The sequence below is a fragment of the Ahaetulla prasina genome, chromosome 2, assembly GCF_028640845.1.
Source record: "Ahaetulla prasina isolate Xishuangbanna chromosome 2, ASM2864084v1, whole genome shotgun sequence".
Lineage (NCBI taxonomy): Eukaryota > Metazoa > Chordata > Lepidosauria > Squamata > Colubridae > Ahaetulla > Ahaetulla prasina.
The window spans coordinates 73,325,105-73,469,283 of NC_080540.1; the positions used below are offsets into that span (position 1 = coordinate 73,325,105).

The 144,179-nt window shown below is 40.1% G+C and overlaps 1 protein-coding gene and 1 long non-coding RNA gene across 3 annotated transcripts; one reads left to right on the plus strand and one right to left on the minus strand.

The window, feature by feature from the left end:
• Nucleotides 1-16,686: 16,686 nt before the first annotated feature.
• DUSP7 (dual specificity phosphatase 7) lies at nt 16,687-27,406 on the minus strand. The gene is made up of 3 exons (XM_058165966.1): nt 26,236-27,406; nt 21,626-22,054; nt 16,687-19,108 (listed from the first exon to the last, which is right to left on the minus strand). Exons 1-3 carry the CDS (start codon nt 26,648-26,650, stop codon nt 18,801-18,803), a joined length of 1,152 nt encoding a protein of 383 aa, XP_058021949.1. The 5' UTR covers nt 26,651-27,406; the 3' UTR covers nt 16,687-18,800.
• Nucleotides 27,407-28,566: 1,160 nt separating this feature from the next.
• Nucleotides 28,567-101,423, plus strand: LOC131189685 (uncharacterized). 2 transcript variants are annotated; one of them, XR_009153105.1, is made up of 5 exons: nt 28,567-28,742; nt 29,399-29,469; nt 49,069-49,496; nt 76,394-76,472; nt 100,974-101,423. It is a non-coding gene; the product is annotated as an uncharacterized LOC131189685 (long non-coding RNA). The 2 variants fall into 2 exon arrangements; XR_009153104.1 differs by lacking the exons at nt 76,394-76,472; nt 100,974-101,423 and having other exon boundaries at nt 49,069-49,918.
• The last annotated feature ends 42,756 nt before the right edge of the window (nt 101,424-144,179 follow it).

Below are 144,179 nucleotides of genomic sequence, written 5' to 3' on the forward strand. Positions count from 1 at the left end.
GGTGTCCACTTCTAGTCGGCACGGCACTCCTTCGATTTTCGGTTTTGTGAAGATTTTCTTCTCGACGCGGGTTGCTGCACGGCCTATGATCACGGTCGTTCGATTTGAGTTTGCGCCCTTTTGTTTTGACCAATCGCGGGTCGCCTTGCCGATCCTGCGCTCTGATTGGTTGGTTTGAATTTTCGGCGGAAGGTTGGGGTGCTCGACAGACTTGAGCCAGGTGCCCTTCTTCTCGCACCGCCGACATGTAGCGTCCTTGAACTTGCATCGTTGGCGCTGGTGTTGCCCTCCGCAACTTCCGCATTCATCGGTCTTCTTTGCCCCTTCTCTCGGTGAGGCAAACTCCTTCCTCATCCTCGCCGTCTGATTCGGTCTGGATTTCTTCATGGTGGACGGGGTTGATTTCGCTCGCCGTTGGCGTGAGTGGCTTTGTAGGGTTTCCGCGCTTGGGTGGACATCTCATGAGCTCTGGCTTCGTCCAGGCGTTTGCCAGCGTTAGATTGCTTTTGATAGCAGCCGCCTCCATAAGCGAATGTCTCTGACCCCACGGATGAGTTGCTCTAACAGCTCCTCATCCAAATCTCGGTACCCACAGTCCTTGGAGGCTTTTCAGGCGGCCATGTAATCGCTGATGGATTCGCCCTCTTGCTGTCTGCGCTCTCAAATTCAAAGCGCCGTGCGTATTTGGACGGTGTTGGCGCGAAATGGTTCTTCAATAGATTTTGCAGAGTTTGCCACGATACCGATTGTACGGCGTTGGCTCTGCCAGGCTTCCGCGATGTCGATGACCTCGGGACCGCAGTGGCTCAGGAAATATGCCCTTTTGCGGTTGTCTGGAACTCCTTGCAGTTCGTTTGCTTCTAGGAAGCTTTCGAAACGGGTCATGTACGTTCCCCATTTCTCCCTGGCTGGGTCAAACGGCGCGGGCGGAGTGTAGCTGGCCATCTCCGCGTTTCTGCCCTGAGTTTGCTGGGTTCGGTTCTTCCGTGCTTCAGCTCGTTCCTGGTGCTCTTTAGCCTCGATATCCCACCTTCGTCGCCAGTGTTAAGTTCGGGAAGTAACGAGGCTGGAGACCAGGGTAGTGACAACAGCTCTTTAATATATGGTGAACCCAGCAACCAGGCTGGGGAAAAACCTCTCCTTATATACAGTTCAACCGGCGGCTTTAACCAATCAGCAACGTGCTTGTTTCCCGCCGAAACCATTTAAAGATACATTACACAGCACTTGAGCCACCACAGGTGCCCCCGACAGGAGTGACATGCTCAACCTGGCCACACCCACCCCGACCCCCCAAGGTCAAACACAATCCTGATGTGGCCCTCAGTGAAATGGAGTTTGACACCCCTGATCTAGATTCAAGGAAATAGGGGTCCCTTGTACTTGCCCAGGCAGTCCTTGAAGACATCTTCGAACTCGTTCATGAGTGTGTCTTTTAGGTTAAAGTCACTTCTGTAGATGCCAGTCACTCCCATGCCCAATGCACGGAACCAGTCTAGTCCCAACAAACTTGGCAGGGTCCCTTCGACTATCGTGATGGGCAGGGTCTTCTTGTGTGGTCCGTACTCGACGCGGACGGAGGTGGTCCCTCGAACAGGGATGCGATTCCCTTGGTAGTCGTGAACTCGTAGCCGCTGTGTTTGCAGTTTGCGTTTGGCGATTCTTGGCAAAGCTTTCGCAAAAGTGTCCCAGGACATGATTGTGATCGCTGACCCGGTGTCCACTTCTAGTCGGCACGGCACTCCTTCGATTTTCGGTTTTGTGAAGATTTTCTTCTCGACGCGGGTTGCTGCACGGCCTATGATCACGGTCGTTCGATTTGAGTTCGCGCCCTTTTTGTTTTGACCAATCGCGGGTCGCCTTGCCGATCCTGCGCTCTGATTGGTTGGTTTGAATTTTCGGCGGGAAGGTTGGGGTGCTCGACAGACTTGAGCCAGGTGCCCCTTCTTCTCGCACCGCCGACATGTAGTGTCCTTGAACTTGCATCGTTGACGCTGGTGTTGCCCTCCGCAACTTCCGCATTCATCCCGGTCTTCTTTGCCCCTTCTCTCGGTGAGGCAAACTCCTTCCTCATCCTCGCCGTCTGATTCGGTCTGGATTTCTTCATTGTGGACCGGGGTTGATTTCGCGCTCGCGCTCGCCGTTGGCGTGAGTGGCTTTTGTAGGGTTTCCGCCGCTTGGGTGGACATCTCATGAGCTCTGGCTTCGTCCAGAGCGTTTGCCAGCGTTAGATTGCTTTTTGATAGCAGCCGCCTCCGCAAACGAATGTCTCTGACCCCACGGATGAGTTGCTCTAACAGCTCCTCATCCAAATCTCGGTACCCACAGTCCTTGGAGGCTTTTCGCAGGGCGGCCATGTAATCGCTGATGGATTCGCCCTCTTGCTGTCTGTGCTCCTCAAATTCAAAACGCCGTACGTATTTGGACAGTGTTGGCGCGAAATGGTTCTTCAATAGATTTTGCAGAGTTTGCCACGATACCGATTGTACCGGCGTTGGCTCTGCCAGGGCTTCCGCGATGTCGATGACCTCGGGACCGCAGTGGCTCAGGAAATATGCCCTTTTGCGGTTGTCTGGAACTCCTTGCAGTTCGTTTGCTTCTAGGAAGCTTTCGAAACGGGTCATGTACGTTCCCCATTTCTCCCTGGCTGGGTCAAATGGCGCGGGCGGAGTGTAGCTGGCCATCTCCGCGTTTCTGCCCTGAGTTTGCTGGGTTCGGTTCTTCCGTGCTTCAGCTCGTTCCTGGTGCTCTTTAGCCTCGAGATCCCACCTTCGTCGCCAGTGTTAAGTTCGGGAAGTAACGAGGCTGGAGACCAGGGTAGTGACAACAGCTCTTTAATATATGGTGAACCCAGCAACCAGGCTGGGGAAAAACCTCTCCTTATATACAGTTCAACCGGCGGCTTTAACCAATCAGCAACGTGCTTGTTTCCCGCCGAAACCATTTAAAGATACATTACACAGCACTTGAGCCACCACAGGTGCCCCCGACAGGAGTGACATGCTCAACCTGGCCACACCCACCCCGACCCCCCAAGGTCAAACACAATCCTGATGTGGCCCTCAGTGAAATGGAGTTTGACACCCCTGATCTAGATTCAGTTTTGTTGGAGTCCTTGAACTTGAGACGCTCTCGGCAGCCTTGTGTGGTAACTTTTGTGGAGAGAAAACCACAGGAAGTAAGAGCTTTTAGTTTTTGCTGGATTTTTCAAGTGCTTCAAATATCATTGAGCACAGAATCCTTCTTTATAGGCTATTCTAGCTGGCTTTGGAAGTGGTTTCTGTTGCTACTTTGATGGGCTTTTCTAGGAGGTTGTGCTGAGAGGTTACTGCTTAACTCTTTAGCAGTCAAGCTTTCTCAGCCATTTATTCTTTCTCCTGTTCTTTGATGTCTATATAAAGCAGGAATGTGCAACGTTGAGTGGTGTGCCTGTGAATCGTGCCAAAGCAAACATGAAATTTCATTACATTTCATTAATGGCTATGCTTAATTAGCATTAAATGCATTAAATAGAGTTAACAGGATTACTATTCAGTCAAGCATTTAATAATGTTCCTTTTATGTCCTATTAAAGGTTGCAACATTTGGAGGGCCTCTAGGGGCCACACTCAACACTTCTGGGCCTGCATTCATCCCTGGGGCCTTGTGTTTTGCATCTCTATAAAACTACTAACAAACGCAATCTGGAAATTAGGTAGGAGATGTCACTTAATCAGACACAGGTGAGGCTGTGATTATTTTGAATCTCTAATTTGCACAAACATCTTCCAGCATCTACAATGTACTCTTGATTTTATCTCCAACTTACAGTCTGGGCCAAGCCTCACTAAGATGTACTTGTCTCTCTCATCCTCGTGTTTGGGCCTTGCTCTATGCCACCTGCACCTTGATGCACCCAACTATGGCATCACCCTTTTTCTTCACCTCTGCTGATTCCTGCTGCAAAACAATGAGATTTCCAAATGATTATGTACGGATGAAGGCTGGATAAAACACTAAGCAACCAAGCTGGTCCTAGAACTTCAAATGTTCACATTTTTAGGCTTAGTTAAACTTTTTTTCCCCTCCCAACCAGATTTTCATAATTGTAACAATGGGGATGTATTTCATCAAAGAAGAAATTTCAGTAGTATCATTCAATTTTCTGTTCCAGATAAGCAAATTATGCGAGGAAAGGTTAATCTTCGAGTCTTTGATCTCGCAAGATCAAAGATGGGCTCTTTTCTACAACTATTTTTCATTTTTTAGGAAAGGACAGTTCTGTTTCTCTTTTAAAAGTTGGTCTGTCTCAGTTTTATACATAACACACGAATGTAGTATGGATTTTAATTGATTGGAAATAATTGATTGATTAGTTAAGCTCCTAAGTGAAAAAGTGTTCAGAATTATTACTATTTAGTAATGTAATTTTAATCTCAGGCTACCTACAAATTCTTAAACATGTTCTTTGCTTTCTTCAACAATGCTGACATGCCAATTGGCTCCTTTCAAGTATCCCTCCTACTATTTTAATTTTCATATGCTTCCTCTTATGAGAAGTCATTATTTAGTTTAAAAATGGGGGAAATGTAATGGAAATGATTTCAAGACATAGTATTCAGAACACAGTTCATCAGCTGTTTCATTTAGTAAATCAAAGCAAATGTATATTCATTTTGCGGGGGGTGGGGAATGGGCCAGGGGCCCACCACTAGCTGTTTTCTTTTTTTTTTAAAGAAACTTTTTATTTTTAATACTAGCTTTATGAGAATTTAGTCACATGAAATACAGCTGCAGATTCTCCTACATGATATACCATTTGCAGATTTGATTCCATAATCTTTGCAGACTGGATTAACAAACCATCCTGCAGTTAACTTTTTCCAGGGTTATCAGTTAATTCTGGTGACGTGTGGAAATACAAGTAACCTGGATCCTCAGACAGGCAGATATAGTTTCTATGTTTTGGCTATAGGGAAGATCTTTCTTCTTCAGAAAATTTGGAAACACAAAGAACTTTTTTCTTAGTTCTCCCCAAACTATTCTCCTGCTCATTGTTTCCGGTTTTGATTTCTATTCCATAAAGATCATAAAAATTGAGCTCCTTTCTAAGGAGAAATTGCTAAGCCCAGAATCACAGATGACCTACCAAAAGTAATAAATTTTAGATCAGGTAGTATGTCAAATCAACCTCTAAAATATTACTAGCTTTAGCCCTGGCTGGTCTTTTTAACGTTGGGACTCATTGAATTGCCTGTCTTTCTTTCCAACCCTATTTTACAAAGGGGATTCATCATTAACTGCATACATTTGAACATTTTGCTTGGACTTTTGCAATGGAATTTAAAAAAAAAAATCTCCTTTATGATATATTGTTCTCAATGGAAATAACTAGTATCCTAGAAAACTGCCCAACTTTTCATTGACAGGTCCCAAACCATTCTTTAGCAATTATGGACATACCTAATAGCCAGAGTACCCAGAAAATTGCTTGGTACAGTCAGTGTTATCTCCACAAGAATGCTAACTCTTCAGGGGTGTAATAAATAACTATCTGAGTAATAACAATGCAGAGCACAAATAAAAGCGAGAAAGAGGAAGCAGAGCAAAACAGTGGCTGCCACTTTCTGATGAGATTTCCTGTGACAGGCCCCTTTCCAATATGGTCATTGCAAGCTATGTTGCTTGACAAGATTACCTCCGTCTCAACCATAGTGGAGTTGTTAGCTACAGTTGTTGAGATTACAATCAAATGTTCAAAAAAAAAATGAAGGATCCATATTCATCCTCACGTAGCCAGGTATCCTCCCCAAGAACTGCTATCTGCTAGGAATTATCTTGACAGTTATCAACAGTCCGATGGGAGAGAGAACAAAGATTAGCAGGCAGTTGTGAAAAATGAATGACGCTGATGAAAGAACAAACCAAGATATCATAAGCCTAAGTGGCACTACTGAGGTGAAAGGAATCAGAGAAAAAAGAAATAATTTAGGCTACTGAGTACAGAGTCTCAATTAAAATATCCACAATAGATAACCCTCCAGTCTCTGCTTTAACATGCTGAACCATTTTTAAGTTATGCCCTGAAAACTATAATTGAGGTGGAGTCTGATGAACACAGAGTAAAGTACATTCCACAATTTGGAAAGTAGTATTCTATTGAACCAGCATAAAATTAAATTTGCTCTCTTAAATTCAGCCACAGCTCACTGATTACTTACACTCAATATGTAACCAGCAACTATCTCTATATCATTTTTCACCAAAATTATTGCCAGGTATTCCTCATTCTATGCATTTGTTTACTGCTTCCTAGCTGTTTTACTTTGAGTGCCTGTATTAAGTTTTATCCAGTTATTTTCAGTCAATATCTCTAACCAGAAGTTCTTTATTGTTTTAAGTCCCAAAAATCTTTCTGACAAAAAACTGGGTCCCACTATGAACAGAAATAAATTTCACTTTTCCCAAGAAGGATTTTCCAAGAAGAAACTACACATGTTCTGCTATTATTACATATTTGTAAGTTTTAATTATATTTTCAGTGACTTACTCTGTATTTCTCCTCAACTCTTTAATATCATCTGCATCCCACCTGTGACACCACCTGATTTTCATCTTCCACACACCCCCGTTTAGCTAGCAGTATTAGTTACTCCACTTTGTGTTACACAGAAGTTTGAGAAGCATTTTCTCTCCCTTTTTATTCCAATCATTAATAAAAATGTTGAAGGCTACAAGTTTCTAGATTCACTCCTGGGTCACTCTGTTTAATACCTGCTTTTTTATGAGTAAGCATTGGCTAATATGTGGAAAAAATGGAGGTAGTGACAGATTTAATTTTCCTGGGCTCCAAGATCACCACAGATGGGGACTGCAGCCAAGAAATTAAAGACGCTTGATCCTGGGGAGGAAAGCTATGGCAAATCTAGACAGCATACTAAAAAGCAGAGACATCACCCTGCCAACAAAAGTGTTTATAGTCAAGGCTATGGTTTTCCCAGTTGCAATGTATGTGAAAGTTGGACCATAAGAAAGGCTGAGCACCAAAGAATTGAGGCCTTTGAACTCTGGTGCTAGAGAAGACTCCCATGAGTCCCTTGGACTGCCATGAGTCCCTTCTAAATAGCAGGCCAGATCCTGAAGATGAAACTCAAATATTCTGGCCACCTAATCAGAAGGAAGGACTCACTGGAGAAGAGCCTAATGCTGGGAAAGATTGAGAGCAAAAGAAGGGGATGACAGAGAATGAGGTGGATGGATGGAGTCACTGAAGCAGTAGGCATGAGTTTAAATGGATTCCAGAGGATGGTAGAGGACAGGAAGGCCTGGAGGAACGTTGTCCATGGGGCCGCGATGGGTCAGACATGACTTCGCAACTAAGAACAACAAATTGGTTAATATATCTTGAATTAACTTTTCAAGCCAGCTAAATATACATTTAATTGTCATGCCATCCTACACGGCATGACACTTAAATACAGGTATAGTAGTTAGTTAATCAGACTATCAAGAAATATATCCAATGTTTTGCTGAAATCAAGATATATTATGCTTAAAGTACACCTACAATCTATTAATTAACTAAACAAAGAGAGAGGGAAGGACAGAAGGCAAGATCAGTGGTGGGATTCAGCCAGTTCGCACCACTTCGGGAGAACCGGTTGTTAACTTTCTGAGCAGTTTGGCAAACTGGTTGTTGGAAGAAGTCATTAGGGCAGAGAACCGGTTGTTAAATTACTTGAATCCCACCACTGGGCAAGACCTAATCAAAGTGCTTATAGGCTGATTGCTTTATGATCTCCTTTAGAATCTTCCCAGGTGTCAATGCCAGATTGGCAGGTTTGATTGGCCTTTCCCAATTAGTGAAATAGGAATCATGACCAGACGAGCTAATTCCACTACATTGTAAGGCTACACTGACAGAATCTTGCAAGTTTTAAAGTGCAATTCTACTCCCACTCCATTGCACTAGCACTTAGACTTACATACCACTCCATAGTGCTTTACAGCACTCTCTGGGTGGTTTACAATGTCAGCATATTGTCCCCAACAGTTGGGTCCTCATTTTACCAAACTTAGAAGGATGGGAGGCTGAGTCAACCTTGAGCCCCATCAAATTCTAAGCTGTGAACAAAATTTGCCTGCAATACTGCATTCTAACCCCTCCACCAGCAGGGCTCCCCATGTCTTTTACAGCCCAAGAAATCAGGGAAAGTCATTTCTGAACCTCTTGCCCCATTCAGTATTCAGCTGCAGGCTATGCTGTCTGTTATCTGACTATTTGCTCAGTAGTGTCTCTTCATCTAGTCTCCCAAGGCTTTTCCCACATGTCATTACAAGTTTTCAATTTCCTAGAGCCTTTCTTTTTCCTTTTTGGAAGATAAGGTCATTGATTTCTTTTAGTAATCTGGAACTTTAGAAAGTTCTTTTGGTACTCTAAGGACAACTCATCTGGCTCTGGAGATTCAAAGTTAACAGATATTTCCTGGTCATGTTTCTGCCAGTATCTAGCCTCAGTACCATGCTTTTATGTTGCTTTTCACTGTTGCCTGGTAGAATATATATCTTGCTCTCAAAAATGAATTGGGCTCGAGTGGTCCCACTTGTTCTTTGTTATCTATTAGCAATTAAATTCAACAGTTGGTACACTGTTTTTTGTCATTCTTTTATTTTGCACACATCTGAAGAAGCCTCGTTATTCTCTGTATCCACATGTACAGCTTAATAATAATTGCCGATCACTGCCACACATCCCTCCCTCTTTCTTCCCCTCAAAGGGTTCAATTTTCAGAATTAGACATGGGCTGTTTCTAGGAACATGTGGACAGGAAAGGGAAGAGTGGGGAAATGCTGCTATCCCTTGCTATCAAAGGAGAAGAAATCCAAGAACTAAAACAGGAATTCCCAGTAATGGGAAGTCCCTGGCCCAGATATCCAGAGAAAACACTGCAAAACAGGTTTTACTGCATTTTATCTGGAACAGGAGCTGAGCAAACTGTTGATCAGCTCAGCTCTCTAAGTTACACAAGACCCTTTGTGGAGGAGAAGGCATGGTGGTCTCTAAACAAGCAGTCTCCACATGTGGAATGAGCGTTCTCTGTTGGGTCTAGCAGGTCACATCAAGTCAACAGTGGAAGAAGCTCTTGAGAACTATTGGGAAGGAATATGTTTGACAAAGTTTGTCTCCCCCATGGATATTCGAGTAAATTCACTATCATTATTTCTTATCTCTTTAGCAGACCTGCAGTTTTCATTCTGGAATACATCATTCATGTACTTTCTATGGTTGAGTGGGCATAGTAGAAACCAACAGGAATACTATTTATTCCTCCTGTTTTAAGCCAAGTATTCATTCATCTGGATTCCTGACTAGATGGATACACACAGTGCAGCATTTCCTCTCTTTCTGCTGCTTTTGAACAATTTGTTTTTGATTACTTTAACCCAGTATAGCCAGTATAGCCATTTTGGTCTAATGGTTAAGGTATCAGGCTAGAAAGCGGAAGATCATGAGTTTAAGTCCTGCCTTAGCAATGAAAGCCAGCTGGGCCAGTCACTGTCTCTCAGCATAATTCTCCTCCCACCTTAGCCCAGGTTCTTGAGTTCTTGCCCTAGCTCAAAATCCATGATAATTTATTTACTAAAGAATCAGCAGGAAATGGTAATTTTCAGTTGATATGGTATATAATAGAGATTGTTTTGTCATCAGCCGGACTATGCTGCTGGCATCCTGCAACTTCACAAATTCATTGGTCTGATTGGCACATATTTGTTTGTATGTTTGTACTCATGTAAAAAAAAAGTCTACTAGCATGAGTCTTCTGTTTGTTTTAGTGTAGGATACACCTGCATTCAATCTGCTCCTCAGAAATCTCTTATTCAGTAAGAGATTAACCTTTGGAAAGCATCCAGAACAAATAAAAGTAAAAGGCAGAGGGTTATTTACAAAACAGAACATTCATACTAACTCCAGTAAAAGTACAAAATTAATGAAGAGTGGTTTTCTGAATTAACATTATGTTTGACTTAAGCAGATGTTAGAATGACAAACAAAGATAAACCCAGCTAGCACTTGAATGGGAGACTACAAACCAGAAATTCTCAAGGCTATAGTCCAGATTGGGAGGTTACAAAAACTTCCCATAAGAGGGCAATGACAAACTATGTTTATACTATTGTCAAGAAAATTGAAGTCACCAGGAGTGGAGGTTGATTTTGGTCTAATGGTTAAAGCACCAAATCAGAAACCAAGAGACTGTGAGTTCTAGTCCACTTTAGACATGAAAGCTGGCTGAGTGACATTGCGCCAGTCGTTCTCTCTCAGCCCAACCCATCTCACAAGGTTGTTTTGAGGAAAAATAGAAGGAGGAAGGGTATTAAGTATGTTTGCCAATATTATAAAAATACTAAAGGTAGGATATAAATAAATTAAATTTTAAATTTTGATTGATTAGATGCCATGGTAATTAATTATAATACATTTTCTGTTTCACTTTATGGCAATCAGACCACTTTGGGTTGATATTTTATTGTCTCTTATTCTAAGACAGACTAGGTCATATGAACCATTTCAGGAGGTCAACAAATTAATGCCATGGTCTGGCAGCTTTTTCAGGAAGGCTGTTTTTCAGATTTTCTTTTCTTTTTTCTTTTTCTGTAGACATTGTTTAATGGATGCATACAAAGATAAATTCAACAGCAGCTAGATTTTCTTCCCCAACCCAGATGTAATGATGTGAGCTTCATTTATTAAATTTCTTTCTGTAATGCAATTCTAGTTCTCCAGCAATAAGAAAGTAACATTTAACCAACAGCATAGAAGCTCTATGACATTATAAATATGGCAATACATAAATGAAGTGGACCACATATTTCAATGTCCTCCTCATGTCTTTTTTTTTTCCTGTCAGGGGATCTAATGCATCTCCTCACAGGAGGGAGATGTGCCAGATCAACTTCAGATAACTGCAGGGAATAGGAAGTACATGTCAGTCAATTTCACATCCTATCAACTTCCTCATTTTGGATAGAAAAATGTTAAAGCCCAACTTGTTAGGCATCTTCACAATTGCACATCCTTGCCTTTATGGTATTTTCAACTCTAGAAACCCATAATTTGGGGGTCAAGAGAAGAATCCACGAAGTAACTGAGAGGCTCTGACTGCAATCCAGAGCTTCACGTGCAACACTTTACAACAAATATGTGCCAGTCTTTTATAAATATAAAGTGTTGATTAGCAGAACTATTTACGTGCTCTCAAGTCTTCAGGGCTACAAATGAGTGTGTGTGTGTGTGTGTGTGAGAGAGAGAGAGAGAGAGAGAGAGAGGTGAAGGAAATCAAGCATGCTAGAAAAACCAAGGACTGAAAAGTAATGCTTCTGTTAAAAAACATATTTTTCACTTTTTTTTTTCCAGTTAAAAACTTAGAAGACAGATCCAAAGTCAATTTTTGCTATTCTATGTTTTACTGTTACGTATCAAATGTATCTTGTCATTATAGGTCATACATCAAATGCTATTAAATAATGAGGGTCACTATGCAATGCTACATGTCAAAATGTTGAAAAATATGGCAACCGGGGGGGGGGGAGGCAGAGGAGGGAACTGTTCAACTCTTAGCATTCCTAATCAATGGCCATGTTGCCTAGGGCTGCTGAGAACTGAGATCCAACCATAGCTGAGCACCAAACAATCCACTCTTCTGTATTACAGCATGTGTCCACATATTAGCATCTATTGGCCAGATACTACCAAATATTATATATACCATAAACATATACCAAACAGAATTTCATTTTTAATGTGGGCCAATGTGTTCACAGTAAAAAAAAAGACAATAAAAGTTATCTTATCTTATTCAGGGGTGAAATCTAGCAGGTTCTGATGGGTTCTGGAGAACCGGTAGCGGAAATTTTGAGTAGTTCGGAGAACCGGCAAATATCACCTCTGGCTGGCCCCAGAGTGGGGTGGGAATGGAGATTTTGCAGTATCCTTCCCCTGGAGTGGGGTGGGAATGGAAATTTTGCAGTATCCTTCTCCTGCCACGCCCACCAAGCCACACCACGTCCACCAAGCCACACCACAGAACTGGTACTAAAAAATTTTGGATTTCACCGCTGATCTTATTGCCTATACTTGAGGTCAACTGACAGATCACATTAAATATAGACCATTGTCATGTGTTGGTTGGCAGATATTGACTGTTGCATGTCAGACGCTATCAAAAGTTGATTAATACCATATATTAGACACTGACACTGCCAAGATTGACTGCCACTGAAAAGTAGATGCTGAAAGCCACAAACAGCCATTCATCCACGAAACAGTCACTGCTCAGAACTTGTCACTGAGAAAGTTAGAATGTCAATTCATTGTAATTCACTGCAGAGACAATATTTCCTGAGATGTTGAAAATCTGATGGAGAATTTTCATCAAGGTGGTAAGACCATTTTTCAGCAAACGTGAGGATCTTTATGTTTCTTTCTTCAAAGATGACTGCATGTTTCAATGTTCTTTTGAGTCTCTCTTGCTTATCCAGTTCTCCTTCTCCCAGAATTTGACAAGAAAAATATAGGAAAGAAGGTAAAATGAACAGCTGGGCTGCATCATGTTGGAAAGCCTGAGGACAACCTCATCTCCTGCTTCTGAATTCAAAGACATGCTAACTTAATAATATAGTTATTTCTACCACCACCACCTCACAAGACACATACAAGGGACAGGCCTTGTATTAATCTTGGTGGAAATGAAAAAATTGCAGTGTCCGGGCACCCCTTATCTGTCTTCACCTGCTCCAGACTTCCTAATGTGATCTATGGTTGGGATTGGAAAGAATTGTTCACAGTGTGAATTGTATCTTAGTATAGCTACAATAATATCATAGTGCCTTTCCATAAGTATTAATATGGACAGAATTGTTGGAATTCTATATTACTCTAAGACAGAGGTCTTCAACCTTGGCAACTTTAAAACTTGTGGACTTCAACTCCCAGAATTGAAAAGCAAAGCTGGCTGAGGAACTCTGGGAGTTGAAGCCCACAAGTCTTAAAGGGACCAAGGTTGGAGACCCCTGCTCTAAGACATAGTGTGGTCTGTCTGGTTTGGGTTTAATATGTTGTGTGAGTCCAGTATCGTGGTTTGTAAACTGTGTTATTTAAGGTATAGAATAGGTGCGTATTCTGTTTATCTAATAAAAAAGTTGTATAAACCAGGCCTTTATAAACAAATCCTATTTAGAGATATTTTCTTACTTTTTTTTTGAAGAAACTCTCACACTGAGATTTTCTCCATGGAAAGGTACTTAACCCAACCATGGTAACCCAACCATGGTACAACCATGCCCTAGCAGCAATTGAGCCCCCATGATGTCTCCTTTATGTTCTCTACAACCCATAAGTAAGACAATCATAAGTTAGCTTATAACAGACAGGTTTCTCCTTTGATTCTCTTGTTAATATTGTTTGAAGGAAATCTTCTAGCACTCCTTGTGAACATACTGTAGATATTTAACAACATGACTAAGATGGCACATAATATCATAGTGGCTTTCCATATGTGCCTTTCCATATGTGTTAACATGGACAGAATTGTTGCTACCCTGTATTATATCACCAAGGGCCCTCATTTCAACCCTTAGCTACAAATTTTCTCTCCACAGTCTCTTATATCCATCAACAATGGAGAGGGAAAGCTCTCTATTTAACTGAAATGTTAAGGATGTGGAATGGGAACCCACCACATGTCAAAATGGAAATGTCATTCAAACTCAGTAATTACCATTTCTAGACCTTGTGGTCATTGTGGAACATCTTCAAATCTCTTTCACAGGAATGCCATTTCTGTCCCACACAGTATTAAGTTTAGTCATGTGATTTAACTATCCAGTCAGCAGATGATTAAAAATAGTTACAGTGCTATTCCAGAATTCACAATCAGGTTACTCTGGGAAACAAAAAAACCTCTTTACTTTACACAACTGAGGCTATTATTACCCTGAATGCTTCCCAAGGATATTTTAAGGGGCAACCAAAACAGTAGATAAAGGAAAGACCACAGTCTTTCTACTACAGTCTCTCTGAAATGTGTATTTGTACATACTGTATATGTATTCTTGAGAAGCTTAAAGTTTCTTTGATGAAGACCATAGTAGGCCAAGTTCTCACATGGCCAGCTTCAAACATTGAAGTAAAGGTCCATCTCAATATAAGATAGAAGACAAATATTAACTACTATGATTTATGGTTGAGCACATTGTACAAATTCAGCCAATTATAGCACATTTAATAATAACCTTTAATTAAATGATGAATCAGCAAGATTATCAAATGCAGATTCTATATGTTATACCACCACATTTTTCCTTCTGTATTCTTATCATTTTGCTAAATTATTTGTTTATACCATTGATATCCCCTTTTCTTCAACAGATTTGAGCAGAAAAACTACGAAAATAATATACTATGAAATTATAAATTCTTTCATTCTGCACTATTCAGTCACAACTGAAGAAGCTTCTTGGATGAGAAGCAAAACCTCTTCAAGGAAAAACAAAGAAAGTCCAATTTCCTTTTGAAAAAATACATTTGAAACTACTATAAAACTATATACCATAATTGTAGTTTCATAGTAATATATTCTCTCAAAATTCCCTATTTAATCTTAAAATTGATTAGGTTTACTAAACATTTTGCAACTGAACTTTTGGCAACCATGTTTCCTTTCTTCCTAGTTCTACCACACCAATTAAACCCTTCTATTTTTCTATCCTCTATATCAATTTTCTGCTCCTTCCTAACAGATTGGTTTCCTTTCCTTAAATGTAACCCTGAAGGTGGCTACTGTGATGACAACTGATTTTTGGATTGCCGCTTGTAAACCTAACTAAGGAAACAGCCATTGACAAAGCCAGTTCTGTGGTGCCAGACATCTGGTGAGGCAATTTTTATTTACTCAACTGCGTTTGTATCCTACTCTTTCATTAATAAGTCTCCTGAAAGAGCTTACAAAGACAATCCCTGCCCTCCAACTTAACAAATTATGATGTGACACTAGAGATGGGTAGAGAGGAGGTGAATGGAAACAGGATTAGATAGTTTTTAGGCACATTTCAGAGGGTGGAAAGTTGGCAGATTTTTATCAGCTCGGTTGAAGTCCTGAGCATCAGCAATGAGCCAAAATTCTTCTCACCAGCTGGGCAAACAGTGAGCTTCTTCAGTGCTTGTGTAAAGCACACTTAAGCAAACAAGCAGTGACTGTTAAGCATACTCTCAGGTCACCTAACTCCAGACAGAAATATTGGCTCTCTCATCCATTAGCCCACAAGCAGTCAAAGCCTTCAGTTACACAGTCTGGACACTTCGGGTTAAGACCTCATTTTGTTGATGGCTAATGTGGGACGATTTGCTATTGTCATTGGATGGGGCCCTACTACTGCATTAAATATCAGTATAAGAAGGAGCAGGGGCAGTTTAGAAAGATACCGTAACGTAGCAAACGTTTTTCCTTTTGCTATTTCATAAGAATTTTAAGAAAAAGAAATGATCAAAGAACCTTCTTATATTTAGCAAACAATCTTCAATGGTTTCTTAGCTGAGGGAGAGATAGGGTGGAAGTAGGGGTAACAAAAGGAATGGTTTCCAGTCTCATCTTCAGAAATGAGTATCAAAACCTACTAAGTATGAGGTACAATTTTTTGCAGCCTAGAAATAGCCACAATTACTATCCAAGGCAGCTTTTAAACTGTAATTTCCAATTGAAATTGCAAAGGTGCAGTTGCCTTGTATTCGCAGGATTTCTGGACAGGTATGGACCTGCTTATACCAGACTGGTAAACACAAATTTCTTCTCTGGTCACCTAATTTCCAGTGACATTCAAACTAAATTTGAAAGTGAAAAGTGAAGTGCCAGATTCATGTCCTCCTGCAATCAGTCTACAACTGAATGATCACTGTACAACTGAGCTCTCCAAGGAACAAAGCTTGATTAGCCAAGATACCTTTCTAAAGATTCAGTTGACTTCAGTACTGAATGTTTCAGACTAAATTTCAGCTTATTTACAAGAAGTTCATCGATATTCATCAGGAAAGGTCTTGTAAGATTGCAATCAAGGGAAACCAGAACCACACTCGTCTTGCCTATGAAAAGAGTTTGGCCAATAAGGATGTTCAGGATGTTCTTTAAGCTTTGGTTTGCATCAGAGTCTCTCTCTCCAGTTCTTACCACAGGCCTTCAAAATTAAGCTGCGTGTGTAACCAAATACTGTATAAACACTGACAAGCAAATAGAAATTGGTTGGAGTTATGTGTTAAAGGCAAACAGAATAATGTTTCTTTAAAGAAACAGGAAGCCAAACTGTCTTGGGAAACACTTTAGACATAGAAACACTGTTTTTTAAAGAAAAAATAGTATTTATTTGCAATATAAACAAAGTCCCAATACTGGGTTCAGGATATATAGGGTCACTCATTTTTTCCTTCATTAAACACAGAAAGCAAAAGCTGTCCCTTACTAACAAATTCTCGCATAAATGAAGAAGATGCATTTTTAAGTAGACCACCATTGGCACAGGAAGCCTTTATAGAAACCAGCTTAAGATACAGATGCACTAAATCCCTGATAAATAAAATTTCTCCTTGAGGTAAGATGCAGTTAGGAGATTCCTTATCTGCTTGCTCATCCATGTGTAGTGATCCACTTTTCTTGCCTAAATGACCCAATAACCCTAACATTGATACATTAAAAAAAATCATTCCAATATTTTCTTAAAAGCACATACATACACACACATACACATCACAGTTCCATGATGTGATAGCATTAAACATTCTTCCATGTGGAGACTTATTTACTTTTGAAAAAAAAAATATTTTTTTTTTAAAAAATGAATATTTAAGGGTAGGGGAAAGACTCCGTGGCTTTTAAAAGTTTGAGAGTGAAAGTGGAAAGGGAGGTGGGAAAAAGGAGGGACTACACTGCAGCCAATATTTTTCCATGTCCATTCTGCCCTCCTCCCAAGAAAAAATTAAGCACCACTTTTCTCTCATCTAGTATAGTACATTAATGAGAAATATAGACAAGTCTTCTTGTTATAGAAGGCACAGCAAAGAAGTTCTCCCAAAAAGTTCTCCCCAAAAACCTGCAATGGCCTCCATAGTTAACTAGCCTTCCCTCCCTCTCATACACACACATACACCATTTTTTCCTAAGTAGTATAATCCCATGGCCTCCCATGGTTCCTATTTAAATCAGGGGTCTCCAACCTTGGCAACTTTAAGCCTGGAGGACTTCAACTCCCAGAATTCCCCAGCTTTGCTGGCTAGGGAATTCAGGGAGTTGAAGTCCTCCAGGCTTAAAGTTGCCAAGTTTGGAGACCCCTGATTTAAAGTACCTTCTGGTTGTACGCAAGTTACCTTCCCAAACTGATTTCCTTGATATGCTGGCTCCACAGTTCCCAGAATTATCAGGCAGCCTTAGACTCAACTAGCCTTGATAGGAAATCTGGGCACTGTCATCTTAACCCATCTGGAAAGTGCCAGGTGAGGGAAGCTGCCTTACGAAATCTGTGCTCAAGCCTTCTACAACAGCAATATTCTTTGATTCTTTGTTCACCTCCAGGCTGCTCCTTCCATGCAATATATTTATTTATGTACACACACATATATATATGCACTTGTACATATATATGCACCCACTTATATATAAGAATCAAGTGTGCCAGATAAACGCTAACAACATGAACAGCATTTTCATTGCTTTGGAAGCTGGAGTGATTTCAGGCCAGCTGGTGATGTTAACAGTCAAAAAGGTTGCACACTGCAACCAAGAGCCTCCAAGCGTGCTTTTACCAGCTCTGGGTGGAGGTTATATGAGATGTTATCTTAGGTAATATTGAACAGACTGGTGATAGGTACAGAATAGGAAGGGGCAATGGGACTTTTTTTTTTTTATCAGATAGCACATTGGTGCTTAGTCACCTTGGCAGAGTCAGTGCAGAAAAGATTATGAGGGTGAACATGGTGCGGAGGGGCATACTTTACCAACTGGCTCTCATAAATCATGAAAACTCCAGCTAGTTCCTACTCAGGTATAGCAACAAGTCTTTCTTTGTCTTTTCGTCACCCCACCCCCAGTAACATGCTAGAGAACATATTGAGGCTTTACAGAGTGTGCAAAATGCATTTGGTCAATAGAAACATTTGAATTTTTTCCTCTTTCTCTCTCTTATATCTAAAAAACATAAAATCGAACACAAACAGAATAAAATACTGGTTTTGCAACCTGGTCTGTACAAACAGTCAGGAACGTACATATTGAAAAAGAGCTTGAACCCAAGAAAGAGTATAAGATTACCTCTTTTTTAAAAAAAGTAAACTTGGATGTAAAACAACAGTCTCAGGCCAACACTTATTGGTCAAGTTTGCTAAGTGCACGAGTCTTCTTTACTTTCCACACCAAGCCAACCCACACTGATCCAGTAATACGTGTGTGTGTGTGGTACATGTGCATGAGTGAAGTGTACTGCATCAGTCTGTAAGCACAACATGAAAAGTTATTGCCAGTAACAGCTGCAGTCAGAACGTCAGGCCGTCCACCACATGAAATAATTCCGGTGAATGAGAAGTAACTCTTCCAAACCATTTGGATTCGCATCCAAATACTAATAAATGGTGCACACCTTTTCAATTAAGCAGCAACTAGGTAGATCTGCTTGGAGAAACCAGTTTTTTCAAAGCGGACTGGAAAAAAACTTTTTCCATTAATGAATTTGAAATGCTCAAGAGAAGCTATTCAAGGTTTGAGGTTCCCCCAATGAAATCTCCTTCATGTGGACTCCAATGTGTTCAGCTGAAACAAGTTGTGATTGGTTGGGGTGGTAAAATACAGCTGGTCCCCAGGTGAGCGGTTGTCACATGGGCTGTTGAGTCCCAAAGTTCTTTCAAAGTCCAGAAGCTGTCCCATAAAGTTGAAATTGGGGGAAATATTGGACTTTTTCCTCTTCACAAAATCATAGGCGTCATTCAGAGACAAATTGAGCTTTTGCATTAAATAGGCCACAGTTACTGTTACAGACCTACTAATGCCAGCAAGGCAGTGGACCAGAATGCCACACTTCTTGGAACGGGCTTCATCTGCAACAGGAAGGAACATGTGAGATTTCACATCAACAACAACAACAAAAGGGGAGGGGTGTTTAAAGCAAGGGTAGAATAGGGAAGTTTAACTTAGATTAAAGCTTATAATAAATGCACTTTAAATTAAGCAGTTTTTCTTCACAATTCAATGTTCCCTTGAGTCTCACATGCTCCCTAGATGCAAAAGACAATCAGATTGGTGTCATCAGGACAGTTAAATATTAGTTCATACTGTATTGCCACATAAAGACATAAGCAATTGATATAATTGGAGATGATAAAGAAACAAGCCAGACATATCTTGAGAAGAATGACAGAAGTTACAATAATAGTTTTGCATCCAAAGTTCCTGGAACCTTTTAAAGACATAGCTTACTTAATCCTTGTTTCTGTTTAATATTAATCAGCATTTGGCTGGCTGGCTGACTTACAACTAGTTAAGTTGACAAATGTTACCATATGATAAAAAAAAAATAGTACTATAAAGGAAGAACTTGAGTGAATAATTTGTGTTTTCCGAATAAACCCTACCAGGTCAAATGGATGTTAAAGACCTAACATTTGTTAAAAGTCTTTAAAAGAAATACAAACATCATATTTCATTATATTCCAGTAGACAGTAGGACTTAAAGAAACTAGGCTCCCACTTAAGGGTGAACAGTTTTCACAGGCTAAAAGCACCAGCAGTAACTGAAAAATGTTAATTATGATGTCTACACATAACAAATATTACATCCCAATCCTAAATATAGTTATCTGATATCTTTGCAATAAAGTAAGGATAAGACTACAACTCCATGTATGTTTCTCTATTTTTAGCTTCAGGCATCTGTACCTAACATTTATTTTAGCCTATGCAACAGGTTTTCCTGTTGTTTTCCTTTGCATATCTCAGATCTGCTCTGAAGGATCCCAGAACAGATGGAGAGTAATTAACAATATATTCTACTGATGGGACACCATTGATACAATATATTCTTACACACATTCATTGATATCAACATGACTATGAAAGGACACATGTTGAGGGATGGCTATTATGCCTGGAAAAAATTCATAATTTAGCTAAAGAACAGAATGTGAGAGTTCATAAACTCTATGACACCAAAGAAAATTTAAGGAATGAACTTGTTGGCTTTTCATTTCGTATCATGGTCCAAGCCATTAATCAGTGCCAGACTTATTCAACATTATCTTCTAAATGAAAAAGTTTCTCCAAATGTGTGCAAGTGTCTATTTGAAGACATTTTTTTCTATTTTAATCTGTAATCATTTCCTGTTCTAAAAACCAAATTGTGGTTTGCATAGGAGAGGATGTTTTGACTAAGCTAGTATCTAAATACCACATTCCACAAACAGCCCTTTAAGCAAATACAAAACTTTTGATCAACTGACATAATACAAAAACAAAGACCAGAGCTTGTATCCATCTGGAAATCAGTATCTAAGCCTGCACTTTCTATCAAAATTTGAATTTAGAATATATGGAACATCAGGAAGAACACAACTTTGATTTATTTACATTTAACAATTCACTTAAGCATATGTTGCTGCTACAGTAAGAGCCTGGGGCTGGCCAGTGGCTACATTATTTGTAGCATATGTAATGTGGCAGATAAACTGCAGTACAATTGCAATTTTAAAAATGAAATGGGCCAGAAATACTGAAGGGGAAAATATTTTTTTTAAAATAAAAATCTCATATTTTAGCTCTCTGCTTCAACATGTTGGAGTCAATAACACCCACAGTAATATTATCTGGTTCACACAAGAATGCCCTCAGGTGACTTTAACATGTTAATGAACCAATATATGTACCAAGATTAACTTTAATAATCAAATAGTAGATGGGTAGAGGTGTGTTTTGTTTGTGAGAGCCAGAGCCAAGTTTTTTTGAGGTTACTTAATGTGAACACCAGAAATGGTTGGCAACTTTGCTAGGACACAAGGGTTCCAATGGTATATACTTAGCAGTGTGGAGAGTTTCCAGGACACAGAAATGTGAAGAAGGAAGCTACTCTCTTTTCCTAAGCAACTCTGACAAAGTCTAATCAGAATATCATGGAATCATGCTGACCATAGAAGTTCCAATCTTTAACATGAGTAAGGATTCAAGACATTGGCTTGGAATTGATTTTTGCCTGAAATATATTATTGGGGGGGGGAGGAATGTGTACCTCTCAGCTGTGCAGAGCTGAACCTCTAAAACAGAAATCAAAAGCCTTACCCAATTCATTCCCTGTAATCTATTCCAAATGTTATCATTTCTAATTCAACTGAAGTCAGATGGAGAATAATATTTTTGGCTTTAACTGGAATGAAGCCTGCAGCCAAAATTAGTTATATTTAAAGCTTATAAATGCTGGCACATTTACCAGTACCTACTAACTTACACATGCCAAATCTAAACTTAGACAAATGAAATCTATAGCAAGCAGATACTAGTAAGAGCAGAAAACAGCCAGATTATGATAGAACGCTACCCAAGAGGGCTGTGACGTCAAGAACACCTACCAATGAAAGTGATGGCTTCAGGAAAGAACTGGGAGAGATTCTGACTCCAGTGATCCGAGATGGGAATCTGTTTGTATTTGAACTCTCCATCGTGCTCAAACATGTTGGGAAGATTGGGAGTGACGTTCAGAATGTACTTGATGCCGTATTTGCCCAAGACATCCAAGTTGCTGGAATCTTTGGCACAACCCAGATACAAATAGGGAAGAATCTGGACAGGAAAAGCCGGCTGGTTGTTTGGGATTGGGCTCCCATCAGACTCTGTGGCACTGCTGGGTTCCCGGTCAGATTCTCCATCAGAGCAATCAGAGCTTATCCTCAGCCCTCCCAGACCAAGGACAGAGGCAGGAGGAGAGTTGGCCGGAGAAGAACTGTCAAGATTGGTTTCACAATGCTCTGAGTATTCGGTCTGAAATTTATTGAATCCACCTGTGGGAGGTGAAGAGAAGATATGCTTTAATGCCGTGTTTCTTAAAAAGTCGGTGAGGTCTTAGAAATTTGCTCTTTAAATATGACTTTCCCAAACCATGATTGTGGATTTAAAGAAATTAATTTTATGCTGTAAAATACCACTTTCTCTGGGAGGCCCAGAAGATTCCTTAAATATAAAATCAATCTTGAAACTAAAACAGGATTAACAACAATACATGAATATATATATTTAATAGCAAGAGAGCTGGAGTCACTATGTGCCCCCCAAATGAAATACTACTTGCAGAAATAAAAAGCTTAAGAAAATTTGAAGTTTAAAATCACCTGGATTTATTTCAGTTAATTGTGTACATAAGGCTGCTACCTGATTTTCTCAACCTCTGCCATAGTAATCTCAGCTGCCAACTCACCAAAACAGGCCTGGCCTGTTCCTTTATTTTAAACAGCAACCTAGCATGCAGTCCTCTAATCAGAAAGTTTTTACACCATGGAGACAAGTGTTATCTCACTGCCACTGTCTGGAGATCACGTTGAGCAGAAAACAGTAAAATGTTAAGAATCCTAAAGGTGATGGTACCAATATAGCAAGAACTGTAACAGCACAGTGCAATTTTACAAACATTTCCTTAAAGCCCTATTATATTTACTGTAACTTGTTGCCAAGTTTTAAGTGTCACTAACTTAACTGAATCATGTTGCCAGAGTCTCTCATTTTGTTTTGTCTCTTGAGCTTAACTCTTCCCAAAACTGTGTCACGGCATTTTAATTAAAGATAAAGATGTATTGGATTAATAGATGGGTTTTGTATTTTAAAAGTTGGTACATCACACATGATGCTTCTTCATCCCAACTTGCTAAGGAAGTCTTCAATGCAACCTGCATCATCACATCAATCAGTGGAACAACTTGCCTCCAGAGGCTGTGAATGCTCCAACCCTGGAAGTTTTTAAGAAGAGATTGGATAAACATTTGTCTGAAGTGGTGTAGGGGTTCCTGCCTAAGCAGGGGGTTGGACTAGAAGACCTCCAAGGTCCCTTCCAACTCTATTCTATCAGACAAAGCCCAGTCTGAATGATTGCAATCTTAAAAGAACGACAAAATGCAGAATTCATACATTTGACTTCAGCAAGCTATCTTCCTGCACCTACTACTCTTATGTTTACATCCTGTTTAAGGAACAATTTGGAGAACTTAAAAATAGGAATGTTATTTTGTAAAACTTGCTTGGTCTTTGGAAAGTTATATGTTAACATCAATTCTGTAGCAAATGTAGTTTATTTTTTTAAAAAATTGTGTACATATGTTTGAGCCCTATATACCAACAAGCAGCATTTAAATGAACATTTTGGGGTTGGATCTTTTCCTTAACTAGTTTTTACACAAGACCATATGGAGAAAAGGAAGCAATTAAAGAAGTATTCAATCATTCAACAGGCATTCTTTAAGAAAAAGTGGACAACCAATTTGAGAAAGCACATAGACACACTCTTACTTTTTGATTTAAAAGAAAAAGCAGTAAAATTAAGATTTCCTAAATTTGGAATTAAAGATTATTCAATTTTTTAGGGGCTCCTTTGTTCTTAGACTCTGTAGGCAGGAGAAATTCAGCAGCTGTAGCTTTTTCAAGACTATTCAGTTATAATAAGATGTTTCACCTGCTAAATTACCTAGTACACATTTACAGATAAATAAGCTGTTAAATAAGATGACAAATCTGAGAATAAGAGATTTCCAGTTTACCTATCAAGGATGTTTAAAGACACAGATTAGAGGGAATTGGTTTAGCTTTATATGGACAAGTAATACATTTTTAAAAATAGCAGGTATACAGAAGCCACTCTGTATCTGAAGGAGAATTTGAGACAGGAATGGAAACTTCATTTGTTAACAAAATTGCAATATGTGAATATTCCTTGCAATCAGCTAAATAACTAACTGTATAGTTATGATCACAGTCAAAAAAAAGAGCTACACATATAGAAATGTTCCTAAATAATGTTTATCTATGTTCAGTGTTCTATTTATGTACATGGAACCTGAAATTCTCTCCTGAATATTTAATAGGCATCCAAACAACACTTTACAAATCAGTACCATTATAAAAGACCTAGAAATATTTAAATGGCCTGGCACAGTTGGAGTAAAGTCACCAAACAGAGTTCAGCTGTATTCATAAACAGGAAGGGGAGAATCAGGTTTCTTTTTCCCCCTCCTGAAAAAGAAAGACAATATGAAACAGCCATTTTGGAATTTTAATTAGAAACATTTCCCATTCAGGCTCTCTTCTAAATCAGAAGAGGAGAGGGAAAGAGAAAATTATTAGCTTAACTCGTCAAATTTTTCCTGTTAAAAGACTAGTTTGAAGGAACTGGGATTGTTAAGAGGAAAGATGGTGGTATTAATACAGCACTTGGGCTAAATAATTTTAAAAACATACCTTACATGTACCAAGAAAAATAGTGAAAGAGGAAAATTGGGGCAATGCACAGGAACGCTTTCACTGAACTGCTTGCACATACATACATACATACATACATACATACATACACATACATGAAGAGATTTCCTATTGTAAGAACAATTTCTTCCTTCTGCACTATTTAGTACTTCCTTTTCTTTGAGCTGTTTGGAAATCTGTAATTTTAATTTTACTTACACAGTACAGAGTGAGGGACAATTTTGGCTCAGTATCACTTTCTATTTCTGCCTCAATCCTGCCACCAAGTGATCATGCTGGTATGTGTCCTGGGGAAAGGCAATTATCCTTACCTTGGCACTCACTCAGAGTAACTGTATCACAATGCTTCCAGGGGAGGAGAGTGTTTTAGGAAAGCTGAATGGGGAGTTTAATGAATTAAGGTCTTCATTCAAAATGAACTTCAGGGAGAAACGGGAGGCAGAGCCCAATGCAATGCTGCAAGGCCAGATACGTCATCTAGCTCAAGCAAGTTGTTCAAAGGCAAAGGCTGATCTACCAAGTCGGGGCCTTCAAAGACAAAGAAGAGGAAGCAGGGCGCAAGACACAAGAGATTAATCTGCCGAACAAATTTCAATTAAAAAGCAGAATGCCTGCAGTGAATAATGCCTCCTCTCTCCTCTAGGTTATTACAGGCCGCTTTTCTCTAGATCAACTGCATATCGCAAAAACAGTGTAGTGGAGCAAACGGGACCATTGCATAAAGTTAGGCTGGCAGTGGGACAAGGGGTAGAACAAGCTATTCCTTGCTGTCAGTCCCCTCCCTCCCCATCTGTGGAGGGAAGAGCTGCTAAAGGGCACCAAGACAGGAAGGGAAAGGAAAAAATGTAGATGGCTGGAAAGGCAAGGCAAGAACCCTCCAGAACATCTGAATAATAATCACTCCTGAAATCCTTGCCCTGTTCATTCTGACTCATAGGAACTGTAGTCCGCACAGTTTCCCTCTCCTTTTAAAAACCAAGGTTGCTACGGTAGTTGATAGAGGAAAGGAGCAAGGTAAAGCCCAAAGTAAATAAGCACCCTCCCCTCCATGTTGGAATGAAGTGAATGGGCTTTCCTGGACTTTTCCCATTCATAGTTATGGAAGAATCTTGCCAGAATTTCTCCTTCTGGAGAGGGAGAGAATGAGGTCTCCCAGGACAGTTTAGTGGTGGTGGGGGAGAGATTTTTCCCGTTCCTACCGAAGTGGGGGGGAGGAGAGAAATGAACCAAGACCAGAGAGGCCCAGAGGCCAGTACCGTACCTGCGTGTACAGTACTCGGCACATGCAACCATTTTGCAAAACAACAATTAATCAAACGGGCGATGAAAGCAAAAGCAAAATCCTGCTTCGCCGAATCCAAAGGAAGGAAAGACACGCGCTCTTTTCGAAGTCCTTCGCGTGTTTTTGTTGTTGTTTTTGTTTTAAATGCCGACGTTCTCTTTCAATCTTTTCTGCGGGAGAAAAACCTCCGGCAAGGGCAGCAAAACAACTAAGATTGAGAAACAGGGAATACGTGATAGGAGGACAGAGGGAAATGGAGAGATAAGAACAAATAGCGAGGTGGGTGCGATTAGGCGGGAATTTTTGCTCCGGCTAGGGATTCGCAGCCTCCAGCCCGCCTGATAAAATAAAGGGAGGACGAAGGAAGTGAGAGAGAAAAATCGCCAATCCCTCGCCAGGAGGTCTGAGAGGTCCGAGTGCGACCCACTCCTCATTTACCTTTCAGGTAGTATGCCTTGCAGCCGTCGTCGCGGAGTTTTTGTAGCAAAAGGCCGAGGACGGAGGTGGGGGCCCCGCCGTCCTGCTGCCACTCAGCCGTGGATTCGTCGTAGAGCAGGACGGTGTCTGCCTTGCAGCGCTTGACGAAGCGTTCCTTGTCCTCGTTGTTGGGGATGATGGAGCGGATGGGCAGATTACCTTTCTTGAGGCGCCGGAGCATCAGGCCCGGGATAGCCAAGTTGATGGCGGTCTCGATATGCGAGGACTCGAAGAGCTCGTGGGGCCGACAGTCGAGCAGCAGCAGCGAGCTGCCCCCGCTCGATTCCAGCTCCTCCTGCAGCCACTCCACGCTCTTCCACGGCATCGCTGCAGCCATGGGAGCCCGGGGGTCGCTGCCCCAGATATGATTTTTCATGAGGATCGCACAACAAGGGGACGAGGAGCGAAGGAGCCGAGCTGGGACGAAGGCGAGAGCAGAGGGACGCGCGCGTCCAAAACCAGTCACTCTCGGAGGGGGAGGGAGGGAGGAAGAAGCGTTCCGCCGCCGTCCCCAAACCCACCCAGAAGGAAAGTGAACAAAAAGGAAAAAGAAAAAAAAATAGGCGACCCGAAGCGGCGATCGGCTGGAGGGTCGCGCTCCGGCCGTTTCCAAGGGCTCGGGGTTCCGCTGCTTCGCCCGCCGCAAGGCTGCTTTCCCTTCCACTTGCCAACCGAGAGCTAGAAGCAGGAGGTGCGGGCGAGAGCGAATCCCTCCGGGCTCCTCTGGGAAGAAGATCCTGCGGAGCTACGGATTGCCAGGCGCTGCTGGCAGCCGGCCTCCTCTGGAAAAGCTGCCGTTCTTTGGTTGGATTTAGGCGGCTGAGCTGCTGCTGCTGCTGCTCCAATATCCGCTACCTGCCCCCTCCCGCTCCATCGTGGATCCAGCCTGACAGTCTCAATTAAAAAGAGGCTTCGCCATCAGAGCGGCGTGTAGTGCTTGAGGAGGCGGGCCCTTCGAGGGAGGGAAAGCGCCAGCGAGCCAGCCTGGCCCCACTTAAAGGAGAAGCGGCCTCCGGAGTGTTTTGCAACCCAGTTTTGTCAAGCCCCGAGGTTTCCCTCCTCCGCGTCAGGCTATACAACTTGGCGCTCTTGGAAGCAGCCTTTCCTCCTCCTTTTTTTCCCAGTGCCTGTTTGGTTCAATGGAGGGATTTAAATAACGAGCCCGCTTGTCCTGCCTCCTTTTTGGGGGTGGGGAGAGGCCGCTGGCCGAGTGAAAATTATCGCTCAAGAAACATGCCCAGCCGCCGACAAGGCTTTTTCAATGATCGTGTTAAAAGAGTTCAGGCAGGACAGTTTTCGGGAGATGCACAACTGCCGATTAGGATTCATAGTTGTCGGTGCCAACCTTTTTGTTTTTAATCCTTTTGAAAAGTCATTAAGTTGCCTCGATGAAAAAGGAGACAAAATGAAGAAACTTAAGGCTCTCGTACATTACTATTATACTGATCAAAAAGCCCTTCTAGGCCCCTAAGAAAAAGGTTGGCCCATCAAACTACCCCCTCCCCCCGTTGCTTATCTCCCCCCAAATGGAGACGTTACTGACATTTTTATCGCTGGGGGAGGAGTTATTGTAAGATTCAAAATATCCAGGCCGCGAAATAAAACTTTTCCATTGCTTTTTCAGCCTCGATTTTTCCCCCTTCAACTGTACAATAAAAATCCGCACCAGCGCTACGTAGCACCGCCTAGCGGTCGTCCGGAGTTTAGCAGAGCAGATCTAACCCCAATCTACAAATGACTCATTTTTTTTCCGACATGAACCCACAAAGTAATTACCTTTTAATTTAGGGTAGCGTAAATTACCCAGTCCTATGGTTAGTTTGAGATTTAGTGGATCGCGCGACTTCAGAAAACTGGATCACTTTAGTAAAGCATGTTTATGCAACCACTGGGTGGCCCGCTTCCCGATAAAGGGCATAAGTATTCCGTGGACCAACCGCAATATTTTGTGGCTATGGAAAAACAAACAAGGCGGACCATCCAACTATACGCCTGCCACATGCAAAATACAACGCAGGCAGCGTATGGGAGCCGAGCTGTGCGACCCATAATAAACGGATTCTAGAGCTGATTGGTTCTAAAAGCTTAGATTTGCACGATGAATTCCTGACTGACAGAACGCCTTACAACATGATTTTTTTAATAAAAAATCTTGGAGTTTGGCATTTTATAAGCCGCTCAAATAGGCGGGGCTGAAATACGACGACCTCATTGGAGGGGAAGGCGGGGCTTTTAGAATCTTGTGTATCAACCCCGCCGAACGCGGGAAGAGAGGATGCGTAGAAAGAAATGAATGGGGTGTTAGAGATGGATGGGACTTGCATGTCTCTAATTGGCTTGCGCAGAAGTCAGGCGTTTGTGTACTCTTCTTAAACATACTGTATTGTGATGGAAATGGAGGCGTTCCTTCTCTTTCCTCCTGAGGTTCTCGAACGCCTCCATAACAATTTTTAGATGAGCGACATAATGTAAGTAGGCAAAAGGGCAGCAAAAGAATGGAAAAGGCGTGGTATAAAGGCACTTGCAAACTTACTAGAAAGATTTGAGCTAGCTGTCCTGTTTCCGACAGAGAGGTGGAGTCGCAGCTTCTTTGTCCCGGGGTAATCTGATTCTTGCCGCAACTAACTTGTGACTAATTCATTCAGTTTACATTCCATATCTTTGACCGGTTAAAAAGCCAGCCTGGAGGCAGCAAAATCAGACTTGATATGAGGGGTTTATTTCCTGCCTGTTCCGTTAGTTGCTTGTATGGGACAGTGGAAAATTTGAAATCTTGCATAAACGCTAATTTGTTACATTTTGGCTCCTAATAAAAGTGTTGCTCATATTTAGAATTTACATTTATTTCCCAATAGCAAAGTTATATATGTGTTTTTAACTGTTGTATATTTGGTGCTATGGGAAACTTCAGTACTAACTTGGCCCAACAAAAGTAATGAGAGTTGAGCTACCTCAAAACTCAGTACTGGAATGGAATGGAATGGAATGGAATAGAATTGAATTCTTTATTGGCCAAGTGTGTCTGGGCACACAAGGAATTTGTCTTTGATGTATATGCTCTCAGTGTACATAAGAAGAATAAAATACATTCATCACAGTATATATTTGTTTTTTCCCCCTTTAGGTATGTGACAAATGGATGAACAGTGTTAATTTTCTTTGTGATCTATGGAAGAGTTACTCCATATTTTAGAGGTATGTTCTATATGTTTACTGATTTTATTTTTTACAAGGAGTTACAATTTGTAAAAACCTAGAAAGCTTATATTCCATTCATTGACAGCCAGTTTGGTGTATATTATGGTTAAGGCATCAAACTAGAGACCAGGAAACTCAGTTCTAGTACCTTTTTAGGCACAAAGCCAGCTGTTGACCTTTTCTCATCCCTAGGAAAGAAGCAATGGCAAACTACTTTTGAAAAACCTTGCCAAGAAAACTGCAGGGACTTGTCCCGGCAATCTCTGAGAATTGGACAGGCTTGAACAGGGGGAAAAAATATTAAGTGTGTCACATGAGGTAGAGCTTCTTATTTACATAAAAGGTTGCATCTTACAGATACATCTGCCTGGAAATAAGCTTCATTAAACTCAGACTTCTGGGGAGACATCCCTGGGTTGTCCTACACACTTGGACTGCTTCCCAAAAAGTAGTTAACCTAACTAAGATCATACATTAAGCTATAATTTTCATAACCATGATTGTTGAATCAACTAGGAATGGGTGAGTTATCATTAAATAAGTCATTTTGTGGCTCACTATAGTCAGTTATCAAATACCTGTGAAACAGATTTGCCATTGAACCCCCAAGAAAGAACCTAAGTCTTTTTTTAGGTACTTCAGCACAGGAAAACTAGATTTGTATATTATACTGAGCATGGTTTATTGAAACATAGTTTATTGAAGAAACCATAACTGGCAGAATTTGGTTTTTACTCCACTGTGTACAAATTACGAAGTCTATATACATGCAGTTCATTAAAACCCAGGGCCCAAACAAACTGCATTCTAGCTGAGTTCCTCAACACACTAAGCTAAAATATGTTCTGATACACTGTAGTTAATGCATCATAAAAACCCAGATGGCAAAATTGGATTATGTTACATGAGCCACCGTGTAAAATGAACTCATAAATTGAGAAAACTCTGGATTACAGACTTATATTTGTACAACCTCGTGTTGTACAAATATAGCCAATAGTTCTGTGATGGATGATCCCAGTCTAAAAGTTCCTAATGTGGATTGTTGTTTTAAGATTTCTTGGCTCCTGAGACTTGTAGCTTAAGATGAGTTCACTCCAACACACTAGGCTGATTATATGGGCAAATTCAGCAGGATAACATGTGGCTTGGTTGCGTGCAAATCCTGTCCCTCTAGTCAGTTTATAATTCAGTTTGTTGTGTGAACATAGGCAGTTCAGTTAATCTAATTAACTATGGTTCAGTTAATCATGGGTTAGAGCATTCTGTAAATACAGCTCTAGAAAGTTGCTGTCTGGGCATTTACTTAAAAATAACATTTACTTGAGAACTGAAGCAGAAACTCATGTACAATGTAAACTATTTTTGTCTTGCTCAGATAACATTCCAAGTTTGCATGTTCCTCGAAATACATAAATATTGCAAAATGTTCAAATGTGATTTATGCAAATAGTACAGGCAGAACAGTATTTAAAGTGCTAAGATAAACATGCACACAAATGCGAAATCAACAACGTAAGAAACTTGGATGGTTTTTGTAAAGCATGACTTCATTCCATTAAATTATACATAGGCTTATAAGCACATGGAAAATGTTTAGAAAGTTGGCGAGAATAACAGAGATACTTAGTTCTTATGGGGAAACTTTGTCACCTCAAAGTCTTCATTTACCAATCTGATTTTACAAACGTATATGTCACTCATTCTAACATGGTGCTTGACTCCTTATACAAACAGAAATAATTCTACAGTTACATACCTATATGTAAAACAAATCCTTATTATCTTGCTGTACTCAGCAGAAGCAACATTAAAAAAAAAACCAAGCAAATCAGTGCAAATCTGTTTAAATTTGCTAATCATGGAATTTGACTTTGTGTAAATGTTAAGTTACCTTCTTATATTTTTACAAAAAAATATTCATTAGCAAAATGTACATGGACATGAATTCAAGCCTGTAATTAGCTTAAATGTTTTACATTACCCTTATGAAAGTGCTTTAAAAGGAGTCCAAGCAGAAAAACAAAAATATAAATCCTTCATTTCCCTAACAAACCACATGTGGCTTGGCTGAGTGGCATATTATCATTCACCCAATGTAGCTCTAAAAAGTTATAAATGTTGGTATTTTTCTTCCTGGACTGCGAATAGAATTAGAATTTACAACTAGTTGACCTTTTATGTCTGATAAGGAAAAGCTTTCTAATTCACTTTACAAATACAAATCAGTCTGTACCTTCCAAAATTATATTGTAATTGCAAAAGGTTTCTACTGACCTATGTCTCAAGAACTTCATTTTCTGTAGCTTTTTGGATAAAAGAAATATTAATAAGTTATATAGACAGTTTCAAAGGATATATTAAAAATAGGATATGCCCATTGTAAATTGCCATATAACGCATGCCAATTATATAATCAATTGCTATTTCTACCAATGAGAACCAGTTAGATAAAGTGGTTAATTCACCAGGCTAGAAACTGGGAGATAGTGAGTTGACTCTTTTGACCCTCACAAGTCATTTTCTATGGTATATGTGTACACACACAATCATACTGTATGATTGAGTTCAAACATTACATCAAGCCATGATTTGCTTAACAATAACATTGGCTGAATTTGCACAGCATGCTAAACTATTGTAGTGGGAAGAGGGAATGGCCTTGAAGGAGAGGAGAAAGAGCTACAACCAAGGGAACAGTCAGATTAAAAGGACCTGAGCCCAGGGCAAAAAAGTAATTTGAGTAAGCATCTCAGACTAGCCCCCCTCCCTAATTCATATGAAGATAAAGGAAGGGAGGGGAAAGCACATTTAGACTTGCAAGATGCTACTACTCTAGCTGTTACAATAAAAGTAATCCTGATCTTTATGGCATTAGTCTGTTCTATCCAGAAGGGCTAACAGTTGTAACCCATGGTTTAAAATAACTAGGATTGCAGAGTAATGTATGCCAAGCGAAAACCAAACCAATCATGTTATGCAGTAGTGAAATTCTCCGTGGATTGCCACCGATTTGCTGCCTGCGCATGCACAGTGCATGCCAAAAGCACACTGTGTGCACATGCACAATACACATCAAATGCATGCTGCACACATGTGCATGCACAGTGCGCATCAAACGCATTCTTCGTGCAGAAAAAGAAGTCTTAATAAGGTAAATAGAACAGCGGGGGGGGGGGAACAGTTGTGCCGCGCAATTTAGATTCACTAGAAAGCAGGATCTCCTCCTTTCTAGTGAATATAAATTGTGTGGCACAGCTGATTGTCGGAAATACCGGTTCATCTTTTATCACAACCGGTTCACCCGAACCGGTGAAAACCGGAAGCATTTCACCCTTGATGTTATGGCTTAAGGTGGCCATGACAGAATGCTCTCCTGCAGTCAGAGGAGCCCGCAAAAAAAGTATTGTATGTGAGCATAAAGGCTGCCTTCATCACCAGTCCTTACTCTGCTGTGTTACCTACTTGTAGATCCCCTAACCTCATTTCACCCCTTGTCAAACATCACCTGCCAGCAGGAGGAATAACCAGCAATCCCTTCTCCTTACTTTGTGTGGGTAGGTGGGTTCATAGAAAAACAGGTTTAGCCACTTGTCAGTTTTCCCACCTACAGGTCACAGGTGTGAAGGTGTTGTATGTCATTTACCTGTCAGGCAGCAATTGTGAAGAAGATGCTCCTGCTCTTCTGAAAGGGCCTCAGTCTTTTGTCTAATTACCTCAACATGCCTGATGTGTCACACATCAGGTGCAGCGGAAGGCAGCGGACTGACTAGCTGGGAGTGCTTGAGAAAACAGGCAAACTTTATTCTCAATTGGTAATGCAAGGAAATGGAAATGATGGCAGCTATTGACAATGGCCAGCAGCACTTACAGAGGCATTGCTGGGGAAGGCATGTCAAAAAAAAAAAATCAAAGCTACCATCTTGACATTTCTGTTACACACATACATACACCTATACTTTAACGCATGTTGTCCAAACACAGCCAGTGGTTTGGCTTCTGACTGAATATGGTGGCATGTTGTAATATTAACATTACCTCTCTTACTAGGAATGGTCTCAGAAGACAGGTAAAAAAGATTCTAAGCAGTTTAAAAATGAAGGACCAGCAGAATGAGGGGAAAATATTTCTAAGACTTGAAAAGGTCCCTTTCTTAAGCCTAAGAGAGCCCCCCCCCAAAAAAAAGCCAGCCATGTGAACATGTATGTTCAGTAGCTATCACCTTTCAAGCTTTGCGGACCAGCGTGGGGGAAGGGATAGTTCTTTTCTTTTTCTTTTTGCCAAAAAGTTTTTTATTTTTTATAAACATAATAATAAAAAAAATCATTGTGAACAAATTATTGGTCAGGTACATCTTTAAACATATCAAATTTCACCCATATTTATAATCTAATACAATATATTCCTTTCCTTCTTAAATTTAATTATTTATTTGCGCAAAATCTAATTAAAAAATATTCCAAATTCAACACATTCTGAAAGTTATTTAAATAAAATTTAGTCCCCGTGTTTACTTCCCCAAAACATCAATAATAAGTCTTCTGTTTACATTTTTAAGTTTCATCAATCTCAATTTTGCATTTACATTATTGATCAAAGGTCAGACCACCTAAAATCTCTTCCTTGAAAACTGCCTAGAGATCACATAGACAATTTCTTTCTTCCCTTCTCTTCATCCTCTGCCTCTAAATCAAATAAAATATATTCAAAATTCCCATCTAATCATTTATAATACCAAACAAAAAGTTTAACATTTAAAAGGGGTTCACTAATTATTTCCACCAATTGTTTCTACAATATATTTATTTATTCCCTTAAAAGTTTTTATCAAATCATTTCATTACCGGGGGGAGGAATTTTTTATTTATTTTATTTATTTTATTTTATTTGCATTTATATCCCGCCCTTCTCCGAAGACTCAGGGCGGCTTACACTATGTTAGCAATAGTCTTCATCCTATTTGTATATTTATATACAAAGTCAGCTTATTGCCCCCAACAATCTGGGTCCTCATTTTACCTACCTTATAAAGGATGGAAGGCTGAGTCAACCTTGGGCCTGGTGGGACTAGAACCTGCAGTAATTGCAAGCAGCTGTGTTAATAACAGACTGTCTTAGCAGTCTGAGCCACAGAGGCCCCTGTGATGAACTAGACAAACATGTACTGATGGGATGGTTTTGTGCAAGTGGCAGGCACACATGCAGCTCCATTTGCACAACCGATGGGCACACATGCCCGCCACTTGCACAAATGGAGCTTTGTGCAAGCACGTTCACCCGTTGCTCATGCAAGTGCAGCTGTGCACGCTTGTCTGCCATTTCCACGACCCGGTTCTGAATGTGCCACGGCCCGTTACTTGGCTGCAACCCAGGGCTTGGGGATTCCTGGCCTAGGACTTTGCCGGGTCTCTGAAGGGAGGCTATGCTGCAATTTTTAAAATCATTTCTTCCAGGTTTTTTTTCCCTTCTAAAGATGCGGTTACCATTCTAAACTGCATTTTAAACTACCTTCCTTTTTCTGCAATTTACCCATTCTGGTACATTCATTTTTCTTTGCACATTTTTTTGGAAGCCGTTACCTTGGAATGACTGAAGGAAATGAATATGAAGAGTTCTTCATTTGTAGTGTTATTACACCAGGGAATGCCCTGACATATTCACAAATGCACAGGCTCTCGTTCTTCCATCAAGCCTTCATAAAATTATTTGATATGTGTATTATGTACATATTCTTCCATTCTTCTACTGGACAAAATAGTGAAACAGCTCCAAGGCGGAATAGTTTCGCAAAACTAGACAAACATGTACTGACTGGATAGGGTTTGACATTCAATCCAGGTTCTCATTATGGGAAATTCCTCTACTTTCATTAATGTTATTCATTAATGATGTTGCTGATCTACATCTTCCAGCAGCTCCTTTCAGAATGGCCAGGAGAGAGAGAAAGACTAGGAAATGTAGTTTGGTGACGTGTTAATGGAGAAAGTCCCCATTTCTCTACTAACAAGAGTATAATCTCTAATGTTAGCCAATGATGGGAGTTCCCTCAGTCTAGTTTACAAATCAAAAGAATGTTTAGAGGGCTGGAACCGCAGGGCTCTTCTCTCTGCAAAGAGTTTGATGCAAAGACAAAGGGAAAAAATTGCTCTTTCTTTTCCCTTTGCTAAAAATAGATTTTTGGAGTAGTTTTGGAATAATTTGTTGAAATCAAGGTATGAAGCTTTGGTAGACAGTTATTTCACCTTGCCTGAACTACAGCGCATGCTATAGGTTACCATGGAAATGCTACCAAAAATGGCCTTACTGTGATGAATCAGCCAAACCAGTGCTAAGCTGCAAAGTACTCATAGAGGGCTCTGGGGACTTTCATTTTAGTGTCTCCACTTCCACTTCATCTGGCAGCCAAAGAAGAATCATCTTGAGGAGACCTTCTTCCAAGCCTTTTCTGGGACAAACTGCAACAGGTTCTCCAGTTATTAAGCTCTGTTTCTGAAATGTAAATTCGAGGGGGGGAGGGGGCTTTGTTTTTTGCAGAATAAAAAAATCATTTGGCCTAGTGGAGTTACATCACCAACTATAAGTAGAGACTGGAACCGCAGCATCTTGGTATTCTGGATTGGCTGACGTACTGCATCTCCATTCTGCACTTAGACAAGACATCTGAACTTTGAAGATGGAGTGTTAGAAACTACCCCTAGGAAGTCCAGGGGGTGATGGCTCTTTCTTCTACTCACGCCTAATTTCCTGAGTTCCCTTTATTTGGATCTCTGAAACCTACAGATCTGTTGGACAGACTTTCATCTCCCCCAAATAATGTCCTGGCTGTTGTGGTTCACCAGCAGCCTGCGGAGCTGGCAACGGAGTCGGACAGCGATGAGGCTGAGGAAGAACATGGGCCAGTCCTGGAGGCTGGGGAAGGCCTGGATGAGGGCTCTGCGTCGGAGGCAGGGCTAGGGCAATCGGGGAGTGATGTGCGGACTTCGGAGCTTCCAGAGGCTGACAGTGGTGAGGCAGAGGAACAGGAGGAGCCTGTTCCTAATGCATGCATGAGAAGAGCTGTCAGAAGGCAAGAGCAGTTAAAGCAAAGAGGATGACTCAGGAGTAGGGCCAAAAGATGATTGGCCCCTTGGCTTAAAAGATGATTGGCTTAAAAGACCAGCAACGGTGTTTGGGTTCTTTATCAGAAAACAATGTTGATAGCCTTGCTCCTTGTATTGCTGCGTTTATTTCTTGTCGGCGTCTTCTGCTTTTGAACTTTTGCCAAAAGCAAAAGTTTTGCTTTTGGCAGTTTGCCTAATTAGACCAAGGTTGGTGATAAGACTGAGGAATTGTGTTATGAAGAATTTGCTTTGATTTAGTTTGGACGACTAAATCTTTGTTCTAATAAAGTTGGTTTGTTTTTTAACTGATTGCATTTACTACTACCTACTTGGGCCTGGGTCACTACACTGGCTAAGAATTATGGGAACAGAAGTCCAACCCCATTAGAAGCCAGTGGATTGAGGCATGCTGCTCAGGGACTTTGTTTACGACATTTGTCATAAAACATCTATAGGTCTCAGTCTCAATTTCTTCATTTTTAAAACAGTATCCGTTAAAAAATGAACAGGAGAGGGATGGAAAAAGAGAAGAAAACTTACTACCATTTTAGGCTGTACACAGTTTCTTGCATTGATGGCTCCAGCTCATGATGTGTTTAACAATATCCTTTAGCGTGCTTCAGTTTAAGCCTTCAATGATACAGGTTTAATTGAATTAAAGGTGATAAATTGGTTGCCGTGTTAAAAGAAATCAACCTTACTCAATGAAGTTAAGCTTATTCAGAGCTTCAGAGATAAGCTCTGAAGCTCATCTCACAACTGGGACTTTGTAAGCATTTGCTTGGGTTGTATGTTGCTAGCTGTTTCAAAATGGTGTACACTCTTCCAATCTGAGTGGATCTGATCTGTGTTAGTGTATGATGGCCAAAAAAAAAAAAAAAGGAATCTGGTAGCAGCTTTTCCCACTAACCATTTTTTTTAAAAGCTGCAGTTCACAAAAGCTCAGGCTTACACTTGTTGGTGGGAAAAGGTCAGGGATGAAATGCTCCCAGTTTGGACCGAATCACCCGATCCGGTAGCGATGGTGGCGGGTGGTTCGGAGAACCAGTAGTAAAAATCCCTGCTCCCCCCATGCCCAGCTGAGCTACGCGATCATCAGAGTTGTTTTTTTTTTACTTTTAAAAGCATTTTTTCTTCCACTGAAAAAATGGGGGCCCGGGTACTTACGGCACCGCCTGCTGTTACCTTATGCCTCCCACCGACCCGTACGCTCACACAGAGAGGGTCTTCTCAGGGTGCCGTCCGCCAAGCAATGTCGGCTGGAGGCCCCCAGGGGAAGGGCCTTCTCTGTTGGAGCACCTACCCTCTGGAACGAACTTCCCCCTGGTTTGCGTCAATTACCTGACCTTCGGACCTTTCGCTGTGAATTGAAAACGCACTTGTTTATCCAAGCGGGACTGGCTTAATTTTTTAAACTTTTTGAATTTTAATAATTTTAATTGGGGTATTTTTATGAATTTTATGGGTCAAATTTGACAGTTTTAAATTTTCGGCCATTTATAGAATATGTTATTTTAATTTTGTTTTAATTTGTATATTGTACTGTTTTTTAATTTGGCTGTACACCGCCCTGAGTCCTTCGGAAGAAGGGCGGTATAAAAATCTAAATAATAAATAAATAAAATAAATAAAAATAAATACCTAGTTTGGATAATGAAACCCAAGAAAACTCTGCAAGAAAACAAGCAAGCTCACAGAGCACCAAGGACATTATTTCTCTGTAGTGTGTCCCCAGCCATCCCAAGGAAGTTGGCAAATTTACATTCATGGCCTACAGTTGCCAGAATTCTCAGTTTTTGAGCCATGCTGATTGGGAATTTATTTATTGTGTTGGTTTTCTGGTCTGAGAAGCTGCTAGAATGGCATACATAATGCGATAAGCAAGGCAAGAGTTCCTCCTTTCCGAATGTCAGCCCCAAAAGATTGTTTTTCCTAACTGTCCTATTCTCTTCATTCAACAGTCACGGCCTTTACCTGACCTGCATTGCGATAGGGAACATCAAGTTGTGCAAGTATGTGTAGATGGTGCAAATGATTTACAAATGATTTCAAAAAATTGAGAAGGAGAAGAGACATATCCAGAGCTTTTATACAAGCTTTTCAACTTCTGCATTAATTTGTGCTATTTTTATCTATGCTAATGACGTGCTGGGATAATGAGGGTTTGTAGGAAAGTTTAAAATGCACATGTTCTTGTCTAAGCTATTCAGCGGAAAGTTAACACTCCAGCCTCCACAGTACCTAATCTTGATTCATTTACTTCAACCACCCCCATGAAACTGTTAGCTGGCATTGGCCTAGCAAGTTACCACTCCGTACTCCAGGGACAAAAGATCTGCAGATAAATGTGGACATTCTGTTCACAGAGTCCTCTCAGTATCTTACCGGTTTTTTCCCTTTTATTATGCCATTTCTCTCTTTTATTGCTCCTGCCATAAGACTTTAGCTAAGATAGCTAACTGGAGACTCCTGAGTGGCTAATGTGCTTAGGAAGAATAAATGTGTTTTCAGAAAGAAAGAAAGAAAAAGTATCAGTAGTCTGAGTGAGTCCCATATACAGAAGAAAAGAGTAGGAGCAAAACACTTTAAGAGGACTGAGGGGTACTAAATGCTGACTATGAATGGGGGGAAATGAGATCCTGTGCCAGGAGGAAGAAAAATGGAGTGGTGTATTGTAGAAGAGACCACAGCTGGCCAGCTGTTGAACCCTCAGTAAAAAAACTCTAAGAAGGCATGCCATAATCAAACACCTACTGCAGTGATTCCCAAAGTGTGAGCCGCGGCTCCCCAGGGAGCCGCGCCACCGCCACAAGGGCGCCGCGAAGAAGCAGCGTCCGCTCCACACGCAGTGCCGCGAGATCCCACACGCACAAAGCCGGACACGGCCGCAGCGACCGGGACTCGCACACCGCAACTCGGGACAACTCCAAAAGCCAAGGGACCCCCGCACAGCCGCACCCACACCCCCCGCGGGGCAGGCCACAGCAGGCAGGAAGATGGCAGATGCCGACGACGGACCAAAGGAGAAGCGCGAGCTCCGGCCCCGCCCGCCCGCCTGAACCACAGCGCCCGCCCAGACCCGCCGCCTGACGAAGCAACGGCGCACCTCCCCTCCAGTCTGCCCGTGACGCCACTGGCCTCCCAGACCACCCGACACGCTGCCCAACACGGCCGCGGCCACCACGCTCGACGGCATCGGGGCTGCACAGAAAATAGCAAAACCACCCCGTTGGTTCCTCCCAGGTGAGCCAGGCTGGAGGCGAGAACAGCCACCTCCTCCACAAGGCGGAGACCCGAGGGAACAAGGGGATCGCGAGAGGCCAAACTCCGAGACCAAAGCAGGGACCCCCACGCCTGGGAAAGTTCCGCAGAGGCCGCTCCCATCAAAGGAGACGGCGCGTCCATCAGCAAATCCAGACGGGCAGACCCTCCTCTGTTATTGCCTGCGTTTACTGTCATGCAGACGGCGGCTTACTCATGAGGCGGCTTGAAAAGTTTTGAGGCGGTCATTCCCCAGTAGGGCATTGCTTAATGGTGGTTAAGTTACTTTTCAAAAGCTATTTTTCTGATCACCCTAAAATGGACAAATTCTTATTAAACTTGAATAATAGTTGCAAAGCCCTAAGAATATTAATTCCTTTTGCAACGTCCTATTTGTGCGGAGCTGGGTTTTCGGCAGTCGCGGTAATAAAAAGTAAATATCGCTCAAAAATTAACCTCGAGCAAGAAATGAGAGTCGCTATTTCCAATTTTACTCCAAGATTTGAGAAGTTGTGCAGCGAACAACAAGCCCATCCATCCCATTAATAATTTTAAATCATTAAACGATGTTCAATAAATTGTGAATTTAAAGCTCATATTTAATTTATTTTTCAATTAACCTAACCTTAACGATCTAAAAAGTAGATTTCCAAATCCTTAAAATTAAAAAAAAATCGGATGTACCTATTAAGGGAGCCGCGGAAAAAATCCGAAGTGTTATGGGAGCCGCAAACCGAAAAAGATTGGGAACCTCTGACCTACTGTATTATGCAAAGTCATAGCTTGTTCAACCGTGGTTTATTAAATAAGGTGCATTTGGCTGGGTTTGAACAATCCATTGTGTCAGAATTAAAAATCTCATGTTACGGAACAATGGGATCACAGATGAAAATAATGTTGTTGCAAATCCCACATGATACAAAATAATATGTATGACCAGCAGCAAGCTTGACGATTACAGTGGCAATGAGTGCACCATTGGGAGACTTGCAAGAACAGCTTAGGGATAGATCATCATAAGCAAAATGAATCTATATGGTTGCTAGGAGTCGAGTGACTTGATGGCATATAATCAATCAAATCAATTTAAGCAAGCCTTTATTCAGTATTATGACATTTCCTCTCTTGCTTGCTATACACCCGCTCCTCTTACAATGTGCACATTATTCTTTTCTTGGATCCTCAGAGAAAACCTTTGCATTTTCCAAAGCAGTGGGAGGCAAGGCCTTGTTCTTTTCCTCCTTACAGGAGGTTTTCAAACTCAGCCTGGATAATAATCTAACCAGGATGTTGCAGTGTGATTTCCTTGGCCACATGACTCACTGCTATAGGTCCAAGCCCTACTGAAAAGGAGGTATGGTTTTTTTCCCCCCATTGAGGTATATAGCCTGTTACAGCCCTATCTCAAACCACCCAGAGTCAACTTACAGGAAGATGGGCAGCATAATTAATATTTAATTATAATTCACACACACACACACACACACGCACACTGGGGATAGTGAGGTGTGGGAAAGGGTATGCTGGGTAAGAGTACACCTCTTGAATATAGATGGTAGCAGCTAGAACCAGCAAGCCATTATATCAATGCAGGAAGCCAAACTTGATCTCTAGAACAAGATGACCATCTGTAAAGCAGACGGTCTTATAATGGGCAATAGGCATATATGGAATTTTAAAAACATGTTATGGATGCCCTTATAGAATGGCTACTGGGGAGACGCCTGCATTCTCAAAAGAGCCACCATGTTGGGCTATATAATGAAGGGCACAATAGCCATGCTGGCTAGGAATGTTTTGGAGGAGATGGTCATCAGGAAAGGCTAGACCAGTGATGGCTAACCTTTTTGCCATCGCGTGCCAAAAATGGGGGCAGCGTGGGGGGGGGTCACGTGTGCATGCGCCCACACCCATAATTCTATGCGTCCCCCCCTGCATTGCAGCGCCCCCCCATGCTCCCCTGCTTTTGGCATGCAATGGCATGATGGGCCCAGTGGGCCTGTTTTTTTGCCCTCCCCAGGCTCCTAGAAAGGCTCTGGAGCTGGGGAGATGGGCTTTCCAGTCCCACTGGAAGTTGGCCAACGGGCCATTTCCGGTCTCCAGAGGGCCGCCGAGGGGTTGGGGAAGGCCATTTTCACCCTCCCCAGGCTCGAAAGCCTCTAGAGCTTGGGGAGGGTGAAAAATGGGCCTTCCCCCCCACCATGGAGGCCCTCCGGAGGCCGGAAACAGCGTGTTTCCTGACTTCCAGTGGGACCGGAAGGCCCGAAAATCATCTGGGCAGCGTGCACATGCACACCGGAGCTGAGCTGGCTTGCCCACCGATATGGCTCCACGTGCCACCTGTGGCACGCGTGCCATAGGTTCACCATCATGGGGCTAGACTATGCTTTTCTAAAATCTAGCCAGAAAGCTAGAAAAGCAACATATTTGCAAGATCAAGGCAGCCAAGAAGAAATGAAACAACATTAAGCCTCCTTTCAATAGCCATTCAGTTCTTAGAGCTATCAGTTCCAGACTCCAAGTGTCATCCACTAAATGGTAGCAATGAGATTCTTGTATTTCTTTGCTGCCATCTAGTGTCATCTGTTTCCTTCCCACCAAAGGTGGTCCCTATTTTTCTACTTGCATTTTTTACATGCTTTCGAACTGCTAGGCTGGCAGAAGCTGGGACAAGTAACGGGAGCTCACCCCATTACGCGGCACTAGGGATTCGAACCGCTGAACTGCCGACCTTTCGATCGACAAGCTCAGCGTCTTAGCCACTGAGCCACCATGTCCCTTTGGTTTGGTGGGAAGGTAACAGTGTTCCATGTGCCTTTGGCATTTAGTCATGCCAGCCACATGACCACGGAGAGGTCTTTGGCTTTGAAACGGAGATGAGCACCACCTTCTAGAGTCCGGAATGACTAGCACATATGTGCAAGGGGAACCTTAACCTTAAATGTCATTTGGGTGTTTGGAATCCTGATCTGGTGGCCCTATCTTTTGTAATGCAGCCCCAGTCATGCCATTCAACAGTTTATGTACCTCTGTCCTAGTACCAATATTTAACACTCCTGTGCAGTTTATAAACCAGGATTTCCTACTTCAAAGGGGCTGGTAGCAACACGCATACTCTTGATCTTAACCAGAAGGCCAAGAAGAAATGGCTATAAAGGGTGATCTGGCTGCAACATCTCTCATTTTAAAACAAAATCAAATGAGCTGCATTGTGGATTTATGTTGTATGGGAACTAAGCTAGTCACGTTACCTACTTCTGAATTGCTGACAGATTTACAATTTACAGTCAAGCCTCAGCTTAAGAGTACTTCCAGATTTAAGTCTTTAAAAAGCATAGGTTACAAAGATGCAAAAGTTTGTATGCTATTTTGTGCGTGCATAAAGTAACCAAAACCTAAAGTACAAAAATGGGACACTGAGGGGGAAAAAAAATCATTCCCAGCCTTTTTTATATAAAACTTGGGAAACCCCTAGCCTGAAAATTAATAAACGGTGCACAAAACAAATGCACCATAAATTGTAACCAAGTAGAACCCTTCCTGTGCCTTTACAGAAATTAAGCAATCGGGCTTGTGCCTTTTTTTTCCCCCTCAGCCAAAGTTTTGAAAGGATAAAGTTACAAATACCGTAAGTTGAATTTACTTAAAAGTTGAATTTACAGTATTTACTTAAATTAGTTGTTCCATATTTGCAGTAGAACAACCTATTTTATGGAGATGGGGAGGGGCATAGTTGAGGAAACAAGGAGACTCCAAGTCTGTTCTGTATGGTCTTACAATGGAGTTGGACTGTGAATTAAAGGTGGAGTGCTTGCAAGTGTAATGTAGAGTCAAATAAAAAATGGATGGCTTGAAGTCTCATCCCATTACGCACAAGGATAGGCACATCCAAAGTGATGTACCTGTCCTTATCTGTAATGTTGAAGGTATACAGGTAGTCCTTGACTTAAAACAGTTTGCTTAGTGACCATTCAAATTACAACAGCACTGAAAAAAAGTGATTTATGATCGTTTTTCCACACTTACAACCTCATGATCATGTGATTTACATTTGGATGCTTGACAACTGAGTCACATTTATGATGGTTGCAGTGTCCCGGGGTCACGTGATCATCGTTTGCAACCTTCTGGCAAGCAAAGTCAATAGGGAAACCAGATTTCACTTAAATGTGTTAATTAAATTAACAACTGCAGTGATTTACTTAACAAATGTGGCAAGAAAATTTGTAAAATGGGACAGAGTCACACTTAACAAATTTCTCACTTAGCAGCATAAATTTTGGGCTCAAGTGTAGTCATAAGTTGAGGACTATCTGTTATACAAGGGGACGCGGTGGCTCAGGGGCTAGGATGTTGACCTTGTCGATCGAAAGGTCGGCAGCTCAGCGGTTCGAATCCCTAGTGCTGCCGTGTAACGGGGTGAGCTCCCGTTACTTGTCCCAGCTTCTGCCAACCTAGCAGTTTCGAAAGCACGTAAAAATGCAAGTAGAAAAAATAGGGACCACCTTTGGTGGGAAGGTAACAGCGTTCCGTGTGCCTTTGGCGTTGAATCATGCCAGCCACATGACCACGGAGATGTCTTCGGACAGCGCTGGCTCTTCGGCTTTGAAACGGAGATGAGCACCGCCCCCTAGAGCCAGCAACGACTAGCACACATGTGTGAGGGGAACCTTTACCTTTACCTTTATCTGTTATACATAAGTGGGTGTCCATATGTACCTACTTTTATTAGTAGCTGAAGTGACAGTTTTTCTTCAACTTAGCCCACTTTTAAAGAAATCATCCAAGTCTATATCTTCTTTTTGCGGCTTATTAAACTGAAATTTAAAAAAGATAAATCACTGCTTCTAGTTCCTCTTTGGAAACCCCAGGATGCCTATGGCAAAGTTTCTGTTTTCAATTGCCTTCAGTGTGAATCAGGTGAAATGCTCCCAATTCGGACTGGATCGCCCGATCCAGTAGCAATGGCGGCAGGTGGTTCGGAGAACCAGTAGCAAAAATCCCTGCCCCCTCCCCCCTGCCCATGCCCGCCCGGTCGCCCGCTTGCCTACTTGCCCACTTGCCGCTTCTTATAAAAAATGCTTTTAAAAGGTTTAAAAAAAAAGGCTCTGACAATCACAGCTGAGTCACGCAATCGTCAGTCTCTTTTTTTTATTTTTAAAAGCATTTTTTACAATTTATTCAGCTGAATAGGTTGTAAAAATACTTTTAAAAGTAAAAAAAAAGATTGTGCACCACAGCTGATCACTCTCCCGTGTGCTGTTCTACTTACCCCATGCCTCCTTTTGGCGCGCACTGCATGCGTGTGCACACACACACCTCGCATTTGGTGCATGGTGTGCAGCGCACATGCACAGCCAGAGAACCGGTAGTAAAGCAGTTCAGATTTCACCACTGGTGTGAATGTGAATGGGCCTCTGGTGGCTCAGACTGCTAAGACAGTCTGTTATTAACACAGCTGCTTACAATTACTGCAGGTTCTAGTCCCACCAGGCCCAAGGTTGACTCAGCCTTCTATCCTTTATAAGGTAGGTAAAATGAGGATCCAGCTTGTTGGGGGCAATAAGTTGACTTTGTATATAAATATACAAATAGGATGAAGACTATTGCTAACATAGTGTAAGCCGCCCTGAGTCTTTGGAGAAGAGCGGGATATAAATGCAAATAAAAAAAAATGTAGATCAGATGGATCATCTTCGCTGAGTTATTTGCAAGGTGAGTCAAAGGCGTTTTGGAAAAAACTGCAGCGGATTTCTTACCTTTATTAGTACCCACAATCTTCCACCGGGATGGGAGAGATTAGTGGGCTCAGCTTTTGACACTTGGTACAGAAATAAAGTGTTGGACTTGAGATCCTTACAACCTCTGTGGTTTTATTAGATTGTGATATAATCTCATCCTAAACGGCACAAGCGATGGATGTACAGTTTTCACTGTGGCACGGCAACACTATTTTCCCATGCAAAGACCAGGAATTATCTATGCAAGGGCTGTGTGCATGGGAGTCATTGTTCATTTATTAATCACATAGAAGTGAATAGGGATCATATGATCTGGCCCCAGGCCATTTCCAACGATGCACTCCTCCCATTCCTTAACTCAAGGGGGGAAACTGAATGATCTCTCTGCTCGAAATTAGTTTGGTCCCATCAGCAATTGCCTGCCAAATGTATAGCTCCACGTTTCCCATTGTCTGCCTGTTTATATTTCTAGGCAGAATTTGAACAGACATCTGTAGGTCGTTAAAGTGTTCCTGCAACATGTGTTGTTTGCAAGGAAGAGGAGAAGAAGTCTCAAAACTAAATATGTTTGCGAGCTCTTCTCCCTCTGCAAGATAGGGGGAAATATCCATTCAATTCCAGGAATACAAGGGAGTTGTATCAAGACATAATCACACTTAGATGTTCATTTCTTTATTTCCTATCCAGATTCTGCTGTTTGTGCTCCATTTACCAATCTGCTGCTTTCAGCCCTGAGAGCATTTATTCAGAATTGTATTAGCAACTGTAGGCCAAAGCTAGCAAAGGAGCCAAAAGGAAGTAAAGCCAATAAGCCATTCCAGCTTACTCCCTCCAGCTCTCTATTCCTGGTAGTCCCTAGATCCTGTTGAACCCGTACATGTTCAAAGCACATCAGCTGAAAAGGTAAAATGCTCATTTTGCTTCTGTCTCAGCTGCAAAAAAAGTCCCTTCATAATGTACAAGTAGTCCTCGACTTACAACATTTAGTGACTGTTTGAAATCACAACAGCACTGAAAAAAGTGACATTACCATTTTTCACACTTATGGCCTTTGCAGCATCCCTGTGGTCACGTGTTCAAAATTCAGATGCTTGGCAACTGAGTCATATTTATGAGAATTGCAGTGTCCCAGGGTCACGTGATCTGCTTTTGCGAGCTGACAAGTCAAGTCATTGGAGAAACCACTTAACAACTGTGGCAAGAAAGGTCCTGAAATGGAAAAAATTCCCAAATTTTTCACTTAATGTCTATGGAGATTCTCAGTCGTCCATGTCATGGTTGTCCCAAAGGTGCTTTTTCAAGAGGCAACTGGACTTTCTGGTTTTTCTTCGAAGATGTTTCACTTCTCATCCAAGAAGCTTCTTCAGCTCCGACTGGATAGTGGCATCAAATCAGAGCTGAAGAAGCTTCTTGGATGAGAAGCGAAACCTCTTTTGAAGAAAAACCAGAAAGTCCAGTTGCCTCTTGAAAAAACATCTTTGGGACAAATTTTTCACTTGACAACAGAAATTTTGGGCTCAATTGTGGTTGTAAGTCAAGGACTGCCTGCACTGGAGATTTAATAATACAAATATTTGCATTTTTTCTGGGATTCCTGATGAAGAAAAGTGTTTGAAATGCATTGGGCAGCATACTTCTTTTTAACTAAGCCTACTTGTTTGACTCTGAGATCTGAGTCTTCTCACTTTCTGCTCCAGCTAGCCTTTGCCTTTCCCCCTCTCTAAGGCATGTTTAAGGAATGGAGTTTGATTTAACACTTCAGCTATGCTGGATTTCATAATGTTCAACATTATAAAGGGAATGGCTCATGTGTTCTTGAAGTGCATTGTGCTTAATGATTAACTTCTGCCAAATTAAATGCTGATGCTTGGTTATTGGTATTAATTAGCACAAGACTGAAGCTTTCTACATTTTTTGCTGAGCCACTTTCTAATTTCCTCCTTTCACACAAAAATACCCTTACATCCACTGAAATAGCCTCTGTTAGGTATTTTTTTTAATCCTTATGTCAATTCACATCCTTAGTGAGATGTTATATTACATATGACATTAAGTCATGGTTTCTCTAACTCTGGTTTACTGAACAAGGTAGTCCTTGTTTAGCAACCACAATTGGAAGTGACAACTCTGTCGTTAAGCAAAGCTCATCAGGGAAACATCATGATTTATTATCTTACTTCAGCTTTCCTTTGCTTTACAGACCTATGAAGATCATAAATACAGAAGATTGGCCACAAAGTTACATTGTCAAAGTGATATCAATCACCATTGTAACTGTAGACAGTTGCTATATAAGGCAGTTGCCTAACAAGACTTACCTGTAAACTACAATGTGTGGAATTACATAGTACCTGTTAAGCAATTGTGGTGTAATAGCTGAAGCGTAGAGTAGAGCCAGATAGTCCCACTTTCATATGAACCTTAATCCATGGATGCTTATGGGGTGACTTTGGGCCAGTCCCCCTCTCTTAGCCCAACCTATTGTACTTCATAGGACTGTTGTTGAAAGAGGGAGTATTGTGCATGCCACCTTGAGTTCCTAGCGAAAAAGAAGATATAAAGCTAATTTTAAAAAATAAAATCAACATTTTCTTTAAAAACACAATGGCTGGACTCCTATCGCAACACCAAACACCCACATTTTGACTTGGCATGAAGCAGCCCTAATTGAAAGACTTGTATCAGGCCATGACTTAAGAATATGAGTGAGAATAGGAAGGAAAGTGCATTTTAAAGTTTAAATATCAGTTAAATTCACTATAAAGATAATATGAAGATAGGTAGCTGAGTGTTGTTCAAATCAGCCCTGTTTATTAAACATAACTCAGTTAGATAAGTATGTTCTTCAAAGGATGGTGCTTAGGGAAATGTGGTAAAAGAGTAATTTTCATCTAGACCAGGGGTTTGCAACCTTAAATACTCCAAGAGCCATTTGGACCCGTTTCCCACAGGAAAAAAAAAACATCGGGAGCCACAAAACCTGGGTGGGCATGGCCAATTCGATGTCACTCACTTCCACCAATCACATGACACTGCCCCAGCCACGCCTACCCAGCCGGTCATTAGGGCAGAGAACCAGTTGTTAAAAAACACCAGGAACCACAAAACCCTTTTGACATATCTCTCTCTCCCCTCCCTCCCTCCCTCCCCTTCTCTCTCCCTCTCTCTCCCCCACACTCTCTGTATCTCTCTGTCTCTGCCCTGGTGCTTCTCCATCCCCCGCTGTCATCCTTACCTTCTGAGGCCAGGCGAGGAGTGACTGGGAGGGGAGGTCGAAGGACAGGGCCAGCCAGTGGTGGGATCACCCGACAGGAAGCCACAGCAGAGGCCCCAAAGAGCCGCATGCGACTCCGGAGCCGCAGGTTGCTGACCCCTGATCTAGACAGAGCCCATTTAAGATCAGTTTTGAAATAAGACAATAATAAAGATTAAGGAAGTTACATAAATTGTATCATTTAAACTTTTTTTTTTTTGCCCTTTGCTTTTTGATATAGATACTGTAGTGCCAAAGACGAAGACGAGTCAATCCTACCCTGTATCAAATCACAGACAATGCCTGAGAGAACTCTGAAAACATCTATGAATCCCTCATTCAGATTTTATTCCTGCAATTTATCTTTCCAAACTGATGAATACGGGCCACTTCAGCTGCAGTATGACTTTTAAGGACACAAGGAAAAGGAAACCTCTTTATCCTGAAACAGCTGTGGAATGGCCAAAAACTTGCAAACTTGACACTTGGATTAGCATCTGGAACTCACATTTGCCTTGGAATACCTGGCGAGGGGAGTAAGACTGGCAGAAAGCTTCTTCATACCCTTGGCAGGCATCAGAAAAGGATCTGCAGAATCACAGATAGACAAGAATGAACTTCAATACATATCAAGATGCCAGAAGGGAAGATCACTTAAGAATAATAAAGGTAAAGGGTAAAAGTTTCTCCTGTCCAGTTGTTTCCATCTCTAGGAGGCAATGCTCATCTCCGGTTTCTTAGCTGGAGTGATCTAGCATTGTCCAAAGACTTTTCCATGGTCATGTGGTCAGCATGACTATATGCTGAAGTGACAGGATGGCTATTACCTTCCCACCAAAGTGGTGCCTATTTATCTACTCGCGTTTGTATGCTTTCAAGGTTAGCAGGAGCCGGGACAAATAATGGGAGCTCACCCTCTCACATGACACTTGGATCTTGAACCAGATTGTCAGCTTTCCAACCAACAAACCCAGTTTTAACCGCTGAGCCGTCGTGCCCCAGTTCAAGAATAATACATAGAATATAATGAACAGAGTGGAAAAGAATGAACATAATTTTGCCTCAGAGAAACACGTGGGTGGAGTTACTGCTTTGAGGAGAAATTGGGGGGGGGGGAACTACCTCCATCTCATTCACATTTGTTTCAGAGAAGCACGTGAGTATAGTTGCTGCTTTGAGGAGAAATTGGGGGTGGGAAACTGCCTCCATTTCTTTCCTTCTTTCCCATTTTGCCTCAGAGAAACACGTGGGTGGAGTTACTGCTTTGAGGAGAAATTGGGGGTGGGAAACTACCTCCATCTCATTCACATTTGCTTCAGAGAAGCACGTGAGTATAGTTGCTGCTTTGAGGAGAAATTGGGGGTGGAAAACTGCCTCCATTTCTTTCTCATTTTCACAACCCGCGTGCCTAACGGCGCGCGAATCTAATCTAATCACTATAAATCAAAAATAGCAATAATATATTCAGGGTTTGTCCACTTGAGATTGTGATTTTATTCTATTTCAAAATGACTGGCTTAGTTCAGTGCAATACTTGTTTTGCAGCTGTCTTTCGCAGTACTCTTTTCAAATTTGGGTACTGTCCTCTTTGTAAACAAATTAGCAGTCTACGTGGACAGATTACCTATCTAGAATCTCTAATCTGTGCTCTCCAAGCAGAAATTAGGTGCCCAATTCAGCCATTCCAGCTGCTGTGCCATCAGCCCCCTCTACCACAAAGATCCTGCAGGAAAAGGGCAGTATGGACAACCGTGGGATCTGGCAGGGTGAGAGCTGTGAACCATAAACACAAAGCTTTTACAGTGTCCCAGTATAACAGATATAGTGCCCTTGCTGACCTTAATAGGAACACTAAAGTGACAGATCAAGGTAGTTATGATACTGATAACTCAAACAATCAAGGGATTAAGGTCTGAGATGAAGAATTTACTTTGGAAATGTGTGTATCAAGTGTATCAAGTATTACAGATCGGTCACACAAGAAGAGCATGGTATCCAAAAAGAGAAGCCACCTTCTGATTGGTGATTCAATTGTAAGGGATGTAAATTTAGGAAAGGATATGGAGGTTTTGAAAGAGATCAGGTGTCTACCTGGTGCTACTGCCAGCAGAGACAAGAGGCATATTCTTAAGATAGTCAAGAATGCCAGTAAGGATTCTGATGTTGATGCTATTATACATCTTGGCACAAATGATCTGTCCCAAAAGGATGTACTTTCTCTGCAGAATGATTTCCAGAGCTTGGGGTATGAACTTAATACCATAGGTTGTAGGCTTATCTTTTCAGAGGTTTTACCAGTACATAAGGAACAAAAAGGTAAAGGCCAGCGCGTAGTGGAGTTTAATGTGTGGCTAAAGGAGTGGTGTAAAAAGGAAGGCTTTGGTTTTATTAGTCACGATGTCTGCAACTGGTCCAATGAAAAACTGTACAAAAGAGATGGATTGCATCCATCAAAGAAACGGACTGAGTTACTTAGCAATAAATTCACAGATTTTCTGGATAAACATTTAAACTGAACAGTGGGGACAGAATTAACTGATACAGAAAATTTCTGTCCCCAGCAATCGAAAACTAAAAGGGTTATCACTGCATGTAACATAGATGTCTGTATGGGTAAGACTATCAGCCCTGCTATCAAGCAAAACCAAGCATTTAACAGTGAGTGCCATACCATGTGCACTAAACCAACAGGTGGCAAGAAAGTAGGGGCAGTCAACACAGGTTATGTAGACAGTAAACACAAGGTCAATCCAAATGGACTCAAATGTCTATACACCAATGCACAGAGTATGAGGAATAAACAGGGTGAATTAGAAATTCAAGTAAATGAGGGCAGATATGATATTGTTGCCATTACGGAAACTTGGTGGGATGAAACTGACAAATGGAACATACAGCTAGAGGGATATAAATTATTTAAAAGAAATAGACCAAATAAAAGAGGAGGTGGAGTTGCACTATATATAAGAAATAACTACATCTCTACAGAAATAGAGCACAACAATGATGAAAATCATCTTGAATGTATTTGGGTCAATATAAAGGGTGAAAAACGATATTGCCATAGGTCTATACTATAGGCCACCCAACCAAACAGAGGAAGTAGATGAACTTTTTGCTAGTCAGCTAACTAAGATATGTAGGAAGCACATCACAGTAGTAATGGGAGATTTTAACTACCCTGACATCAACTGGGAAACAAACTCTGCACCAAGTGGAAGATCCAACAGATTCCTAACAAACCTAGCAGACAACTTTGTTTCCCAAAAAATAGAGAAGGCAACAAGGGGATTAGCCATACTGGACTTAATTCTCACTAACAGAGATGAAATGATAGAAGGTGTTGAAACTACAGGAACCCTGGGGGCAAGTGACCACGCAATATTGGAATTCAACATTAAGCAAATTCAAGTAGTAGAACAAAGTCAAACTAGAGTCTTGGACTTTAAGAGAGCTAATTTCAATAAACTTAGAGCTTGAGAAGGATTCAATGGATGAGAATCCTCAGGGGGGAAACAACTCAAGAAGCTTGGGAAATTTTGAAAAGTGAGATTATAAAAGCGCAGTCTAGCACAATACCAATGAAGAAAAATAATAACCTCAAAAGAAACCAGCATGGATGCATAAAGAACTATCTGAAAAATTGAAAGACAAAAGGACAAATATAAAAAGTGGAAAGAGGGCAAATAACTAAGGCAGAATATCAGCAAATAGCCGAGCCTGTAAAGATGAAGTGAGGAAAGCTAAGGCTCACAATGAACAAAGGCTAGCGACAAAAGTAAAAATAACAAAAAGCTTCTTCCAACATGTTAAAAACAAGAAAAAGTCAAGGAAACAATTGCCCATTGCTGGGAGAAAGTGGCAAGAAGATGACAAGCAACAGGAGAAAGCAGATCTACTTAACTCATTTTGCATCTGTCTTTACACAAAAGGAAAAACAATCCAACCTATCAAAAACAGCACTACAAAAACAGATTAGAAACACAAGTTAAAATAGGGAAGAAAATGGTAAGTGAACACCTGTCTACCCTAGACGAGTTCAAATCACCAGGACCGGATGGATTACACCCCAAGGTTCTGAAGGAACTGGCAGACGTGATCTCAGAACCACTGAACTATATCTTTCAAAGATCCTGGAGCACAGGGAGCTGCCAGAGGACTGGAAAAGAGCTGATGTAGTTCCCATCTTCAAAAAGGAAAAAACAGATCCAGGAAACTACAGACCTATCAGCCTGACCTCAATATCGAAATTCAACATTAAGCAAATACAAGTAGTAGAACAAAGTCAAACTAGAGTCTTGGACTTTAAGAGCTAATTTCAATAAACTTAGAGAGCTTGAGAAGGATTCCATGGATGAGAATCCTCAGGGGGAAAACAACCCAAGAAGCTTGGGAAATTTTGAAAAGTGAGATTATAAAAGCGCAGTCTAGCACAATACCAATGAAGAAAAATAATAACCTCAAAAGAAACCAGCATGGATGCATAAAGAACTATCTGAAAAATTGAAAGACCAAAAGGACAAATATAAAAAGTGGAAAGAGGGGCAAATAACTAAGGCAGAATATCAGCAAATAGCCGAGCCTGTAAAGATGAAGTGAGGAAAGCTAAGGCTCACAATGAACAAAGGCTAGCGACAAAAGTAAAAATAACAAAAAGCTTCTTCCAACATGTTAAAAACAAGAAAAAAGTCAAGGAAACAATTGCCCCATTGCTGGGAGAAAGTGGCAAGAAGATGACAAGCAACAGGGAGAAAGCAGATCTACTTAATTCATTTTTTGCATCTGTCTTTACACAAAAGGAAAAAACAATCCAACCTATCAAAAACAGCACTACAAAAAACAGATTAGAAACACAAGTTAAAATAGGGAAGAAAATGGTAAGTGAACAGCTGTCTACCCTAGACGAGTTCAAATCACCAGGACCGGATGAATTACACCCCAAGGTTCTGAAGGAACTGGCAGACATGATCTCAGAACCGCTGAACTATATCTTTCAAAGATCCTGGAGCACAGGGGAGCTGCCAGAGGACTGGAAAAGAGCTGATGTAGTTCCCATCTTCAAAAAAGGGAAAAAAACATATCCAGGAAACTACAGACCTATCAGCCTGACCTCTGGATTCTGGAAAAGATAATCAAGCAACGAATCACCGAACACCTAGAAGCAAACAAAGTAATAACCAAAAGCCAACATGGGTTTGTCAAAAACAGATCATGCCAGACTAATCTTATTGCATTCTTTGACAAAATGACAAAATTAGTAGACCAGAGGAATGCTGTCGATATAATTTACTTGGACTTCAGTAAAGCATTTGATAAAGTAGACCATAACCTACTACTAGATAAAGTAGAAAAATGTGGGTTAGACAGCACCACCACCAGATGGATTCGTAACTGGCTGACCAACCGCACTCAACATGTAGTCCTCAACGGAACTACATCCACATGGAGGGAAATATGCAGTGGAGTACCCCAAGGCTCTGTTTTAGGCCCAGTATTCTTCAACATCTTCATCAATGACTTGGATGAGGGGATAGATGGGGAACTCATCAAATTTGCAGATGACACCAAGCTGGCAGGAATAGCCAACACTCCAGAAGATAGGCTCAAGTTACAGAAAGATCTGGACAGACTAGAACATTGAGCGCTATCTAACAAAATGAAATTCAACAGTGAAAAAAGTAAGATTCTACATTTAGGCAAAAAAAACAAAATGCACAGGTACCGTATATGTGGTACCTTGCTCAATAGTAGTACCTGTGAGAGGGATCTTGGAGTCCTAGTGGACAACCATTTAGATATGAGCCAGCAGTGTGCAGCAGCTGCTAAAAAAGCCAACACAGTTCTGGGCTGCATAAACAGAGGGATAGAATCAAGATCACGTGAAGTGTTAGTGCCACTTTATAATGCCTTGGTAAGGCCACACTTGGAATATTGCATTCAGTTTTGGTCGCCACGATGTAAAAAATATGTTGAGACTCTAGAAAGAGTGCAGAGAAGAGCAACAAAGATGATTAGGGGACTGGAGGCTAAAACATGAAGAACGGTTGCAGGAACTGGGTATGTCTAGTTTAATAAAAAGGACTAGGGGAAACATGATAGCAGTGTTCCAATATCTCAGGGGTTGCCACAAAGAAGAGGGAGTCGGCTGTTCTCCAAAGCACCTGGGGTAGAACAAGAAGCAATGGGTGGAAACTGATCAAGGAAAGAAGCAACTTAGAACTAAGGAGAAATTTCCTGACAGTTAGAACAATCAATCAGTGGAACAACTTGCCTGCAGAAGTTGTGAATGCTCCAACACTGGAAATTTTTAAGAAAATGTTGGATAACCATCTGACTGAGATGGTGTAGGGTTTCCTGCCTGGGCAGGGGGTTGGACTAGAAGGCCTCCAAGGTTCCTTCCAACTCTGTTGTTATATGTTATAAAGGTGGTATTTGTTTAATTATTATTTCTTCAATAAACCATAAATGACTGGGTTAACTCAGTACATTAATTGTAACCTCTGCACTGTAAGAGATGGCAGCAAAAAGATTCAGAAAACCTTAAGTCTCCGGCCATCTAGTAATCTGAATTTTGCAATCCAAACTTTTCAGCTGTACACATCACGTTGCTACATAATGACTTAATGAAATATATGAATGTAACATGCAAGTATTAAATAAATAGCACCACAATATAGCTAAAACAATAAGTATTATCAATACTTTTAAAAAAAATAAGTACTTACTTTTCAAGATTTATTTCCCTACCATTTATTGGAACACAGTTCTATTCTATCTGGCTTTGATAGAAGTAAAATGAGCAGGAAGCCATTTGAAGAATAATATTATCAGGGATATTACCATGTACATTATGACTGGTTCACAAGATGTATTAGGTGAAGGTGCAGTTTCATCTACTTTGAAGAAGGTTGGAGTGAAGCTTATTGTTAAACCAAATAAATTATGTACCACTAGTATACCAAACATTGGCTACTATTAAATTCCTATCAATTCCTGAGGAATATATTGAAATACATGGTTACCTCAACATCATAGCCATAGAGCTAGAAAAAGTATCTTAGATCATTGTGTCAAAGCTATTTTCAATGCAAGAATCCAAATTAAATTATCCTAACACCTTATTGTCTAAGTGCAGTGTTTCTCAACCTTGACAACTTTAAGATACATGGACTTCAACTTCTAGAATTCCCTAGCCAGCATGGAAGTCCACATATCGAACTGGACAACTCTGTGAGTTGAAGTCCATATATCTTAAAGTTGTCGGAATTGAAAAACACTGGTCTAGTGTCTGCTTGGATAAAGTGAAGGTGAACTCATCATGTCCCCCTGCTACTGGTTCCATTATTGAACCATTCTTTTTGGTTTCCATCCAAAGGGAATCTCTAAATTATTTATGGACAGATAAATTCATGGTAGTTCTGTTAAATGAATCAAACATTTTATCACAATAGCTTTGTTAAATATGCCTTGCAGGAAAGCTCAAATTAAAAGGAAAAGGACAACAATAATAGGTACCTTTCCGGTTAATATTTAAGAGCTACTGATAGCATAGTGTAGATAGCACATTATTTTTCCAGTAGTAGATTTTACTATCAAAATTCACATCAATATTAAAATTGAACCTAACAATTATTTTCCTCTATAATTAGTCTGATTACTTTTTCAAGTCTGCCTCAAAAATCAGTTCTAAATGAAACTAAAGTATAAAAAGTTTCTAAGACTCTTTTATAGGAATGAAAGCATTTTGTTGCTAGTACGTTGGCCAACTCTTTACCCACTGACTCAGTTCCATGCGTTCACGCTTCTGTCCAAGCATGAACAGGGACTAATGATGAATGCTTTTCCCCTTGCAAAAGATCACACTTCCTCCAGCACTTCAGCTTGTGTTACAGCACATCATGTTGAGCAATGCATTTCATTACCACACTTCCCTAAATTCACTAACTGCAGTGCATTTTTCTTATCTCCAACAGAACATTCACATACTGCTCCCTTAATAACCCGCTAGGCCCTGGTTTCTCAGGTTTTTGCTTTATGTCAAGTAGGAAGGACAACTGTTCCTTCCTCTTGCAGCTTCCTCTTGATTGCTACAGTCCAAAGCATTGAGAGGGTACCAGAGGGCTTGCAACCAATACAGAGACTGTGTGCAGGCCCATCTCTTCAGATCGCAATAGCAAGGACTACAGCCCATCTCCAGGTTACAACATCACAAATGATGATTATTGATGTTTCAAAATAGCCAAAGCGATATTACGTGAAGAGGACAAGACATGATTATTTTGTTTTACTAAATACAATTACTGTAATCAGCAGGACTCAGACAAGGTGCTCCTCAAACAAGGGAGGTGGGAAGAGCAGTCTATACTTACTGGAGTAGATCATTAAGCATTTGCTGGAAATGGAGGACACTAAATTTGTTTTCTTCTATTATTTACTGCCTATGTTTTACCCACTAAATCTTTGCCCTTTTGCAGTTTCTCTGACTTTGCTGAGGGCTATGTAGAATTTTTTTAAAAAAAACTCCTACCTCTCTCCCCAGGTGGCCTTTCCCTTTGCAATTTGTAGGATTTCATGTTACAGCTTCCACTCTGCATAACTATCCTTTTCTGCCTCCCATTTTCATACAGATGAGTCCATCCCATAAATAAACTTTAAAATCCAGAGATGGGGAAGGGAAATGAAATTGATCCTTACATACATGCTATAATTAGAAGACAAAGTCTCTCCTTTTGTAAATAAACCATTGCACGTCTCTTTCTGAATTTTTAGGAGTTCCTTAGATTTCTCAGAGCCACTTCTATTTTTTTTTAAAAAATTATTTATTTATTTATTTATTTTGTCAAGCATGTACTTTATGACAGATACAAGTGTAGACATAATTATAAGTACATGTAAAGGATATGAATAAAAAAAAACATTAGGACAGGGAGGGTAGGCACGCTGGTGCGCTTTTGTACACACCCCTTATATTGATAGCATTTTCATAGCAATAGCCTAAACCAGTGATAGCGAACCTTTTCGGCACTGAGTGCCGAAAAGGGAGTGCATGCGCACGCGCTTTGCTTGCTTGTCTGGGCCGCAACCCAGAAGAGGAGCTGGCCAGGGTGCATGCGCGTGCCCCGAAAATGAACTTCCGGTTTCTGGTGCTCATGCGGATTCCGGCCAGCTAGTCTTCTGGATTTCTGGCGCACATGCATGACAGTCAGTTGGCCGGCACGCATGCTCACACAGTAAAACTGAAGACCAGTTCTTCCAGTTTCGGGCACTGCCACATGCAAAAATGCCAGCTGATTGTCACCCATGCATGTGCACCAGAAACCCAGAAGACAAACGGGCGATGCTGCGCATGCCAAGCAACATGGTTCCATGTGCCACTTTGGGCATGTGTGCCATAGGTTCGGCATCACGGGCCTAAACAGTCCTCACCCGTGACTCCATCCAATTCCTTGTGTATAAACATAATATGCGGATGAACAGAACAATGCACATGAATTATTGGCTTTTTTCCCTCCATTGTTTCCATCTGTTAGTGATAAGGACCTAGTAAATAAGAGTGTGGGAGTTGGAAGAGAGCTGTGTTAGTCTGTGATAATCAAAAGTTAGAAAAACCATGCATCCGATGAAGTGAGCTGCATCTCACAGAAAGTTCTGCCTTTTAATAAAATTTGTTAGTTAGACAAGATGCCACCAGAGTTTTGAAGAGTGTGGATGGAAATCTAAAACACCAAAATAGCTTTTAGGATTATATTTTTAACCAGCTTTGCTGCCTCAAATGAGAAGCATTATTGTATATGATTCTTTCAAACAATCAACCGTCCTTTGGATGGGGACCCTATTGCCCTTTCCCGAAAAGGCTGTGGGTGGACAGTGTGTTTATTAACTCTTCCTTGAGAAATTCCAGGAGTTGTAATCGTAACACATCTAGAGGACACCAAGTTGTAAACAGCTGAAGAACACTATGATCTCTCTCAAGTAGAATTTACAAAGGGAGAGATATTCTCCAGTTAATTCCTTGTGGTATGAATTCACTGGATATAAATAGGCTGTTTCATTAGGGACAGAGTAATCAGTACTAGTTGTGCTTTCTTGTTCTTACCTTTCAGTGATATAGTGCTCAAGGCCATCCTGTCCCTCAGGCTGGACATAAGAACCGTAATTGCATAAGCCAAGTGTATGTGCCTTGTCTTTCCTTGTGACAAATCAAGGTTATTAAGAAAGAATGACTCATATCCAGAGTAGCCACATTTACTTAATACTAAATTCAAAAGAAGCTGAATCATTTCTACAGCAAGTTATAAATTTAGTTCAATCTGATTATCATACTTTGACTATATTAATAATTTCCTATTTTTTGCTAATGCCTTTTCCTGTTCAAATGTCATTTGGGACTTACAGATTGAGCAAGGAGGATTAAACTCTTTGTATCCCTTCTATGTCACATATTATACTTTTTTTATAAAAAAAAATTCTGGTTGTTTTACATAGCTTTACAATTTTTATATTATTACTGTTGTGTTTTTAGTCAAGAATACTCAAGGCTATTCTTGTTTGGAATGAATTTTTATCCCATCCCTATATAAATCAGTTCTGAAAATGGAAAAATACCCTTTGAAATATTTCTCAATGAGATAGTCAGAAATGCAAAGTCACCGTAAAAATGGCCAGATGAGAAGATCCATCTTTCATATATGAAAAAGTCTGTGCATGTGTGAAGAACTTTAAAAGTTTCACAAGAACAAAGCAGGTGATGCAGTTGATTGTAAAGCAAAAGGAGGATTCTTTGATCGCCACACCAGAAGCTCCAGGTGCAGATAAAAGATAGGTAAAAGTGGGGATTTCCTTCCATCAGCCTTTTATGACAAAGAAAGACGTATAGAGTTCCAGAAGCAGCTGCTCCTGAAATCAGTTGTCATTCAAGAATTGCCAGAACCTGCAAAACCATGAATACTATCTCTCCCACATGCTCCGGCAGATGCCAAGATGTTGTGTTTTTTTAATCTCCCCTCCACCCTCATCTGTGCTGAATCACAGATCCTTTGCCAGAGGTAAAGGAAAACCAGTCTTGGGCAAGCTTTTTTCTTTCCAAATGGGAAAAAAACGTCTGAGTGCTCTTTTGAGTGCTGCCTAACCCTGACCTGAGCTAGCATTCTGTCTTCGTACAATACCTACCAGACCAGGGGTTGAAATCCAGCAGGTTCTGACAGGTTCTGGAGAACTGGTAGGGGAAATTTTTATTAGTTGAGAGAACCAGCAAATACCACCTCTGGCTGGCCCCAGAGTGGGGTGGGAATGGAGATTTTGCAATATCCTTCCCCCAGGAGGGGGGAGGGAATGGGGATTTTGCAATATCCTTCCCCCAGGAGTGGAATGGAGATTTTGCAATATCCTTCCCCCAGGAGTGGGGAGGGAATGGGGATTTTGCAATATCCTTCCCCTGCCACGCCTACCAAGCTACGTCTACCAAGCCACACCAGGCCCACCAAGCCACGCCCACAGAACCGGTAGTAAAAAAAATTGGATTTCACCACTGTTACCAGATGGCTGATCCAAGGATTTTAAATGGGGTTTTTTAGCTTATTATATATTTTACTTCTCAGGCCAATTTTAAAATAAGTTTTTTAACTGCATTTTAAATTTGTATATTGTACCGTCTGTTTTATTCTTGCCTGTATACCGCCCTGAGTCCTTCGGGAGAAGGGCGGTATAGAAATCAAATAAATAAATAAATAAATAAATAAAAGGATCGGCTTTAAAATGCAGGTAGATCTCGCCTTTCAGCCACAATTGAGCCCAAATTTTCTGTCGCTAAGTGAGACAGTACTCAAGTGAGTTTTCTCCCTTTCTTGCCACAGTTGTTAAGTGAATTACTTAAGTTAATAATATGGCTATTAAGTAAATCTGATTTCTCCATTGGTTTTGTTTGTCTGAAAGTCACAAAAGGTAGTCACAAAAGCATTGCAGCTATCATAAATATGAACCAGTTGCCAAGCATCCAAATTTTTATCATATGACCATGGGGATGCTGCAATGTTTATAAGTTGAAAAGTGTTGTAAGTGTTGTACCTTGATGAAGGTATCTTTTATGTACACTGAGAGCATTTGCACCAAGACAAATTCCTTGTGTGTCCAATCACACTTAGCCAATATTCTATTCTATTCTATTCTATTCTATTCTATTTTAAAAACAATAGTAAGTCGCTTTTTTCAGTGCTGTTATAACATCAAATTATAACTAAACAAATGGTTCTAAGTTGAGGACTGTCTGAAAACTTTAGTGTAAGGGTGTTCAACTTTGGCAATTTTAAGACTTGTGGACTTTAACTCCCAGAATTCCCCAGCCACTGATGCTGGCTGGGGATTTCTGAGAGTTGAAATTCACAAGTCTTAAACTTGCCAAGGTTGGCCACCAGTGCTTTAGTGTTTGGGCAAACAGTGGGGAAGCTTACTCAGAACTTGTAAATCAGTGTTGTGTAATCTTCATCCTGATGATATCAGTACACAAAACATTAACTCCCAGTGAACTGGGATTGGAGGGAGAAAGACTTGATGTTGATTTCCTTTGGTGATATTCAGGTTTATTTAAATCTCCTCTGCAGAAGGAATATTGGATATATTTTTTTTAATGGAAGTTAGAATTCCGCTTCTGGAGTTCGGTGAATGCCATCAGAGAGCAAATGACACGTGACCAAGCTTTTTTTAGGCCTGCAGTTATAAAATAAATAAATGTGGAGAAAAAAGAGAGCATTTATTTTCATTGCAGCTGTGCTCCCCAGGACAGAAGGATTCTGTGATAAGACAATAATGCTTTATCTGCTGCTGTTAACTTTCAGTTACTTGAAACTACCAGTTCTTCTGTCTGAGTCATCTTATATCCCACACAATGATACAAAGCTTTCCCAGTAGTAGTTAAATTTTACACAGCATCTAAGCTGAAATGAATTAAAACGGGAAAAATGACTTTTACACCTTGAGGAATGTTACCTGGTTATTTAAAGCCTGCTTTGGATCACAGACTTTGAGATGATGTGATTTCTTAAATCTTATTAATTTGTTTTGCTTGCATGTTGAGTGATCAGAACAATGGTGATTTGTAAACCACGGCTCATGGATTAGGGTGTTTTTAAGGCAGTCAATTGTGTTAAGCAGTTGTGCTTAATGTTAAATGTGCAATTGCACATTTCCTGGACGCTGCTGTAGGTTAGTACAAATTATTAGTCTAGTAGCACAGAGGCAGGCAATAAAGCAATCTATGGGAAGAAAAGATGGACATTGAAGAAGCAGGATACAGAGTACTGATGCTTTTGAATTTTGTTTGAGAAGACTCTTGAGAATACTGTGGACACCAAGGAAACCAAAAATGGATCATTGAACAAATCAAGCCAAAGTTCTCACTCAAGACATAAATGACTAGACTGAAATTATTCTACTTCAGACGCATTATGTGAAGAACCAGTTCCCTGGAAAATGCTGGAAAGGTGGAAAGAAAGAAAAGAGGACAGCCAGCCCCAAGATAGGTGGACTCAGTTACCGTGGCAATGGAGGCACCATTGGGAGACTTGAAAAAACTAGATTAGGGACAGATTGTCACTGAGAAAACCTGTCTTAAGACCCAATAACAACTTGATGGTGCATAATCAATCTAAATCTGATCACCTTAATGTTCTGGACCTATGAGGTGGCATGTAAAAGAAATTGGTATAGTTTGTTGTGAATCTAGCTTACTTGCCAAACCAAGATTGTCAGGATTCAGATAAACTATACACTGCATGAATGAGACATGGCTTTTGATTTCGTACAGAGATTGCACTAATCTTTCCCTCTGCTGGACACAAAGAAGATCTGATCCTTTTATAAAAGAAGACAGAATAATGGAGATGTCTATAGAAAGTGGTTAGCAAGGAACAGGGTTCCATCTCCCCAACAGCCTCCAATTAATATGCAGAAATAGTCCTAAGGAGTTGAGGAACATATGCTTTAAGACTTAGGAGATCGTCTCTAGAAGTTAAGTGGTTACAGCAGATGCTTCCAAGCCTGTACCTTAAGGAGGAAGTGAAGGTATATTCAGGTCCCTCAGCCCCCTGTTTCATGGTCTTCCTTCCTTCCTTCCTTCCTTCCTTCCTTCCTTCCTTCCTCCCTCCCTCCCTCCCTCCCTCCCTCCCTCCCTCTCCAAAGTGCTTTCTTCACTATGATGTGATGAAAAGCAATCAAATGTTCAAATTTTCTTATAGGAAGTCTAAGTCCAATCAAAATTCTATCCTGAGCATGTGTTTCCAAGAAGACAGGAACTTCTCACTGCAGATGAGCCTTTAAAATCAGCTTCAAATGATACGGAGGCCTCCTTTGCCTTTCATTTTTCTGAACCATCAAAGACGATGGAAGGTCAAGAAGGACAGAAATGACTAGCAATCCATAGGCACTCAGCTCCTCCCCCTTGATCATTTTTAACCCCTGTATTTTCACAGTGTTCTACACCCATGAACATGTGTGATCAAGCTATTTAAAGAGAGGTGCTTTCTCTCCCCATAAGCAAAATGACAACATCTCTGTATTCATAACAAATACTAAGGAGTGAACACATGCTTTTGAAACATGAATAGGCAGCACAGATTATAGTAAAGACAGCAAAGAAGAGAAGCTGGCAGTCCAAATGTACACAGTCATCTGAGCACATAACAATGACGTAACTGTTACATATACTAGGAATTGTATCAGGAAGTTGAGCTCTCATAGAACTATTGAAAGCAAGCCAGTGTATTGGACTGAACAACAGGCATCCTTTTTCTTTGAGGGCATTCTTAGGTGTACTAATCCAACATATTTATCTGTCTAAAAAGGAAATAATAAGTAAAAAGGGGTATTTTTTTGTCACTTTTCTCCATGACCAGCAGTCATTGGGGATGCTGCAAAAGAGAGAGAAAATAAATAACGAAGATAACTGACTGGAAGACTTACTACACTCAAAGCAGAAATTAATTTATATAAGGAATAATAAGAGTTCAGCTGAGGGAACTTGTTTTCGGTACTAGATTGCCACTCTGTAAAATGCCAAGTGGAATATTAATTTGAAGTTACCTTTCACAATAGCGGTTTTCTTTGCTCCCGATTCTACAAGCACGTCATGACCTGCTATACAAAAAAGATTTACCGGTAGGTACTTGATAAGTTCACTCTGATCTAGGAGAACAACACACATATTTTGTCATCTTCATCCGGTCATCATATTTGTAGGGGACGGAGATCCATTTTCAGTAATTAATCAGGTAGGATTTAAAACGTTCTGACCTTCACACGTGTGTTGTTCTCTTGTTATTAAGTATCATTATGAAGTTTTTATTTAACAAAGCAAAGATGTCTTAAAAGTGGTAAGAAAAAATTAGCAGCCATCTGCTAAAAGGCTTGATGGGTATGGGATAGTTACTGTGCCTCTTTCTCAATAATATTGTGAACAGTTTCCAGGTTTCTCAGGCTAGTAGCCATGGCAGTTGTGCAACTATATTTATAAATAATGTGGGTGCAGATTTTCTGACAGTAGATGCCCAAAAGTGGAACTGAAAAATTGCTTGTCCTGTCCCCTCTCAGATTCTGATAACTACTCTCTGAATGTATAGAGAAGTGATTACACATTGTGGGTTGATTGCCCATATTCCTTTTACAATTCATGGTAAGACTAGTTGGTAATTTTTCTCCAGACAAATAATAAAATATGTGTACTTCTTTGTACTCCTTTATTATCATAACCTTTGCCCTTAGTAAGGTTAGGCAGGAAGACAATATAATACAGCCAGACAGCTTACAAGAAGAACAAGATATTTGAAAAATCACTCACTAGCTGACATAACTGAAGTCAAGCAGAAAGAAAGAAAAATATCCCATAAGGTCTGTAGGGTGACACCACACCCACAAATGCTGCTTAGTCACATGGTAGCTTCTCTTTATTTTGAAATTCATCAAATGGATAAGAGAAGAAACGTTCATCATTTTTCTCTCTTCTCATATATTTTGCCTCTCCTCACACATCTACCTATTTTGAAAAGATCACATCTCTTGAGTCAAAGTCAGTTGCTGATGACTCCATGGATGCGCCAAAATAATTTTCTTGGCAACACTATGAGAATTATTTATCGCAACCTTTTTTCAGGGCAAATTCAACTTCTCAGTCTAGGTTATGGGTGGAGAACTATGGCCCGTTTATGACCTGTGGACTTGGTCCACAGGTCATAAATGGGCCATAGTTCGCCACTCCTAATCTAAGTGCTGCCACTTCATGTAAATGTTCTCTAATGTACTCTAGAACAGGGGTGTCAAACTCAATTTTATTGAGGGTCACATCAGGGTTGTGTTTGACCTGGGGCAGTGGCTGGGGGGGGGGTATGGCCAGCTTGGCATCATTCATGCCTATGGTGGCCCAAATACTTTGCCAGCGACAACGGGCTTCTGGGCTCTGTTTTTGGCTGCAATGGCCTCCTGCAACCCTCTGCCAGCGAAAGCGGAGCTCACCAAGCTCCGTTTTTGCTGGCAAAGGCACCATGTCCTTCGCTGTTTCTAGGGTGGCCCTGCAGGCCAAATCTAAGCACTCTATGGACCTGATCCGGCCCCCGGGCTTGAGTTTGACACCCCTGCTCTAGAACAATTCTAGCTGCAGGATGGACAAGGTATGAGTAGAACAAACATTATTCCTGATGATAAGTATTATTGCTTTTAATCTGGGAAATAAATATTTTCCAAGTTCTATGGAGTCCACTTTATATATATATATTTAGTTTACATTCCTTTTTGTCCAAACATCTGGAGTAATCTATCAGAGAGAGAGAGAAAGAGAAAAGCTCTCTGACCAAAAGAATGGGAAAAGGCAACACTCAATGAGTAAAGTAATATCACACATGCATGTTCTCTACTCTCTCACCTTCACATATGCTACTTGCACCATAAGCTGAAAACAGGTGGAATAAAAGCCTGCCTTTGGCTTTTTCCCCTCAAAGTTTAAGAGAGCTATTTCACTCTTTCTTTTCCATCTGATGTGTATCTTCCACCTAAATAGTTACTATGTAGGGTGCTAAACAAAAAGAAATCCAGCAATTGTCCATAGGTTCCATTTGTTTTGGAAATCAAAGAGTAGAGAAGAAAGATTGAATCCTGCAACACTCAATTTATTGAATTCTGTAAGAATCATGCTTTCACATCCTGATAGTACTGGGGGGGGGGAATTTTTTTCAAAAGGATAGTGGGGTGCTACATATTTTACAGTGTGTAACCATCATTTTTTTAAAAAAATCCCAGACATATATTGGGAGGTGAATCCCTCCTGCACTGCGTGAAAGTTACACTATAGAGAAGGAAGACCACTACAGTAGTGTTTTTTGAACTTGCCAACTTTAAGATGTTTGGTCTTCAAATCTCAGAATTTTCCAGCCAGCATGGAAGTTCTCAGAGCTTAAAAGTGACTAATGTAAACTAAAGTTGAAAAACTCTGCTCTAGAGGTATCAAATTGGGAAAGGCTGATCTAGAGCTGCAGAGGATCTATAAAAGAACATGCAGATACAGATTAACAGAGTTGGAAGGGACCCTGTAGGTCATCTAGTCCAACCCCCACCCCTCCCATGCAGGAGACCCTACACTATTTCTGACAAATGACAGTCCAATCTCTTCTTGAAAGTCTCAAGTGATGAAGCTCCCAAAACTTCCGAAGGCAAGCTGTTCCACTGGTTTATTGTTCCCACTGTCAGAACATTTCCTCTTATTTCCAGGTTAAATCTCTCCTTGTTCAGTTTCCATGCATTATTCCTTGTCTGGCCTACAGGTGCTTTAGAAAATAGTTGACCCCTTCCTTTCTTAACTTGGCTATTTTCTGGTATGTGGAAGAGACTCAAGGAAGAGTCATTTATTCAGAATAAGATGGGTGGAGTATAAATTTAATAACTAAGTCAATCACCTACTTTTTTTGACCTGCAAAATGTCAAAAGTTGGGGGGAGGGGACACAATTTTTGCTTAGTGAAATAAAATTCCTTTCCAACCTTCCAGTCTAGCGAGATTATTTTGTAAGAGTTACAGAAAGTGTCAGTAAATCAATTAAATTCCTGAGCAAGAATTACTTACAGATGATCGACTATCAGCAGTCCGTTGCTCATTTTGTGGGCAATGAAGCAGACTCTTTTTGGTTTAATGCCACCTCATTGTTGTTAAGTCAAGTGTAAGAAATTGCATTGCATTTAGACCTGAAACAATAGCTTCCCTGGGTCACCTGCAGATGTTATGCAGCCAGGAAAAGTAAGAGAATACAATATTAGCAATGATTCTTACGAGAAAAGGATGAAAGACCCAATTTAAATGTTTCTTTAAAAATATATAGTAAAAATCATACACACACACACATGAATGAAGGCAAATATGTGTGTCCCAGGATAATATTGTATTACGTTGTGTATAGTTGTTGCAGGATCCAATCTAGGTCAGACACCGGAACCAGAGATTTAGTCTTCTAAGTTTTTGGACCCATGGTGGAGCCCATCCTTAGAGAACTTGTGTGGAATCTCTCACCACATTCCGATGAGAGAGAAGTTCCCTGAGGATGATCTCCAGCACAAATCCAAAAACCTGGAAGACTTACCATGCTCTGGTCCTGATGACCAAACCACATTGGATCCTGCAACAAGTATATACCAGGGGTGGATTCTACTTACCTTTACTACTGGTTTGCAACGGGGCTGCGCGCACGCTCTTCTTTTAGAAGAAGAGATTGTCATTTATGATGTCCAGGCGGGTAGGTGGAGCCTCCCACCGATTTTATTATTGGTTCTATAGAACCGGACAGAACCGGGAGCAACCCACCACTGATATACACCTTTAACTGTGTATAAGAGTTGTAAACCTAATTTTGCGTAGCTTCTTTTTCAAAAACACTACACTCCTAACCAGAGCATACAAAACATTTGCAAGACCCATTCTTTTTTTTTTTAAATAATTTTTATTTCCATTTTCCAACATCATATTTATGTACAAACTATTATCAATCATTAATCATTAATTTTTATTTATTACTAATTCAGGCCTGCCCGATTGCCACTTCCTTTCTTCACAACCTCCCTCTCTACCCTCTACTACTTTCCCATCCTTCATCTCCTTCACTTTACTACTTCCTCTCCTCCTTCTCCACTCCTCCCTTCTTCCACCCTATCTAACCTTCTTATTCCCCTCCTCCTTCTCTACTCTTTCCTACCTACTTTCTACTCCTCTCTCCTTTTCTTTCTGAAATGGCAGTCGAGCATCCCCAATATCATTTTAAATTTTAATTTCATATCTTCAAAAATTACTGTACATTAATAATCAATCCATGTATCATTTTCCCCCCCTTCCCCCCCTCCTCCCCCTTCCCCCCCCAGACTTCCCAGAGCAAATACCGGGTATTATGACCAACAATCACAAGCTAAAGTATACAAAATATATATAACCTCCCACCTTTAAAAATTTGAAACTTTAGATCCTCTCACAATAAAAATAAAGAGATAGGAAAGTATAATAAAAAGAAAAAAAGAAAAGAAGTAATACCAACTTAATAATAATAAAGAATAATAATATTTTAATTTGTATACCGCCCTTCTCCCGAAGGACTCAGGGCGGTGCACAGCCAGAATAAAAATACAAAGAGAAACAATACATATAATATTAAGAACACCCCTTAAAAAACTTATTCAATTGACCAAAAATTTAAAATACAATAACACCCTATAAAAATTTACAAAAATTTAAAACCCAGAAAAATAAATTAAAAATTTTAAAATCAAGCCAAACTTCACATATTACTTCTTCTTACAGTCCATTTTTAAAATTAATCCATCTTCTCAAATTCAATTTTTTTTCCACTTGTATATTCCTTCAAATTTCATAAATCCATTTCTCAAATTACAGTCCATCTTCTCGAACTCAAATTTTCATCACTTATATATTCTTCAATTGCCATAACATTTAATGTCCGTTCTTCTTACAGTCCATTTTAAAAATTAGTTCATCTTCTAAAATTCAAATTTTTTTCACCCACTTGTATATTCCTTCAAATTTCATGTCCATTTCTTAAATTACAATCCAGCTTCTCAAATTCAAATTTTTATCACTTATATATTTCTTCAATTGTCATAACATTTAATATCCAATCTTCCAATACTACTCCCAATCAAATATCATTTCGAATAAAATCTCTCAAATATATTTCCAGCTTAACTTCATAACTTTTATTATCTATAAACGTGTCAATTAAAACAAATAATCATTTAAACTACATCCACAATATAACAGTAAACAATTAAAATCAGTACATCCACATTATCTAAATTCATAAATTTCACTTTCCATCCTTCACAATTAAATAATATCATCCCATAGATTTATACCATACAAATAGCAAATAACAAAAATCCGATAATTTATATCCTAAACAAATCAATTCCAAAAATTAACCATAATCATCATATTCACATCTTAAACATTCCTCCCCTCTCCCATTCTATTTTCCATCATTTCCAAACCAATTAACTTAGCATCTAACAATAAAGATTCCCACTCTTTAAAACATTAATATAAAAATGTCTCGCTTTCATAACTGAATTAAGAAAATACTTTCTGCCTCTAAAATTCACTGACAAACCCATTGGAACTTCCCATCTAAAATATATCTGATGTTTCTTAAACTCATCCACTAAAAAAGCAAATTCTCTTCTCTTTCTTAACATTTTAGGAGGAATTTCCTTCATCATTTTTATATCTTGTCCCAATATTTGAAATTTATTTTTTATAAAAGGCTTGCAAAATTTCATACCTAACCTTTTTAGTTGTAAAATAAATAACCACATCCCTCGGTACTCTATTTTGTCTTGCCCACCAAGAATTAACACGATAAATTCTTTCAATATTAATCTCCAAAATCTTCTGGCTCCACACCCTTTATCTGAGCAAAGGCTTGCGTAAAAATCTCTTTTAAATTTTCCTTCCTATTTTGCTTCAAACCCCTCACCCTTATAGCATATTCCATTAATCTATATTGTAATATTACTCTTTCTTCATCTGCCCTATCTACCTTTGCCTGTATATCTTCCATCTTATTATCTAAGTTCCAATTGTTTTGATTCTTTTGAATTTCCTCTATTTTCCTTTGCAACTCTAAATTAGCTTTATTAATTTCTGCAGGATCATCCTCCATCTGAATACAAGAGCTTAATATTTGCGCAATTGCATCCTTTACCATTTTCATTTCCCTCTTCTGCTCTTCCACCACTTCCTTAAAATCCAACATCTCTTTCTCTATTTCATCAAATTTTTGATCTATTTCTAAAAAATGACTCTTCAAAAACTCCTGTAAAGAATTTCTTAATTCCTTTTTGATTTCTTTTAATTTTTGAATCTGAACTGAAGAAATTTCAAAGTTTTTAATGACTTTTGGTACTATTTGCTTAAAAGCCATTTTTTAAAAATATAACCTAATAACGGACCCAAAAAAAAAATTCAAAAAGAAAAATTCAAAAAACTTTTCTTCTAAATCACTATAATCCCAAAGAAGAAAAAATATAAATCATAAAATTCTCGTTTCTTCCATTTAATCAGTATCTTCCTATATATCTTCTAATTCGACACTAGCTGTTAGTAAGCATTTCTTTAACTTTCGTTTCCAGTACACACATTCCACAAAACCGCCATTTGCTTTCTTCTCTCCTATCTTCGCAGCAAATATATCCTCAGGGGCTTGCAGTCTTCTTACAAACAAGTGCTAGAACTCCAGTTTCTGCTCTGTCCACGTTACAATCCATCATAAATCAATTCCTGCCGTGGAAATTGGATGCTACGTTTGTCTGCCATGAAAGGCAGATACCGCCCCCCCCCCCAGCCAGGAGCTTATCAGGCTATGGAAGGAGAGCTCCCCGCAAGCCTCAGAAGCTTTTTCTGTGGCTATATTTGGGTGTCTCAACTTCAGCCTGAATGCTCATCTCTCCCTCTTTGCCCGAGGGAAGAGATTTCCAAGCTGTTGGACCAGATTTACGATGTCCTGACAGTTCTACAGACTAGGGAGTTAGCAGCCTAATCAAAGCTGCTTCTCAACGAGCGGAGCCATACCGGAAGTCTTCCTGCAAGACCCATTCTTGAATACAGCTCACCTGTCTGGAACCCATACCACATCTCTGACATTAATACAATTGAACGAGTCCAGAAATATTGTACCAGAAGAGTTCTCTGCTCCTCTGTAAACAACAAAATACCTTATACCTCCAGACTTGAAATCCTGGGATTAGAAAACTTAGAACTCCGCCGACTCCGACATGACCTGTGTTTAACACACAGAATCATCTATTGCAATGTCCTTCCTGTTAAAGACTACTTCAGCTTCAATCGCAATAATACAAGAGCAAACAATAGATTCAAACTTAATGTTAACCACTTCAATCTTGATTGCAGAAAATATGACTTTTGTAACAGAGTTGTTAACACTTGGAACACACTACCTGACTGTGGTCTCTTCTCAAACTCCCAAAAGTTTTAACCAAAATCTGTCTACTATTGACTTCACCCCATTCCTAAGAGGACTATAAGGGGCGTGCATAAGTGCACAATAGTGCCTACCGTTCCTGTCCTATTGTTTTCTTTCATTATATGTGCTTGTATATAATGTTGTGACTAAATAAATAAATAAATAAAATAAAATAAGTGTATGAGAGAGAAGGTGATGCTAGATTTGAATCTTTTCTATGATTTACCAGCTTCCTCCTGAAATTAAGATTTTGCCATGAGTAGAAATTTTTATCTGTGGACTTACCTGGGATATGTAATGATTCCAAATAAATTGACTATTTTCAATGCCAACAATCCAAGTTAACCTTGCTGCTCACTGTGTACCAAGGTTACTGCAGTCTCCTACATATTTGCAGGGCAGGGAGTTCTGGACAGTGGTGAAATCCATTTTTTTTTACTACCAGTTCTGTGGGGTGTGCCTTGGTGGGCATGGCATGGCTTGGTGGGCATGGCAGGGGAAGGATATTGCAAAATCTCCATTCCCACCCCTCCCTGGGGCCAGCCAGAGGGGGTATTTGCCGGTTCTCTGAACTACTCAAAATTTCTGCTACCGGTTCTCCAGAACCTGCTGGACTTAGTTCTGGTTGTGTAGATATTGGGGTAGGGGGCAGAAGGGCAGATGATAAGACCACACCCTTGTGATATAAATGTTATGATTTATTTACCTGCCTCAGACATTCTGGATGCAGGTACCTAATAGGGGCATCGATGTGATAAAGTCATTTCCTGCATAACATCATTCTGTTATTACCGGAGTGTGCTTTCGATGCCACTGTCTTCCAGCCACAGCTCCAGCACACCTGGACTGTTAAATAAGTCTGCATTAGTGTATTTCATATTTGGTAAATATTGTGGATCAGCAGGGGGGGGGGAAATCAAGTCAGTATTGATAGGGCCTTGGCTACTCTTTCTTCCCATTTTCCTTTTTAAAGGGAAAATCACTCATTGGGACAATGGTGCTCTGATTCCTAGGCTCCTTGCATTATATCAGAAGATGGAAAAGGCAGCTCGGCGGACAACATGAAAGGTCTGCATCCCTTACTAAGTAGAATGCCTTAAGAGGCAGCTGTTCTTATCTGTTTCTCAATGAACCCTGATCCAAATCTGAAACGTTCAACCTCTGTGAGCACCCAGAAAAAATACAAAATAGAACCTTTGGAAATGTTCTTGCCAGAAATCACAGAGGGAGGGAGAGAGAGAGAAAGAGAGAGAGAAAGAGAGAGAGAGAGAGAGAGAGAGTTAAGCAGTACAGCTAAATAGTATATTGTAATAATATTACATTTTGCTTTTTTAAAAAAATAGTTTTTATTAAACAAATTTAAAAAAAAACAAAAAAAGAAATATTAACACTTCTTTTCAACAGTTTCATGTTGGTAATCAATACTTATACATTTTCTCTATCTTATCCTAATGCATCTTTTATACATATATTTCTAATATTTGTATATGTATATATATGTATATATATATATTTGCATATATACAAATATATGTATATATACAAATATATACATATATTTGTATATATATGTATATATACATATATTTCTAATATATCATATATATTAGACATTAGCCAAGACATTTCCAATTTTACACGGGAGAAAACCCGAACAACCAAAGACCTACATATATATATATATATATATATATATATATATTTGTTTTCTGAGGTTTTCGCAGGTGTTTGTATGTAGGTCTTTGGTTGTTCGGGTTTTCTCCCGTTGTTCGGGTTTTCTCGTTGTTCGGGTTTTCTCCCGTTGTTCGGATTTTCTCCCGGGTTTTCTCCGGTTGTTCGGGTTTTCTCCCGATATATATATATATATATCACACTAATATATATTATATTATTCTAATTATTTTATTTACATATATACTTAGATATACAGGTGTACCCAATTTCCTTTCCACAATTTTTGCATAATTCCTATTAATTTTTGAATGCCTTCTGCAAGAAAATTGGCAGGGTGAACTTTTCCAGGCTGCTGCTGCTTATCTGTTTTGAACCATAATGCCCATCATTCCTAGCCAACGTAACTAAGGCTGTTGGGAGTTGTAGTTCAAGTCCAGTTGGAAAGCAACCTGCTGGGAAGATTAATGTAGCATCCTTTAAAAAAAACATGATTTTACTATGCTACTTCTGTTTGAAGCTTTGGTAAGCAGAGAATGAAAAAAACAACTCCATGTCCCATTGCATTTCATCCCATTGGCCAAATAGGTTCATTTAATAAAGTCATGTTGCAGACCTCCAAACTGTTAATACCTGAACTTCCCAGGAACAAGGTGGAGGGCTGTAGAAGCATTTACCATTCTTCAAGACTCCAGCACCACTCATCCTGCCAGAGACAAAAATATCTCTTTGTATCTTAGGGGAGACATAGGTAATAGTAACAGAGTTGGAAGGGACCTTGAAGGTCATCTAGTCCAATCCTCTACTCATGCAGGAGACCTATACCAGGGATTCAAATTGCCAAACTGTCGACCTTTCTGATCGACAAGCTCAGTGTTTTAGCCACTGAGCCACCTAGCCACAGGTAATTCTAATCAGTTGAAGGCAAAACTTTAGGTAGATAAAAATGGGATGAGATTTTGAAGAGGAATATATTCTTTTTTATTATAGTACTTGAATTTATCCTACACTGAACAATATAGCTGGCTAAGTCTGGATAAAGACAAGGTTCCTTGGATTATTTAAATACAGTAGTAGGAGTCAGATCTATCGTTTGTAAAGAAACATATTATTATGAGCACAAGTGCATTGTTGCCCTTCACAGTTTAAGTTCTTCCTACGGTAGCTGGGGGGATTATAGATTGGAGGCATTTAAAACAGGAAAACTATAATTTATGAATGGATAATAATGCACATTAACTCAAGCGAAGAAAGATTTGTAAGTATGACCTCATCCTAAGCTTCATTTCTAGTAACCCACAATAGAACTCGGCATTAGCCATGTAGGGAATTAGACTGCCTTCTCTGGAAGCCACAAATTGGCCTTTTGGTATTCAGCTTTTTATTATAAGCAGCTATAAAAGACCAAGACTAGCTTGGACAGAAAGGCTGGAGAATGTGCCAAATTCCATTTGGGAAGATTTAGAGCTTAACCAGACCATCACTTGAAAATGTCAACAGTCATCTTAGCATTATTGGTCCACAGGAAATAAAAAGTCAACTCCATTCAAAATTACAGCTGGCTGATAGGAAGGAAGGAAGGAAGGAAGGAAGGAAGGAAGGAAGGAAGGAAGGAAGGAAGGAAGGAAGGAAGGAAGGAAGGAAGGAAGGAAGTCAAAACAATTGGCTGCATTTTTAGAGAACATTTTTAGCTCAGGGTTGAAATGAGGGGTCCCTGGTGCTCTCTGAGCTTGCTTGTTTTCTTGCAGTTCTAGTGACTAGCACTGATGATATTAGCTAGTTTGGGTAATGAAATGTCCGCAAGAAAACAAGCAAACTTAGAGAATATCAAGGACCCCTCAACTGGCTGCATGTCTTTGTAGTTTCTGATCAGTCCTAATGCAGTAAATACAGGCTGTTTACATACCTTCCTGCTTGCGTTTGAGAATATTTCCTAGGACGTTATCATTGCAGGTTTTGTCCAGCAATGATAACGTCCTAGTGGAAGACCAGCATACTGCAAAATAATTGCAACCATTTCCCACTTATTCCTACAGGACCTAAAAGGGGAGCCGCCAAAGGAGTTTCTTCTCTACTTTTAACATACTGTAAGGCATGAAAGCAACAAAAAATACAAAACAACATGCAAAAGCTGTACATCTCAAGATTTAGTCCTAGTTCCCACATGTCACTGTATTAGCTAAAGTTAGATATATTGCAGTTAAAAATATAATACATTTGTTTAGAGTTACCTTCTTCAATGTTGCAATATTTTTTACTTTTTATTTAGTTAGTATTCTGATTTTTTGGTGTATTTCCTTACAGAAAGATGCAATCAATTCACAAGTCCACCATGTATGGAAAACATTTCCATTTCTGATTATGGCCACTCCTACATTTGGATGAATAATGAGTAATTTGTGCTATTCTGACTGAAGTTCAGTGCCACTGATAGGCTGTCTTTCAGTACATCTCTTGATAGAGCTGAAAACCATCAGACTTCCATGAAGTTCATCTCATTCTCATCCATTTAATTTCCTAAATTTATATACCTCGTTTCTTTTAAACTTACAGGGGAGTGTATGTCTGATTTTTAGATTGTTCCTTTAAGTTGTGAAGAATAATTATTAATTTTACAAAAGTAATTGCACGTGAGATAATGAGTCGTTTATACCTTCCTACTTAAAAATAATAATTTAATTGGAGTCTTGATAGACAGACAAATGGTTGCTTATCTGTAACTCAATCTCTTTGTTGTTATGTAGTATCTTATTATTGTGGAAATCCCTAACTCTAAATTGATTGAGATCTCTCATATCTTCAACTGCATTGATGTATCTCAGTTATAAAATTCTGGTTATAGCATTAAATGGGGAGATAATCTTTATCAATCCTGTGTATTTTTTTTTTTACCAACCTTGAAACATAGTTTATGTGAATCACATCACAGCCATGATGTTTTCCATTTTTATAATGCTTTTTTGGAGGAAAAAACGTGTTGTATGTGGATCTATCTTCCCCATTTATGTTTTCTAGCTTGCTACATCTTCTAATACAAAGGAAATAATATGCTCCAAATTTGCTACTTGAGAGTGTAATGTTAATTCACGCTTTTTCTGGGATTATAAATCTTTGTTTTAACCCTTAATTGTTTGTTTTTCTTTGTCATAGTGTTAATTTAAAAGTTTTATCTGGAAGTGTTTGAAATAAATTATTATTTTCAAAGAACATAATTTTAACTGCCACTGTTCAAATCAGTGTTTTCATTCCTTTTTTTTTCTGGACAAGAATTATGTTACTATTAAACAATTTTTTAATATTTTATAGTATTAATTCCTATAAATTTGAAGGATTTGTATTCACCCATATATTTAAAATATTTAATATCTCATGTTTCTTAATTTTAGGAGAAAGGACATTAATTGTGACTTGAAAATTTATTATCAATACTGATAGTTTGGCAGATTCTTCCAGTTGCATCCTAAGGTACTCCATTGAATTACTAACGTTCATAAAAACTAACATTGTATCACCAGCAACTAGATTTAATAGATAGGATTTATGTCATGCGTTCATCTCTTTAATGTCTTTATTGCTACAGAATGGAACTACTTATGTACCTATAATAACTTAATAAGGGATAATGAACATTCCTACTTAGCTTTTCTTGAGATTAGAAATTGTTCTGAATCGTATTTATCAATTCCTATTTGGTTGCTGCTGTTACAAATTTGATCTGCCATGTTAATAAAAAACACTTGCCAAACTTAAATCTTTTTAAGAATAATCTTTCCATACAATAAAAGCTTTACAAATATTTAATAAGCAAAGTGATAGAGAAGGCTTGTTCCTTTACAAAAATGAATAACATTTAGTAATTTTTTTAATGGAGCAACATATATTTCTTCCTCCAATGAAATCTGATTTATTGAGATGTACATTTCTTCCTTTATAAATTTGAGATTATTGACTAATGGTTCAGTATATACAGTAATTTGAAATCAAGTTTAAGTAAAGATGTAGGTCTCTAGAAAGATTTTTTTTTCATTGATCTTTACTTAGTATAGGAATTAGAGTTGTTTTAGAGCTGTGTCAGGATAACAGAAGATCTCCCTCATGCAATAATTGCATAACAAGAATTCAGTACAAGAATGTCTTTCTTATCAAATTATTATGTGGCTCAAAGATTTTCCATGATTAATATTTTGAAAGGCCTCATCAGCTTGTGGTTTTGAAAACATAATTCAACTATTGAGCTTATAAGAAAGATAATTTTGGAAACAATTTTAGTAATATTTTTAGGATGTGAGCTTTAGCATATTTTATTGCCTTTATATATACATCACCTTTTTCACTTTCTAAGCTTATTTGCCAATAATACTTAGTTTTCGTTCTTAAATTTTCTGCTTTAAAAATAACATTTGGTTTGATATGTTGTTTCAAAAATGACAATAGCAATAACAATAGCAATAAGCACTTAGACTTATATACCACTTCATAGAGCTTTACAGACCTTTCTAAAAGGTTTACAGAGTCAGCATATTTCCCCCAACAATCTGCATCCTCATTTTACAGACCTCAGAAGGATGGAAGGCTGAATGCCAGTCAGGATCGAACTGCTGGGACTGGCAGTCAGTAGAATTAGTCTGCAATACTGCATTCTAACCACTGTACTGCCATAGCTCAGACTATTTTCTTTTCCTTTTTAACTGCACACGCACACACACACACACACACACACACACACACGCACATATATAGTGTGTGTGTGTGTAATATTCCACTACACATTATCCATGTTCTTAGTGAAACTGTTCATTTTATTTATATTTATTTATTTGTATCCTGCCTTTCTTGTGTTTTTTATAAATAATGCATGCTGATGAATATATCTCCTCCTATCTTCCCAACAAGAACCTTGGGAAGTCAGTTGGGCAGAGAATAACTGGCCAAAGGCCCTCAAGGTCCTGACTTTGTGCCTAAGGCAAAATTAGAATCCACCATCTCCAGGTTTCTAGCCTGGTGCCATAACCACTCACGTCCCATCTTGTAGTTAGTATACTTGTTCCCTACTGTTTCCTTTTTTTAAAAAAAGAATGAAAAGTTTTGTTAAAAAACATTGTTCATTATATAGCAATCTAAATTTAAAACTCAAAAATGAATGAACGGTGTGTCTTTCTCCAAACTGAATCCAGAGCATAATCTGAAATGTATGTTATGCAATCTCTACTTAATTGGTTCAAAATTGTTTTTTGAAGTCCAGATGTAATCTGTTCTTGAATGAGATTGATGCCTAGCTGAATAATACATGAAGTCTTTTGTTAATGGGTGCTCCAAATATCAATAAACTCATGCAATTGCATCACCCTCAGCAATCTCTTAAATACTAAAGTCTATCAACTATTTTTACGATAATTTGTTCCATCCTAAGGAGGATTAATATTTAACATGCATTAATGTTTATATCACCCCTACAATCAAATTTAAAGACAAGATGATAATGGATCCAAAGAATATCCTGTGAAGTTTGCCTGTTTCCTTTCTCATACTCAAGCTTGTCTGTCCTATCAATGGAAAATTTAAATTGCTCAACCCATTGTCCAATATCCTGATCAAGCAAAGGAAACACACAGCTTTGGGTCAACATAAAAAAGAAAACAGCATAAAATAAGCATGATCATAGCAAACTTGCAAAAAATGATTTTCAAAGCTTATTGCTTCCTTTTGTTCTGTTTGTTTGAAGTCTGGTGTTAAGAGTGCAATAACATCAGATTAAACAAAATAGATGGCATTAAAAAACCATACATTGCCTTCTTCTTACAGAAAATGCTTCATCCCAGGACAGCCATTGATCCATCTAGGTCAATATTATCTATTGAAATTCTCTTCCCAATAGAAGACATTCAGCTGCAGATTACTTTTCTTGAGTGATAATACCTCTTTAGAGCTCCAGGCATTTCTATCCCTAGACAATATTGTTATGATCCCTTCATTAGTTCCTTCTAGCCCTTCTCTCCTCCAGCTGCTTAATACAAGAAATTATCTGTCTCCCTCCCACATATTCTGCACAGTGTGGCAAGGAAAGTTTTTTCTTGGCACTGAGTGGACCATAGGTCTACCTTAAAGAGACAAGTTGTGTTCTCAATCTTGACATTCTTCCACTGAATCCAATGATGCAGCATTGTAATTCAGTGGTAATATTACTTTTCAAAGACCAAGAGACAACTTCTCTCACATGTCTATAGCTGATTGTCTTGAGCAAAACATACGAGAATAAAAATGAGAGATAACTCAGATTGAAAATGTGAATTCTTATCCCCCCCCAACCATAATTGTATTTTTAAAAATGCATTGCCTATTAAAGTTCTGCCTGGACAACTTCCAAACAGATATGCTTGCAAGTATCAAGCATCAATCACAGTATCCTGCTACCTGAGAAGGTTAGGAATGGAGGGCACTATGCTTTGGTGATTCTCCTCCTTCTTCCAAGGGTACTTCCAAGAAGGTAGTGGAAAAAGACCCAGTCCTAGGCCTCTGCTCTGTGCAGTGCCACAGGGTTCCACTCTCTCCACTCCTATTTATGTAACTTCTATCATCCATCCATGAGGTTATCCATTGACTAGACTAGACTAGACTAGACTAGACTAGACTAGACTAGACTAGACTAGACTAGACTAGACTAGACTAGAATAGAATAGAATAGAATAGAATAGAATAGAATAGAATAGAACAACAGAGTTAGAAAGGATCTCTTCTAGTCCAACCCCCAGCTTAGGCAGGAAATCCTACACCATTTCAGACAAATGGTTGTCCAACCTTTTCTTAAAAACTTCCAATGTTGGAGCATTCACAACTTCTGGAGGCAAGTTGTTCCACTGATTAATTATTCTAATTGTCAGGAAATTTCTCCTTAATTCTAGGTTGCTTCTCTCCTTGATTAGTTTCCACCCATTGCTTCTTGTCTTGCCCACAGGTGCTTTGGAGAATAGCTTGACTCCCTCTTCTTTGTGGCAGCCCCTGAGATATTGGAACACTGCTATCATGTCACCTCTACTCCTTCTTTTCATTAAACTAGACATACGCAATTCCTCCAACTGTTTTTCATATGTTTTAGCCTCCAGTCCCCTAATCATCTTTGTTGCTCTTCTCTGCACTCTTTCTAGAGTCTCAACATCTTAATTATCATCAGTAGTCACTAATATTCAATTATGTATCTCTGCCTTGGGCCACCCACATGATATTTTCAAGATGCTTTCTCAGTATCTGAAGGCTGGGCAGGTCTGAATGTGAATGACCCAGCTTTGACCTTGACAGCATTGAAAGGCTATGGGTTTTAGTGTGTCCCATATCTAATGATTGTCTGTCATTGATTCTGTATGGGCTAATACTCCATCCTCCATGACTCACAAATTTTGGAGGAGGAGCAGCTGGTAACCGAGGCCATGAAGTTCTTTGCATGGTTACATTATGTGCAGCAGTTCTCCCCTTCCTAAATTGGGAGGAACTGCTCACTCATGCCTTAGTCACGTAATAATAGTAGTATTGCAATGTGATTGACATGGGGCTGCCCTTGAAGAGCATTCAGAAGCTTCAGCTGGTCCAGAAAGCAGCAGCACATGCAGTTTTGTACCATAATGCATCAATATAACACTGCTACTATATGAGCTTCACAGAGTCTTAGTATGCTTCCAGGTGCAATTCAAAATGCTAGTTGTCACCTTTAAAGCCCAATGTGGCATGTGGCCATGTTCCCCGTGGGAATGCCAATCTCCTGTGTTTTTTGGCATCCCATTTGATCTGGGAAAGTATCCAAGCTGCTTTGATTGGCCCCAGGGTCTTCTCTGATATAGCACCTGTCTTGTGAAACAATCTCATCCTAGGGATATGGACCACCTGTTTGTCTTTCAGAAAGCTGCGAAACCTGGCACTTCCCCGCAAGCACTGAGGATGGTGATGAAGCTCTAGGGTGTTTTCTGTTTTGTTTAATATATTAATAAAATTATTTTAGGGGCTTCCATTCAGTTTGTGTGTGTGTGTGTGTGCGTGTGTGTGTATATACATACATACATACATACATACATACATACATACATACATACATACACACACATATATATATATATATATAATTTGGTTACATTTTTATTTTCGTTTGCTAACTAGAATTTCCTAAGTAGGTGGCTACATATATTAAAAATTACTCTCTGTGATTTTTCTCTGACATTAGCCAAGCATGTTTCTGATTTGTTAAACTGACATTTTCAGAGTTATCATCACATTTACTTTGTATTCCTTGCCGTTGTCGTCCCCCAGGTCTTCTTTTTATTCTCTTTATCATCTCCCCCTCCTCTTCCTCCTCCTCCTCTCCTCCTCCTACCAATTTCCAGAAATCCTTTTATGAACTGCTCTATTATTTTTACATCTTTTTTCCCTTATTAAACTATCCCCACGTTGCATAACTTTGTACATAATAGTCATGTATATAGGTTTACCTCTAGGTGTGCTCTAGCCCATACATGCAAGTCCTCCAGGCTTAAAATTGCCAAGGTTGGAGACCCCTGCTCTAGCCTTGCTACTTCGTTGTTGCAATTCATCCATGTATCACAGAGCTGTTTTTGAAGCAAACTGGAGCAAAAAGGAGCAAGCAGAATGGAGGGGCAAGAAGAGGCTAATTGTGAAACATCAATCAGGACACAAACTCTGTCCCTTTTGTAAATGCATTGCGACATTACATGCAAGTACATAAGCATGGATGATGATGTCACAACAAACATTTCATTATTTTGATGAAATCTTGGCTTGTTGCAAAGACCCCTGGTTGGAGATGGGCTCTTAGAGAAATTGTGTCCCCTGTTCCAGTAAATGTCTTATTTCAGGACATCCTCAACCACAGAAGAGATGCAAGAAGAAATCTAACATTAAGCTCATCATCATTCATCCACAGAAAAGGATAATTGAGACATCCTTATATAGAGTGCAAAAGCCAAGATTAGGGTAAACACGAGAAGGTTAGCATGATTGAGGCAGTGAAACAAATGTAGTGTAATTTCTTGACCAGAACAAAATTACCAGCAGCCTTATAAAATTTATGTTCCCAAGGGAAAAGCGGTTGACAGAGTAGTTAAATAAATATAAGCTTTGTACTGCAACTAAATTTGGTACCAGGACTTTAACAAAAAGTTCTTGAGAAACAAAACACAATCTTATAATTTAACAATTGATCTATGGGCATTGCATGTATTCCTAAATTTCACCTTGCTGGATTTTACATCATAAAATTAATACCAAGTAAAAGCACAATCTGAAATATGAGTCAAGATCCGTGTATCTGAATACAATAGAAGGTAATCTATCAACAACAAAGGAAAGTCTTGAGACATCTTTATGTACAGAGTGACGAAAGAGAAATTAGTGGGTGGTTCTTCTGATTATCTGTGAAAGAAAAAGCTTTGAAATTTTTTATTTGTACACATTAAAACATAAGACAAACATACATGTATATATATATATATATATATATCCAGTGGTGGGATTCAAGTAATTTAACAACCGATTCTCTGCCCTAATGATTTCTTCCAACAACCAGTTTGCCAATCTGTTCAGAAAGTTAACAACCAGTTCTCCCGAAGGGGTGTGAACTGGTTGAATCCCACCACTGTATATATATATCACTATTTCTTATCAGCTATTCAGAGCGGTCCTTTCGTACTATATATACATATTTTAATCCTATCTTATTTTACTTTTAGAGTTCTTTTTCCTATATGTAAGACTGAGCATTTGCTGGTTGAAATTTGGAGCTGCCAATTTTAGACCAAGCGGTTAGATGGTCAAGGTCGTTTTGAATGATAGAAGTGTTGTCTGTGGTGTTAAATAGTTTGACATCGTCAGCAAAGAGAACACAATTACTTGAGATATGGTCACAAAGATCATTAATGTATAGAATAAAGAGTGTTGGTCCAAGGACGCTGCCTTGAGGAACGCCACTCTTGACAGGAACAGGATTTGATAAAGCATTGCCAATTTTGACCACTTGTTGTCTGTTAGACAGAAAAGCAGATATCCATTTGTGGAGGGGTCCTGAGATGCCATAGGATGTTAGTTTAAGGAGAAGTTTATCGTGTACTACTGAGTCAAAAGCTTTGCAGAAGTCTATGTAGATTGCATCTATTGATTTGCCTTGATCTAGATTTGAAGTCCATATGTTTTTGCAGTGGAGAAGTTGTAAGTTACATGATAACTTTTCCTGAAACCAAATTGTTTGTTGGAGAGTAGGTTGTTAGTTTCTAAGTGTGAGGTAATGGATTGATTGATGATAGATTCCATGACTTTGCAGGTGGCAGCAAAGGGAGATCGGTCTGTAGTTTTCGACTAAGCTGGGGTCTCCTTTTTGAAGATGGGGATGACTGTGGCTAGTGACCAAAGTTTGGGAAGAGAACTGGTAGTGAAAGCTTTATCAAAGATAATACTTAGGGGTTCAGCTATATTAATGGAAAGTTTTTAAGAAATATGCACATAGACCATCAGGTCCAATAGAAAGCGATGGTTTTAAGTTGTGAAGAGCTTTACCAACGTTGTCTTCTGTGAAATCTATATGAGTTAAATCATCATAGTCATTGCTGGTTCGTTTGTGGAATGTTGGATATGTGTTATCGGAGTTAACAAAAACTGAGCCAAAGAAAATGTTGAAGAGGTTTGCTTTGACTGTTTCGTCATTGCATTCTTTGTTGTTAGAATCTTTTAGTGGTGGGATGGATCTTGAATCTTTAAGTTTACTGTTGACAAAATTATAAAAGGCACGATTGGAATTTGTGCGTAGAAGGTTTTCTTCTTGCTTGGTGTGGTAATTTGTGCATTCAGTTTTAATTTGGTTGCATATGTTTCTGTAACGGTTTCTGAAGTTTGTAACATAGCCTTTTTTGTTTCTTTTCCAGAGGATTTTTTTGATTGAAGCTTTTTATTGATATGGGTAGTTTGTTTTCTTGGACATGGTAGTCATTCGTGGTACATATAATTTAATGACTCTATTGATTTCAAGTAGGAAGATTCTATAGAGGTCATCAGCGGTTATGCAGGTTGCAAACAGATTTTGCCAGTTCAGAAGTGAAAGATCGTTGTTTATAAGGTCGTAATTGGCTTTCTTGAAGTTGTAGTTGGGAGTTCTGGTGTTATGGCGATTTAAGTATGGACGTATATTGAGACGAAAATCAATCATGCAGTGGTCACTGTTTGAAAAAGGTTCTTTAATTTGTATACCGTAAATTGAGTTTGGATTGTTGCAGAAGATGAGGTCAAGGCAGTTGTTGAGTCTTGTATTGTTAGTTACAAGTTGTTCAAGACCTAGGTTTGTAACAGCGTTGTATAGTGTAGTATGGATTGGGTCAGTTGAACATTCATTGGTTGTCCAGTTAATGAGAGGTAGATTTAAGTCACCAAGGAAGATAAGAGGGTATGGGCAAGAGGTAGTCCATGTTAGCATTGAGGTTAGCATATTTGCGTGGGTAATGTCATAGTCGGGGGCTCTGTAGCATAGTAAGAATCGAAGAGTAGTGTCAAGGGATAGGTCGCATACTATGGTTTCAGGAAGAGAGTTTATGTGCTACTTGGATATTTTTAGATTCAGTGTCTTTTTGTAAAGATAGCCACTCCACCACCTCTTGGTTTTCCGATCTGATCGATAGACTTGATATTCTTTGTTTGAGATAATGGAGTCAGGAAGGATGAATTCAGCCATGTTTCACAAACAAAATGATATCAAATGTGCCACTGTTTAATAAGAGGATAAATTCAGGTAATTTGTTGACTATGCTTCTTGCATTTATCAATTTGCATTTGAGATCTGATATGATTGGTGTTGAAGAGGTAAGGCGTGCATACCTAGTTTTGGGTGTTAGTAGGTTGGGGGTTGTGGACAATAGATGGTTGTATAGATGGTTGGATGGTAGTTTGGGTGTTTGGATGGATGGTTGTGTGGATGGCTGGGTGGGTGGATTGTTGGGTGGCTGTTTGGATGGCTGGTTGGATGGCTGTTTGGATGGCTGCTTGGATGGCTGCTTGGATGGCTGTTGGTTGGATGGTTGGTTGGATGGCTGGTTGGATTGTTGATTGGATGGCTGTTGGTTGGATAGTTGGTAAGATGGTTGGTTGAATGGGAGGTAGGGGGATGGGTACTTGGTTGAATACTGGGATGGCTGGTTGATTGTTATGGGTGATGGGGGTTTGAGGTGATTTTTGATTGCAGGTTTTATTTTTATGCAATCAGCATGGTAGTCGATGTATAGGTTGGATTCACCATTGTCTTGTCTTCTTTTAAGTTCTGTGCGAAGTTCACGAGGCGTATCCTTTGTAGAAAGGATAGGTCAGGACGTGATCTAAGTTTACTGTAGGTAGGGTCGGATTTAGCAATTGAGTTTATAGTCTTTATGAATTTGCGTTTGCTGTCCTCATTAGTGCATATAACTCTACAAAATCTTGGTGCTGTTGTCCCATCGCTGTTTTATATTCTGGTCCATCTCTGGAGACAGCAATTATTTCATTTGGGGAGATGGTTGATGAATTATAATTTCCAATGATGTTGTGAATCTTATTGATATCTGGTTCATTTGTGTTTTCAAGTCCAAATAATATTGCATTATTTATTTTTTGTCCTCTCTCCATTGCATCTCTGATTAGTTGATTAGTAGTTGTTTGTTGATTGGGTTGTGTTGTATTAATTTGATGTCTAGGTTGAGTTGTAAGTTGTATATTTTGTGGTGATAGATGAGTTTGGAAGAGATTTAGATCATTAGAGTTTTCATTTTTTAGTGTTGAAATTTGTTTTATCAAATCTGTGAAACTTTGTTCAATAACTGATAGAATTTTTTTCTAAGTTTTGTTCAATATTTTGAATTCTTTTTCTAGGTTTTGTTCAATATTTTGAATTCTTTTTTCTAGGTTTTGTTCAATAGCTTGTAATCTTTTATCTATGTTTTGTTCAATAGTTGTTAATCTTGATTCTAAGATTTTATCAGCGTTTGATTTTCTGGCTGGCATAATGATGATCTTTCTTATTCCTTTGTTTTATTTTATTTTATTTTATTTTATTTTATTTTATTTTATTTATTATTATTTTATTTTAGTAATGATTAAGTGTCTGTCACTTAATCAATTATCTTGATTTTATATCTGTCTCTTTAACTTTAAATGGTAGTCAATTTGGCAGTTGCTATGGTAATGAGTCACTATGGTAACAGTGAGATTTGGCGGAAATTTAAAATGGTGAGATAGGGTGGTTGAAGAAGCTTCTTTACAGGTGGCTGTAATGGCGGAGATTCAAAAGTCAGTAGAGGCCGAGACTGGAGTCTCCTAGGAACTCACCAGTAGTCCTGCAGCAGTCCTGCCGATTGGGGATAGGTTGATTAGGGTTGTTGTAAATGTTGCTGGGCTTTTATCTCCTTGGTGGGAAATTTAAAGTTTGTAGCAATGTGGGAGGGCGATGATGGAGGGCGGTGATGGCAGCGGTGCGACTCACGGTATCGGCAGCGGGAGCGGCAGTCCCGGTCTGGTGGGGTGGCTTTAGTGGTTTGGTGTCTCCAGCCGCCTTTAATCACAGCGGTGGTCTCGGTCTGGCGGCGGCTCTGGCGGCACAAGCGGCAGCGGCAATCCCGGGGCTGGCGGCAGCTCTGGCGGCGGCCCCGGTGGCACTCACGGGGCTGGCGGCGGCTCCGGCGGTGGCTCCAGCGGCACCAGTGGCAGCTGGCAGCAGCAGTCTCGGGGCTGGCAGCGGCTCTGGTGGCGGCAGCGGCAGTCTCAGGGCTGGCGGCGGCTCCGGCGGTAGCGGGCGGCTCCAGCCTCTTTCAGTCGACGGCCTCACGGCTGCGGCAGTCCAGGCTCCGGCGGTCTCCGACTCTTCGCCCACCGCCTGAGTCCTCAGCAGCCTGGAAGAACCTCGGCAGCCTCAATCCACGGCAGCCTGGAAAAACCTTCGGCTCTGGAGTATCGCCAGCAAGGAATCTTCGGGGAAACTGCTCTCCTAAGAGCTCAAAAGAGCCCTTTTACAGAGAGCATTTCTCCGGTGCAACCTCCCTGGTCGCCATCTTCCGGAAGTCATCCTCAACCACAGAAGAGATGCAGGAAGAAATCTAACATTAAGCTCATCATCATTCATCCACAAAAAAGGATAATTGAGACATCCTTATATAGAGTGCAAAAGCCAAGATTAGGGTAAACACGAGAAGGTTAGCATGATTGAGGCAGTGAAACAAATGTAGTGTAATTTCTTGACCAGAACAAAATTACCAGCAGCCTTATAAAATTTATGTTCCCAAGGGAAAAGCGGTTGACAGAGTAGTTAAATAAATATAAGCTTTGTACTGCAACTAAATTTGGTACCAGGACTTTAACAAAAAGTTCTTGAGAAACAAAACACAATCTTATAATTTAACAATTGATCTATGGGCATTGCATGTATTCCTAAATTTCACCTTGCTGGATTTTACATCATAAAATTAATACCAAGTAAAAGCACAATCTGAAATATGAGTCAAGATCCGTGTATCTGAATACAATAGAAGGTAATCTATCAACAACAAAGGAAAGTCTTGAGACATCTTTATGTACAGAGTGACGAAAGAGAAATTAGTGGGTGGTTCTTCTGATTATCTGTGAAAGAAAAAGCTTTGAAATTTTTTATTTGTACACATTAAAACATAAGACAAACATACATGTATATATATATATGTTTTCTGAGGTTTTCACGGGTGTTTGTATATAGGTCTTTGGTTGTTCGGGTTTTCTCCCGTGTAAAATTGGAAGTGTCTTGGCGACGTTTCGACGAAGTCTCATTCGTCATCTTCAGGCTTCAGCTTCGTGCTTCTGGGAGCAATGTGTGATCGCAGCTGTTTCTTCCTTTTAACTGCTAGTGGGGGTTTGAACTGATTGGGTGGGAGCTTGGCTGTGCTCTGATTGGATGGGGGTTTTTCTGTGCTCTGATTGGTTGGGGGTGTGTCCTGTGTTGGTGGGGGCTTGGTTGTGCTCAGTCTAATCTGTGCTGCAGGGGGATTTGAGCTGGTGAGCTGCACTGCTGCTGTTTGGCTTCGTGTTCGTGGTCGTGCTACATCTTCGTAGTGGGTGTCAGTCTGCTGCATGTATGGATTGGAGGGGTTTGAAGTGGCTAATGTTGCAGCTGCGGTCTGGCTTCTGGTCCTTGGTCGTGCTTCCTGATCAGTGTGGGTTTGGGTGTGCTTTCTGGGTGGATGTGTGGTGGTGACATCCTGTGTGGACCTCGTGAGTGTGGGTCTGGTGTCATTCCTCGTGTTAGGGACACGTTTGTCAATAAGAGCAGGTTTCCAAATGGCTGGTAGGCGGGAGGTATCATCTCGTTTGTTCATGCTGTGTGGGCGTTTTTCTATCTCGATGGCTTCTCTGATTATTCTGTTGTTAAAGTGTTCAGTTTTGGCGATAGTTCTGGTCTTTTTAAAGTCAATATCGTGTCCTGTGACTTTAAAGTGTTGGACCAGGGAAGAAGTTGGTTCCTCTTTTTTGAATGAGTTCTTGTGTTCTTCAATGCGTGCACTTATTCTTCTGTTGGTTTGTCCAATGTATGTGGTGGGGCAGGCGGTGCATGGGATTTCATATACTCCTTGATTTTCTAACTCAATTTTGTCTTTGGGGTTTCTTAGGATGGTGGATATTTTTTGGTTTGTGCAGAATGCTGTCTTGATGTTATGTTTGTGGAGGATCTTGCTGATTCTGTCTGTGGTGCCTTTTATATATGGGAGGAGGGCTGTGCCATTTTCTTGCTCTCTGTCTTGGGTTTTAGTGGGGGGTTCTTTTTGGATTAGTTTGGTAATCTTATTTCTCTGGAATCCATTATCCAAATGGACAGCTATCCAAAACAAATATAACCCCCCCAAGCACATACTAGATCTGACCAACCACTGCCTATCCAACACATACTTCATCTATAACGGACAAAAATACAAACAAATAGAAGGCGCACCCATGGGATCACCCCTCTCACCTGTCATTGCCAACCTCTACATGGAACACTTTGAAACCCAAGCACTAGAAAAATCTGATCACAAACCCAAACTCTGGCTCAGATCGTGAGCGACACCTTCATAATCTGGCCACACGGGAAAGAAAAACTTGAAAACTTCCTCACACACCTCAATAGCCTACACCCCAAAATACAGTTCACCATGGAAACAGAAGTTAACAACCAACTTCCCTTCCTAGATGTCTTAGTCTACAAGAAACCCAATGGCTCCCTAGGACACACCATCTACCAGAAGAAAACACACACAAACCGCTATCTGCATGCACTCTCACCACCACCCAGCACAGATCAACTCCGTAGCCAAGACACTCATCTCTAGAACAAAATGCTTAGCTGACGAACAACACCTAAAACCGAACTACACACTCTCACAAGCGTACTAACATCCAATGGATTCCAGAGAAATAAGATTACCAAACTAATCCAAAAGAACCCCCACTAAAACCCAAGACAGAGAGCAAGAAAATGGCACAGCCCTCCTCCCATATATAAAAGGCACCACAGACAGAATCAGCAAGATCCTCCACAAACATAACATCAAGACAGCATTCTGCACAAACCAAAAATATCCACCATCCTAAGAAACCCCAAAGACAAAATTGAGTTAGAAAATCAAGGAGTATATGAAATCCCATGCACGCCTGCCCCACCACATACATTGGACAAACCAACAGAAGAATAAGTGCGCATTGAAGAACACAAGAACTCATTCAAAAGAGGAACCAACTTCTTCCCTGGTCCAACACTTTAAAGTCACAGGACACGATATTGACTTTAAAAGACCAGAACTATCGCCAAAACTGAACACTTTAACAACAGAATAATCAGAGAAGCCATCGAGATAAACGCCCACACAGCATGAACAAACGAGATGATACCTCCGCCTACCAGCCATTTGAAACCTGCCCTTATTGACAAGCGTGTCCCTAACACGAGGAATGACACCAGACCCACACTCACGAGGTCCACACAGGATGTCACCACCACACATCCACCCAGAAAGCAGACCCAAACCCACACTGATCAGGAAGCACGACCAAGGACCAGAAGCCAGACCGCAGCTGCAACATTAGCCACTTCAAACCCCTCCAATCCATACATGCAGCAGACTGACACCCACTACGAAGATGTAGCACGACCACGAACACGAAGCCAAACAGCAGCAGTGCAGCTCACCAGCTCAAATCCCCCTGCAGCACAGATTAGACTGAGCACAACCAAGCCCCCACCAACACAGGACACACCCCCAGCCAATCAGAGCACAGAAAACCCCATCCAATCAGAGCACAGCCAAGCTCCCACCCAATCAGTTCAAACCCCACTAGCAGTTAAAAGGAAGAAACAGCTGCGATCACACATTGCTCCCAGAAGCTGAAGCCTGAAGCCTGAAGATGACGAATGAGACTTACGAAACGTCAAAGACACTTCCAATTTTACACGGAGAAAACCCGAACAACCAAAGACCTATATATATATATATATATATATATCCAGTGGTGGATTCAAGTAATTTAACAACCGATTCTCTGCCCTAATGATTTCTTCCAACAACCAGTTTGCCAATCTGTTCAGAAAGTTAACAACCAACTTCCTTCCTAGATGTCTTAGTCTACAAGAAACCCAATGGCTCCCTAGGACACACCATCTACCAGAAGAAAACACACACAAACCGCTATCTGCATGCACTCTCACACCACCACCCAGCACAGATCAACTCCGTAGCCAAGACACTCATCTCTAGAACAAAATGCTTAGCTGACGAACAACACCTAAAACCGAACTACACACTCTCACAAGCGTACTAACATCCAATGGATTCCAGAGAAATAAGATTACCAAACTAATCCAAAAGAACCCCCACTAAAACCCAAGACAGAGAGCAAGAAAATGGCACAGCCCTCCTCCCATATATAAAAGGCACCACAGACAGAATCAGCAAGATCCTCCACAAACATAACATCAAGACAGCATTCTGCACAAACCAAAAATATCCACCATCCTAAGAAACCCCAAAGACAAAATTGAGTTAGAAAATCAAGGGTATATGAAATCCCATGCACGCCTGCCCCACCACATACATTGGACAAACCAACAGAAGAATAAGTGCGCATTGAAGAACACAAGAACTCATTCAAAAGAGGAACCAACTTCTTCCCTGGTCCAACACTTTAAAGTCACAGGACACGATATTGACTTTAAAAGACCAGAACTATCGCCAAAACTGAACACTTTAACAACAGAATAATCAGAGAAGCCATCGAGATAAACGCCCACACAGCATGAACAAGCGAGATGATACCTCCGCCTACCAGCCATTTGGAAACCTGCCCTTTTTGACAATCCTGTCCCTAACACGAGGAATGACACCAGACCCACACTCACGAGGTCCACACAGGATGTCACCACCACACATCCACCCAGAAAGCACACCCAAACCCACACTGATCAGGAAGCACGACCAAGGACCAGAAGCCAGACCGCAGCTGCAACATTAGCCACTTCAAACCCCTCCAATCCATACATGCAGCAGACTGACACCCACTACGAAGATGTAGCACGACCACGAACACGAAGCCAAACAGCAGCAGTGCAGCTCACCAGCTCAAATCCCCCTGCAGCACAGATTAGACTGAGCACAACCAAGCCCCCACCAACACAGGACACACCCCCAGCCAATCAGAGCACAGAAAAACCCCCATCCAATCAGAGCACAGCCAAGCTCCCACCCAATCAGTTCAAACCCCCACTAGCAGTTAAAAGGAAGAAACAGCTGCGATCACACATTGCTCCCAGAAGCACGAAGCTGAAGCCTGAAGATGACGAATGAGACTTCGTCGAAACGTCGCCAAGACACTTCCAATTTTACACGGGAGAAAACCCGAACAACCAAAGACCTATATATATATATATATATATATATCCAGTGGTGGGATTCAAGTAATTTAACAACCGATTCTCTGCCCTAATGATTTCTTCCAACAACCAGTTTGCCAATCTGTTCAGAAAGTTAACAACCAGTTCTCCCGAAGGGGTGTGAACTGGTTGAATCCCACCACTGTATATATATATCACTATTTCTTATCAGCTATTCAGAGCGGTCCTTTCTTACTATATATACATATTTTAATCCTATCTTATTTTACTTTTATGATCTATCTTCCTTTATTTCATCTACATTCTACCCTATTATTCAGTTTTGTAAGAGTAACTATGGAACATATTACTGTCGTATCCCACTCCTCCGCTGACGGCCGGGTCAGGGAAATCCGAATCAGGCGTGCCTCTGCAGCTCTGCCAAAGTCCTAGCAAAGTCCTCAAGGCAGGCAGGAGACCAGAAAGTGACTTCAGCAAGATATATTCGACTTTGCCTGGCTCAGAGAATGCCAGAAAGCAGATCCTTTATATAGGCCATGGGGTGTGGCTCCATGACTCAGCACTTATCCAGGCCTGCCCCTCCCTTCCTTCTGACGCCGCCGCCTATCAATTCTTCTGAAGTGAGGGTCACTCCAGTCGGCAGCTGTTGGTAATTGACTTCCCTCAGGCTCACATGCTGTGGGGGAGGGGCAGGCCTGGATAAGTTTGCCTGGGCATGGAGCCAGGGCTGGGGCCGGGAGGTGCTTCCTCCTCCTCAGCCTGTCTGGGCATGGAGCCAGGGCTGGGGCCGGGAGGTGCTTCCTCCTCCTCAGCCTGTCTGGGCATGGAGCCAGGGCTGGGGCCGGGAGGCATACTAGGACATTCCTCAGCGTTCGGAAGCAGATAAGAAGGCCCCGGCTGCGGTGAGAGCGGACAAGACACAACAATTACCAACTTTGGTGGACATGCCCAGTGGCAAAACAATTTTGGGCTAAAATTAAAAAGTGGTTAGAAGAGGTAATACAGAAATCAATAAAGGGAGAGCCAAAACAATTCCTATTGGGAATCCCAACAGAAAACCACACAAATGATACTCAATATGTAATACTACACATATTAACAGCGGCACATATAGCATATGTGCAAAATTGGAAAAAAGAGAACCCACCGAAAGAGAAAGCTATTTAGCATCTACAGTATGTATTTTCTGTATGGTTTAATCCATATTCATAAAAACAAGCCCTTGTGCTAAATGCAAACTCTTAAGCTTTCATATAATTTGAGTATGGTAGTTCTTAGGAAAAAATATATGTATTATAGATGTATTGTGTGGCATCAGGGTAATGTTCTAAGATACATATTGATAAACTTTCTCCAACTTGATCCTGATCCTAATCAACCTTATCCTTCAGATCTTCCATCAGTAACTCATCACTACTGTAACTAAGTTAGTTAATTTTTCTATTTCCTTCCACTGTTCCTGGCATTATAGAATTCTCCATTATCATTGCATAATGTGTCCAAAGTATGAAAATTGGTTGACTAAAGTGAAAAATCTGGATGGATTTGTTCTATGGTCTATTTATTTGTTTCCTTGGCTAGATTTCCTTAATAATCTATCTGGCAATACTTTCTTCAAAGTTCAACTTTAGTTTCCATAGGTTTTCACAAGGAATTGCCTGCACAATTTTGATCTTTGTCAATATGAACACATCAGAGTCAGCATCTTATATCTTTTCCAAGGCATTCACAATTGCTCTATCAAGTGATAGTCTGAGGTAGAATGCTGGTCTGCTTCTTTCTTTACTATTGATGGTTGATCCTAATAGGCAGAACTATTCATCATTTCATTGTCAATGTTTTCAATTATTTTGTATCCACTCTCTGGAATTCAAGAGCCAAGTGAATCCCTCAGTCTGAAAAACCCTAAATGAAATAAATGAAATGAAATAAATGAAGGAACATGCCTACCATTTCTGTCCTACTGTTTCCTTTCATTATATCCAATTTATATAGTTATTTCATACTTATATATATATGCTTATATATTATATAGTTACTTCATGCTTATGCTTATATATACCGTTGTGACAAAAAATAAATAAAAAAAGATAAAGGGCAGTGGGGCACTAGTCCTCATGAAATATTAGGATGGGGGCGTGGTTTAAGCCTATAAATCGCCTCTTTTTACAGTAGCCTTCCATTACTTCTAATAAGCAACAAATAGAGTCAATCTACGAGAAACCCAATTCCTGCTGTCAGTCCAAGGTAGACTGCCACTAAATGGGGAGGTTTTATAACAGCCACAAGCACAGGAGGCAAGTTTTGGGTGAGAATTAAAAAATGCTTAAAAAATTAAAAAATTAATTAAATGCTTAAAAAACATTTGCTAGACCAATTCTTGAATACAGCTCACCTGTCTGGAACCCATACCACATTTCAAACATCAATACAACTGAACGTGTCCAGAAATATTTACAAGAAGAGTTCTCCACTCCTCTGAATACAACAAAATACCTTATGCCACCAGACTTGAAATCCTGGGTTTAGAAAACTTAGAACTCCACCGCCTTCGACAGGACCTGTGTTTAACTCGTAGAATCATCTATTGCAATGTCCTTCCTGTTGAAGACTACTTCAGCTTCAATCACAACAATACAAGAGCAAACAATAGATTTAAACTCAATGTTAACCGCTTCAATCTTGATTGCAGAAAATATGACTTCTGTAACAGAGTTGTTAATGCTTGGAACACACTACCTGTCTTCTCAAAATCCCCAAAGCTTTAACCAAAAACTCTCTACTGTTGACCTCACCCCATTCCTAAGAGGCGTGCATAAGGGGCGTGCATAAGAGCACAAACGTGCCTACCATTCCTGTCCTATTGTTTCCTTTCATTATATCCAGTTAATATAGTTATTACATACTTATGCTTATATATATGCTTATATATTATATAGTTATTTTCATGCTTATGCTTATATATACTGTTGTGACAAAATAAATAAATAAAATAAAATAAAATAAATAAAGTATCAGAAATAGATAAGTTAATAAGTTATTTTGAACTATAATTTCCATAAAAGCTACTAAGGGACTAATAGCCAGGATTAATGGATATAGGTTCAGCATATCTAGAAGGCAGCAGGTGACCTATTCTTTGACCTATTCTTTGTCATACTATAGACCTGTGATGGCGAACCTATGGCACGCATGCCACAGGTGGCACACAGTGCCCTCTCTGTAGGCATGCAAGTTGTTGCCCCAGTTCTGCTCCGCCATGCATGTGTGCACGCACCTCCCGCTGGCCAGCTGGTCAGGAGGTCTCTTCCGCACATGTGCAGGGGCGTTGTTTGTGCACATGCACGGGGGGTGGGGCGCATGCGAGCAGGGAGGGGGCGCTCGCCTGGAGCTTGTACGCACATTGCATTTTGGGGGGTCAGGTGCGCATGTGCTTTGGGCACTCGGTCTGGAAAAGGTTAGCCATCTCTGCTATAGACCCCATTTGACACATGGTGAAAGCCCATCTTGCTTTCATCTACAGGTTGCCTAATTTTTAAGCTTCTCTTCTGCACAACAGAATTCATGTTGCCAAAATAAGATGATGGATCAGGGAACCAATTTCAGCCTCATGATTTTAATAGATCCACTGCTTCCATTTCAAGACTGTCCATTTCAAAATTGATTATTTGTTTGTTTATGTGTTTATTTATTAAGCTTATATGTTGTCCATCTCACCAGAAGTGACTCTGGCTTACAATCATTCAATAAAAACACCTTATAAAACATTAAAACAGTAACAATAATTCAACAGTGGCAATTTTCCTACCTGCTTCATTCGCCTGACTAATAATCGAACAACATCACTAGGTCTTCTACAACATATATCACTAAATTAAATATGAGTCACTCAAAAAACAGACAAGTAATAAAAGAGAAGACATGAAAAACCCTCCCTGGTAGAAAAGGCCCTCTATTACAGGAGTGGAAGCAGATTCAGTTCCTGTTTCTAACATCTTAAGACGTTCTGGTGAACAGAAGAGGGATCCAAATGCTGACAATCTTTGATATGGGAATGGTGAGATAGTGACTCAGAAAGATCTCTCTGTCATCTGAGGTTCAACCCACAAGTGCCACAATTAGTTTCTTTCCAATGAAATCTAGTTGAATTGATAATAGCAAAGAGCACTAAGGAACTTCAGCATTCTACAATATAAGTACATTCAAAATGTGGAACAGTGCAAGTTAACAATGATCAAATTGTATGACACAGTGGCTAAGACGCTGAGCTTGTCGATTGAAAGGTCAGCAGTTCAGCAGTTCGAATCCCTAGTGCCGTGTAATGGGGTGAACTCCCATTACTTGTCCCAACTTCTGCCAACCTAGCAGTTCGAAAGCACGTAAAAAATGCAAGTAGAAAAATAGGGACCACCTTTGGTGGGAAGGTAACAGCGTTCCATGCACCTTTGGCATTTAGTCATGCCCACATGACCATGGAGACGACTTCAGACAGGGCTGGCTCTTCAGCTTTGAAAAGGAGATGAGCACCGCCCCTTAGAGTCGGGAACAACTAGCACTTATGTGCAAGAGGAACCTTTATCTTTTTATAATGGAGACCTAAAGAAGAATAAGTTCATTATGAAGATACTTCATGAAGTATTCAGGCAATTCCCAGAGGGCACTATAACCATCTAAAGCAGGGGTGTCAAACTCAAGGCCTGTTGTGTCTTGTCCGCTCTCACCGCAGCCGGGGTCTGCTTATCTGCTCCCGAACACGGAGGAATGTATGCCTCCCGGCTCCAGTCCTGGCTCCATGCCCAGACAAACTGCAGAGGAGGGGGCACCTCCCGGTCCCAGCCCTGGCTCCATGCCCAAGCAGGCTGCAGAGGAGGGAGCATCCCCCGGCCCCAGCCCTGGCTCCATGCCCAGGCAAACGGAGCAGCTAGACCCCTCCCCCTCCTCCACAGCATGTGAGCCTGAGGAAAGTTTACTTCCAACAGCTGATTGGAGTGACCCTCGCATCAGAAGATTGGATAGGCAGAGGCAACAGAAGGAAGGGAGGGGCAGGCCTTAATGAGTGCTGAGCCACACCCCATATAAAGGATCTGCTTTCTGGCAGTCTCTGAGTCAGGCAAAGTCGAACTTATCTTGCTGAAGTCACTTACTGGTCTCCTGCCTGCTCTGAGGACTTTGCTAGGACTTTGGGCAGAGCTGCAGAGGCAAGCCTGATTCGGATTTCCCTGACCCGGCTGTCAGCGGAGGAGTGGGACACGACAAGGCCTGGGGGCCGGATCCGGCCTGCAGGATGTTTAGGTCTAGCCCATGGGGTCACCCTGGAAACAGCCTGCGGTGCCTCTGCCAGTGAAAACAGAGTTCAGTAGGTCGGCCCTCCCAAGCTCTGTTTTTGCTGACAGAGGAAGTCGTCACAGCCAAAAACAGATCTTGGGAGCCCATTTTCGCTGGCAGAGCGCTTGGGCCATCACAGGCACCTCCAACACAAGTGACATCAAGCTAGCCATGCCCACCCTGTCCGCTCAAGGTCAAACGCAAACCTGATGAGCCTTCAGTGAAATTGAGTTTGACATCCCTGATCTAAAGAAAATAAACTTGCTCTCCTCTGGCTCCCGCTAATACTGGTTTAGGGTGATAAACCCAGATAAAAGATGGACCCTGAAAAAACTAACTATAATCAATGAGGTGACTTGAAGGTTCATAAAGATGTAATCAGGCAGTTTATTCACCATCTGCTTTAAGCAGATAGATAAGTTGGATAATGTGCTCTGTTTGTAATAAGAGAAATGAGCATATCATTTTATTAAAGAATAGGGTTGAACTTGAAAGCTGTAGATAAACAATTCAGACACTGATATTGGGAGGTCTATTTTGGACATTTACTGACTGGTCAAGGAAATGGTCTATTTGGTTTATAAATAAAAGGTACCTCAATGCAGTTTGGTCATCTGCAAACATAAATGATCTTTACAATGATATGTGCTGAAACTTTGAAAAAAATAACTATAGCAAATGTCAATATGCACCAAATTTAGAAACACTAATAATTGCTTCATATCAAGTGCATATTGGTCAGTGCTGTTTAATCTGTCCAACAGTAAAGAATTTTCACATGATCTGCTAACCATGATTCTGTTTTAATTGGTGCTTCCAAGGATGATCTTGGGACCTTCTGTTGGAAAAATATGTGCTCTGCCACTGAGTGGTAATCCTTCTTATGAGGCTTAGAAACATGAATATTAGTGTTTAGTGATGGCTGAACCTGGGTTCAATAAGCCAGATAGTTTCTTTCCTGTTCACCCAGATTCTTGAGGCTTCTGTTTACCTTTACTTTTGAGATGTTTAACATTGATGTGATCACACCCAAAGTCAGGCTGAGAAAAGGCAAAAGCAATTCTCAAATCGTAACAGTCTGTATATCCTCCTCAACATGTCAGAAGAGGAAGTGACTCTAAGTAATTTATTTTGTGGCATTCATTTCACACAGTCTGCAGGGTGGGGCCTACAAATGAATCACTGATTATGTTGTCAATTAATCATGGCCAGTGTTGGTTTCTCACCATAATAGTATGGATGCTTGAGCAATACAAGTGACTTAATACGACAAAATGTACTTTTTCAAATAGAAGCCTTGCTATGATTAAAGATGGTTCACTCATCTACCGATAGTATTATACAATATCTAGTATTCTGTTTCTTTTCTCCATCAACTCTTTCATACATATTGAATTTCAAGTATGCTAAATGGTTCATTCAGTAGGTCAGGGTGGGCAATCAATTTTCTCAAGGAGCCACAAGGGATTCTTGTAGAGGGCCAAGCCAATAGGGCTGTGAAAGTGTGTAGATATACAGGTACATACATAAGTTGAAAAAACAACAACAGCAGTCTCATTCTAAATAAAAGCAGTGCAGTTCTGTTGTACGCATGGCATACACTTATTTTATTTCTAATTTCCAATTGAGCTCACCCAGGCTGGATATGGACAGCCAGGGAGCCAGATGTGGCCCAGGGGCCGTAAAATGCCCAGGACTGCAGTAGATAGATATAATATACACAAATATCATAGTACCTACTCCAAAGGTCTACAGCCTAAAGAGAATACTGTCCCTGTGGTCATTTGAAAACCATACATACCCTTGAAGCACAGGCTGGTCTTTTGCTTATCAAATGGAGTGAAGTGGGTGACAACCATGTCTGGTGTAATGGCCATGCAGTAAGATTCCCTGTGTTGGGAGTGGGTTATTAGGTAGAATCAGCCATCCTAAGGATCAGTTTGCAAAGATTTTGAAGTTCTGTCCAGAGCAGCCTACTTGCCTCTGAACCAACTACTAGAACAAAGTTATGGTTGCCTTACCACTCCTTATGTGAAATCAGAAAGAATATGACAGTAAGCTTCCAGACTAATATTTTGAAAGCAGTGGTGGGTTTCAAAAATTTTTACTACCGGTTCTGTGGGTATGGCTTGGTGGGCATGGCATGGCTTGGTGGGCGTGGCTTGGTGGGCGTAGTAGGAGAAGGATACTATAAAATTTCTATTCCCACCCCAATCCAGGGGAAGGTTACTGCAAAATCCCCATTTCCTCCTGATCAGCTGGGACTCGGGAGGCAGAGACTAGATGGGGATGGGGCCAGCCAGAATTTTTACTACCGGTTCTCCGAACTATTCAAAATTTCCGCTACCGGTTCTCCAGAACTGGTCAGAACCTGCTGAAACCCACCTCTGATTGAAAGGCATAAATCTTTGTGAAATTAATAAAAATTATTAATGAAAAGATGCTTCTGGACTCTTTCTCATTTTTGACTACCATTGACTAAGATGGTACAACACTCTATATCAGGGGTGTCAAACTGGCGGCCTGTAGGCCGCATGTGTCACGTGCAGGCCACGCCCAACCCAGGTCCTCAAATGGGGAGCGTGAGTTTGTCATCCGTGCTCTATATGGTGAAAGTGTGAATAGGGAGATATCTCACATGTCTTTGGAAGGACATCAAAATAAAAAACTTGGAGATGCTACAGTATCTAATAATCTTGTAAAAGCAAATATAGGCTTATAGACCCTAATCTAAAGAAAACTACTTACATCTGAGTTGCATTAACAATTATGGGAGAAATTAATGACAAACAGCTTAATTCTAAGTCTGTGAATGCTTCAGAAATTATTGGAGGAGATGCTTTGGACCTCACGCAAAAGCCGAGCACAGTACTTTTCTGCTATTTATTAAACAAGCCTAACTCTTTTCAGGCTTCTGAGTGAGGAAGATGCTACTGCTTTAAGTAATCCACTTATAAGAAAACTTTTAAAAGAAGTGTTATATTGTATTGGAGGTGGGGGTTGTTTCTGGACACACATAGTTCTTTTTACTTAGTTTTCTGCACTTAAATGTAATTGTAAGCGATCCACAGTCATTTGGAGTTGGGCAGGCTTCAAATTTAAAAATAAACAAGTGGCATCTTTTTTTCAGCTTTGTGAAAAAGTCTGAAAAGGTTTTGCCTTCTTTAAAGAAGTGCATGCCCTCTGAAGCAATTCTGAATCTTTTTAAATTAAGAATTTGAAATAAATTTTCAATGATTTTAATGCTACCCAAGTATTATTCACATTTTCGGAATTGGAGATACAAAATGTTTCGTCCTTCTTTCTGTTGTGTACCAACAAAAGGCAGAACTAAGATCAATGGAGAGAAATTGCAATGAATTGGATTTTGGCTCAGCATTAGGGGAAACTTCCAAATGTGAGAGCAATTTGAAACAGAGTGCCTCTGGAGAGGAGGAAAAAGTTTCCCTTAGCTTGGGATATTTTACAGATGCTGGATAAGTATCTGTCAGGGATGGTGGAGCAGCACAAAGCAGAGAATTGGCCCAAATGATGACTAAATTCCTTGGCAATTTATGATACTAGAGTCTGTGTTACCAAAATGTGTCCAGCATTTTCAAAATTCCTTGAAATGATAGTCTCTACATGCATGCAGTTTTTTTATTAAAAAAAAGAGTAAAAAGTGCTCTTATAGTTAAAATACTGTTCCTAATGTTTCAAGTAACTTTTTTCCTCTATTGAACCCCTATTTCTTTTCTATCTTTTTCCAGGATTTCCTCCTGCACAATGTACATTTTAACAGATGCCATCCAGATGAAAACAATCAATCCTACAATTTTCCAGTAGATTGTACTATCCAATCACTCAATATGCAACAAAAGAACATGACTCCCTACACAAGAATGATGGCATATAAAGCATGCCAAGGTACGAAGTCAACATTTCAACTCTTCTTCCAGGAAAGAAGAGGCTGCCTATTTATTGTGAAAGCCCTTTGTCCACATATTTGAAAGGAATGTTGAATGAACATCTATCTTATCTAAAGATAAAGCAGTGGAGAAATTATAAATGGAATTGCGGTTTCATTAATCACTAAGGTGCAATGCATGAGTTGTACCAGATGTGAATGGAAATGCAGGTATTCCTCAACTTACAGCCACAGTTGAGCCCAACATTTCTGTTGTTAAGTAAGACATTTGTTAAGTGAGTTTTGCCCCATTTTATGATCTTCCTTGCCACAATTGTTAAGTGAATCATTATAGCTGATAAATCAGTAACCTGGTTGTTAAGTGAATCAGGTTTCCTCATTGACTTTGCTTTTCAGAAAATCGCAAAAGGTGGTCACTTGACCCCAGGAGGCCACAGTGGTCATAAGTATGAACCAGTTCATGCATCTGAATTTTGATCACATGATCATGGGGATGCTGCAAAGGTCGTAACAGTGAAAAATGGTCATAAGTCACTTTTTTCAGTGTTGTTGTAACTTTGAACGGTCACTAAATGAACTGTTGTAAATCGAGGACTACCCGTATTAGATTTAACCTAGGAAATATTGCACAAAATTAAAAGTACAAACTCTGAATCCAGTATTGTGTTCAATAAATATGATCTGAATACATACACAAGTTCAAATTGCTCTACCATCTTTAGATACTCATGCAATCAACATTAAAAAAAATAACATTAAGAAATTCAAAAAGGAAGCATTTGTGATTTAAGTGGCCTACAATAAGGTGGTAGAATCTAAATTAATTATTTGAGGAGAATAGGTTGCCTGAGCAGACAGGGCTGGAAATCCCAAAGGTGTTGGGTTGAGGGAGATAAGGCAGAGAGTATAGCAGGGAAAGAGAGTCCTCCAAACTCCAATCTCAACTTCCAATCAATTGCTCATCTTGGAAACTAAGTTATTGGAGGGGTGGTGGACTTAGCCTATAGATGCTTGTGGGTTAATACCAAGTTTGTCTGCAACATGATACCTTCATCATCCATAATTCGGTGTTGGATAAAGCAGTAGATCTACAGCTCTAGATTAACCATCTGCTGATATATTGACCACTCTGCTGCCTGGCAGGATCACTTCAAATCTGTTGGTTTCTAAGTGGCTGGTGAAGATCTGCATTTGGTGCCACCTTGGTTGCCTGCTTCAGCAAGTTTCAGGAGTTTAAGTAATCTTGAAACTCATGCCAGCAGACACAGTTTGTACCTTGATTTTGTTTCTGAGTAGATCACCCTACTGTCATGGTTAGATAATGCTCTTATTCAGTTAGACTAGAGAGCCACCTTCGACTCCATGGAACAGTAGGACCCATTTGGATGGTCCAGCTAATTGAGCCAGCTAAATTTCCAAATGATACTTGAAATGCTTCTCTCCAGCAATTCAATTCAATTCAAATTCAAATCTTTATTGTCAGTGCACAAAATATGTACAATGAGATTGGTTGAGCTCCCTCAGTGCACCCCCCCCCAACACAATACAACTCACAGTGAAGACAGAAAATCCCTAACCCAATAAATCATATTAACATAACACCCAGTCCTATGAACATGTTACATGTGAACATGTTACACATAGCATCGGCCCTGTAGTCCAACATAGTTATGATATTATTTCTCATTCAGGAGTCTGACAGCCCACAGATAAAAACTGTTTTTCAGTCTGCTTTTATGGCTGGCTATACTTCTCTATCTGTTTCCCAATGGTAGGAGGGTAAAGAAGTGATGACCAGGGTGAGAGTCATCCCTAAGAATTTTCCTCACTCTTCTAAGGCAATGAGCCAGAGGTGGGTTTCAGCAGGTTCTGACCAGTTCTGGAGAACCGGTAGCGGAAATTTTGAGTAATTCGGAGAACCGGTAGTAAACATTCCGATTGGCCCCGCCCCCATCTATTCTCTGCCTCCCGAGTCCCAGCTGATCAGGAGGAAATGGGGATTTTTCAGTATCCTTCTCCTGGATTGGGGAGGGAATGGAGATTTTACAGTATCCTTCACTTGCCACACCCACCAAGCCACACCTACAGAACCAGTAGTAAAAAAATTTGAAACCCACCACTGCAGCAAACCCCAGTGATCTCATCTAGTGGTATCAGGGGACAGCCCATGATGTTTTGTGCTGTGCTCACCACCCTCTGTAATGTTTTTCTATCCGTGGCTGTCAGACCAGTATGCCATATCGTGACGCTTTCTATTATGGACCGGTAAAAGGAGGTCATCAAACATTTCTGTCAAATGCCTGGTGCATAATTGGCAACAAGAAATATACTGGGCACTGGGTAGACTTGCCCACCAATAACCAATTCTACTTTGCAACTAAGTTTTCTGAGAGACTTCTACTCCAGGAAATGGAACAGAAATACCTGGAGGAGGAAGCTTAAAGCAAATCTGATGAAGCGTGGGTATGTGCCCATGTGAGGCCTACGCAGTGTTGATAAGGGAGGCTACTTTTCCTCCCTTATTGCATCACTAAGCTGTCATTTCATGATCTAACTGCCATCTTGAATAAGATCATGGAAATGACAACCTACTGATGCAGTATGGTGCAGTATCATCACTATGCTGATGATACCCAACTTTCCATCATTGATGTCCTATCCCAGAGACTGTAAGAGACTGGGCAAAACAGATTGAAGTTTAATTTAAACAAAGACAAAGCTACTATTTCCATATCTAGGTTCTCTGTCAGTAGCAGTGTTAATCTCTGGACAGGTGGAAACTACCCATGAAGAAGATGATCTGTATTTTGGAGATGCCTCTGAATTCACAGATTCTGTCTCGATGAAAGTGAAGGCCAAGGCTTTGTCCAGTTTCAGCTACTATGCCAGTTGTGACCCTAATTGGCGAGAGAAGATCTAGCTATAACTCATAGTAGACTATTGGTATGTGTTTGATATAGAGCTACCCTTAAAAGATTTTTTACCTCACTCCCAATGACTCTGGGTGGTTCACAGGTTTAAAAAACAATCTTAAAAAGAGAAAAAGACAAGAATAGACAAGAAGAAAAGAATAAACTATGGCAAAGATGACAATAACTGGACAAGAACGGAAAAGAAATGGACCCACAAGACTGGGAGAGTTTTTTAATCATCTGTGGCAATGGCCTGGGTAAAGAGCCAAGTCTTCAAGGCCATTCGAAATACCAGCAGAGTAGGGGACCATCCAGATCTCAGGGGAAAATTAATTTCAGAGGGCAGAAACTGCTATAAAAGAAGTAAGCTTCCAGTCCCTCAAGTAACCAAGACCTATGCTGTGTAGGGCTTTATAGGTAAGGCACTTTGAATTGTACCCAGAAACAAACTGGCAACCAGTGCATCTCATGAAGCAGAGAGGTTACATAGGTATAACCAAAGCATGTCAAATGCTTTCCATAGACCGATTGAAGCTTATTTATTTTATTTATTTATTTTGTCACAACAATATATGTAGGTATCATACAAAAAGATTATACAATATATAAACACTTATATGAGTAAATATAAGGAGGTATAAGCATATATATATATATAGGAAGAAGAAAAGAAAAACAATAGGACAGGAACGGTAGGCACATTTATGCGCTTATGCACGCCCCTTATGGTCCCCTTAGGAATGGGGTGAGGTCAATAGTAGAAAGTTTTTGGTTAAAGCTTTTAGGATTATGGGAAGAGACCACAGAGTCAGGTAAAGTATTCCAAGCACTGATGATTCTGTTACAGAAGTCATATTTTCTGCAATCTAGATTAAAGTGGTTCACATTAAGTTTAAATCTTTTAGTTGCTCTAGTATTATTGCAATTAAAGCTGAAGTAGTCTTTGACAGGAAGGACATTACAATAGAATAGACGGCAAGACCTAAATTTGTCTTGTCGAAGCGACAGAGTTCCAAGTTTTCTAAGCCTAGGATTTCAAGTCTGGTGGGATAAGGTATTTTATTGTTTTCAGAGGAATTTATTTTTATTTTTATTTTATTTTATCACATTTATATACCGCCCTATCTCCCTAGGGACTCAGGGCGGTTCACAGGCAAGTAAAAATACATATAAATACAGATTAAAATAACAATTAAAAAACTTATTCTACATAGCCAGATTATTAAAAAGCAATATAAATAATAAATAATAAAACCCATTAAAATCCCATATAAATTTAAAATCTAATCCAGTCCTGCGCAGATGAATAAATGTGTTTTGAGCTCGCGACGGAAGGTTCGGAGGTCCGGAAGTTGACGAAGTCCTGGGGGGAGTTCATTCCAGAGGGTGGGAGCCCCCCAGAGAAGGCCCTTCCCCTGGGTGTCGCCAGACGGCACTGCCTAGCTGACGGCACCCTGAGGAGTCCCTCTCTGTGAGAGCGCACGGGTCGGTGAGAGGTATTCGGTAGCAGTAGGCGGTCCCGTAAATAGCCCGGCCCTATGCCATGGAGTGCTTTAAAGATGGTTACCAAAACCTTGAAGCGCACCCGGAAGGCCACAGGTAGCCAGTGCAGTCTGCGCAGGATAGGTGTCACACGGGAGCCACGAGGGGCTCCCTCTCACCCGCGCAGCCGCATTGTGGACTAACTGAAGCCTCCGGATGCCCCTCAAGGGGAGCCCCATGTAGAGAGCGTTGCAGTAATCCAGACGAGACGTCACCAGGGCGTGAGTGACCGTGCATAAGGCATCCCGGTCTAGAAAGGGGCGCAACTGGCGCACCAGGCGAACCTGGTGGAAAGCTCTCCTGGAGACGGCCGTCAAATGATCTTCAAAAGACAGCCGTTCATCCAGGAGGACGTCCAAGTTGCGCACCCTCTCCATCGGGGCCAATGACTCGCCCCCAACAGTCAGCCGTGGACTCAGCTGACTGTACCGGGATGCCGGAATCCACAGCCACTCTGTCTTGGAGGGATTTAGCTTGAGCCTGTTTCTCCCCATCCAGACCCGTACAGCTTCCAAACACCGGGACAGCACTTTGATAGCTTCGTTGGGGTGGTCCGGTGTGGAAAAGTACAGCTGGGTGTCATCCGCGTACAGCTGGTACCTCACACCGAAACCACTGATGATCTCACCCAGCGGCTTCATATAGATGTTGAACAGAAGGGGCGAAAGAATCGACCCCTGCGGCACCCCACAAGTGAGGCGCCTCGGGGCCGACCTCTGCCCCCCTGTCAACACCGTCTGCGACCGAAACCTCACACCGAAACCACTGATGATCTCACCCAGCGGCTTCATATAGATGTTGAACAGAAGGCGAAAAGATCACAAGTGAGGCGCCTCGGGGCCGACCTCTGCCCCTGTCAACAAGGAGAACCACCGATACACGGTACCTCCCACTCCCACTCCCTCCAACCGGCGCAGCAGGATACCATGGTCGATGGTATCAAAAGCCGCTGAGAGGTCTAATAGGACCAGGGCAGAGGAACAACCCCTATCCCTGGCCCTCCAGAGATCATCCACCAACGTGACCAAAGCTTTCTCCGTGCTGTAACCGGGCCGGAAACCGGACTGGAGCAGGTCTAGATAGACAGTTTCATCCAGGTGCAGGAGAAACTGATATGCCACCATACTCTCTACAACCTTCGCCGCGGGTTGGAGACGACGATAATTACCTAAAACAGCGGGTCAGGAAGGCTTCTTGAGGAGGGGCCTCACCACCGCCTCTTTCAAGGCGGCCGGAAAGACTCCCTCCAACAGAGAAGCGCTCGTAATCGCCTGGAGCCAGCCTCGTGTCACCTCCTGAGTGGCCAGCACGAACCAGGAGGGGCACGGGTCCAGTAAACACGTGGTGGCATTCAACCTCCCCAGCAACCTGTCCATGTCCTCGGGAGCCACAGGGTCAAACTCATCCCAAACAATGTCACCAAGACCACCCTCAGACGCCCCATCTGAATCACCGCAATTTTGGTCCAGACCGTCCCGAAGCTGAACGATTTTATCGTATAGATAACCGTTAAACTCCTCAGCACGTCCCTGTAACGGGTCATCCCGCTCCCCCTGGTGAAGGAGGGAACGGGTCACCCGAAACAGGGCGGCTGGGCGGTTATCTGCCGACGCAATGAGGGAGGAGGCGTACCAATGCCTCGCTTCCCTCAGTGCCACTAGATAGGCCCTATTATAGGACCTAACTAGTATCCGATCAGCCTCTGAATGGCTCACCTCCAAGAACTCTCTAGGCGTCTTCTCCGGCGTTTCATCCCCCTCAGCTCCTCAGAGAACCAAGGAGCCAGTTGGGATCTACGCCGGGTCAGAGGCCGCAAAGGCACGACACGGTCTAAAGCCCCAGCCGCAGCCCGTTCCCAGGCTGCGGCTAGTTCCTCGGCCGTGCCGTGAGCCAGACCCTCAGGGAACGGCCCAAGCTCCGTCCGGAACCTCTCCGGGTCCATCAGGCACCTGGGACGGAACCAACGTAGTGGTTCCGTCTCCCTGCGGTGTTGAGTGGCGGTCAGAAAGTCTAGGCGAAGGAGAGAGTGATCTGACCATGACAAAGGTTCTGTGACTACATCTCTCAAGTCCAGATCCTGCAACCACTGACCAGAGATAAAGATCAGGTCCAGTGTGCCTCCCCCGATGTGAGTGGGGGCATCCACTACTTGAGTCAGGTCCAAGGCCGTCATGGAAGCCATGAACTCCCGAGCTGCCGTTGATGACGAGCCGGAGGATGGCAAATTAAAGTCCCCCATGACTAAAAGTCTGGGGGTCTCCACTGCCACCCCAGCAAGCACCTCCAGGAGCTCGGGCAGGGCAGCTGTCACGCAGCAAGGAGCCAGGTACGCGATCAGCAAGCCCATCTGACACCTATGACCCCATCTCACAAAGAGGGATTCAAACCCGGCAATCTGAGGTGCAGTGGTCTCCCTCGGCTCTAGACTCTCTCTAATAACAACCGCCACCTCCCCACCCCTACCCTGAGCCCTCGGCTGATGGAATGCACGGAAGCCCGGTGGGCACATTTCAACCAGGGGCACGCCCCCTTCAGTGCCCAACCAGGTCTCCGTAACGCCTATAAGATCCGCGGCGCCCCCCTGAATAAGATCATGTATTAGGGGGGCCTTATTGGCTACGGACCGTGCGTTGCATAACATAAGCCGAAGGCCCAGGCTCTGAGGGTCTTGACCATCCGGGGAACGGGAAAAGTCAGAGGGATCGGGGCGCGCGATCGCCTGCAAGCATCGAGCGCGTGCCCCCCTAGACCGATACGATCCCCCCCTTCCGCCATATCTGCCCCTCCCACTTACCGTGCAAATAGAACCACCCTCACAAAAAGGAACACCTTCCCCCCCTATAACCTCCGAACCTGTTAAATGACCGCCGCGAGCACGCGCAGGAACTGGTTTCCCTCCCGACGGGCTACCCCCAGCACCCGCCCTAACCCTCCCACCCCTTAAAAATGCCCTATCTAAAAAAACCCAAAGGCTCTTTCTCTTCGCATGCCACCTCTGTGGGTCCCAAGACCCGTCATTGAGGCCGGCCCTTGGTAACGAGGCGGGCAATTCCTGCGAGGCGGGGGCACCTCGCAGTTGCAAGAGTTCATGAGAAGAATAGTGCATAGCAGTAGAAGATAGGGTCGGCGAAAAGGATGGTCCATCTCCGAGTGACAAAAATGATGACAATTAGATGATAGTTCCAGACGATGATAAAACTTGGATAAAGGCAGGCCTAAAAAGATGATTCAAAGCAGTAGTCCAGAGTGCTAATAGTCCCCGTAAGGGCAGACCAGAATAGTAAACACAACACAGTCCAGATGATAGTCTGTCGGAAGTCTGAAGCAAGCATCCTGGCATAAGAAGTGGGGGGGGGTGTTCCAGTCGTAAACAATGTTGACCTCCGTCCCCCATCAAAACTACTGCCTCTTCTAAAAGGCCCGAAGACCACCAACGGCCAAGAATCCCAAACTGGCCAGAAGAGGCGTAGTAGATGATAAACCCGAAGGGGGACTATAAGCAGCTGAGTCCATAATACCTCCATCACCTTCCCACTGTCCTCCAACCACCACCTCCAAACCAAGTCAGAAGGCACAATCCGGGGGCCCCTTCAACTCCAACACCCCCTAGGTGACGCCAGGTCTCTCCAAACCTCTCCTTCCGAGAGGCCAAACCTGTCCCGCAGGTTGAACCTCTCCGAGAGGCCGGAGGATATGAAGGACGCCATGATCACAGTCTGGCAGCAGGGAATAAGCCATGAACGACTGGCCGGAAGCTGATGAAACACCTCTGTTGCTATCATCCAGGTCAGGGTAAAGACCTAGGTCCGGATGACACAGCACAGCACAGCCAGACATCAAGATGAAACAAAATCGGAGGTAAACCAGTCAGGAGATGTCAGGAGATGTCAAACCAGTCAGGAGATGTCAAACCAGCCAGGAGATGCCAAAACCCAGCGCCAACTGCAGGGCCAGCTGAAGCGTCGGCCGAAAAAACGGCCGGAAAAAAACGCCACTCATCGCCCCACTCCGAGGCCCGCAAAAAAACATGGCCGCCGGAACTCCGCCATCTGCTTACCCGTCCCCGTTCTCAGCAGCCGTGGGCTCGAAAATCTCCGAAACCCTCTCCCACGGCTGCCTACCAGATGACAGTCCGGGCCGGAGACAGCAGGCGGCTAAACGGGCGGCTTACATGTTACTGTCCTCGGAGGGCCTTCCCGAACGCCGGAGCCGATTCTTCAATGCTGCGCCATCTTGCGCATGCGCAGAGCCCAATGGGAATGGAGAACTCTTCTTGTAAAATATTTCTGGACACGTTCAATTGTATTGATGTCAGAGATGTGATGAGGGTTCCAAACAGGCAAGCTGTATTCTAGAATTGGTCTAGCAAATGTTTTATATGCTCTGGTTATGGCTAGTTTTCAAGGGCAGCCCCAGATAGAATGCATCACAGTGGACTCAGATTCAGAGTCAGAAGAGGAGATGGACAATGAGCAGCCAGTGCCAGAGCCAGCTTTAGAAGTGCCAGCATTTTTGGATTAAAAAATAAAAATAAGGTAAGGCTTTAAAACTGAACAGTCGAGAGAACTAGAAGGAACAAACAATTACAATTAAAGGAGAAGAACACTCAAACTTGACTTATAAATACAGAATAGAGCAAAGTATTTTAACATTGGACATTGAAGGATATTTGTGAACAACAGACTCAGGAATTAATTTTAAGATATTATAGATATACGATGTTTAAAAGATGTTAAGGAAGATGAAAAAGTTTTACCAGACAAGACTGAGACTGATTTGAAAATGAAATTTAAATGACATGCTACAAGAACGATATGGAAAAAGATGCTGTGCTGGACATACAAAGGAAATCTGCTGATGTTAATTAATAATTAAAAGATATATTAAAATAACAAACCAAGAGAGTGACCTGAATAATTTTCTACATTGGATTTACAAAAGAGGCGTGTAAAAACTTCAAAGAACTCTGTTGGAAGGAACAAAGAAAAGTTACAACTTCTTCACTGCAAAAACATATGGACTACAAATCTTGATCAAGGCAAAACAATAAATGCAATTTACATAGACTTCTGTAAAGCTTTGACTCAGTGGTACATGACAAACTTCTCCTAAAACTAAAATCCTATGGCATCTCCAGACCCCTCCACAATTGGATAACAGCGTTCCTGTCTAACAGACAAGTAGTCAAAATAGACAGTGCCCTATCAAATCCTGTTCCTGTCAATAGCGGCGTTCCCCAAGGCAGTGTTCTTGGACCAACACTCTTTATATTATACATTAATGATCTCTGTGACCATATTATAAGTAATTGTGTTCTCTTCGCTGACGATGTCAAAATATTTAACACTACCAACAATACAGCTACTTTTCAAAAAGACCTTGACTTTGGGTCAGAATGGTCAAAAACTTGGCAACTCCAAATCTCAACCAGCAAATGCTCTGTCTTACACATTGGAAAAAAGAATCTAAACACTAAATACAAACTCGATCGACATTACCTTACAGATGACCCCCATCCTGTTAAAGACCTTGGAGTTTTCATATCCAATGATCTAATCTAATTAATTTTATGATTTGGGCAACTTTGGAATACACATACCTTTGGTTGTAGTACCAAAGCCCACTGCAACTACATCGCAAAAAAGGCTTAAAGAGTTGTAAACCTAATCTTACATAGCTTCTTCTCCAGAAACACTACACCACTAACCAGAGCTTATAAAACATTTGCTAGACCAATTCTTGAATACAGCTCGCCTGTCTGGAACCCATACCACATTTCAGACATCAATACAATTGAACGTGTCCAGAAATATTTTACAAGAAGAGTTCTCCACTCCTCTGAATACAACAAAATACCTTATGCCACCAGACTTGAAATCCTGAGTTTAGAAAACTTAGAACTCCACCACCTTCGACAGGACCTGTGTTTAATTCATAGAATCATCTATTGCAATGTCCTTCCTGTTGAAGACTACTTCAGCTTCAATCATAACAATACAAGAGCAAACAATAGATTTAAACTCAATGTTAACCATTTCAATCTTGATTGCAGAAAATATGACTTCTGTAACAGAGTTATTAGTGCTCGGAACACACTACCTGACTCTGTGGTCTCTTCTCAAAATCCCCAAAGCTTTAACCAAAAACTCTCTACTATTGACCTCACCCCATTCCTAAGAGGTCTATAAGGGGCGTGCATAAGAGCACAAACGTGCCTACCGTTCCTGTCCTATTGTTTCCTTTCATTATATTCTATTAATATAGTTATTACATACTTATGCTCATATATATGCTTATATATTATATAGTTATTTTCATGCTTATGCTTATATATACTGTTGTGACAAATAAAATAAAGAAAAAGAAAATAAAGAAAATAAAGAAAAATGAAAAGAAATTAAGTTCTAGGACATACATAACAAATAAGTGCAAACAAGTGAATAAAAGTGAAACAGAAAAAATAGGATGTAGAGTATAATATGTTGTGACAAAAATAACCAATTACAATTGTCCACATAATTATTTAATACAATATTATTCAAGTATATACACTTATGCATTTATGTGACTATCATGCTTTTTAACCACTGTCCTTTGTATAAATTTATCCCATTCTCCTTTATAGCCACCCAGGGTCAATTGATAGTGAGATGGGTGGCATATAAATTAAATAAATAAATAAATACCCATACAAAATCTGCATCTATAGGCAATCTGCTTACAGATAGCAAGCATAATCAAGTCTTCAATCCACTGAATATATGGGGCCATACATTTATCTTTCCAATGTTGCAGAATCAATCTTTTAGCTATAATAAAAGCATATAGAATCCACTTATGTTGTCCATCTTCTAAGTATGTAATTCAAGAGAATATTATCTTCTGAATAATATTTTTCTTTTTTGTTACACATTCATATTCAATTAGTCCTCTACCTTCTTTGAAAACTCAGTAAGTATAAGTTGTAATGACACATTTTTAAAGAAGCATTGTCTTAATTACATCTCCAACAAAATGCTATGTTCCAATTAATTCTGTCTACTTAAGCGAGTACTTTAAGGTCCATTGACATCTAGATATAGAACTTAAGTTACTCTCCCATTGTCTTGGCAATAGAGGAAATTCTTATTCTTCATTCCACTCATCATAACAAATACTATAGAAACTAATAGTAGCCCCCTTTTTTTAGTTTTAAAAGATTTAACCAGTTGTTCTTGTATCTTGGGAGTCTCAGAAGCTGAAAATGCTTCTGGTCCAAATAATGTCTTCAACAGATGATATAGCTATAAACTGAATTTCATCTGATAGATGACATTTGTCTCTTAGCACAGTGTAATGTTAAAAATTCATCCTCATCATCTGTCAATAGATCCAAAATCAAGATCCCAACGTTCATCCACCTTTTTCATATCACTGTCTTTTCCCCAATTTTAATGTTGGCTATCCCCATAAAGTAAATCTAGCATGGGGGGAAAGCATCAAATCTGTTTTTAAAATATTACCTTCTGTAGCTTTCTAATTGACATACTTTTTTTTTTGTCACAACATTATATACAAGCACATACATTGAAAGGAAACAATAGGACAGGAACAATAGGCACTTTTGTGCACTTATGCACGCCCCTTACTACTTAATAATTAATACTTAATTAATACTTAATACTTAATTAATTAATACTTAATTAATACTGTAATTGTTTCTAGGCATACAAGAGTTTTATTGTATTGTGATTCTAATACTGGCCAATGAACAAAAGATACTACAACCAAAGGTATGTGTATTCCAAAGTTGCCCAAATCATAAAATTAACATCAATTCTTCATTTCCAGTATTTAATACTTGAGAAGCTAATTCTGTCATTAATTCGTAATTATATTTTCTGTAAAAATACTTGTGGAACTGAAGAACCCCATAAAAATGTTCTAAACAGTTTATTTTCTGAAAATATATTCCAGATATTGGAACAGGAATTCCTTTCAGAATATAAATTAATCTGGAAATAATATTCGTTTTGACAGCATTCACCTTTTCTCAAAGAGTGAGGTTTAATGATCCATAACTGAAGAAAACTCTTTATATATTTAACTATCCATAACTGAAGAAAACTCTTTATATATTTTATTAATGTCACATGTTACTGTGTTATACCTGAGTTATATCTTTTGGTATACCCATAGCTAAATATTTAATGAATACAGAATTGATATACCTTAAATGGAATAACCAATTTTTCATCTATTGGCATCAATTCTGATTTGGACCAGTTAACAGATGCTGTTGTACTAAAGGCATCTATCTTTCATTTGCATTGACACTGGAATAATAGTGTGAGGTTTAGAAATAAATAGAAGAATATCGTCTACCAAGAAAACCAGTGTGTGTGAAAGCTTGCTAAGGTTTTGGCCAATCATTTAAAGCAAAAGAAAGACAGGGCAATGATTGCAATTATTAGAGGTGAAAGAGATGAAGTATATAAACTTCAAAGGCTACATATTGACGATATGTTACATTGTGTTCAGAACTGTACAGGTAATCCTCAATTTATAGCAGTACCTTTAGTGACTGTTCAAAGTTACAATGGCGCTGAAAAAGTGACTTATGACTATTTTTCAGACTTACAACTATTGCAGCATCCCCATGGTTATGTGATCAAAATTTGGATGCTTGGCAAGTGGCTCATATTTATGACGCTTAAAATGGTCCGGGGTGATGTGACCACCTTTTGCAACCTTCTGACATGCAGAGTCAATGGAGAAACCAGATTCACTTAACCATTTTACTAAATTAACGGTTGTTGTTAGTTGCGAAGTCGTTTCCGACCTATCGCAACCCCATGGACAATGTTCCTCCAGGCCTTCCTGTCCTCTACCATCCCCCATAGATGATTTAAGCTCACGCCTACTGCTTCAGTGACTCCATCCAGCCACCTCATTCTCTATCATCCCGTTCTTCTTTTGCCCTCAATCTTTCCCAGCATTAGGCTCTTCTCCAGTGAGTCCTTCCTTCTCATTAGGTGGCCAAAGTATTTGAGTTTCATCTTCAGGATCTGGCCTTCTAAATAGCAGTCAGGGTTGATCTCCTCTAGGACTGACTGGTTTGATCCCCTTGCAGTCCAAGGGACTCATGGGAGTCTTCTCCAGCACCAGAGTTCAAAGGCCTCAATTCTTTGGTGCTCAGCCTTTCTTATGGTCCAACTTTCACATACATTGCAACTGGGAAAACCATAGCCTTGACTATACACTTTTGTTGGCAGGGTGATGTCTCTGCTTTTTAGTACGCTGTCTAGATTTGCCATAGCTTTCCTCCTCAGGAGCAAATTAACAGTAGTGGTTCACATAACGACTGTGGCAAGAAAGGTCGTAAAATGGGTCAAAACTCATTTAACAACTGTCTCACTTAGCAACAGAAATGTTGGGCTCAAAGTGGTGGTCGTAGGTTGAGGACTGCCTCTATTCAGTCAGACACTGAAAAAGATTTGACAAAATATATAGGCAGTATACAATTATGTTTGATGTATTAAATAGGTTTAATTTCCTTTGAAATTCATAAAATGGAACTTATATTTATTTATTTAGAAAATTTATATTGCCGCCTGTTTGCACATGGCAGCTTACAGGAATCGTCCACATCAAAAGTAAAGGTTAGTAGTATATTTTTTGCTACTTTTCCATTATTTACAGGAACCAGACAAAGATGTCCATTTTCACCCTTCTTTTTAGATACAATATTTATGTGGAACCCTTGCCTTGTGCTGTTAGACAATATAAGGAGATTTATGTAACAATACATAATTTAATTCTGAATTGTGATCATTAAGAAAATTAATATAAAAAAATAAAAAAATAGTTAATTAGCTAATTGGAAGGAGAAGAATGCCTGATAGCCCTGAATATCCATTAAGTACAAACATTTTTCCTCTGTGGTAATTAACACTATTTGTGTAATGATGTCATTATGCAAATTACAATATAAACTCATTACACAAATGATGCACGTTAAAATACTTCAAGTTAAATTTAAGGGTCTCTTCTGGACCACTTTGCATGCAATGGACTTATTTATTTCAAGGATATAGCATGAGATAAATGCCCATTGCATCAGAAGTCTGCTCAAAAGCAGTCTGCTAAGGGTATGTTTCTGGGTTTTTTTTATTTGAATATGCATTCCCATAGAAGTCAGTGTTGATAGAAAATATGTAGATATACATTCTCTGCCGGTGACGGTCTTGCTATTAATATCTAAGAAAGCCACAATCGCAGGGTTGTGAGCACAGCTCTCAGTGAGCTGTTCACATCTGGATTTTGTCTTTGGTGGCCATTAGATTCCTTCTTATGCAGAAATCTCCTATGCCTTGATGCAAAGAATCGTGTCTTTGTTGTTCAGCCCCACTGCAAAGATTATATATTTAATGTCATGAAAGAAATATAAGACCTTATAATAGCGGTAAAATTAGTTTGTGTTTTCATTTTTATATATACAACCCTGTCAGCTGCCAGTTCTTCTCGAGTACCTAGGATGTCATAATATATGTGCAGATTCAAGCAGTTTGGCCTTTTGTAATAGACAGATAGATATTTTATCAATGAGCAGATTTTCTAAGTGTAGTAGAAGATTTTTTGTTATGGCACCCAGTGTGCTGATAACCACAGATGGATGGATGGATGGATGGATGGATGGATGGATGGACAGACAGAGAGGGAGAGGTTGGGAGAGAGAGAGAGAGAGAGGAGAGAGAGAGAGAGAGAGAGGGATAAATGTAGGTAGGTAGATGATAGATAGATAGATAGATAGATAGATAGATAGATAGATAGATAGATAGATAGATAGATAGATAGATGTAGGTAGGTAGATGAGAGAGAGAGAGAGAGAGATGTAAGTAGGTAGATGATAGATAGAGATATTCTATCTATTCTATCATATACTCTGTGTGTCTGTCTGTTTATTTAGCTATCCTGCTATCTAGCTATAATCTATCATTTTCTATCTCTGTTGCACTATCTATCTATCTATCTATCTATCTATCTATCTATCTATCTATCTATCTAGTTATATAACATGCTGGAGCTGATAATTCTGACTTTTGTACCTATACCCAAAAGACTTCGCCAAACATTTATGGGCAATTCTTCCATTCTATCAAATAGAACTCAAAGTTGTTTATACTAGGCAGGATCAGTTTGTATGGTAGATGTCATATCAGAATACATTTTTAAAATAGAATTAATGAAGAGTCATTCAAGAAGCAGATTCATATAGTCTTTTGGACATATAGGAATTTCTACATTTTTAGTGTGAAGTTTGGAGATCTTACATTTGACCTGCATTCTGGTGTAAATGGATGTAACATTAAACCACCATGCTATGTTCATATAAAAATTTAACCAGAAGTGATGGCTGCATTTAAACAATGTGCTACATTTGACTAATATAAGCTTAAATGGGATGTTTGGGTGAGGGGGGTAGATTGGAGGTGCTAGTGTGGTATGAATTTGGTTGGGTTATTGTTCAGTACATTGAACAAACTCCAAAAACGGGTTAATTCCTTAATTTATGCAAGTAGGTTGCATAGATCAAATGCCTTTGGCATGATCCAACAGGCTTTTCTTACATTCTTAGAATTTTAGCAGCTAATGCTTACTTGGATTTCTTCTGGGATAATGGTGTGTGATTAATTTCCTCACCAATGATGACACAGCTGACCACATGGCTGAATGTTCTCAGAGTGATTTATCGTTTGACACACAGTTAAGTCTGCTTACCCAGCAATTCCCAAGTTAAGAAGAAATGCAAGATAAAAATATATTCTAATGCAATGTTCAGTTCTGGTTTATTACCAGCTCTTATTGTTACTTTCATTCATAACTCCTAAAACTTGTTAAATTTCTAATGGGCTTATTATTATAACAGTTATATCATTTTTCCAGTAGCAGCTTTTTTAACAGTATTTTTTTCCAGGTTGAAATTTTCCTTGGCTCTACCAGAGATGCCTGGATCTGAACCTGTGATTTTCTACATATGGCCTAATGTGATGCAGCAGGTCTGTCAACCCTGAAGCTAACCTGGTTGAAGCCATCTTGGAACTTCAGTGTTGCCACACTGGAGCAAGGGATAGGGAGAGGGGATTAGAGATAGCTGGGGTTGTGTAGTCAAAATAAAATACTTTCTCAAGACTTTCTCCTGGGAACCAAGGACACACTTGGCTGAGGGAAGGAGGAGTGATGTCACCAGACCAGCTGACGCTGCAGTGATTGGACCATGTGACTGATTGTTTGGGGTTGAGGGAAAAACTTTTAATTATGTGAAAACCAAGGGGCCCTTCAGAGTTGGTTTTCACCAGATATGTGCCACTTTGATATTTCCAATAACGCTTTGAGGAATCTACCTGCTTCTGAGTTCTTGCTTAACAAGAGTTGTTAATCTAATCTTGCGTAGCTTCTCTGGTAATAATTGTACTACTAACTAGAGCATACAAAACATTTGCTAGACCAATTCTTGAATACAGCTCATCTGTCTGGAACCCGCACTGCATATCGGACATAAATACAATCGAGAGAGTCCAGAGATATTTCACAAGAAGAATCCACTCCTCTGCTCGCAATTATGCCACCAGACTCCAAATTTTGGGCTTAGACTACTCAGAACTACGCAGACTTCAGTCTGACCTAAACATAGTACATAAAATTATATACCATTATCCTACCTGTCAATAACTACTTCAGCTTCAACCACAACAATACATGAGAAAATAATAGATACAAACTCAAGGTAAACCGCTCCATACTTTATTGCAGAAAATATGACTTCAGTAACAGAGTGGTCAATGCCTGGAATGCACTACCTGACTTTCTTCCCCAAACCCCCAAAACTTTAAGCTTAAACTGCCTACTGTTGACCTCACCCCATTCCTAAGAGGTCTGTAAGGGGCGTGCATAAGAGCACCTGTGTGCCTATCGTCCCTATCCTAATATTCCTTTTTACTTACTCATTTCATGTATCCAAATTAGGTTTATACTTTTACCTATTATATATGATTAATAAATAAATAAATAAAATAAAATGGATCTGTTACTTGGAACCCTGATAGGATCACTATCAATTCATTTCAGTTCATTCAATATGGAACAAATTGATGACTAATGATTTGTCCATACAGGAAACCTTGAAAGAAAACTGCCCAAGATGGAAGTCATAAAAGAAAAAAGGCATCTACTTTTATGAGTGGAAAAACTGCCACTACTGTAACATCCATTCTGCATTGCAGCCTACGAATGCTAACTGGGGAATAGGAAGAACTCTCCCAACATAACAGAAGGAATAGAGTGTCAGCTTTGGAAGCCATACTAGGCTGGGAGCTTCCCTGCTGCCACTTTCTCATGTGTGGGAAAGTAGAAGTGGGGAGGGGAAGTTAGTAGAGGGGCCCATTAGACACAATAACATTCTTCCTGGCGGTCAAGGTCAGGCCAGTCCTGCAGCTGGAGGAGGAATGGTCGGAGTGATGTCTCGAGATGGGACGGTTGGCGATTGGAGCATGTGATCCGCAGAGAAGTTAGGGGTTGGGTTTGGAGTTTTGATTTACTGAGGGAAAACCTGGATTTCTCAGATTTGGATTTCCCCAGATGTGCCAGTTTACCTATCGTAGTAAAAGAACTTTGAAAGATGTCTGCTTCGAAGTTTTTACTTGGGGAGTGGGTTTACTTGGGGAGTGGGTTTTCTGGAACACTGACACAGAGGATGTTTATTAGACGATCATCTACTTTCCAGGAAGAAGATCACAATTTGCATCACCATTGAAGACCAGGGAAGAAATACTGATGAACTGCTACGGTGTTAGATAACAAGGCCATGGCATGTTGGGCAACAATTCCCATGTTTCCCAATCAGCAGGATACTTGTGGGAAAATGGATGTGAACTCCAAACATCTGAAGGATTCCAATATAGAACTATATGTCACAACCACATTGAGCTACACAAAGCACTTGCCCGCTTTGATGGAATACACTTTTCTTTCTGCTTTTGCTACTTTTGTATTGACTGGGAACAGTTAAGCCCAGTATAATATTGAAAGACCTCAACTATTGACATGTGATCATATTTCCCTTACTGGAATACTTCCAGTGGGAAATAAGGGAAAATAATACATCTAATAAGCTGATAGTAATGAGAATGTTTTTGGCTAAAGCCACTATCCCAGTCTATCGTAATTAGCCTGCATGTTAGTTACATAAGGCTCAGTCAGAATCACAACTTTTCTCATCACATAAGCTTAAAGAAAATGATTGTGATGGAGCTCATTATGCAATTTCTTTACCTAATTAGGGAAATTGCTCATACTTGATTGTCTTGCATAATGTATTTGGCAGTGCATCAGTAACACTGTCTGGAGAACCAGTGCAAAGAAGGAACTGATGTTGAGTGTTTTAGCCCCTTAAATGAAGCCTTCCCAATTTCACTCACGGAATTCGTGGAACTTATTGCATCATCTCATCAGTGGCCACACTCAAACTAGGAAGGAACTGGACGTGTTGCTTTTAAGCCATCTAAATTCTCCCATCTCTTTCTTTAGTTCCATTCTTTCCTTTTCTCTTCTTTTTTTTTTAAACCAACCCTCTGCTGTTAAGATACTGAGCTGACAGTTTGAGACCCAGGCACTGCACAATGGGGTGAACTCCCGTCCTCACCCCAGCTCCTGCCCACCTAGAGGTTCGAAAGCATGCAAATGCAAGTAGATAGTTGCTGCTTCAGTGGGAAGGTAACAGTATTCCATGCATCTCAACATATAGTCATGCCAGTCATGTGACCACGGAAACATCTTTGGACAACACTGGTTCCCTCAGCTAAGAAACAGAAATGAGCACTGCCCCCCTGAGTTGGACACAACTGGACAGGGGAAATTTTTAGCTTTACCTGATTACCAAATACATTGCAGTCATGCCAGTGATATTAGCAATAGCACTTAGAGTTATATACTGTTTCATAGTGCTTTACAACCCTCTCTAAGTGGTTTACAGAGTCAGCATATTTCCACCAAACAATTTGGGTCCTCATTTTGCCAACCTTGGAAGGATGGAAGGCTGAGTCAACCTTGAGTCTGGTCAGATTCGATCTGCCAAATTGCAGGCAGCCAGCAGTCAGCAGAAGTAGCCTGTAGTACTGCACTCTAACCACTGCACCACTGTGGCTCATATTCATCTTAGGTTGGATGCAATCTAGTTCTGATATATTTTGATTTTTTGGATGAGAAGACAGACCTTTCTAGATTAGGGACTCTCTCTCCTTCTCTCCCTCTCCCTCTCCCTCCCTCCCTCCCTCCCTCCCTCCCTCTCTCTCTCTCTCTCTCATGTGTGTGTATATGAAAGAGAGAGGGGGAGGGGGAGAGAGGGAGGGAGGGAAAGACAGAGAGGGAGGGAGAGGGATCTCACAAGACTATAATATTCTCTCTGTGTGTTTGTGCATGTGGTCCATAAACCAAAATAACCGGGTTCACAAAATACCCAATCCCTTAACTACTTAATCGTTGACACAACCAGTTAATATTCACTCTGGGTGCATAGAGGGGGAGGAATCTTTTTCATCTTCTGTGGGAAACCAAGGCCATTTCCTCAGTATTAAATCTCGATTAATTTAATCTAATTTACTTCAAATTGGACATGGAAGGGATTTTGCTTTCAGGCATAACAAACTGCCTTATTGTTTCGAAGATATGTAAAAGTACCTCCATTAACTATGCTTTTAATGTTTGATGGCATTTTTCAGTTGTACAATGCATTCATCTCTATTTGGGAGTTAAAATACATCCTAATGTAATTATACTTGAGTTAATTTGTCACTTCAGAAAAGGGGAAGGTCTGCAAAAACAAAAGGAAACAATGTTAAACTATGAAAAAACCAGTAAGACCTGGAAAATACAATTAAAATATGTTTCTCCCCTCCTCAAATATTTTGCAATTAGTAATCCTTCTCAGCGTACTCTTACAGGAAGAATGCAAGCTATTTCCTGTGTAGAAATGCTCATTTAAAGACTTGTGATGATCTGGATTTCTTAGCTGCCAAATTTGGGTGTGAATTTTAGCAGCCCCATTAAGCAAGAACATCAACTCAAGATGCCCATGAGATCCAGGATTCACAGGAGACATTTTGCTGCCTGAGGAAGAGAGGTCCAAATGTCCACTAGCCAAGACCACCTAGTTTAGCTTGGCTTCCAAAATAGAATATCCCACCATTTCCTCATCTTTACGGCAATTGAAAGAGTAATTCATAAATCACCAACCCATTTTTGCATCCAGATTCCGCTTCTTGAGGCAGTTTCCTTGTTCTGCCGGTGGCAGGATCAATGAAATTATTCTCCAAAGCACCTGAGGGGAGAACAAGAAGCAATGGGTGGAAACTAATCAAGGAGAGAAGCAACTTAGAACTAAGGAGAAATTTCCTGATAGTTAGAACAATCAATAAGTGGAACAACTTGCCTGCAGAAGTTGTGAATGCTCCAACACTGGAAATTTTTAAGAAAATGTTGGGTAGCCATTTGTCTGAGATGGTGTAGGGTTTCCTGCTTCGGCAGGGGGTTGGACTAGAAGATCTCCAAGGTCCCTTCCAACACTGTTATTATGATATAATGTCCTACGTCATCTCCTTTCTGTTCAGAAAGACAAAATAGCCAATGTTTTTCCTTGGATCTCCTAAATAAGAGACACAAGACAGGCAACAGCTATGGGGGTTAGATGGAGTTGTTTTAATTTAAAAGGCTGTGTCTATGGAAAAGACATTCCAGCTCTGCCTCCAAAGACAGACATGTTTATATCTGAACTCTTAATCACAAATGATAACCTTAGAAAAGACTCCTGGAGTTTCCCAACTCCAATTCCTTGACAAAAAAAGGTTGACTGCTTAATTTCCATATATGTATCTGGTTTCAGCTACAGCATGATAAACTTTCCCTGCGTGAACAGAGTTTGTGCTGCCCATTTTGTGCTAAGGTTAATGAGAAAATTATCTCATTTCATCTCTTTTCTTTTAAATGCCTTCAAATCAGTCTGGACTCCTGGCAACTGCCAGGACAAGTCCTTGCAACTTCGTTGGCAAGGTTTCAGTCAGACTTTGCCCTTCCTTCCTTCCTAAGCTGAGAGAGAATGATTGGCTTCATGTCTAAGGCAGGACTAGAACTCACCGTCTCAAAGTTTCTAGGCTGGTACTTTGACTACTATACCAAATTGGCAGTCACATCATCTCACACCTCTGACAGTTTACCAATATTTATTTATTAATTTTATTTATTCAATTTGTTTGCGGCTATCTCACCACAAGGCAACAACTATAGTTGGTCAAAAACACATGCCCCCTTTGAAGACACACTAGCATTTAATGTCTGTATTACGTTAAATGTATTTGTTCCTTTTATTACCTAAATTTGTGAGTCAGGTAGATTTATTTTATGTGCAGTCATTGTTAGCTGACCAGTATGATTCAGTTTCTTTGAAGATGGCCAATTTTGGGGGTTTATTTTGTTTGTAAGACGTAATCAATTCTTACTGGTAATTTAATTATTGCTGTTTATTTTCCTTTAATTTGTCAGTTTTAAGTTTTACTTCTTTTAGTGGAATTCTGATCACTAATTGTAATAAGAGCTTACTAACTCCGTAAAGATGTCCCTCTTTTGCCAAATGTTTAATTCTTGGATGAATTTTATCTATATTTTTCACTTTTTATATTCTATTTCAATTTTTATTTTTTTAGCTTTCTTGAACCCTTCTACCAAAATAAATATTGTGTTAAAAAAATGTATATTAGGACTACTGGCAAATAAATAAATAATCAAATCAAAACATTATAGAAACTGTTTCCAGGCATCTATTGTGAAAAAAAATATGTCTAACATTTGTATTATAATTACATGTTTCCTGTTATGTGTAATTATGTTCTTGGGAAAAAAATGCTGGAATGGAAGAACGTATGAAGATACATAACTGACTTGGCTCTGATTTACATTGCTCTGCACACCAGACATTGCAGTAATTACAAACAACCCTTGCACCTCTCAGTTTTGAATATCTTCATATGATCTTTGTTTTATTGTCCTTTTGTTATGCATTTGTTTTATAGTGCTACAGCAAATCCACTTATGTTTCAATAAAATCCCTGCTTTTTAATTTAAAAAAAATAACATGAGGAAGTGTCTGCTTTTCTAAAGTATGTTTTTGTGCAGTTTGGTCTTTAGAAGGACCCAATATTTCATTTGAAAGGTTCCTCTCTAGTCTAAGCCCAACAGTTTACCATTCAGAGACTCCACATTATGATAGTTATTTATCACTCTCAAGGTGCACATTAACTATTTTTGCCTTTTAGACCTTATATGAATTCCTGCTTCCAAATGAAGGGGGAGATAGGTCAGCATGGAATATTTTGGAGTTGCAAATATCGCTTTGGGCATTTTATGAACAACCAGGAGAGAGAGAGACAGGCACTGCTGAGGACAAAAGCCTTAGAGGAAAGGCTGGCTCCGTTTTTTTACTTGAGTCAGAAGGGTGACTAAAAGAAAGTAGGCCGATGCTGGCAGAAAACAGGGATTAAGCAGATGGTCCAGAATAGTTTTACCTTTCACAAACAAAATCAGGGACTTTTTGTGATGCCTGAAATCTAGATGCTGACAAATGAATCTGTGGTAACCATGCAAGGCAGATTGAACAAATGAAGCCATGATAAAAATCAGCAAACACAACGCCTCTTTGGATCTTAATACAAGAAATATTTTGCAGAAGAGAAACAACAGGCAAAGACAAATTGTTAATGTACCAGGAATTACTGTATTGGAGAGTCACCAAGAGGAATGTAAAATTAAATCAAAAGAGCTATTAATGGTATGGAGCAAAGAAAGACATAATTTGTGCAATTGTACATAGACAACTATATAATTGCTAAAACATATAAACTTTTGTTGAAACTTGAAATGGAAGAAGGTTAAATAATGCATGATAAAGTGGCTAAGAATATTTAGTTATAATATACAAATGGATCAGTGGGAAAATGTATGGTCAAAAGGCTTGAAATTTACATTATGTTATGATCATAAAGAGAATTGTTACAAAAAAAGGTAGATGACACCAGAGAAATAATCTAGAATGTATAAAGGCACTTCAAATGTATGTCGGAAATATGAAGAGACATTCTATGATGCTTGGTAAATATGTAAAAAAATAAAAAAATTGGATTCAAACACATTTGATATCAAGGATTTTAAAGATTAATAATGATTGAACTCAGAACTCTCCATTTTAGGGTTGAATGATATAGATTTAGAAAATTGTCATAAAAGATTGTATCAGTATATGATTATTGAGGCAAAATTATTGTGTGGGAGATTCCATACTAGATGGAAGTGCAGGGGGTGAAATTGACAAATCTTGCTGGAATGACCAAACTGACTTCTTTCATTAGATAAAGGACATTATTGATTTTTACCAGTGACTGGAAATCCCTTATAAACTTTTGCATTAAAAAGAAAATGATGTTATAACTTGTATTTTTTTATGATTAGAAAGAATAGGTTATAGAAAGAGATGTGATGTAATCTTAGAGAGATTTGAACAGTGTCATGCATATAACTGCCAAGAAGAAAATCAGAAGCCATTTCTTAATAGTTCTTTTTATGTTTTCTGTTCTTTTACTTTCTTTCTTTCTTTCTATCTTCTTTCTTTAGTCTTTTTCTCCTTTTCTCTTTTCTTTCGTGTGTGTGTGTGTATGTGTGTATACACACACACACACACACATATAACAAGATTATATATAAGATTATATATAAGATAAGATATATATATAATCTTTTAATAAATACTATTTTATAAAGAATATGAATCAAACAGGTATGAAATAAATCAATATGACTAACCTTTCTCAGACTGCCAAGGCTGCTATCTCTTTTTGTGGGGGGTGAGCAGGCATAACTTTTGGATTGTTGTTAGAAATTAGCCCTAATTTAAATCTGTCCCTAAAAGTAAACCACCAGATGCAATGAGCCTGTCCCACATTAAGGAATTACTTGCCAGTAACTCCTCTCACTATTTATGATGGCGACTTTTACCTTAAGGAAATGTTTAGCAATATAATAATAGTTTTAAAAATAAATACTGTAACGGAAACGTAACTGCGATATAGTTTATCATACTGGATATTTCTGAATCCAAGGAAGGTATATTCTAAATATACCCAATATTCTGTTGAAAGATATTGCTTTGCAACATTTGTTCCCAACAGAATTTCTGCTTGGTATGCACAATGCTGACAACATAAACATAAGCCACACCAGGGTGAAATTGGTTTCTGTGAGCATGGCTTGGCGGGCAGGGTGTGGCTTGGTGGGTGTGGCTTGGTGGGCGTGGCAGAGGAAAGATACTGCAAAATCCCCTTTCCCTCCCCACCCCTAGGGGAAGGATATTGCAAAATCTCTATTCCCACCCCACTCTGGGGCCAGCCAGAGGTGGTATTTGCCGGTTCTCCAAACTACTGAAAATTTCCGCTACCGGTTCTCCAAACTGCTCAAAATTTCCCATACCGGTTCTCCAGAACCTGTCAGATCTTGCTGGATTTCACCCCTGAGCCACATATATGTGTAAATTATGAGAAAGGGAAAAGTGGGAGATATTTTGTGTCTGTCTGTTTATCATCTATTGCACAGTGAACTCCAAATGTTGTTGTTCCAGTTTTCTTTTGAGCCTGTTAATACCCAAAGCAAACCTTTACATATCTGGTTGTTCACAGCTTTTGGACCTTGATAGGTGTTCAGCGAAAAATAAGAATGAATAAAACAAAACATCATTGGTTTTTTGCTGACAAATCCCCACTCTCCAGTCCAGCACAGGCAGAAAAACATGTTTCAGAGACTCTTCTGTTAGAAGTCCACTTTTTGCTGACTCCTATGACTCTAGTGATTATGGTTTCTTTCCTTCTTATTTTATTTGTTTCTCTCTTGTTTCTCCAGAGCAATCAAGGAGATGGAACTGCTACAGATCCATTAACTGGCCAGAAAGCAGACTCTGCCCCTTTATTTATCAGTGTAGCTGGACTTTGAAATCACTCCTACCTATAAGGACTATAATACCACAAGCCCAAGCAGACTTTACTTGTTCATATGTGGAAACGGCAAAACAACTGACATAAAATCAGTCAACTGGGGGGGTAGGAAAAATAGGGAAGGAAAATAGCTTCAGGAGCACAAGGTGGGGAGTAGACAGTCTCATAAATGAGTCAGATGTCATATGGTGGGATGAAATGCTTGGGTAGCTTAGTCTGCAGTGATCTGCATGCTACTCAGTCTAGATGAGCAGCTTCCAAAACTTTGCTGTCTTTATTTTGACTTTTATCTTTGAATAGATTGTGGACTGAATCACTCTCAAATAGAGGATGCCTCCAAATAGAGACATGTCATCTGCAAAAGTAGACAAATAGACATGATACTGACCTTAAAATGTTATGTTTAGGGGTGTTGTGTCCTCGCACCTACGACCGGTTGCAGCCAGGATGACTCACGACCAATCAGAGTGTTTGAAGCGCCGGCAACCGAAAGAGCGGGAAACCGAGGGAGTTCCTATTGGCTGGCGTTTTGACAGCTAGCTAGCCAGGGTGCTGAAGTCTGTCAGCGGTTATTCAGTTCAGTTCTGTGTATTATAGCTCCGTTAGAGCCGTGTATTTTTCCCTTCCTGTTGTTCGTGAATAAAGGAGAGGTCTGTTTGAACTGGCGGTCTGTAAGTCCTCTTAATATTTAATACTGGCGACGAGGGTTTGGGAACGCCAACCCGAGTTTTTTTGCCACTCGAAATTGGTTTATTGTGCCATTCACGTTAGGATCTGTCACCTCACAGCTTCCTCATGGCGAACAATTTGCCGATTTTTTCGCCATTCGTCCCGTCAGCTGAATTGTGGGACGTGTATGTTGAACGTTTCGGATGTTTTCTCCTTGCTAACAATTTATCTGACCTTCCCCCGGCCAGGAAGCTTGGATATTTTTTGAGTTCTTGCGGCAGCGACGTTTTCTCAACGGCACGTACCCTTGCTTTTCCACAACTGGTATCCGATCTCTCCTGGGACACTTTAATAGAGAAACTGCGGGCACATTACGCTGGCGCGTGCCAAATTGCCCAGCGACATGCCTTTCGTCGCTGCGTGCAAACGGAGGGACAGACTGTCACCAACTTTGTCGCTTCGCTGCGAGCTGCCGCTCTCCACTGCGGTTTTGAGGCCCTCGAGAACATGTTACTGGATCAATTTGTATACGGCCTCAAGGACTTAAAGCTCCAGCGCCGTTTACTGGCGCGAAGGGATTTAACCCTCAAGTCTGCTGTAGAAGAGGCAGAAGCAGCTGAGATGGCAGAGAGGTCTTCCGCTGAGCTCCAGCGTGCCCAAATGAGACCGGCAAGCAGTGGACAGCCACTGTTTGTGAATTATGGGGACTCCGTTCCAGGCGGGTTCCCAGAGGATGACTAAAAGAAAGTAGGCCGATGCTGGCAGAAAACAGGGATTAAGCAGATGGTCCAGAATAGTTTTACCTTTCACAAACAAAATCAGGGACTTTTTGTGATGCCTGAAATCTAGATGCTGACAAATGAATCTGTGGTAACCATGCAAGGCAGATTGAACAAATGAAGCCATGATAAAAATCAGCAAACACAACGCCTCTTTGGATCTTAATACAAGAAATATTTTGCAGAAGAGAAACAACAGGCAAAGACAAATTGTTAATGTACCAGGAATTACTGTATTGGAGAGTCACCAAGAGGAATGTAAAATTAAATCAAAAGAGCTATTAATGGTATGGAGCAAAGAAAGACATAATTTGTGCAATTGTACATAGACAACTATATAATTGCTAAAACATATAAACTTTTGTTGAAACTTGAAATGGAAGAAGGTTAAATAATGCATGATAAAGTGGCTAAGAATATTTAGTTATAATATACAAATGGATCAGTGGGAAAATGTATGGTCAAAAGGCTTGAAATTTACATTATGTTATGATCATAAAGAGAATTGTTACAAAAAAAGGTAGATGACACCAGAGAAATAATCTAGAATGTATAAAGGCACTTCAAATGTATGTCGGAAATATGAAGAGACATTCTATGATGCTTGGTAAATATGTAAAAAAATAAAAAATTGGATTCAAACACATTTGATATCAAGGATTTTAAAGATTAATAATGATTGAACTCAGAACTCTCCATTTTAGGGTTGAATGATATAGATTTAGAAAATTATCATAAAAGATTGTATCAGTATATGATTATTGAGGCAAAATTATTGTATGGGAGATTCCATACTAGATGGAAGTGCAGGGGGTGAAATTGACAGATCTTGCTGGAATGACCAAACTGACTTCTTTCATTAGATAAAGGACATTATTGATTTTTACCAGTGACTGGAAATCCCTTATAAACTTTTGCATTAAAAAGAAAATGATGTTATAACTTGTATTTTTTTATGATTAGAAAGAATAGGTTATAGAAAGAGATGTGATGTAATCTTAGAGAGATTTGAACAGTGTCATGTATATAACTGCCAAGAAGAAAATCAGAAGCCATTTCTTAATAGTTCTTTTTATGTTTTCTGTTCTTTTACTTTCTTTCTTTCTTTCTTTCTTTCTTTCTTTCTTTCTTTCTTTCTTTCTATCTTCTTTCTTTAGTCTTTTTCTCCTTTTCTCTTTTCTTTCGTGTGTGTGTGTGTATGTGTGTATACACACACACACACACATACACACATATAACAAGATTATATATAAGATTATATATAAGATAAGATATATATATAATCTTTTAATAAATACTATTTTATAAAGAATATGAATCAAACAGGTATGAAATAAATCAATATGACTAACCTTTCTCAGACTGCCAAGGCTGCTATCTCTTTTTGTGGGGGGTGAGCAGGCATAACTTTTGGATTGTTGTTAGAAATTAGCCCTAATTTAAATCTGTCCCTAAAAGTAAACCACCAGATGCAATGAGCCTGTCCCACATTAAGGAATTACTTGCCAGTAACTCCTCTCACTATTTATGATGGCAACTTTTACCTTAAGGAAATGTTTAGCAATATAATAATAGTTTTAAAAATAAATACTGTAACGGAAACGTAACTGCGATATAGTTTATCATACTGGATATTTCTGAATCCAAGGAAGGTATATTCTAAATATACCCAATATTCTGTTGAAAGATATTGCTTTGCAACATTTGTTCCCAACAGAATTTCTGCTTGGTATGCACAATGCTGACAACATAAACATAAGCCACACCGGGGTGAAATCGGTTTCTGTGGGCATGGCTTGGCGGGCAGGGTGTGGCTTGGTGGGTGTGGCTTGGTGGGCGTGGCAGAGGAAAGATACTGCAAAATCCCCTTTCCCTCCCCACCCCTAGGGGAAGGATATTGCAAAATCTCTATTCCCACCCCACTCTGGGGCCAGCCAGAGGTGGTATTTGCCGGTTCTCCAAACTACTGAAAATTTCCGCTACCGGTTCTCCAAACTGCTCAAAATTTCCCATACCGGTTCTCCAGAACCTGTCAGATCTTGCTGGATTTCACCCCTGAGCCACATATATGTGTAAATTATGAGAAAGGGAAAAGTAGGAGATATTTTGTGTCTGTCTGTTTATCATCTATTGCACAGTGAACTCCAAATGTTGTTGTTCCAGTTTTCTTTTGAGCCTGTTAATACCCAAAGCAAACCTTTACATATCTGGTTGTTCACAGCTTTTGGACCTTGATAGGTGTTCAGCGAAAAATAAGAATGAATAAAACAAAACATCATTGGTTTTTTGCTGACAAATCCCCACTCTCCAGTCCAGCACAGGCAGAAAAACATGTTTCAGAGACTCTTCTGTTAGAAGTCCACTTTTTGCTGACTCCTATGACTCTAGTGATTATGGTTTCTTTCCTTCTTATTTTATTTGTTTCTCTCTTGTTTCTCCAGAGCAATCAAGGAGATGGAACTGCTACAGATCCATTAACTGGCCAGAAAGCAGACTCTGCCCCTTTATTTATCAGTGTAGCTGGACTTTGAAATCACTCCTACCTATAAGGACTATAATACCACAAGCCCAAGCAGACTTTACTTGTTCATATGTGGAAACGGCAAAACAACTGACATAAAATCAGTCAACGGGGGGGTAGGAAAAATAGGGAAGGAAAATAGCTTCAGGAGCACAAGGTGGGGAGTAGACAGTCTCATAAATGAGTCAGATGTCATATGGTGGGATGAAATGCTTGGGTAGCTTAGTCTGCAGTGATCTGCATGCTACTCAGTCTAGATGAGCAGCTTCCAAAACTTTGCTGTCTTTATTTTGACTTTTATCTTTGAATAGATTGTGGACTGAATCACTCTCAAATAGAGGATGCCTCCAAATAGAGACATGTCATCTGCAAAAGTAGACAAATAGACATGATACTGACCTTAAAATGTTATGTTTAGGAGTCTATCTGGCTATTAAGGAGCTAATAAGACTAGCTGCTGAAGAAGAAAGAAGAGGAAATGAGAGAATGGACCTCAATACTCATTAGGAAAGTGGATGATATCCAGTTAATAGACAAGGCGCATTGTGGAATTTCACAAGCCAAGAAGGGCTTTGTTTCAGAACGCTGAAGGTGAGGATAAAGAAAGCAAAAGAAGGAAAGAGATAGTCATGGATGAAAAGGGAAAGATGTGGCCAGATATTAGTTTTCATCCCACTGAGGATGAGAATCATAAAACTGTAGAGTTGGAAGCGACCCTGAGGATCATGGTCCAACTTTCTGCAATGGATGGGAAAAGCAACTAGTTACTAAACCATCCAAGAGTAGAAGCCAGCTTCTTCTTTCGAAGAACCCCCAGAAATAGAGAATTCACAATCTCCATAGCAGGACTGTGCCATTGTTATATAGACCTTACCATCAAAAAAATTTTGCCTATATATAAATGAACTCTAGATATCTGTAATATATATCTGTTATTTCTGGTCCTAGTTTTTATAACCACCTTTTTTATAGCTTCCTTTAGCATACTTGAATATGGCCATCATGTCTGACCACACTCTTATTTTCTTCAGACTGAATATTTTCCTATAAGTCTCTGTATCATCTCCATTGACATTTATTGAACTCCATGTAACCTGTCAATAACCTTCTGGAAATGTAGTGTTGAGAATCATACATAGTACTCAAAGTGCGGTCTTACTAATGCCAAGAATAGAGGCTTAATTACATGGTATCTCAATTGTTTTTTATCAGGGCAACCTGGTCTACCCAAATATGGGATGGAGCATACTGCTTCTGCTTTCACCTTTCAGCCCCAATCCAGGAACCTTCGCAGGCAATTTTTGTGTTAAATAGTTTAGTCCAGATTGCCCTGATAAAAAACTGTTAATCTCTCCCCTAGTATAGTCGACAAAACGAGGAGAGCCCATGGCTTAGAGGTTTCTTTGTTGGTAAATATAAACTTGATACCTCACATCTTAATACAATACTCTTGATCAGGGGTGAGTTCCACTTACATTTGCTACCAGTTTGCACTGGGAGCATGCACGTGCATGGCGGCGCTTCTGGGCATGCACAGAGCATCTGTGATGACTTCCGGGCAGGTGGGTGGAGTCTCCCGCCACCATTACTACTGGTTCGCAAGATCTGGACTGAACCGGTAGCAACCCACCACTGCTCTTAATGCAGCCAAGAACTGTCAGGCACCTTTTAGCAGCTGTCTCATGTTCAACTTATTGTCAATGACCACACGTGTGTGATTCTCAGATGTAGGGTTTCCAGGCCATGAAACTCCCTTCTTGCATGATGTCCTACTTTTTTTTTTCTCCCTCCCTAAATATAAAACCTTATCACTCTTTCATGTTAAAGGACATCTTGAACTAAAAAACTAAAGCTTAACTTTCTATGAGAATGCAAATACTTTGTTAGAATGCATATATGTATACTTTTGTTTGGTTTTTCCAAATTAGAGTTCCAATTTATCCTTCTTGTTGAAGTAATTATACTGTATTTTCATAACAGGTCCTGTTTCAAAGCCCTGTTTTATATAGCATCATCTATTTTCCCCCATTCAAGCCATACCTGGATTGCATTGTGGGTGATTTGGGAATTTAATCCATCCCCTTGCACTGGAATTAAAAGAAAATGACTTCTCTCCACCCATCCCAAGAGAAATAAACAACTCCCGAACCAAAATTTTGACACTTATTGTTGGCCATTCTTGTGCCATCTTAGATGAGGAAACAAGAGTCCTTGTTACTTGAAATTCCTAAAGCAATGAGAAGCAAAGAGCTTCATACAGCCAGCACGCTGAATTTAGCATGTACTGCTGGAGTAAAGCATAAAGACATTATAGCAAGCACTCATTTAGCTGTCAGGTACTTTCCACTTTTCCTTTACCATCAACGTTAATTACTAGGTATTTGCATTTCAAAGGAAGTTGCTTTCCTATGCAAAAATTATACTTCTCCCTCCTTGTCCTAGCCAGGAGACAGAATTAATCCATCTTGCATTTCTCTCCATTGGTGAAGAAGTGTGAATGTTAAAATGAGCCTTATGCACATTAGTATTGCCAATGGGCACAAAGTGATATGCTGGCTTCCGGAAAGTCCCAGGAAATCTTTTGGCATAATGCCTTGCCAGGGCTGTCTGGAGGGAAAATGGAGAAGAGGGGAAAACCCAAGTGTTCCCCTTTCATGTCTACACAATTGTAATATGTCGTGGGAAAAGACAATGTCTTCCTCTCCCATTGGATCTGTCCAACACGTGTTGGTATTATGGTCTTTGCCCCCTTTCCTCCTGGTAGCAAAAGCAGTGCTCAGAAAGGGAAGGGGACACATATCTGAGGGGAATCTCTGAACCTGATCAGGAGGCAGCTGGGAAAAGCCCCTCCATGGACCATGGACCATTCCTACAGCAAAGCCAGGTAGGAGGGCTGCTACAGATCATAGGAATGACAAGGTTCTATTTCTTCTGTGCTGGGAGAAGCACACAAGAGACAGAAGGTCTGAAGAAACTGAGCTTTTTGTTACTGCCTGGATGGAGACACAGAAGACAAACATTCAGGGCTGATTCACATATTCCTGGGCATCCCATGATACCTCACACGTTGAGTAACTCACAGCTGAGTGCGCAAGCTGCCTACTCAGCAAACTCTTCTGGCAAAGTTGAGAATTGGGAAGTTTGATATGTCATGTCTTGTTCATATACTCAACAATGCATTTGTTGATGGACCAATGTTCATCTTAGTCCAGATGGCTCTTACGGGTGAAATCAGTATTTTTGCTCTTCAGATCAGCTTGGTTGATCTGAATGAATAATTATCAGGCCTGGGAAATACTTAGCTAGATCATTGGGAAATCCCAGGGCTATTGGCAAATGACATATTTTTATTTATTTATTTTTGTGCCAAGGGCAAAAAATTATAAGTTCTCATGAAAGAAAGTACTTGAAAGCATGAGTGAAAATAGAGGAGCTGAACTCAACTCCAAGATTTTATTTTACTACATAACTTCAGTCCTTAAATAATCTGTACCCAAGTTACTGATTTTGTCTTAGGTGCCCTGTTTCCTTAGATGTAACATTCTGCTTGGAAAAAAAGAAAGGAATTCTGAACTAATCTGAACATGAGAAAATTTGGCTCTATTCAGTTCATCTTTCTGTTGTGTCAGCAACTTATCAGACAACTCTGGAAGGGCCACCAGCAGGAGGAGTACCCCCTCCCCCAAAAGGCCTTCAAAGCATTTAGCTCAGCCTCCGACACTCAAAAGCAATTTTTTCCATAGCTTTGACTATTCAGAGAGCTACTGAATCAGACCTGGGAGGATCCTTGTGCAACCATAAAGATGAGTGAACATCTTCAACACAGAGAGCAAGGGGCATCTGAGGGGAGGGCAAAGGTCAAGATGGTCAAAGATGGTCAAAGGGCAAAGACTGTTCTTTCTGCGCCAACTCAGGAAGCTCAAACTGCCCAAGGAGCTGCTGATTCAGTTCTACAGAGGAATTATTGAGTCTGTCATTTGCACCTCTATAACTGTCTGGTTCGGTTCTGCAACCCAACAAGAAAGACACAGACTTCAGAGGATAATTAGAACTGCAGAAAAAATAATTGCTACCAACCTGCCTTCCACTGAAGACCTGTATACTGCACGAATCAAGAAGAGGGCTGTGAAAATATTTACAGATCCCTCACATCCTGGACATAAACTGTTTCATCTCCTACCATCAAAACAATGTTATAGAGCATTGCACACCAGAACAACTAGACACAAGAACAGTTTTTTCCCGAAGGCCATCACTCTGCTAAACAATTAATTCCCTCAACAATGTCAAACTATTTACTAAATCTACACTACTATTAATCTTCTCATCGTTTTCATCACCAATCTCTTTCCACTTATGACTGTATGACTGTAACTTTTTGTTGCTATCATTAAGGGTTAAATTGACCCTTAATGATATTAAGTTAACTATGACCATCATTTGTGTTGTAAATGTTGTATCTTTGATGAAGGTATTTTTTTTTCTTTTTCTTTTCTTTTATGTACACTGAGAGCATATGCACCAAAACAAATTCCTTGTGTGTCCAATCACACTTGGCCAATAAAATTCTATTCTATTCTATTCTATTCTATTCTATTCTATTCTATTCTATTCTATTCTATTCTATTCTATTATATGGTGGCTCAAATCACACAACAAAACCACACCTGTCTTTTAGGTTTGTTATATGTACAAAGTGTATTTTAAAAAGTGGGTCTTTGATCATACAGTCATGGCTGCTATTTTGATTTTTAAAACTTCTCCTGTGGATGCCCCTGCACACAGCCTAATGAATCACACAGGACAGTTGTGAGGATTAAAAAAAAAGTGGTGGGGGGGAATGCATTATCTACTGCCTTACACTCATGAAGAAAAAGCAGACATATTATATTTTTTTTAAAAACCAGAAAAAATTCCACTCTGATAGGCTTGAAATCTTTCTGTATTAATGCTTCTCATTAGAACCTTCTGAGCTAAAATTGATTTTCAAAAACGTATACTATTAAAACAAATTTGTTGGAAAGTGAATCATTTGTTCCAATGGAAATGTCACAGCATGACTGAGAGACAGGGCAAGTCAAACGTACCATTCAAGTTTGGCAACTATGAAATAATTAAATGGATTAACAGAGTGAAGGTTAATTGAATTACAAGAGTTAAAAAGAAAACTTAATGATGATGGGTAAGCAGAAAACTGATCAAAGCAGCCTTTTCCTGCCTTTTTTTTTTTAAAAAAAATCTGCTTTTGCTGTTGTCATTTTTCCCAATTAAACTCATATTCAGGGTTTCTTAACTTTAGCAACTTTAAGACTTAAGCAACATGTGGACTTCAATTCCCCGGCTTCACTTCCCATACTGGCTGGGAAATTTCTGGGAGTTAAAGTCTTAACGTCTAAAAGTTGTCAATGTTGAGAAGCAATGCTCCAGTATCCTATACTGGAGGATCTACTTTATCCTAGATAAAGTAGATCCTCCACGCCTCTCTGAATATTCGGTATTAATTTTCTTCCCCTTTAATTTTTTTTTCCATCTTGTGTGACTGAGAGGAAAGGAGAAGCTGCTCGGTAAGACATAACCAGCTTTAATTTTCTGGCCAATAAATGGAAAAATAAACCACTGACATGAATGGCAATGGTTTGTTTCTATTTTTAGTGTTAATCTTAACCGAGTTTACCTTCTACATGCATCTAGATCAGGCAAAGTTCATGGTGGGGACAGAATATCAAGATGGTGGCCTCAATTATGCAGCATTATCTTGATTTTTTTGGCCCATTCTTTGATCCAGAACAGACTTGGAGGTAGAGGGAAGATGGAAGAAGCTGCTGTAATATCCAGAATGTTGATAATTAGGCTGGACCTCAGGTTCAAAGTTCAGGACCCCCAACCACTTGAGAGAGCAGCAAATGATGGAGGCAGAAATGATCAAACAAACCCAACCGTAGCATTTGGTAAGTGCGCCAGCTGAGCATGTTCATTGTTACAAACCTCTTTTCCCAGTCAAAATTTTGAAAACTTGTATAAATAAAGAGAGCATTTCCCCATTTAAATGTTTCATGTCAGGGCACCAGATCCAAACTCCAATGGCTATCTTCCAACTTCATAATCAAGGCCACTATTATTATTATTATTATTATTATTATTATTATTATTATTATTATTATTATTATTATTATTATTATCTCTTTTATTCATTAAACATGAAACTCAGTCAACTGAACATTTAAAAATGTGTCACAAATACCATTGACTAATGCTAATGGTTGATACAGGTTGCTGCCAGCGTCCTAGATATCAACCAAGTATCTTCTTAAAATATATGATGTTCCGAGTAGCGCAGTTTTTAGCAGTTCCACTGGTGTTATTACAGGAAGCTGCAATTTCTTGATGTGTTTTGTAAAATTCTTGGACATGGTACCAAGTGCCCTTGTGACAGTGGGTATCACTGTTACATTTTTCATCCATAGCCGTGTAGTTTCGATGACCAGGTTGTGATATTTCATAATTTTTTCCAGTTATTTTTCTTCGACTCTGTCATCTCCTGGTACAGCGATATCAATAAACTGTACTCTTCGGCCCTCGACAACCTTGATATCTGGCATGTTGCATTCCAAATGATGATCTGTCTGTATTCGAAAGTCCCACAAGATCTTCACCATCTCATTTTCAGTAACTTTTTCCACTTTGTGTGCCCATGACTTTTCGGATACAGTTACGCTGTATTTTTTACATCATCATCATCACCATCATCATTATTGTTGCCCTCCTGTGGATTCTCTTCCCACTTTTCCTGATCTGCAAGATGGAACATAGCACAGTATGAATATATAAAGTATTGCTGAATGGAGGTGGCAATAGGAAGTAACAGAGTCTTAAAAACTTAACTTTTGAAAATCATAATGGTTTTTGTTCTGAATGTACTTTCCTTGCCACGTGATATTCACAGATATTTCCAATGAACATCCATGAGGAGATGTTCCTATTATCACCTAAACACAGAAAGAAACCCAAACACTTCCCTCATTGATGGAGATAGGATAATTGGGACTCACTTTATAACAAAGGAAATGTTGGACTGAACCTGAAAAGCAATGGGATGTGCCATCTCCCAAAACAGATTCTGCTAAACAGCTGAAATCTCCAGAAAATTGAGTAGTCGAGAAAAAATAGAGCAAGGGAAATACCTATTTAAAGAATCTTTCTCTATCTTTTTCTATGTTGATAAAAATCTACCCAGAAATTTGTGTTAGCTTGTTATTTTCTTCATGGTCTGTCCTGAACTTTCTCTTTATGGACACATTGGGGTACTATTCAAGTTAATCTTCTCCTCCACCTCACTTTCTCTCTCTCTCCCCCCCCCTGTATTTTATTGAGTCACCGCCATATCTCTCTTTTTCAACAAGGAGTGAGAGTATATTAATCCCCAAAGTTAAAAAGGGAGTCTATATTAGATGCTTTTGTTTAGTAAAAACAGATCCTATTTATCTCTTGTGAGATTGTTCTACATCTATGGGAAGAGGAATGGTTATGGCAGATTCCTCTAGATACACACTTTAACCCTAAACATCCAGGAGATGGCTCTGTTACAGTGATTTGACCTTTTAATTGTCAGCCCTGGAGGCCATCTTTTCTTTTGGATCTTCAGGGCTGCCACATTTAGTGCTGTGAGAAAATGGGAGGGGGGATTGTATGGAGTTGGTAGAGTTATTTAGCCATAGAAACATTATTTTCTCTGAGAATCAAAGATGTTCAGCCTGCACCTGGAGAGGTGTGACTGGGAAGCATCTCCAGTTGGGACAGTGGATTGATTGGACCATGTCAGTGGTGGGTTGCCACCGGTTCAGACCGATTCTTGCGAACCGATAGTAAAACCGGGGATAGGCTCCGCCCACCGATCACAATGTCATCAGCATGTGCAGAAGCAAACAAGTGCAAAGCAAGCACGAAGCAAGTGCGCGAGCGCAATCCTGCTGCAAACCGGTAGTAAAGGTAAGTAGAACCCACCCCTGGCCCATGTGATGGACATGTGGATGCAGGGGAAAAGACTTTGACTTTTTTGGGGGTGGGGAAACCCCAGGAGCTTCCAGATTCGGGTTTTCCCAGATGTGCCAATATGACATCTCCAATAAAATGGATCTTTGAGAAATTGATTGCCTCAGAATCTTACTTGGTTGGGGGTGTTACTTGGAATATTGACATTAATCCCTAGAAAAACCAGAAAGGTTCCCTAAAGATTCCCTACATCTTACATATGTACCAGAGTTAAGGAGAGGATGCCAGGTGGGTGTCTACTAAGCCAAAGCAGGAGATGGGGCCAGAGGATCAAGACTGAAAGGATTTCTGGGAGACAATTATTGTTCTTATTTTGCTCTAATTATGTTCAGCAGCACAAAACTAGAGAAGGACCAGGGGAGACATGATAGCAGTGTTCCAATATTTGAGGGGCTGCCATAGAAGGAAGGGGATGAAGCTATTTTCCAAGGCACCGGAAGGCCAGATAAGGAATAATGGATGGAAATTGAACAAGGAGAAATTCACCTTGGAAATAAGGAGAAATTTTCTCTCAGTGAGAACAATCAACCAATGGAACAGCTTGCCTTCAGAAGTTGTGAGAGCTTCATCACTGGAAGTTTTCAAGAAGAGACTGGACTGCCATCTATCAAATGTAGAAATTTGTGTAAACAACCATTGGTGCCCTCTCTTTTGCTCACTCTTGCTCTCTCTGACAGAGAGACTGACGGGGGGGGGAGAGAGAGAAAAAGTGAGGTGGAGGAGAAGATTAACTTGAATAATGCCAATGACCTTCTAAAGAAAAACTGCTAAACAATAATTGCCCAACTGCACAAACGTACCACAAAGAAAGGAACACATATAATAAGTATAGTAAGTAGAAGCGCATACATTATGCACCAATTATCTTTTACAGATACCACACTGACCATCATGGCTTTGGAATTGGCTGGATAGCTACTTTATTATGGGTGAAATTCTATACATCAGTTTTCTACAACCACTAATAAAGGTTGCTGAATAATGTACCTAAATTATAGCTAAGCTGTCATTTAGACTGAAAAAAAAGAGATCCCTTTAAACAAGCTAAGTATCTTATTAAACACATTTAAGTTAAGATGTAGGTGAGCAACATAGCTCAAAATACTTCCATCTACATACCAGGCTCTTTCCCCTGACTTTTTAAAGAGAAAAGAGGTGTGGGGGGGAGGACTGTCATGCTGTAGCACAAAGCTCCAGCCATAATAACAATAATACCATATTTACTTGCAGCAAAGTCAGATCTTTGTGCTTGGAAAGAACAGGGGTCCCCAACTCCTAGCTGCAGCCCATTAGTGGGCCTCAAGCCCTTCAGAACCAGGCTTAATAGGGGCTTTTAATTCGTTTTAAATGGGGTTTATTTTTATATTATGTATTTTATATTTAAATTTAGGCCATATGGAATAAGTTTTTTAAATAGTTTTTATTGTAATATATTGTATTGTTTTATTTGGCTGTTCACCGCCCTGAGTCCTTCGGGAGAAGGGCGGTATAAAAATTAAAATATTATTATTATTATTATTATTATTATTATTATTATTATTATTATTATTATTATTATTATTATTATTATTATTATTATTATCTCTTTTATTCATTAAACATGAAACTCAGTCAACTGAACATTTAAAAATGTGTCACAAATACCATTGACTAATGCTAATGGTTGATACAGGTTGCTGCCAGCGTCCTAGATATCAACCAAGTATCTTCTTAAAATATATGATGTTCCGAGTAGCGCAGTTTTTAGCAGTTCCACTGGTGTTATTACAGGAAGCTGCAATTTCTTGATGTGTTTTGTAAAATTCTTGGACATGGTACCAAGTGCCCTTGTGACAGTGGGTATCACTGTTACATTTTTCATCCATAGCCGTGTAGTTTCGATGACCAGGTTGTGATATTTCATAATTTTTTCCAGTTATTTTTCTTCGACTCTGTCATCTCCTGGTACAGCGATATCAATAAACTGTACTCTTCGGCCCTCGACAACCTTGATATCTGGCATGTTGCATTCCAAATGATGATCTGTCTGTATTCGAAAGTCCCACAAGCTCCTTCACCCACCTAGCATTTCTAAAGCATACAAATGCGAGTAGATAAATGGGTACCACTTTGGTGGGAAGGTAACAATGTTCTGTGCACCTCAGTGTACACATCCTGTACATGTGCTGGGCACACACCACGGAAATGTCTTCATACAACGCTGCCACCCTCAGCTAAGAAATGGAAATGAGCACCGCCCCCTAGAGTCAGTCACAACTGAGCGGGAGAAACATTTACTTTTACCTTTAAGTAAATGTTAAATAAATGTTGGGGTGATTACCATATTTTTCACTCCATAAGATGCACTCCATAAGATGCACTCCCCCCCAAAAAAAAGTGGGTGGAAATGTCTGTTTGTCTTTGGTAAATAGCAGCCGGTCCGCGGTGGTGGGGTCCTTTTACAGTGCTGAACCCCACCTTTTCTGTCTTTGTCATTGCCTGCCTCTTCTGTCTCTTTTCCGCAGTGCAAGAGTCAATAGACAGAGCTGGCACATGAGAGGACACCTATCTGTGGTCCCCTTAGGCTCCACCTGAAATTTTTTTGTCTTGTTTTCCTCCTCTAAATCTAGGTGCGTCATATGGTCAGGTGCGTCTTAAGGAGCAAAAAATATGGTATCTCTTTTTCTTACAAATTTACAAATGATGTAGAAATTGTCCATGTCAGCAGTCAACTCAAACATATCAACTGTGGGAATGATGATCTCATTAAATTTCCAATACAGAACTAAATGGGCATAGAGAAGTAATCATTTATCTTCCAGGACTGAAAAAATAGATTTGTTAGTACATTTTAGTCTGATGAACATCTTGTTTGCATTGACGTGCAATGAAGGGAGTATATTTATGCAGTACTTGCCGAAAAAGCTTTGAAACCACCTGATTAGAAAAGTCTGCAGTTGTTTGGTGATAAATGGCTGGAGACAAGGCTCCCCCAAGTGGTTAAACTATAGTTTTTAATACATGGACATTTTTCACTCTTAAAGCTGCAATTAGACCTATGTCCCAACCTGGTGTGTTTCAGATACATTGGCTTTCACGTCCCACAATTTCACAACTAAAAATGCTTATACCTTAGAATTATGCTAGGCAAAATTTTTGGGAGGACTATAGTTCAAATATTATCTCAAATGAACACTTGCTAAAGTGGTTCTGCATTTTGCAATATGGATCCATTTTATTAATTCATCAAACATACAAACATCAAACATAATTTTTAAGGGAAGGAGAGCCAACTTCATTTCTCTTCTTCCTTCTCTTTATCATCCTTATCATCATCATCATTTTATTGTGATTTTTATTATTTGTTCACAGCCAGTCACAGCTGCCGAGTCTTTAGCTGGTATTGACATTCAAACACATCAAGTTCATAGAGTATCTGCATAATATAGGTACATATCCTGTGTGGCATTTTGTAATTGACAGGTGGAAATTTTGTCAACGTGTAGATTTTCTACGTGCCATCCACATTTTTTTTATGGTATTTGTTATGGTGTGTCAATAACCACCAGGTCCATTATGGTTGGTTCATGCCATAATCTCAATTTTGATTTTCAGGTCTTGATACTTTGTGATTTTTTCCAATTTTTGTCTTCTAGTTTACTATCTCCTGGTATTGCCATATAAATTACCCACACTTTCTTTTATTCAACCACAGTTAAATTTGGTGTGTTAGGAGCTAAGACTTTATCAGTTTGAATTCAGAAATCCCACAATATTTTAACCTGATAATTTTTTTACTACTTTTTTAACTATACGCTCCAGCAATTTTTCATTCCTGGCACATTATAATTTTTACAAATGTTCCAATGAATCATTTTGGCAACTGTGTTATATCATATTTATAATAGGTTTGGATGATTGGATTCCTTTATAAGATTTACTGTTTCTTCTACTTTTTTTGCACAATATGCACTTTGAATCATTTGATGGTTTTTCAATTCTAGCCCTGATTACGTTAGTTTGGATAGTTTGCTCTTGAAAAGCCAAAATCAAGTTTTCGCTTTCTTTTTTTAATGTTGTAAGCTGTTGCCAGATTTATCTTTATCCACTTTTCCCTCAATCTTTTGTAGAAATTGGCTGTGTAATGCTCTTGCTTGCCAGCATTTTGATCATGTTTTTATTACATTATTTCAATATTCATGTTGTGTTTCCTTCATATTCAGCAAGTTCCAACTTGCATCAATGCTAGTTCTTGGCTGTCTTTTACATAATCAGCCAATACACGCTTTTCTTTTTTGACAGCTTGTTTAACTCAAAGTAAACCTCTGTCTCCATTTCTGTGGAACAAGTATAATCTCTATCTCAATATCACTATGGAGATGTATAGCATAGTGAATAATCATGGGGTTTTTTGTTCCTCAGTCCAAAATGTCCAGTTCACCTAGTGTCCAGTTAAAATTTCCAGCAGTGTATTAATATCACAGGTATGGCCCACAAGGATATATCTTTGATGTATCCTTTACTAATAATATTTTTCACGTGTCAATGATTGTAATTATCCAACTGTAAAATGCCCAGATATTTATTGGCTTCATTCTGATGGCTCCTGATGGTTTAATCATTCAGATTTCCAATTCTGTTAAGTTGTGATTTTACTGTAATTTAGTGCTATTATAGCATACCAAAATAAAATAAACAAGCAAATAAAATCCCACTAGGCCAAAATCCATTGTTATATCTGTGTAACAATTCTTACAGTGACAACGACTGGATTTCAATTTCTGATTACTTTTATTCATATTTATTGATATTTTATTACAGCTGTCAATTCTGTTGGCCTTCATTTGTATCAAGTTCTTCCCAAGAACATGGAATGTTATAGTATATCAGCATAATACACATTTAGATCCAAGCAGCGTGGCCTGTTGTAATTTACAGATGGAAATTTTGTCAATCTGCAGATTTTCTAAAGACTTGATCCGTTCCCCTTTGCCAAAACAAAAGAAAGCACAACACCCCCATAAATGTAAGGCACCTATTTCTGATTTTTTTTAGAGCTAATGTATTCCAAAACAGTAGGCATTGTTTCAAGAATAATTGAGACATCTGGCTGAAGTGGCTCTGAGCTAGAAACTTGTTCCTGAGCCTGCTCTCCAGCTGTTAACTGCAAATATTGGGTAACTTCAAAGTTCCTACTGTTCATTCTCCTTATAACTCTTTATCCTGAAATCAGATTGGTCTGGCAGCCCTTCAAACAGATCTGTGTCTTCAGTTAAAGAGGACATGCAACCATATGGTGCAATCTGGAAATATGGTTCAGTTTTGCGACGACAAGATTTCTAAATTTGTCCCATGGATGTTCTTCTACTTCACTAATATATTTAAAATGTAAAACATGAATAACACTTAAATAAAGCAGCAATTGCTTTATGAGTTGCAATGTAGCAACTCTCCCCTTTGATTCAACATTTCTGGGGAATTCTCTAAGACTTCTTTGGATGTGTGGAGAACTGAAACTGTGCATTAAAACTAAGA

Coding starts and splice junctions, on each gene's coding strand:
- DUSP7 (XM_058165966.1), bottom strand. CDS start 26,650: ATGAAAAATCATATCTGGGGCAGCGACCCCCGGGCTCCCATGGCTGCA. Junction 22,055..26,235: donor CAAGGCATACTACCTGAAAG/GTAAATGAGGAG, acceptor CACCTCCCACAG/GTGGATTCAATAAATTTCAG. Junction 19,109..21,625: donor TGAAGCCATCACTTTCATTG/GTAGGTGTTCTT, acceptor TTCCTGTTGCAG/ATGAAGCCCGTTCCAAGAAG.